The 140,620-nt window shown below is 32.1% G+C and overlaps 17 protein-coding genes and 2 pseudogenes across 33 annotated transcripts; 10 read left to right on the plus strand and 9 right to left on the minus strand.

Moving 5' to 3' along the window:
- Positions 1-4,909: 4,909 nt before the first annotated feature.
- Positions 4,910-8,068, minus strand: LOC148205370 (putative wall-associated receptor kinase-like 16). The gene is made up of 3 exons (XM_088103098.1): positions 7,052-8,068; positions 6,418-6,591; positions 4,910-6,334 (listed from the first exon to the last, which is right to left on the minus strand). The coding sequence occupies exons 1-3, from the start codon at positions 7,956-7,958 to the stop codon at positions 5,133-5,135; spliced, it is 2,283 nt and encodes a 760-aa protein (XP_087959224.1). The 5' UTR covers positions 7,959-8,068; the 3' UTR covers positions 4,910-5,132.
- Positions 8,069-14,188: 6,120 nt separating this feature from the next.
- LOC124840296 (ABC transporter G family member 15-like) lies at positions 14,189-18,996 on the minus strand. The gene is made up of 9 exons (XM_088103099.1): positions 18,791-18,996; positions 17,778-17,854; positions 17,234-17,695; positions 17,027-17,149; positions 16,809-16,931; positions 16,005-16,289; positions 15,638-15,910; positions 15,429-15,536; positions 14,189-15,318 (listed from the first exon to the last, which is right to left on the minus strand). The coding sequence occupies exons 1-9, from the start codon at positions 18,963-18,965 to the stop codon at positions 14,962-14,964; spliced, it is 1,983 nt and encodes a 660-aa protein (XP_087959225.1). The 5' UTR covers positions 18,966-18,996; the 3' UTR covers positions 14,189-14,961.
- Positions 18,997-28,557: 9,561 nt separating this feature from the next.
- On the minus strand, positions 28,558-37,910 carry LOC124847591 (short integuments 2, mitochondrial-like). Of its 4 annotated transcripts, none has more exons than XM_088103101.1 (8): positions 37,651-37,910; positions 35,808-35,921; positions 34,250-34,519; positions 33,950-34,169; positions 33,787-33,857; positions 31,649-31,745; positions 29,678-29,895; positions 28,558-29,271 (listed from the first exon to the last, which is right to left on the minus strand). In XM_088103101.1, the coding sequence occupies exons 3-8, from the start codon at positions 34,475-34,477 to the stop codon at positions 29,020-29,022; spliced, it is 1,086 nt and encodes a 361-aa protein (XP_087959227.1). In that variant the 5' UTR covers positions 34,478-34,519; positions 35,808-35,921; positions 37,651-37,910; the 3' UTR covers positions 28,558-29,019. The 4 variants fall into 4 exon arrangements, with proteins under 4 accessions (XP_087959227.1, XP_087959226.1, XP_087959229.1 ...); XM_088103100.1 differs by having other exon boundaries at positions 34,250-34,524; XM_088103103.1 differs by lacking the exon at positions 37,651-37,910 and adding an exon at positions 36,176-36,315.
- A 1,163-nt stretch (positions 37,911-39,073) lies between these two features.
- On the plus strand, positions 39,074-41,565 carry LOC124843914 (aldehyde oxidase GLOX1-like). Its single transcript, XM_047320749.2, has 4 exons — positions 39,074-39,707; positions 39,874-40,040; positions 40,128-40,571; positions 40,692-41,565. The coding sequence occupies exons 1-4, from the start codon at positions 39,165-39,167 to the stop codon at positions 41,410-41,412; spliced, it is 1,875 nt and encodes a 624-aa protein (XP_047176705.1). The 5' UTR covers positions 39,074-39,164; the 3' UTR covers positions 41,413-41,565.
- A 4,255-nt stretch (positions 41,566-45,820) lies between these two features.
- On the plus strand, positions 45,821-47,575 carry LOC124843044 (putative xyloglucan endotransglucosylase/hydrolase protein 26). The gene is made up of 4 exons (XM_047319667.2): positions 45,821-46,052; positions 46,391-46,491; positions 46,610-46,803; positions 46,897-47,575. The coding sequence occupies exons 1-4, from the start codon at positions 45,905-45,907 to the stop codon at positions 47,303-47,305; spliced, it is 852 nt and encodes a 283-aa protein (XP_047175623.1). The 5' UTR covers positions 45,821-45,904; the 3' UTR covers positions 47,306-47,575.
- Positions 47,576-47,712: 137 nt separating this feature from the next.
- On the minus strand, positions 47,713-48,251 carry LOC124843043 (uncharacterized). Its single transcript, XM_047319664.2, has one exon. It carries the CDS (start codon positions 48,176-48,178, stop codon positions 47,780-47,782), a length of 399 nt encoding a protein of 132 aa, XP_047175620.2. The 5' UTR covers positions 48,179-48,251; the 3' UTR covers positions 47,713-47,779.
- A 1,255-nt stretch (positions 48,252-49,506) lies between these two features.
- LOC124843042 (casein kinase 1-like protein 3) lies at positions 49,507-56,114 on the plus strand. 10 transcript variants are annotated; one of them, XR_015783251.1, is made up of 21 exons: positions 49,507-49,774; positions 49,883-49,923; positions 50,162-50,231; positions 50,340-50,488; positions 50,814-50,909; positions 51,025-51,095; positions 51,340-51,401; positions 51,490-51,553; positions 51,668-51,752; positions 51,842-51,968; positions 52,341-52,423; positions 52,545-52,602; positions 52,739-52,851; positions 52,973-53,164; positions 53,252-53,401; positions 53,937-54,025; positions 54,575-54,678; positions 54,784-54,849; positions 54,971-55,071; positions 55,749-55,790; positions 55,873-56,114. XR_015783251.1 is itself a non-coding variant. In XM_047319662.2 (15 exons), the coding sequence occupies exons 1-14, from the start codon at positions 49,699-49,701 to the stop codon at positions 53,150-53,152; spliced, it is 1,275 nt and encodes a 424-aa protein (XP_047175618.1). In that variant the 5' UTR covers positions 49,507-49,698; the 3' UTR covers positions 53,153-53,164; positions 53,252-53,646. The 10 variants fall into 10 exon arrangements, 1 of the variants encoding a protein (XP_047175618.1); XR_015783250.1 differs by having other exon boundaries at positions 54,974-55,071; XR_015783248.1 differs by having other exon boundaries at positions 54,784-55,159.
- Positions 56,115-60,328: 4,214 nt separating this feature from the next.
- On the minus strand, positions 60,329-61,581 carry LOC124843037 (F-box/LRR-repeat protein At3g26922-like). The gene is made up of 2 exons (XM_047319657.1): positions 60,640-61,581; positions 60,329-60,541 (listed from the first exon to the last, which is right to left on the minus strand). The coding sequence occupies exons 1-2, from the start codon at positions 61,579-61,581 to the stop codon at positions 60,329-60,331; spliced, it is 1,155 nt and encodes a 384-aa protein (XP_047175613.1).
- A 2,032-nt stretch (positions 61,582-63,613) lies between these two features.
- On the minus strand, positions 63,614-65,608 carry LOC124843036 (sucrose-phosphatase 1-like; annotated as a pseudogene).
- Positions 65,609-66,331: 723 nt separating this feature from the next.
- Positions 66,332-71,346, plus strand: LOC124843051 (S-adenosyl-L-methionine-dependent methyltransferases superfamily protein). 3 transcript variants are annotated; one of them, XM_088103104.1, is made up of 9 exons: positions 66,332-66,518; positions 66,606-66,720; positions 66,866-66,913; positions 67,517-67,790; positions 69,819-69,906; positions 70,281-70,346; positions 70,724-70,792; positions 70,911-71,010; positions 71,127-71,346. In XM_088103104.1, exons 1-8 carry the CDS (start codon positions 66,438-66,440, stop codon positions 70,998-71,000), a joined length of 831 nt encoding a protein of 276 aa, XP_087959230.1. In that variant the 5' UTR covers positions 66,332-66,437; the 3' UTR covers positions 71,001-71,010; positions 71,127-71,346. The 3 variants fall into 3 exon arrangements, with proteins under 3 accessions (XP_087959230.1, XP_047175638.1, XP_047175637.1); XM_047319682.2 differs by having other exon boundaries at positions 66,333-66,518; positions 70,911-71,015; XM_047319681.2 differs by having other exon boundaries at positions 66,333-66,518; positions 70,911-71,346.
- Positions 71,347-76,764: 5,418 nt separating this feature from the next.
- Positions 76,765-81,815, minus strand: LOC124843046 (putative lactoylglutathione lyase, chloroplastic). Of its 2 annotated transcripts, none has more exons than XM_088103105.1 (9): positions 81,563-81,815; positions 81,220-81,421; positions 80,845-80,969; positions 80,616-80,680; positions 80,242-80,460; positions 80,105-80,152; positions 79,491-79,598; positions 78,003-78,143; positions 76,765-77,139 (listed from the first exon to the last, which is right to left on the minus strand). In XM_088103105.1, exons 1-9 carry the CDS (start codon positions 81,675-81,677, stop codon positions 77,098-77,100), a joined length of 1,065 nt encoding a protein of 354 aa, XP_087959231.1. In that variant the 5' UTR covers positions 81,678-81,815; the 3' UTR covers positions 76,765-77,097. The 2 variants fall into 2 exon arrangements, with proteins under 2 accessions (XP_087959231.1, XP_047175625.1); XM_047319669.2 differs by having other exon boundaries at positions 80,248-80,460; positions 81,563-81,814.
- Positions 81,816-89,070: 7,255 nt separating this feature from the next.
- Positions 89,071-92,745, plus strand: LOC124843056 (sugar transport protein 14-like). Its single transcript, XM_047319685.2, has 4 exons — positions 89,071-89,627; positions 90,918-91,240; positions 91,438-92,067; positions 92,166-92,745. The coding sequence occupies exons 1-4, from the start codon at positions 89,486-89,488 to the stop codon at positions 92,616-92,618; spliced, it is 1,548 nt and encodes a 515-aa protein (XP_047175641.1). The 5' UTR covers positions 89,071-89,485; the 3' UTR covers positions 92,619-92,745.
- A 3,108-nt stretch (positions 92,746-95,853) lies between these two features.
- Positions 95,854-99,216, plus strand: LOC124843049 (sugar transport protein 14-like). Its single transcript, XM_047319679.2, has 4 exons — positions 95,854-96,108; positions 96,920-97,242; positions 97,396-98,025; positions 98,128-99,216. Exons 1-4 carry the CDS (start codon positions 95,967-95,969, stop codon positions 98,575-98,577), a joined length of 1,545 nt encoding a protein of 514 aa, XP_047175635.1. The 5' UTR covers positions 95,854-95,966; the 3' UTR covers positions 98,578-99,216.
- Positions 99,217-99,445: 229 nt separating this feature from the next.
- On the minus strand, positions 99,446-102,546 carry LOC124843045 (CRS2-associated factor 1, chloroplastic). Its single transcript, XM_047319668.2, has 5 exons — positions 101,813-102,546; positions 101,594-101,721; positions 100,934-101,159; positions 100,673-100,800; positions 99,446-100,535 (listed from the first exon to the last, which is right to left on the minus strand). The coding sequence occupies exons 1-5, from the start codon at positions 102,489-102,491 to the stop codon at positions 99,525-99,527; spliced, it is 2,172 nt and encodes a 723-aa protein (XP_047175624.1). The 5' UTR covers positions 102,492-102,546; the 3' UTR covers positions 99,446-99,524.
- A 1,305-nt stretch (positions 102,547-103,851) lies between these two features.
- LOC124843047 (putative glycosyltransferase At3g07620) lies at positions 103,852-107,403 on the plus strand. The gene is made up of 5 exons (XM_047319671.2): positions 103,852-104,007; positions 104,240-105,203; positions 105,299-105,429; positions 105,740-106,088; positions 106,325-107,403. Exons 2-5 carry the CDS (start codon positions 104,409-104,411, stop codon positions 106,991-106,993), a joined length of 1,944 nt encoding a protein of 647 aa, XP_047175627.1. The 5' UTR covers positions 103,852-104,007; positions 104,240-104,408; the 3' UTR covers positions 106,994-107,403.
- Positions 107,404-114,637: 7,234 nt separating this feature from the next.
- On the plus strand, positions 114,638-116,105 carry LOC124843053 (ethylene-responsive transcription factor ERF039 pseudogene; annotated as a pseudogene).
- Positions 116,106-129,923: 13,818 nt separating this feature from the next.
- LOC124843052 (protein unc-13 homolog) lies at positions 129,924-133,477 on the plus strand. Its single transcript, XM_088110561.1, has 5 exons — positions 129,924-130,346; positions 130,444-131,310; positions 131,512-131,964; positions 132,053-132,245; positions 132,344-133,477. Exons 1-5 carry the CDS (start codon positions 129,957-129,959, stop codon positions 133,276-133,278), a joined length of 2,838 nt encoding a protein of 945 aa, XP_087966687.1. The 5' UTR covers positions 129,924-129,956; the 3' UTR covers positions 133,279-133,477.
- An 836-nt stretch (positions 133,478-134,313) lies between these two features.
- Positions 134,314-137,069, minus strand: LOC124843050 (Leucine-rich repeat (LRR) family protein). Its single transcript, XM_047319680.2, has 7 exons — positions 136,706-137,069; positions 136,388-136,618; positions 136,153-136,299; positions 135,477-135,619; positions 135,262-135,376; positions 134,653-134,798; positions 134,314-134,569 (listed from the first exon to the last, which is right to left on the minus strand). The coding sequence occupies exons 1-6, from the start codon at positions 136,982-136,984 to the stop codon at positions 134,718-134,720; spliced, it is 996 nt and encodes a 331-aa protein (XP_047175636.1). The 5' UTR covers positions 136,985-137,069; the 3' UTR covers positions 134,314-134,569; positions 134,653-134,717.
- A 146-nt stretch (positions 137,070-137,215) lies between these two features.
- On the plus strand, positions 137,216-139,250 carry LOC124843040 (Tetratricopeptide repeat (TPR)-like superfamily protein). Of its 2 annotated transcripts, XM_088103106.1 has the most exons (2): positions 137,216-138,641; positions 139,014-139,250. In XM_088103106.1, the coding sequence occupies exons 1-2, from the start codon at positions 137,301-137,303 to the stop codon at positions 139,017-139,019; spliced, it is 1,347 nt and encodes a 448-aa protein (XP_087959232.1). In that variant the 5' UTR covers positions 137,216-137,300; the 3' UTR covers positions 139,020-139,250. The 2 variants fall into 2 exon arrangements, with proteins under 2 accessions (XP_087959232.1, XP_047175617.1); XM_047319661.2 differs by lacking the exon at positions 139,014-139,250 and having other exon boundaries at positions 137,217-138,946.
- Positions 139,251-140,620: the final 1,370 nt, after the last annotated feature.

Here is a 140,620-nt window from a genome sequence, read left to right on the forward strand (position 1 = left end):
GTGGACTCCACTACGCACGTTATTTTCTGAGGCCTGACAGTAATCAAAATGGGAAATAAAGTAAGGTTACATAGAATATTTTATTAAGATAAGAATGCAAAATATATATATATATATATATATATATATATATATATATATTTATAATTTAATTTGGTCATTTTATTTTTAAGTTGACGTTAATGTTGTGTTTGTACATATCAAGTATCAATTGTAATATTCCATTTAATACTAACTAAAGCATTATAAATTTTAATAATACATAAACATACAAAATATAGATATAATCATTTAGAATAATAGCCATACTAATATTTTATATACACAAGATCACATAAATTAAACAAGTCATACTAAATAATAGATAAAGAAAAACATAATGATTACTCACCAGCATCCCCAACCTTCACTAAAAACACATAATTTATTCTCTGTTCACACTAATTAGTGATTATTGCAAAAGATAAACAACATAAAATTCCTTTACCTAAATATTCAAATCATTTTTATTTTTTACAAATGTAAAAAATTCCTAAGTATAAAAAGTTTACAAGTGTAAAAATGTAAAAAATAAAATAAGTTGTAATTTTGGGTAAAGTGATTTAACATGTATATATAAGTTGTAATTAAACTTAATGTAGTGTAATGAATTAATTTTCTCTACCATCCAATTTGTTTGAAAAAGGAGAGGATGTACACTATTCATAGTCTTTATTTCTCTAAATAAGTTTACGCTAGACATCATTATTATTGCATAAAAATTTTGTTAAAAAAGAGAACATAAAACATGGGATCATACCAAATCCAATGATAAAATTATATTGCACACATAAGCAAACAATACCCATTATAAAAAAAAACAAACTAAGAAAATATCTAGTAAATCAATGCAATACCAAAAAACTCCACAATCAAATTCATCAGCATATCATGGTATTTATCATTAGCTAACTCTTTCACATTCAAAAAAAATCTTTTAGATCACATATATTATTTAAATGTATTAGGGTTATTATCTGGTTAGTCAAGAATATAAAATGGTCTATTAATATTATGTTTATGATTAAAGATATATTTGTTATTTGTTATCTAAATACCTTAAAGTAATATTCTAATTTCATGAGAGATTGAATTCGAATTATTAAGATTTAGAATACCACGAAAATCGTTATGAAGTTATGATCTCCATTTGTATATAGGAGGTAACATCAAGTATTGTGTTAGAGTTTTGTTTTCTCTTCATCAAAATAAATAACCAAAATGATATCTAAGACCCTCTATGTAACATCCCATAATCTCACACTTGATAATTTAAAATTTATATATTGTAACATTACAATTACGGTAGCATCTAGTAATCTCACACTTGAAATTTAATACATATCTATACATATGTTTTAAACTCAGATTTCAACTACAACTCAAATTCTTCTAATTTATTCTTCTAGTTCTTTCTTCATCGGCACTGGATCAAACAACATTCCTTCATCTGCTCCCGTATAACGAATTATACGATCATCGCACATACACAAACACAAACAAGTAGGGTGAGCTAGATATACAAAAATCATGTTATCACAATTACCCACAACATGCAAGTACATGCAGATGAATTAAACTATACGCATTACTTGTTACCCCTTTCACTTGACTTAATACACTTGATACTTGACTCGTCCGGACTGGAATGATTGTCGAGCTATGGCGGGTCATGCACTCGTGGTGGCTTATGAAACTTGGGTTCCCCCACCCTACCACACTCACGAGGTTAATCCGTTATCACTCACCTTGGAGCATACTGGAAGCCTCCAAGACTAGGACCTCCTGCTACTCCTCACCACATGGTTCAATCCTCTCTACTTGAGAATGACAGACCATTGGAGTTTCAGGATAACCCCCAAGACTGAGCTCCCATGCAAATCATTCCCCACACAATAAGGGCACCACCATGTATCTTCTCCTTGAAGACCATGGAATTACGTCCAATAACATACACCACCATGACCTCACTTGAGATTCATGGAATTACGTCTAATAACATTCACCACCATGACCTCACTTGAGATTCATGGAATTACGTCTATTAACCATACTTGTAAAACCACACACTTTCCATTACTTTGAATCACATACCCTTTTACTTTAATGCCAACATGATAATGCATACATATATCCTTAAAACAACATAGAATAATTCATTTAAAATATCATACTTATATCATGTTCAGATGCATAAATGCAATTGCAATATAATAAAATACAATTATCACAATTATAATTCATAATTCCATATCTACCACAATAATATGAATTCATCAAACATTTTCATTCCAACAAGATATATTGCACAATAATTTAACAGTACAAAATCTGTTCAATAGGATTTAAGTTAAAAACTTGTCGAGTAGACTTCCAGGAAAGAGAGGTGCGTCACAATGGACAACTTAAGTACCAAGTCTTTCCTTAGCCAAAGTGTTCCTCAATTAGTTGTTAACAAATTTCTTATTTACAGATTCAAAACAACAGCATATAATATTAACACCGAATTTCAGTATAGATAAACATACAGTAAGCATTAATAGTATTCGCACAGAATTTCAAGATATGAATAGTAATAAAACAATACTAAATCATAATATAAAAGCATAGAAATACTAAATCATAATATAAAAGCATAGAAAAGTTAGCTTCCCTACCTCTATTCCAGACTTAATCTCTTGCTCCGGATTTGTTTCCCCGAAAACTCTTCAGAACCTCTACTCTTCTTGCAACTAAAGATTTCTCCCTAACTCTTTCTTCTCTATTTCTCAAGCTCTCACTTGATTCCTCTTTTCTTAGTGTAGAATACCATTCCTTCCCATGGCTATTTATAGGTAAAAAAATTTTACTATTCATTAATATTTTAATATTATTTATTATTTTAATATTATTTAAAAAAATAATATTTTAATCATCCACTTGATTAAATCTGATCCTAATTTCTTCCATGCTAAGGAATTATTATTCAAATTCCTTCCATGCTAAGAAATTCATTTTTCACTTTTTACTATTCACTATTCACTTTTTACTATTCACTTTTCACTTTTCTAAAAATAAATCCTAAATAAATTATCAAAAATTTGAACATCTCCTTCTAGAATTACTATAATTTTATATCCAAAATTTACATTTTTCTATCCATTAAAATTATTATTACTAATAAAATGCTAAAATTTACTATTATAAATATTTTTCATGAGTCTTACAAATTAAGCTACCAAAATTTCTTATTAATCTTTCCACATTTTATAAACTTATTATATTTTCCATTCATAAAGAAATTTTATTACTATTAGTAATAAAATTATTACTATTAAGGTAAATATTTTTCATGGGTCTTACACTCTATATTTGGAAGATCACATGCAGTTAATCATATTATTCTCATCTTTCTAATAGCAAATTCATGTATCATTATTTTGTGTCATAGATTAAATTTTGAGTTTATTAAAGATTAATATATAATTCTGTTATACATTTTAAATCAACATTATTAGCACAATTATTATTTCTTATAAATTTATTTCATTATTACATTTCCTTTTCATTTAAACTAATTCAACTTATCAAATAAATTTTGTTTATTAGAAGATTTTTTTTTCTTATTTGTAAACCAGCAGCCACATAATCCTCTGAACTACAAGTTAACACGACCTCCATCTCAAAATGACCCACTTTCAATCATTATTCATTAGACATTCTGATGTTACTTGTATCCATCCTTAATTGTGTTCATAAATTATTCAATTTTTTCTAAAAAGTACGTAGCATATTTTTTCAACCTTAACATGCTACTCCAATTAAGCACGACTTCTCTTGTGTAAAAAGAAATCCTAAATTTTGTGACTTTTCATATCAATCTTTTGGTAAAGTAACACATTTGATTTCATTTGAATAAAAATTTTAAAAAATATGGCTAATGATTCTGATTTATTTTTCCTCATTCATAAATCAAATAATACAATACTAAACTTATATACTTTAATCTGACCTTTTAATTTCAAATCTCACTAACATAAAATATGATTATTATGTCACTCCATTTATATTTTACCTGTAAAAATTAGTTGGGAAAAATGCATAATGACACTTATAATTAAATTGTTAAAATTTAAGTTTGACTAATATGGGTTATATGTAAATTTGTTTTAAAAAAACCCTAACACTCCTTTTCCTTCACCTTTTTTACTACACGATGAAAACTCTTAATTGTGCAAATAGAACCCTTGACATCGACAACATTGTTTACGTTACGGAGATTGTTGTGTGCCTAAAGGTTGTTTTTTTGTCATTGTTGTGTGTGAGGAATAAGATTGATTTTTCTCCTTTTCTCTTTTAACTAATGGACCTATGTGTGATTGTTTTTGCTTAGCCATATATAGTGATTGTTTAATCTATATAATCTTGATTTTGTAAAATTTATTAAAAATAGATAGAAAATTATTTTTTACTCAAATGTTTTTGTAGTTTTAATTGTATTTAAATGCGAAGCGTAAACATCTGACATAAAATTACAAATTTAGACTTGTCACGAATTAGTGATAAAAAATATTAAATGATGATAATTTTTGTTATGGATTTGGGATAAAAACTTCCAATAAAAGTTGTTGGAGATGAGATTCTACAATTTTAAATTGGAGATAAAATTTGGCTTAATTTTTTTTTAAAAAGACCAAATTTATGTTTGTTTGCCTCTACAATAGACCTATGTCTGTTATATATATGCACCATATGAAAATTTACGTTTTCTACCCACAATTACGTGATCTAGGTCAGGCTTAAAAAGCCTATAATATATGAAAGTACAAAGTTTTTTTGTGTTAGTGCATTAATTAAAGTCAACTAATTATTACAAATCAAGGGACAATAATAACAACTAACTCCTGAGCTTTTCATTCTAAAACTGCTAGTACATATAAACTCTTAATTAACATTATTCAAAATATTAACTTTCATTTAATCAATAAAACTTTCACATGAATAAAGTATAAACTAGAATAAAATTATAATACAATAAGAATAACTGAAGAAAAAATAAAGAAAACAAAAATACTGAGGTGGGACTGCATATATTTTTTGTGCCGTGTGGTTGATCATCTTCCATCACCAAAGTCAATTAATTGAAGTTCCTTCAGGCTATCATATCCAGCATTCTGTTGGCCACTACTGTCACCAGGTTCACGAATGCTTGGTGCCTCAGAAAGCAAGTATTGTCTCTCCTCAAAATTTTGGCTTGTATTGGTCCAAGGATATTTGTCCATAAGCCTTATTCCCTCCAATTCCATTGCCACTTCCTTCATGCTAGGCCTTTCCTCCCCTCTAAGTTTCAAGCACCTGGCAGCAAGAATAGCAACCTGCATGATCTCGTGTTTATTTTCTTCATCCTCAACACCAATCTGAAGAACATCAAATAGATGATCCTCTTCCAAGCTACATACAAAGTGAAATGTGAGACTTCGTTTATCTTCTGCCCTTTGAAAAGAGAAAGGCTCCTCCCCAGTTAGCAGTTCTACAAGCACTACTCCAAAGCTATAAACATCACTCTTTTCAGTCAATTGGCCTGATTGCATGTACTCTGGGTCTAAATACCCAAAGGTTCCTTGCACAATTGTGGCTATTTCAGTTTGGTCTTGCGGAACCAATCGCGAAGCTCCAAAGTCAGAAACTTTGGCAGTGTTATTGTCATCCAAGAGTATGTTGGCAGTTTTCACATCCCTATGGATGATGGGTATGCTAGCTGCTGAGTGTAGATATGACAAAGCTCCAGCTGCTTCAGCGCCAATCCTTAGACGCGTTTTCCAAGATACATTACCCACTTGGCTTTGTTTATGCAAATAATCAAAAAGGGTGCCATTTTTAACAAATTCATACACCAATAAAGGAACTTCTGTCTCTAGACAACAACCTAGGAGTTTGACCACGTTCCTGTGATTAATCTGTGACAGTATAATGACCTCGTTGATGAATTGCTCCACCTGGCTCACGTCCACTATTTTGGACTTCTTGATAGCGACAACTTGATTATTTGAGAGAACTCCTTTGAAAACTGTTCCATAACCTCCTTTGCCGATGATCAAATTCTCATCAAAATTGTTGGTGGCTTTATTGAGTTGCTCGGCACTGAAAATTGTGGTGGATTGAGACGAGTCTCTTCTAGTAGAGAGTTTCTGTGTTAGAATTATGCCCCCATTTTGCTGAAAGAACTTTTCTTTTAGTTTGAGGACTCTCCTTTTCTGGAGCATCAAGTACAGCCAAGAAACTCCCACAAAGAGAGCAATTAATCCTACACCTGCTCCTGTTATCAAAATAAACTCAAATTTAGTGTCTTGCCAAAAGGGAAGAAAAACAAAACTCTAATGGTCGTAATGATATGCTCACCAATGACGATCTTTGTAAATGCATCAGCCCGCTGCTTTGGCTGGCATCCTCCACCTTCGTTTGTTGCATTTCCGATCATTCCATCAGGACATAAACATTCAAAAGAGCCAGGAGTTTCATGACAATATTCTGCTCTTGCGCAGTTGTGTTTGCCCCTTTTACAATCTGGAAAGTCTACACAAAGGCCAAACAGAAATAATCATTTCGTAAAATGAGAAAACTGAAATATAATATATTAACACATAGTTTTACTTCTATCTACCAGTTTTCTGTTCTTATAAATGTAATGAGACGATATTTTAACTAACTTTTTTTAATAATTTTTTGATAAGAAATGATACTTAATTGTTTTATTGATTTATATATTTGAAACGGACTAATGTATTATCAGATAAGTTGTTGTTAAAAAAATATTAAAAAAGTTAAAAAAATATCAAAAAAATAAAAAAAATTGTTAAAAAGATATTTTTCTAAAAGAGAACTACAGCAAGAAAATATATATATATATATATATATATATATATATATATATATATATATATATATATATATATATATATATATATATATTAGTAAATTTTGAGAAGTGGAAAAAAGAATGTTAATGTTTTGGCAGCATAATTAAATAATTTACCTGTGCAACCTTGGGGAAAGTAAGGATTGCCCTCAAAACCTGGTTTACATTTGCATAGGTAGCCATTTCCACCGGCAGAGGGTGGGTCCTCGCAAACGCTATAATCACTTTTGCACGCATAGTTGGCTTTATCCTTGGAAACGTTACAGGGAGCATCTCCAACACTCCAATCAACAATCATGGGAGTCATATCGAATGGGACGCGGTTCAAATGATCCATGGAGAAGTTGTAGCCGCCCTTTTTCACCACAAACGAAACGCTGCAGCTGTTGGAATCGGAAGAGTTACTGAAATTATTAAATGTATTTGTTTGTATAGCGATGTTCTTCATTGCAGGCGGTATATCCACCTGGCAGCAGCCTCTGCCTGCACATTTCCCATCATTCGTCTGCATGTTTTCCAAATTTTCTAGATTGTCGCCACATAATGTCAAGCACCCTGTTGTCGAGTATGTAGATTGGTTGACGTAACTGTTTAGAAGCCCGTACGTGTCGCAGCCTATACTCATGAACTTGTTTTCCGTGCTGGAAATGGTGAAGGATGGACTATTGAGTATGACTATGTCGGCTTCTGTTACTCCGTTAGAAATGTTGACTTTGCAGATAGAGGAGACCAAGAAACTCATCTCCAATTGACCTAGGAGGGTTATGTTCAGAACTGGGATGTTATATACGTATAGAGTGGAGTCTGTGCAGTTGAGTTTCAAGTCTGTCTGAAAGGAACAGTTTTTTCCGGTGATATTTGACACACCTACGCCAAAGGGGTATGGAATTGAAACATCTCCGCACTTGTTGGGGCAGCCGGGCAGGGCTTGGTCATCTGCTGCAGTAGCTGTTCTTGCTAACGCAATCATCATCAGCAGCAGCAGGAGGCTCACTTGCATCTCTGTCACCACCTTCAATTCCATTGTATAGTAAGCTATAAGCTAAAGTCTTTGCTCCTTCTTCTTCTTCTTCTTCCTCTTCCTCTTTATAGTAACTAAAATGCCGCTGTTTTCAACAACGGTTCAGTTTGGAATCAGAATGTTTTGTTTGGTTGTACAAAGTTTATGTGACTCAGTCAGACAACTCTTCATATGTTGTTATTATCTCATCACTCGTACTTTTCATGCTCATATTAGAATTAGGAACTTCAAAAACAACAAAACAGTCAAATTAGTAACTTTGAAAAACATGTCACACGTAATTTTACTCGTTAGCTTGACCAAGACTTACAACCTTTTAACTAATATTATTTTTTTTAATGAAATTTTGGAAGGCAATATTTACAGACACGTCTGTAGAAAATAAATACGAGGAATTAAGTTATTTTAAGAAATTTTGAATACCTTTTAATAAATATGACTGGTAATAATTAGAACAAAATATATGAATATATTATTTTTTTCAAAGACTTAAATCAAAATTTTATCATTTATTATGTATACTTTATTTAAAAAAAATTATTGAATACCTAGAAAAACATATCGACTATGTATTAGAAAATAAAAAATTATTTTAGTGTTTTAAGGTCTAACTTTTAGTTTACGTATTAACTTGGAAATTGATTCTTTTTTCATATTTTTCTCACTCCTTTAAATATGTTTATGAAATTTCTTGAATAATTTCAAACTGGTTGACCTCGTGGTTTTAAAATTTAAAAAATTTTGGCAAGGTCACAGCTGATTTGGCAAATAAATTTAAGGGGAATAAAATATTTTAATCAGCTCAACACTTATGTTTTACTTAAATGTTCATCAGTTTTCTTTAAATTTCAACCTATCACTTATGCTTTTACTCAAATGTCATCATTTTCCTTTAAATTCCAATTTAGCTCGTGGATAATTAATAATAATAATATTAGTGATGTTAATTATATTAGTAATAACATTATTGATAATAATAGTTATTATAATAATAATATTAATAATACTAAAACTAATAATAATTACATTTTATTTATATAATTTTAATCATAGAGGTAAAACTATAATCTAACAAGTTTATATATTAAAACAATTTTTTATTTATTACATCTATCAAATTATTCTAAAACTTTATTTTCAAATTTTTTTCACTTTCATCTCTTCATTCCTTAAAACAATACAATTTTTTTTTCAATTTCATTTACTTACTCTCTCTCTCTTAAATTTATCATTTGAAAGAAGAAGGTTTCTACTGCCATATTCTTATCCTAAGATTTCTTTATGCTTTTCTAATCTTTTATTCATATTATTTTTAAATGTCTAATTTTTTTAATTTATTATTTTTAAAATTGAAATTAATATTAATTGTAGGTTAAATTTAATTAATATCAAAATAAAAAGTTAATTATGATAATAAAGGGGAAAAATATGAAAATACATAAATAAATATTAAAGTTAGAAAATTTAAAGTATAGCTTTTAAAAAATAAAATTTAAAGTAGCTTTGAAATAATAGATTAATTTAGACTAACTTAAAAAAAAATTAATGATCGATGTTACACTTCGTTTTATTCACACCGGGATAGTCGTACATCAGCTACATGTTATAGCTTGACCAAGACTTAAAACCATTTAATTAATATTTAAAATTATTCATTTGTCTTTATATGTATTTTAATGAAATTTTGACAGTAAATAATTACCGTAAAAATAAATAAGAGCAATTAAGTTACTTTTAAGAAATTATGAATACTTTTAAAATATTTATTTTTTATGATTATGATAATTAATTAATCGGTGACTATTATATTTCAAAAACACAAAAAATGAATATAAGAAATAACTTTTCCAAAGTTATTTTGAATATAAACTGATTATTCGTAGTGTGAGAGATAGAGGGAAGCAATCAAAATGAGTAACAATAATAAGAACAAAATATAAATATATTATTTTTTCAAAGAATTAAAGTCAAAATTTTATTATTTATTGTATACTTAATTCAAAGAATAAATTTACTGATGAGAAAGAACATGTCGACTATATATTAGAACATTTAAATTTATTTAAGTGTTTTAGAATTTTTTTCAATATTTTTCTCACTCTTAACATATTTACGAAATTTCTAGAATGATTACAAACTTGATGACCAAGACCTAGAGAAGAAGCTTACGCTGTCATGTTCTTGACCTCGTAGTTTTTTGTTTTTATTTCTTTTTAATCTTTTATTTACTATCTACCATCAGTTTTAAACGTCTGTTCTTTGTAAAAATAATTAATTTATTATTTTCAAAGTTGAAAATAATATTATTTTTAATTGTACGCTTAATTTAATTAATATCAAAAGAAAAAAGTTAATTATGATAATAAAGGGGAAAATGTAAAAATACATAAATACACAATAAAATTAGAAAATTTAAATGGCCTTAAAAGAATAAAATTTAAAGTAGCTTTGAAATAATGGATTAATTTAAAATTTAAAAAACAATTTAATGATGTTACACTTCAATGTAATTGTAGCATTAGCCTTCAATGCTAGCTTTATTCGCTTTTTATTACGTAGACGTTAAAGTAAGTCTAAATATTTTATGAAAGATATCTAAGATCTAATTATGGATATTTTTGAAATGCCTTTTTTTCTGCACAATTAAATCAAATTTTTTATCAATTAAAATGAAATTTTATTAAACTAATTTGTAGAAATATTTTGTATTATTTTATTTTGGTGTTTCAAGAATTCTCTTAAACAAAGTATTAATAAATTAAAAAAAATATGGTGCATATTTTATTTTTATTAAGTTGAAACAAGTATCACCCAATATAAATACAATATAAAAGTTGATGAATAATGATGGGCCTAAAATCTCTTCTGTATTGTATATATATTTTTTATATGATGAAAAACATGTTGATTATTTTCTAATGATAAAAGGATAAACTAAAAAGAAATTTTAAAATTTCAAGATCATCGATAAATTTTTATAATGATTCTTTTAAGTGATTTATTTTAACTAAATAATATATTTTATCAATGAATTTTAAAATTTTATCATTAATAAATATCTTTTCAGTAACAAATTCGTTAATAATTTTAGATTTTTATTATTAATTTAGTAAATTGTCAATAAAATGAATGTGAAAGTTTTTATTTTGATCATTTTATGATAAAATTTATTAATAAATCATAGTAATTGATTTTTTTTAATCTATCAATGAATCTTTTTGAAAATTCTTCATGAAGTATTTTATTTTATAATTTATTGGTAAATTTGTTGATAGTTATTTTTTTAAAATTATTTTGATAATTGTATTTTTTAAAATTTGGTCAATAAAAGAGGTGCTAAATTTTCCACCAAATTCAAAAATACATTTCTTATAAAGTAGTATGGGTGAGAAAAATAAGAGAATTAAGAAGAACCAAAAACAATATGATGTCAAAAAAAGAAATAAATTTGAATAAGAAGGCGTAAGAGAAGGAATCGATAATGGTAATGGCGGTAAGAATCTAGAAAAATAGAATATTAGAGTTGATAAGTGTTTTAAAATAAAGAGATAGAATATTTTAATGTTAAAATAATTCAATAATATAAATAGAACTTTTTAATTTCGTCTTATTATCTAAAACACTCGTCATCTTTCTAGAACCCTTTCTTCGAGTTTCCTTTTCCTTTCAAAACAAATTTTATTACGAAGCGTCTGAGAGATCACAACAGCGTAATTTCTATTATCATACGATCATATTTCTTTCTTGAGCAAGTAAATTTTGACTCTCTTTTTCTTTTCGCTCTTAGTCTAAGGCCATGCTTAAAAACCTTATACCATGTTTCTCGCAAAACTTCATAAAGTTTTCTGATGTGAACTCCCCTCCTAGGTCAGATCAAACAACTTTTATGGACTTTTCGATTTTCTTCTCTACCATCATCCTGAACTTTTTAAACACCTCAAACACTTTGAATTTCTCTTCTAAAAAATACACCCATGTCTTCCGAGAAAAATTGTCTATGAATGGGATAAAGTATTTCTTACCATTGAAGGGCTTAGGGGTGAATGTCCACACAAGTCGATATGTATTAATCCAAGTTGTTCCTTTGCTTGGTACTCAGCTTCATTTGAAAAACTTGTCCTCAGATATTTTCCGAGTATACATTCCCCATAAAACTTCTTGTCAAACTCCATACTCGACAATCCATGCACCAGCACTTTCTTTGTTAGTTAGGCCAATCCTCCAAAATTCAATTGGCCAAAATGGAAATGTCACACCATGGCTTCATCTTTTACATCAATCTTCAAACACTTCTTATGTTGTATGTTCAACTTCAATTTATACATTATGTTCTTTTTCATCTCTACTTCAAAAATCAAGCGACTGAGTTTATCCTTCAAGTACATAATTGTGTCCTTTATCAGAACCGAGTTACCCTTCTCCATCATTTGGCTCATGCTCAATATATTACTTTTGAGATTGAGTACATAGTACATGTTTCTTATTTCTCCAACACGGACATCTTTCTGTATGTACCAGATTATTCCTCACCTTTTCACTGCTACCTTGGAATCATCTCCAAATGAAACATACTTGACATCCACTTTAAACTGAGCTCTCTGAATATATCTTCATCACCACACATATGGTTACTCACCCCTGTATCCAAATACCAAACTAAGTTGTTTGAACAACTCGATCTAAGCTCATCTTCCAAGCTCTAGCTCAATAGCTTGGTGTCCGAGCTCCTTAACGTCATCAAGATCCCTATTTTTTCATCGGTATCCTCAGTTAGCAAATTTGCCTCCTTTTTCTTTTTAGTCCACCAATACTCTGTTATGTGACAGACCTTACCATAATTATAACACTCTGCAAATCTATAATTATTTGCACAATGGTCATGCTTGTCACACTTAAAACATTCAACCACTACAAAAAAAATTGTTATTTAGTGGAGGTATTTTTTTTTCAATCTGCGAAGATTTTTACCCTCTGCAAAATGAATTATGACGGTTTTTCAAACCCTCACAGTTAAAGTCACCAATATCGATTTGCAGAGGTTTTTCACGACTTCTGGTATTGGATGTATATTGTAGAGGTTTTTGTGTGGAGGGTGTTAACCTCTTCTATTAATGACTATTAATTTGTGGAGGTTTGAAACCTCCTTTATTTATAATTATTCACCTACTTTCATAATTTCTTAATTTAATGAAATTTGTTTTTTATAATAAGCAATAAATAAAATATACAAAATTATAAACTACCCAAAAATTAATCAAAATTAATTTTACAATTACAATGTAAATAATAAAAAAAAGATATATAACGTTTAAAGAACATAATTGACTAAAATCTAATGATAGAAAACAACTAGACCAAGTGAAAATTATACCAAATAAAAACACAAACTAATATTGATGACCTCAACAAAGCTACTAGAAAATATATTCTTGTTTCAGTATCAACTTATTCGCTACTCGTCTTCCGATAAGCAATTCCAACAACACCACTCTAGCTATACACATTACTCTTGGTTGTAAGGTGACATGTGACAAGGCAATTATTCATCAGTTAGCTTTATCAAATATAAGTTTCTGTGACAAGGCAATGACATGTGATAACATAAAGGGAGTTTTAAGTTACAGTAATATGTTAGAGTGATGAAATTTTTATTGTGCCCTGCTTATTCAAGCATAGTGTGCCCTGCTCATTAAAGCACTAAAAAATCAGCCAACCAAAAAACTGAACAAGAAATAGAGTGATGAAATTCTTATTGTGCCCGACTTATTCTTACCGTTAATTCTTTTAATTACTTTTTTTTTTTTGTAGTATTTAGGCATCCTAAACATGCAATTGTCATCCAAACACTTAGGCAAAACAAACCAGAAACATATAGGACCAGTTTACATTCATTAACAACAATATGGAATTCTAAAACAACCCTTTTAATCTACCTAATATGCATTGCAACCCTTCAATTACCACAACAGACAACTCTCCAAACAATTACAAGTTCATAAATTCATCACACCAGATTGCATTGCAACAAAATAGTACATTGGCTAGGTATTGACAGATTAAACATCGTTCAAACACAACTAGGAGAATCTTATTCCCTGAGAAAGAAACAGAAGACACATTTTAATACGGATTAAATAGGTTTCTTCTTTACAATAAGCATAAGAGAGGCAGGATCGACAGTCCAGTCTTGTTGTAATATATCTAAATTATACAACCAAACATGTCAATAATAAGAAAGGGAGACTGCAGACAGACCAAGTACAAAGTATAATCAATATCAAATTTCAAAAGCTTCTAGGATAATGAAAATTACTTACAATGTGTAGCATCATCGTCGTCCATTCCCATAAGTAAAGTAGTGTCTTTAATGTTTATTCAACAATAAACATTAATTTTCTCTTTATTTCAATGTGCACTCACTCTCTTCTCGGTACTCCTTGGTACTACAACACATCCTTGCTTTCTTTATATTCTCGATTGTTTGTTTTTCTTTCATTCATATAGCTTCTCAATTTATAACATTGGTGGGCACAAGGGTACACGGGTAGTGGAAAGAATGAGGGTTATTGGAGAAACCATTTATTGAATGGAAGACCCATTATGGTTCATGGAGCTGACTGTCCATTAAATTTATTTTACAACTTACACCTGAGTACGAGTCTGCCAATGTCGTTGATCAATGGTCATAGCTTCATGTTGCCACAGGAGAGTAAGTCAACTTTAATTTATTTGGTATTCTTAAATATGTGATTATTTTGACAATATATTTGTACACAGTTTTATACCAGCAAGAGGTCCTTCTACCATAATCTCACACATCATCAAGCAACAATTCGATAAATGGAGTCCCAGTTGGAAGAAAGTTTGTATTGAAGTTCGAGATAAATGGTTTGGAAAATTTAAGGTAATTTTAATGGTTTTTGACCGATTTTACTTATTTAGTGACCAATTTCGTCTGTGGCTAAAATGCTTTTTCTAGTAGTGATTTGCAATAAATATTAAAGTGTTACATTGCAAGGTTTGGGGACATAAGACCCTCTTGAGACGATAATGGATGCTGAGCTAGTTTCCTGGAAGAGATAGATGGCTTGTCATTGAGCAAACATCTCTTTCCAAACTGTAGACTTTTCTTTGCATAGAACCACAGCTTAGGTGATTTTGCTCTTTTGACAAACCGAAGCACCAAGAAAAGAACCACTCTGTGAACTAATAATAAGGTAGCCAATGCTGTTAAGTCCCACCATTTGTTATGATCCAATGGAACCCCAAGTATCGATGATAGAACTTTTTCTCCACTAACCTTTGCATCACCTGGTAGCAAAGGATCGAACTCTACCCCCAACATGTCATTCTTGTATTCTCCCTGTAGTACAAAACATCACAAGCTATTACAAAAAGCATAATATGTTATATGTGTCCTAGTATAGTCTTTGTTTTTATCTTGTTTTTTATCCAAAACACTTTACATTGTACCTGCACTGCCCAGGAAGCAAAACTAAGGTAGGACATAGGATAGCGCCAAAAGAACTTTGGAAGCTCAGGTAATGATCTGAATATTTGGGAGGGCATCATCATGAAGATCTGCAACCACCATGAAACAACTCCATCATCAAGTTTAACCTAAATGCTATTAACTCACCTAAATGCTATTGACTCAGAAACTGAGAAAATGGTATGCTTACAATTACACCAGTTCCTATTCCTATGCCCATCAGCACATTGGGGACCAGTGAGGCTACAGCCATGATGCAACACTCAACAACAGATAGGCAGCAGAATAAGTTGATACAGAAAAATGCATAATTAGTTAAACCCGGATGAAATTGCACCATGAAGTAAATGATTGTTCCGGAGGAAAAAGATGTTAGAACAAGGAAAGGGAATGATGATATGATGTTTGATACTACAAACACAGCCTCTCCATAATGCCCTTTGGACCTTTCACCATAGAACACCTGCTTTTTATTGTGATTAGATACAAAGCAGAATGTTAAGTATAAATCTTGTATCTTTGGGAAAATAAGAAAGAATCATATTTATAAATTTTACCTTCAATTCTTCAATGAAAAATGGTAATCCTCCGCATGACAAACAAATCATGAATCCATAGATGAATGATACACACTTTGCTCTAGCCAAGATTGAGCTGTTTCCTGTGCCAATGTGAAAAAAGAGGGTTCCAATACTGATTCCTACCATTATGTAGAATATTATCCTCAGCCAGTAGTAACCAATGTCCCTAGTCATGTTTAAGAAAGATCGCTTGGTCAATGTACACAATTGTTTCCTCCACGTGGTAGTGCTACCTGTGTAGTGCTTAATTCCTTGTTCTTCCTACAGTGTTGAAAACAATAGAGATAAGTCTAAGTTAAATACTATATAAGAAAAAAAAGTCTCATAAATCTAATGTCTTTCAATGTTTTGAGATTTTGAGTTAAAAGTAGTGTCAATGGATTAGAATGAAATCATATATATAATCTCTTCCTTAATGAACCCTTATATGAAATAGACCCATCAATTTTTGCATCTCTCACTAAGGAATAGAACAATTTGTTTAATAGAAGCAAGAAAAGAAAATGGGAAATTCAGTGCTTTCTTTTAAAATGAACCGTTGATCAAAATAGATTGATGAATTTTTTGATTGGATTCATTCTTTAAATCTTCTCCAAAAGGGTGTCTAACTCAGGATTCAGAAAGAAAAATAATTTATCTGTGATTAATCTTAAGTGTGAGTAATCGGCAAACACTAAACTGGTTTTCAGATGCAGGTAAATACTAGATAACAGAGATAGGATCTGTACTAATAGAGAAACTAAGGGTATCAGTGATGAACACTGACTAACAGATAATTACATTGTGTTTCAGTTGTTGAACTTTACTTCTTGCATTGAGCATTAGCTTTGAACTTTTGTAAGTCTCAATCAGTGTCCTTCTGATATCTGATTTTCTCATTTCCATTGTTGACTTCGATGATGCCTGTTAATGAAGGAATTAAAATTCACATTAAAAAGCATTGTTAATTGATTAAAGAGAAAAACTGAAAAACCAAGACTCCAAAAACTAATGCATACCAAACATAATTGAGTCCTCTCTAGTACTTCAGTAATCAAATCAAAGTCCAAATTAGTACACATCAGGAAATGATCTGAAGGATTTCTTCTAGTAGGACAGGGAAACCCTGCATCGGCAAAAAACTATTCCCAAATTCTAATTAGAGACACAAAATGTTCAATTACTCGTATTAGACTCCAACTTTCCTGTGCAATAAAAATGTTTACCTTTAGAGCATTCTTTGCTTGTCCAAAATAAACATTTTCCCCACTTGAAAGCAAAAGCAAGTCATCAAATAGATAAAAAATCTCACTACTGGGTTGGTGAATGGAGCAGATAACTATCTTTCCTTTGTGAGCAATGTGGCATAGTGCTTGAATGACATAGAAAGCTGAGGCACTATCAAGGCCAGTTGTAGGTTCATCAAGAAGTAAGACATGGGGTTGTGTTAAAATTTCAAGGCCAATGCTAAGTCTCTTCTTTTCACCATTACTAATACCCCTACAATGCCAATTCCCAATCCTTGTATCTGCACAATCTTCCAGACCCATTTCCATTATGGTTTCTTCCACCACTTTATTTATCTCTTCTTTGGTCATTTTGGAAGGAAGTCTCATGTTTGCAGAGAATGTAAGAGTCTCTTTTACAGTCAAAGTTCCCAAGAAAAGTTCCTCCTGAGCTACGTAGGACTGAAAATTGAAGAAATATAGATGCATATTTTAGAGCAGCCCAAGTGAAAAGATAAAGCTATGCATGATCTGATTATCTTACCACATCTCTGGAATTCAAGTTTTTCTTCCCATTGATTAGAATGTTCCCGGTCATTACAACATTTGGAGCAAGTTTTCCTGTACAAAAATGTCAACACTTGTTGTCTCTCACCAATAACACTAGTAAAAGACACCACACAATGTCATAGTTGATAACATTTGTTTCTACACAGACCATTATTAACAGTCCTCAAATTGAAACTTATCTAAAGGAAAAGGGATTACATGATTAGCTTCAGTATCTCTATTTAATGCACTATTTCACAATATATTTCTACTTTTACACATGATAGGAAGAAGAAAGAAAGTGGTCATTCTATTATTCAGAAGTGGTTTCTTAAAAAGACGTGAACAGCAAACTAATGTAAATGGAAACTACATAATATAACTAATTAAATATGGATTGTAAACTCCATGTTTTTTGGTCAAAATAAAAGTGTTAGGAAAAATATGTTTCTCTGCAATGTTCATGTAATTAAATATTGTTTTTGCTTATTAAAATATAGTTGTTGTTTTTTTCTAAATAACTTTTTTTTATCCTGTAAAATTTCTTTTTCTTATTTTGGTTTTTGTTATTTTGTTTTCATTCATTGATTTTTTTTTTTATATCTGTGAAAAAAATGTTGTCTTTTAATTTTATCAAATATATTTTGAATAAACTAATCTCAAAATGAACAAAATTTTATAGGGATTAATATATATATATATATATATATATATATATATATATATATATATATATATATCATATTTATTCTGTCGTTCATTATAATATGATATATATCTATATATATATATATTATCTCTGACAAAAAATATAAGAACAGTCACTAAATATATCTCAACTTACACATATTTAGTATAAAGAATGCAAATATCCTTGGTGCAACAGGCATCATAGGTATAAATATAAGACAACAGATAAAAAGGTGTGGAGTTTGAGAATGGAGATGTTATGTAAGTAACTTGTAATAGCATATATAGAGAAAGAGAGAAAAAGAGAAAGAGAGAGACCAGTCAAAGAGTCAAGAAAGGTGGTTTTTCCGCAGCCAGAAGGACCCATGACAGCCATAACCCTAGCTGGTTCGGCAAAGCCAGTTATTCCACTAAGCAACAACTTCTTTCTCTGTGCTCCAAAACTTGAAGGTAGTTCAACTCTTACATCTTCCCACATCATCATCATCACCATATTTTTATCTTTTCTTATCTCTCTCCCTCTTCTCTTATCTCACTTCTCTCCTACCACTGTCTTTAGTCTGCAGTCTATCTGATATTCTATAATAATTAGCCTTTTACTTTTACAATAAAATTAAACCGGTATCTAGTTTAGAATATCTATTATAATATTATAATATATGATTAATAAATGTGGTTCAGAACGTACATGTCCAATGTCAGTTGCCAAAATGGTTCGTCTTTATTGATTGTCAGGTTATTTAAAATCGTCTCTCTACCATGCAGGGTGCAATTATCAATTACAAAGTACGTAGTAGTTACGATATAGATGTCGATTAATAGATATAGATACCACCAAAAATCATTAATTTGGACTGTTATGAAAAGTTTAAAAAGGTCACCTAACAGATTGAACAAAGGTCATTTAACAATAACCACTGTTTTCGTACAAAACTATCTAATTTTATTTTCAAATTATGTAAATAAATAAGTCATGGAATGAAGAAGTTATGTCAATTTCACTTTAACAGAGTGATTATAGGTGGAGGTGTGAATTCTAAAAAGGATTTTAGAACATAATAATCAATTACATTGATAATCGATTACCACGTTCCAAATTGTAAGAATTCACAACTTCTTCTATTCAAGTCGTACACTCCTACACAGTTTTTTATTTCTGTTTTTTATTTTTTTTATTAATTAAAATCATTTAAAATTTGACAATAATATTTTTAAATATATTTAAAATAATTAAAATTATATCTGATTTATAACTAAAGTTTTTTAATATTATTAAATAAATAAATTTTATAATTTTAATTATTTTTATAAGTAAATTAAATTTTTTATAAATATAATTTCAATTAAATAATTTATAACCATTGTAATTATGTAATTAAAAATTCAAAAAAAAAAATTATATTTCATTATAATTTATTTTTTTGAATTTTTATTCTTATAGTATATTGTTTTTACAAATTATAATTAATTAATAACAAATTTTTCATTGCAAACTATTTAAATTAAATAAAATATTATATATAAACTATTTAAGTTAATAAAAATATAAAATAATTAAAATTATAAGGGTTGACTACTTTTTGTGTTAAAGTCGTGCATCCACATATTTTCATTTTTTTAATTTTTTTATTATTTAAAATAATTTATAATTTTTAAATCATATATTTAAATGTATATAACATAATTTAAATTATATATAATTAATAGATAAAGTTTTTTAATATTATTAAATAAATAAAATTCCTGGTTTTAATTATTTTTCTAATTAAATTAAATTTTTAATAAAATCATTTCAATTAAATAATATATAATTATAATTATTGTAATTATGTAATTAAAAATTAAAAAAATTATATTTCACTATAAATTTATTTTTATTTAATATAATAAATTTACTTAGACAAATACTTATTATAAAAAAATTTATTATAATTAATTTATTATAATAAAATAAAATAAATTTATGCATTTTTACTTATGTAATTAAATAATTTTGATTAGAAATTATTTAATTAAAATAATTTTATAAAAATATTAATTTAATTACAAAAATAATTAAAAATATGAAGTTTATTTATTTAATAATATTAAAAAAATTAATTATTAATTGAATATAATTTTAATTATTTTAAATACATTTAAATATATTATTTAAGAATTATAAATCATTTTAAATAATAAAAAATAAAAATTGAAAATTTGTGGGGTGCACAACTTAGAAGTCGTGAATCCTACAATTTTAATTATTTTATATTTTACTAATTTAAATAGTTCATATTTAATAATTTAATTAAATTAAGTAGTTTATAATACAAAAATTATTATCAATTAATTATAATTTGTAAAAAATACACTATAATAATAAAAATTCAAAAAAATAAATTATAATGAAATATAATTTTTTTTAATTTTTAATTACAAAATTAAAATAGTTATAGATAAACTATTGAATTGAGATTATTTTATAAAAAATTTAATTTAATAATAAAAATAATTAAAATCATAAAAAAAATTTATTCAACAATATTAAAAAACTTTAGTTATTAATTAAATATAATTTTAATTATTTTAAATATATTTAAAAATATTATTTATAAATTATAAATGATTTTAATTAATAAAAAAATTAAAAAAAATAAAAATATGTGAGTGCACAACTTCAATAAGAAAAGTCCTCAACTCTATGCAACTTCAGAAAAGTTATAGATTTATATCTTATTTATAGATATTTAATTTTCTTACTTTTACTTAATATAAAGTTATTATTCTAGATGGGATTTAAACATTATTTAAATTTCTAGTATTAAGATAAAATTTACATTCATTTATATATTATAATTTAATTATCTCCACGTCCAACTAATATCGACAAAAATATATTAAAGAAGTAAAATTTAATACATTGAAATATGTATATCTAAAATATTTGTAATTTAATCTTATAAAATTAACTCATATAAAATAATAATTATATTCATAACTACTCGTCTAATCAATATCAAATCTCTCACTATTAAATTATAAATTATAGCCGTAATCTTTTATATTGACCAGTGCTAAATTATAAAGGGTGTTGCTCCCTCCACCACCTCAAGTGCTCCCTGCACCTCTCCACTATTTTCTTTTATTCCAAAAATATTCTACACTTCCCCACTATTTTCTTTTATTCCAAAAATACCCTACACCTCCCCACTATCTTTAACAATCTTTCTCTCTCTACATTAATGGAGCATTCATATGGCTTAAATTTAAACTTATGATATATTACAAAATATAAATTTCAGAGGAAACTTCAATATTAGTGCTTCTACCACTTCCATTTATAAACTTAAAAGTTAGATACAAATACAAAATAATAAACATAATAATATTAATAGTAAATAATATATTATTATTATTATATACTAACTTTATAATGACGAAAGAACTAAATAAATTTCAAATCTTTAACAAATAATTTTTTTTTATATATTTTAAGTATTTAATAATATTTTTATATTATTTATCTAATGAATTAAATACTTTATTCAAATTATTTGAGTCAAACATGTCGGTAAGTTAAAACATAATATAATAAAAAATTATAGATATTAAATGTAAAAAAAACACACATATATATATAAATATTTTTCTAGAAATTTAGAACAAAATTTTACCATTTATTAAGTAATTTGAAAAAAAAATATTGAACAGTGAAAATAAGATTGAATCAAAATTATTTAAGGAAAAGTGTAAATAAAATTTTGCAATATGTTACACGTTTAAATCTGAGCCATGTGAATGCTCCATTAATGTGGAGAGAGAAAGAGAAAGATTGTTGAATATAATTGGGAGGTGTGGGGTATTTTTGGAATAAAATAAAATATTGGGGAGGTGTAGAATATTTTTGAAATAAAAGAAAATAGTGGAAAGGTGCAGGGAGCACTTGGGGTGGTGGAAGGAGCAACACCCAATTATAAATTATAGCACATAATAGACCAGTGAAACCCTAGAAGGGAATAGAAGCAATTCAGAGCAATCATTTTTCTGTTTTTTCTTTTCTTTTTCCATCCATTTTTACACTATTAAAATCATTCAAATATAACAAGCTCAATTATTAGAATCATACAATGAGTTTTTACTTTAATCCATAATTACTAAGATAAATTACTAACACTTATTAGGGCTCTTGTTGATTGATAAGTATGAAAAATACATATTTTTAAACTTATTAATTAGCTCAAAATTTGTATTTATTCATGAAATAATGTGTTTCCTAATAGAAAAAAGTTGTAATAGGAAGTTAGAAAGTGTGTAGTAAATTGTACAGGAATTTATACATCAAAGGTGGAGTGTTGTCAGATGTTTCTTGCTAAGCCAACATTAAATCGCTCAGCTAAAAAGATAATTATTCGCTCAGCACACTAAAATAATTCGCTGAGGGAAGTATGGACAGTTAAAGAATATGCAGTTGATTATTCGTTCAGCGCATGATAGTTGTGCGCTGAGCAAATTAATTAAATCAGAATTAGCTTTTAAGTTCGAGACAGACAAAAAAAAAGGGAACAGAGGAAAGAAACGAAAACATGTCAGGAACTTCAAGAAACTACTTCAAAGCATCAAGACACCATTGTTGTAAGGAATTGTTTCAAATGTGTACTTTCTAGATGATTGTACAAAAGAAAATTAATATATTTTTTATACTTTTTTTCTCACATATATCTTCAATAGTAAAACACAAAATCATTTTTATTCTCATTTTTCTCCTATTTTATTTCATCATTGAATAAAAAGAATAAGTAAAATACAAACGTATTATCTATTCTATTTCATTTTTAAAATTTGACCAACTAGTGAAATATTGTATTAATTTGATAATATAATATTTCTTATACGTGATTTTTTTTTCTTTTGCAAAAGTATTTTTGTATGATAACTTTTGTAATATAAATTTTTGAATAGTTATATTTTGTCTTCTTTGTAATTCTTACATTCTAACTAATTTATTTTTATTTTTATTTAATTTTTTGTATGAAAATTCTTTTTAGGAATATAAAACTAAATCTTAACTATTACATCTTGTATAACTAATTTTTAAGTTACATTCGTTATATATTTCTTTTATAATAATCCCATCTCTTAAAATTTTGCTTTTGATTCAATTTTGATGATTTAATAATTTGGAAGAAAAAACCAAGAATAATCTTTTAAACATGTATGATTTTTTTTAGAGTTTTAATTATATTAAATTGTATACTCACTTTTTTTTTATCATTCACAACGATTATATATATATATATATATATATATATATATATATATATGAATTATTTTATAACTTTTTTCATTAAATGAGGGCAATTTTAGAAGGTATTATACTTATCAAGGATTACATGATTTATCTTAATCTCATATACAACGCATTTTTTTTAAATCTCTTTAATGCACTTTTAATTTTAAATGTTAATTTAATTCATGATAATTAAAACAATCTTGTATTAAGCTATATATTATTTATTTTGAATATAAAATATATCATTTATCCATTCAAAATATATTTTTTAATACAAAATTTATTATATATTATTTATACATTTGAATTTATTTCTGATAATAAATTAAATGTATTTTCTATTGAGAAAATATACATTTTACCTTTTGGTCTGTAGAAAAGTTTCTCGATTTTTAGTTTTCGTAAAAACAACACTGTCCTTTTTTATATTAGTCATTCTATTATATCTATTTTTCATTTTCATATTATAATATTTTATTTATTTTTCATTAATCTTTAAAAAAAATACTTAATATATGTTATTGTCTGTTTCATATTAAGTTTCATTTTTCAAAACCTGGGTATAGGCGTCTCATGGAGACCAACTGCCCGTTGGTTGAAGAAAAAGTAGGTATAAGATTTATGAGAATGTACTTCATGAACCAACTAATACATATACAAATTCTTTTATATTCACATACTTGTAATTAAGATCTAGCCTACCAATGCTATAATAAACTAAAATGATTATCTTCGTTTTTAAAATGATAAGTAGGTTAACAATTTTATCATTGATTATCTTTCCAATATAAAGTACGTTGATAGTTTAAGTGCATTTAATAATCTTATATAGTTATATATACTTTATGAGTTAAGGGCAAAATAAGTTTACATACATATTTATTAAGTTTCACGATTTAAAGTAATAATATTTTAGACCAAGTAATTAACCATAAAAATGTTATTTCAACGAATTTGAGATTATAAAAATTGATATTGTTTACAGGGACAAAAAAACTCTCTATTTACTTCTAAAAATTAGTGTATGATTTGATTGATATGACAGATTAAAAAAATTTACTTCTAAATTCACTCTTATTTATCTCCAAATCCACTCAAATAAACAACAAAAATATTTACCTTCAAATCCTCTCAAATCCCCTCAATTACTTCCCCAAATCCATTCAAGTGAACAAAGTCTTAATTTTTAACTCCCAAAATCAATTATTAGATTTGGAGTATTGATGGTTTTGAAGATTAAAGCTCTATTATAATTTTATTCTTAAAAACCATCTCGGAGAACTAGGAAAGAAATCTGTATTTAAATTGGTTCATTTGAGCGTTTATCACTAGGCCGAAAGATATAGTTGACGATCAGGACACAATTTTTTTTCACTTAAAAGCTAGCAATCTAACCGTTTTTGTTAAGACAAAAACTCTCTTAACCCTCAACTCCTATTGCATCTGAAGTATTGTTTGCTTTGAAGTTTAAGTTCCCTTATAGGATTAAAGAATGAATATGTATTTAAATTGATTAAATCGAAAACTTACCACTAGATCAAAAATTGGTTGTATTTAAACAACCTAGTTGTCACGATTCAATTGTGACTTTCAAAAGCATTATATTACACCCCAATTATGATTACCTTACTAATTAAAGCATTACATATTTGATTATACTAGTGCAGAATTGGGCTTTAACGTACGTCACCTCGTAGACGTCGAACCACAAAATAACCAACGTAAATTATTGAACGATGGCATTTTTGTAAATAAATGGGCATATAAACGTCTCTTAGGAGGGAATAGACGTCGGGGCCCCTCCTAACAGACCTCTTAATGCTTGACAAGTAGGTGAAAATTCATTTTTTTCCGTCTTAGAGACGTCCGATCTCGTCACCTCGACGTCTATATTCGATTATATATAGACATCGGTGTCCCTCCTAACGAATATGTATATGTTTGACAGGTAGATGAAAAGTTATTTTTTTCCACCATACAGATGTCGGATCATGCCATCCGACGTCTAAATGGCCTGATGAAAAGTTGTTTTGGACGTCATATTAGTGAGGGTCCCGATGTCTAGTCCATAATAGACGTCGGTTCACCTGGGGAGCCGACGTCTAGTTTGCTGTTAAATGAGACATCAAATCCGCTGTTACGAGCACTTGATCGTCTTCCTTCTCGTCTTTTCTCTCTGCGGCATTGCTTTTCCAGGTGCGTTTTTGTCTCTTTTGAACTGTTTAAACGTACTTGTATTCCGATTATATTAGTCTTTGGTTGATTATCTTTCATTTGAACCGATTAAAGTGAGTTTTTGTTGTGTTTTGGTGCAGTTTTTCTAGTGTCTTTGGGTAGCGTTGTACTGCATTCTCCCTTTACTAGTTTCCTCGTAAGAAAAACTTGCGTCTTTTGGATGTCTTATAGCGTTTCAACCAAAAACCGAACTTCGTTCCTTGCCTAGTTCTATTGTCATCGTTCGTTTTCATTAGCGGTTTTAATGGAACTAGACAAGGACCCAGATTCGATTTTCGGTTGAAATGCCATAAAAGATCTAAAAGACGCAACCTTTTCTATGACGAAACTAGCAAAGGGAAGAAGGTGCTACTATGCTACTCAAAGACACGAGTTGCAGTAGACGTCGGTTAATGCAATGTGTCCGGCATCCATGGAGCCCTTTAGACGTCGGGGTCATGTAGTAACTGACATCTATGGAGCCCTTTAGATGTCGGGTCATGCAGTAACCGACGTCTATAAAGACGTCGGACCTGTTTGAGTTCGACGTTTGATTAACGTCACCCACAAAGACATCGGTTCTAGAGCTGACGTCAAAAGGACAAAATAACAGACGTTAAATGTCCTTTCTACACTAGTGTAAAAATCATAAACAAACATGAGTGTATAATATGTATTTATAGTCCTCCATGATTTAAGCTTTCAAATATAATTAATCCTTTATCAAATAGGAGATCTATACACTACAACATAAACAATAACAACTATACTCTTTTATAAGAACACCATGAGTAGTCTTATTAATTCACAATTTTTCTACTTACACTATCCTCATATTTAACATAGAATCATAGAATGTGGAAAATCCACAACACAACCAACAATAAGATAAGTTATTGTATTATAACAAATTATATAATTTATAATATATCATATTATGATATATATATATATATATATATATATATATATATATATATATTATTTCTAACCTCTATAAGCATTTTGCTAAGAAGATCGTGAACTTCAGACCGTTTTTTCAAATTTTCTACTTCTCTTTTCAAAAGTTTGTCCTCTTTCTGTAATTTCAAGATCTGTTCTTGCAATTCATTATTATCTCGTTGCAATTTACTATTATGGTCTCACTGTGCATGTCTTTGGTCAAGGGACCGATTTCCTCAAGTAATTTTTTAAAAGTCTGAAAAAAAAAATTAACAACTTCTTTAACAAAGAACAAATGACACTGAGGAATGTAGTCGATTTCCTTCTATCGACCTGAATCAATTTGAATTTTCTTCTAAATGAAATCCTTAAACAATTTAAGAGAATTTTTCATGATTCCAAATTCCCTTGAGCGCATGCTCAAAGATCGAAAAGATAATAGAATTTAATTACAATATTTATAGTATATTTAATTTTAAATTTATTTTTATAACACAAAAATAGTAGGAAGAGGACGAAGTGGAGTACGAGGTCAAGGAAGATGCCACTGACGGTTTTTACTTGTAGCTTGAAATCATATGTTGCATAGGAACATGATGTCCAATAATAATATGTTATACTAATACTAGTATACCTAGAAGTTAGTATTATAGAAAATTAAATCATACCCATAGTTATTTTTTCTACACCTGGACATTTTGTTGTTTTTGGGTCATTAGCTGAGCTGATATAACATAATGATTTTGTCGCCCTTACTTTTCAGTCTAGTTATACCAGACTGACTACCTATATTAGTCTAGCTATACCAGATTTCTCATTAACATTATTTTAAATTTTGTACGATTTTAAAAACTATCAAACTAAATGATCTGGTCCAATTTCCAAAACAAATTAATAATATATAATAATATAATATATTAAAAAATCATTTTTAATAAAAATATCACCATAACATTTATACAAATAATAAATTTTATCTTAATTTAAAGAGGAACACTAATATAATATTTTATAAAATCATTTTTAATAAAAATATTTATACAATATTTATATAAATAATAAATTTTGTTTTAATTTTGAAAAAACAACATTATTTCATTTCAAAAAAATTATAATTAAACTAATTTATATATATATATTAAAATCAAAATAAAAACAATAATTCTGACACGTGATCATGACAATATCAAGTGACATTACTCTGATCATGACAATATCAAGTGCCACATTAGAAACATGACGTGTAATGATACAATTTTTACAAAAAAGATTTAAAAAGTTTTCAAATAATTTTAAAAAATTACAAAAACCACGTATTAACAAATGACATACCTTAATAGCATTAGTATATTTTCAAAAAAATAACCTAATTGAAACCTTTTTAAAAACGAAAACTAAAAACAGGCCCATTTACCATGTGACTAATTAAGTCTTTATAGTTATATATAAATAATATACTGAACTACATTGTTCTAAAATATGTATTTGGAAAGATTATTTCCACAAAAAATAAGCTCAATAACATTATTTATTTCTATGCAATAATTAATACTGATTTTGTAAGCTCAAAAACTCTAGGTTGAACTTAATCCTTTATTTTTCTAAACTATAATTTCACAAAAAGGGCAAGCATCCAAAATAAAAGTATTATTCCACATAAATAAAAGTTAGCTAATTTATTACTTCTTTAACCAAATAATCAAATTTACTAATATCTTCTTCTCTTTTGAGAAGATGGCCCAACAATTACAGTTATCCATCAATGACAATTAATCCACCCACCGAAAATTTTTGAGTAATTAAGAAATTCAACGTAGGTATCCTTCAAATTGTACATGCTTTGAACTCCATGGTCATGGGGTAGATGTCTTAGGAGCCAAACATGCCACTAGTGAAACCTTTTTGGGGGAACGAAAATATTAAGAACTGAAATGCTGGCAAATTACCCGCATTTACTGAAAATAATCTCAATATCTTCCTAAATTAAATTAATCCTTACTTACAAGTTACAGCAAAACTTAGAATGAAAGATAATACATATAGCAGAAATGGGGAAGGAGTAAAGGTAGGAGATCTAATACACAGAAAAAGAGAGGTGGGTAGAAAGATTCAATTGACATTATGTTGCAGGCTTGACCTTTGGGACATCATCAAGAATGAAAGGACCAAGCTTACCTGTCCTGAATAGAGCAAGTAACTTCTTGGATACCATTAACCGTGCTTCTGAAGCCTTGTGAGGTATCTTCATTGCCTTTTGGAGTGCACTAAATTGCAGGTCAATAAGGCACTCCAGGTCATTCTCGTCTTCCACATTCCCATTGAATTCTGTTAGAGTTGAATAGAGCGCATGCTGAACTCCCATTACAAGATCCTATTGTAGAATGAGAATAAATTAATTTCAAGAAACAAAAAAAAATATGGGAAACGTGGGTAATTTCCATCATCACAGATTGCAACATCAAATGCAAGAAACGTAGTTCAGAAACACCTTGGTAACTTCAGATGCAAGACAAAGTAGAACTAAATATAGGAGACAGTAAGTCCTTCCCAAAAAAAGTGTGCTTGCAGACAAATTCATGTATCGTCTAGGTTTTAACAAAACATCGTCAAAAAATCCAAGGCAAAAAGATTTGTAATATAATGGGATTAAAACAACTGGGAAGTGTAATATAATTGGGACTTCGTCAGCCAAGGTGTGAAAATTTCCAGCATTGGTAGTTAAAAGCGTGATATTCCATTACACAGAAGAAAATCTACAGAAAACTGCTGCTTGTTACCTCAACATACACCAAATCAGATCTATTTGGCGGATTTCTTCTCTTTGGCTTAAGATTTTTCAGACTATATTCATGATTCACCTCCGCTTCGTATTCAATCCCATCCAGTCTCCTATTATTTAGGTGCTTCCAGTGAAATGGAGTCCCCCGAGTATCCAAAACTGCCAATAAGTACTGCGCAATACGCTCCTCACCCACTATTGAATCTTTGACTGACCCTGTCAATTCATCAACCATGTTTGCATGACATAATATATCAGGACACGTGCTACAAAGGATACATATTCAGAAACCCAACCGCTGTAGATGCACTACCTAGTCCCATTTTTTCCCATACTAAGTGGAACTCGTAAGAAAATGAGATATTCAATTGTCAAAACTGGTCTGGGAAAATAACTAAAGAATGTGTAAGATGTAGGGCAAAAAATAAGAACTTCTATCTACAATGACGGCTTGAAAACAAAGATAGTTAGCTTAAAAATGACAAAAATATGCCACATTGAAAAGATACTTAATTCAGTTACCCATGAACATTAGTACGGAAAAGGAAACAATCACGAAAGTCTTTAAATTACTCGTAGCGATTTCAAACTACATAATTTTGTTTTTTCTAACAAAGTTTTCCACCCACTGAAAAATGCCACCTCCACATTTTCATTGCCCTTGGGTGCCCCATAATGCCTATTCACAGACTAAAACCAGCCCTTTTGCTTATGCTATCACGATAAAATTGATTAGATCCTCAAAAGTTATTAGAGTATAAAATAAATGTTCATTATTCCATATTTAGAGTATATAAACCACCAGCTGTGAAATAAGACAAAAATCACCTTCTATTACTTTGTCCACTAAAGAAAACAGAAAATACATAACAAGGAAATTGATTGTTTGATGCAAAGGTAGTTTAAACACAATCAATAAAAAAAATGGGACTACAACAAAAGTTGAGCAATCAACTGACTTTTATATCCCGCCTAAAGTATCTACTTGAAAACATCAACCACAACTTCAAAATCAATTCCACATAAATGGGAATAGATCATCACTGTAAAAAGTAATGGAATCAAATTAATCAAATTTAACGCCAAATTCAAATTAAAACCTAGCAAGGTTATCTTACGTTCATTAATGTGAGACCTAATCACAAGAATAGTAAGAATCCTCCTTGTAACCCATAGTGAATCAGGAGAAGCATACCAATCCTTCACAGAGCACGTTCTCAAACTAACGCAAATGATTGGCCTAATGGAACACTGACAGCTTTCCAATTTCAAGAATTGCTAATAACTAAGGAATGAGATAATAAGAGATAGGATTCTCGACCATTGAAGGGACAAGAAGATTCAAAATTACAGGCCCGTAATAAAGTTAAAGGATTCTACTGAAAATTAAATTCAACCTAGTAAATAGACAAAACAATTCACTAATTTGTCCTCTCCTACTGTCCCACCAAGGCATCCACTTCAATTGATTAAATGAAATAAAATAATAAACAAGCAATGTGGTTTGCAAGTAAAACATAAGAATATAAGAGACAACGCAGACACTGAATCATATCATATAAAAGAAGACTGTTGTTTATAAATTTAAACACTCTCCTTATTTTACTTTAAAACAATTGGCTAGCCAAGACATCAGTAAGAAGTCTTGTTTGTATTCTATGTATAGAAATAACAGCAGCAATTATAGGTTTGCAATCTAGCTTGTAGACACAATGAAAACTGGCAGGAAGAAAAAAATCAAATTAAATCTTTTATTCATATTCCAGTAAACAAACATAGCTCCCAGAAAAGGCTTTGAATAAATACACAGGAATCAAACATGTTGGGGATAAATAAATGTAATTTCAGAACATAGTTTTAGTCAACATAGTCATGCTCCGATAATAATATGTCAAATATTACCACGATAACAATGTCAAATTTTACGAATGACAGAAATATTTACGATAAATTTTAAAAGACGTAGTACCTGCCAGAGCCAGCTTTAACCCTGTCTCTATGTCCGAGATACTCGGAACCAATACCCCAGGGGAATCCAGGACATATATACTTGGTTTATGTGCTATCTGAAACATCAGGTCAAAGTCATTGTTTAATTATGGAACCACCAACTAAAAATAGAATCAATTGACAGACGGATTATAAAACAAAATGCAGGAAAAAAATAGAATATGCATTGATTTCCTTCTACCTTTTCGTTTGCAAATACTTTCTTCGTTTATATGCCAAATCATAAATAATCAAGCCAACATTAAAAACTTTCAGGAATTAGGAATGGAAGAGAATAATAATCTCTCAAAAATATCTTGACAAAACAAAAAATAAAACCTATTTCTGAAACAGTTAGCAGGTTTCCAATATTTTCAAGGAAGGGTAACTAACCAGTATGTAGTACAATACACAACTATATATGCAGTACATAAGGGTATACTTTGTAGGTACGATATTTTGATCGTATGGCTCACTAATATAAATTTCTTTTCCTCAAACAAAAAGGTCTAAATCATATATACTCATGAAATTCTTACATTTATTTACACTTGTATTTTTTAAAGAATTTCCTACTAAAATGGCAAGCTTCGTTAAGCTTTCATGTTTTGTGTGTGAGAGAGAAAATAATTAATTGTGTTTTAAAACTGATTCAAATCATTAGTGCATTTAATCTTGGGACTCTTACTACTTCCATCACGAAAAACATGGAAAATGTCACATTTTCTTTCATTTTATCAACCAAAGGTTAAAACAATATTTCATAAAGTTGTTTATCATCCATCCCCTTTTCTCCCCAGCACGTTTTTGTTGACTATTCCAAAAGCTTCAGCTAAGGCAATAACGTATTGCTTGCCTTTCATGCTATTTTCTTCCATGATCCCTGTTCACTTATCTAACAGGGAGCATGTTGCCCCTTGCAACAATTAGGAATGTTTACCCTATTGATCTAGATTGCAAAAGTACACAATTAGATAATAGTTGGAACATCAGACGCTATAGGTGAGAACAAAACCAGTACTTCACTCCAAAATATGAATGTGTACTAAAATACCAACCAGTACAACAAGAACCCATGATTCAAATGACTTAAGATTAAAAACAGAGAAATATATTTTGGAGGGCTTGAGAGATCCCTCTCCTAATCTTCTATTTATAATGAAAAACTGATACACGAGTACATGAAAAATTAAGAGACTATACTAGACACTACAGTGCAAAACTAGGTACTGACTATAGGTACAACTAATAAATTATCTACCACACTACATCATACTTAGGCTTAATGATGATACATAGATGTAATAATTCTAACAAAATGAATGAAAACATTTTTATTAGACACATGAATCTAAATTTGATTCATGTAACTCAATGATGCTGTTTCAATTTATTTTGAAGATAATCAGCTGCTTTTCCCAAGGAGCTTCCAAAAAACACAAAAAGTAAAACCCCTAAAATATGCTATTCAAAAACACACACTCAAGGAAGAGCATCGATACATTAAACAGAACAAAGGAAGCCTTGTCTCTAGCATAAACTTATGCCCTAATTCCAATGAATCACAATGGAATAAACAAGAATTGTAGTTCTGCAGCACATAAAATAATGTGTTTGCACGTGGAGGCAACAGAACTAGAAACTAGAGACAAGAAAAACAGTAATCATTTATATCATTTGCAGAAATTAACTTTTAAACCTAAACCACCAACTAGAGAAATACAGAGTACGCATAATATTAATACTTAGTCACTTGAGAAATATAGATCAGCTATCTTTAATTTCATTTAAAGTGGCTGAACCTAGGCAGCCTATATCAAAACAACAACCTTAAGGTCCTCATTACATAAAATTCTCCCTAAGTATTAATATGTAAGGAATAAGAAAAGAAAAAACCAAGGCACAATCTACTTATTTGTCTCAGTTTTTGAGAAAGTTTAATGAGAAAGGCAATATAAAAGTTAATTACATATGTTCATTTTAGCTTACACGAGAAGTTTGTTGTATCTTATTTTCTTATTGAATAAATTTATCTAAACAGGACATAATTAGTATATTTTTTCACCATTATAACTTGAACATCTGGTTTAATTTTATGTTCATGTTTGTCAACCAGACCTTAAATCCTGCTATGTCTTGAGTAACACCAGGTAACGGACCCACAGCAGCACGCTTCATCTTCTCTTGCGCTATCAAAGAACACCACTTCAATTCCAAAACAAAATAAAATAAAAAAAAAATCATTCAAGTCAATGGTTTCGCGAATTCGCGAAACTATTACCTGTAAAGCGAGACTTTGCAATCTGATGAATGGAGTTAATCAAAGCAGACTTGCCAACATTGGGAACACCGACCACCATCACAAGTAGTGTCGGTTCCCGGCAAATGACTTCTTTCAGCTTGAACTCCACCAGCTCTAGAAGCTTCCTCACAGAACTCTGACTGTGAGCGTTTATTGCAATGCAATCCTGCTTGCACGTTTCGAAATAATGCGTCCATTTCTGTAGCAACAACACGCCGCGTGAATAACTTAACAGGTAAACAACAATGACAAGGATACTGATGATGGTGATGATTTTACATGCATGATGTTAGGGTTGGCAAGGTCTTTTTTATTGAGTGCCACGACGCGTCGTTTAGTGGAGAGGTGGGGCTGGAGATCGACGTTGGCAGAGGAGAGAGGAAGTCGAGCATCTCGGACTTCGATGACTAGGTCGGAGAGTTTGAGACGTTGACGGATGGCGCGTCTGGCGGCGGCCATGTGGCCAGGGAACCAGTTGATAGCTCCTCCGCCGACGTTGAACGCCATGTCTCCTAAACTTAAAGGGGTGGGCAAACTGCACTATCTGCACTGTACTATAAACCAAATAGAGTTAACTATAAAATAGTTCAAATAAACTGAACTATATTTTAGTTCAGTTACACTGCAATACAGTTCAGTAAACTATTTATTGTGCAGTTCAAAGTTCAGTAAATATACATGCTTCTGCATTGTGAAAACAGATCAGAATTAAAGCTAAAGCCTAGAGCCTAAAGGATATATAGCAAGATGAAAACAGTTCTCAATTACAGGCAATTACATCATGTAACATGTATCAAGCTATGATATCTTCCCCTGGGAACTTCAAGGCCTCGGCCATACGAAGGCAAGGGTTCAACAACATCCCGATGAGATGGATTCTAAACAAGTAATAACAGCATGTAAAAACCGAAACCCAGATAAAAACACACCCCGTATCAGAACATGAACCATCACTACACGCAAAGGATCAGCAGAAAAAGGCAGGACCAATCAAAAGTCTTCAAAAACTCTTATAAATAGAAAAATGAATTAATCACGTAAAATTTTCTTTTCTTGTATTCTTATGATTATAGAGATTTTACTTTGACAATAATCTTTTCGAATGACATATCAATGACAGAAGAGAAGCAGTAAGAGAGAAAGTAACCTTTTTTAAGATTTCTAATAAAGTAACCTTTTTTAAGATTTCTAATAATCTCAGAGATAGCTGCAACCTCAATTTTGTTGATCAAACTATGACCACTGTTAGACTGTTCTTTACCCTTAGAAATGTTTATAAAAGAATATGAAGCATACATTTTCCCATCAAGATAACTTTTATCATAGCTTACTCCTCTGACAATAATGGATGTGAACCACACAATGAAAAAATAATTAAAACTACGCAGGAGAATCAAGGACAAGATATTAATTAGAGAACTTACATCAGTGCTTCTTTCTTGATCTTCAATCATCCAAATTAATAGGAGACCGGTTAACAACATTGGTTAACAATTACATGTGTTAATTAAAACAAACATATAAATAAACCAGTGAAGAAAAACAAGTATATAACACCTCCATGTTTATAGGAGTTTCTGTTGCATGCACACGACAACTTTCACAAAAGTATTGTCACTGTCATTACAATGGTCTCACAACCCAAGCAATATTAGCATACACTTATAATGTTTAAAGGCAGTCCATTATAAATTATCAAGTAGATCACTGGAAATTAAGCTACATAAAAAGGTTGAATGCAAAGGGAAGACCACCTTTTCAGCATCTAATTGATCAAACAAACAAATAAGAATATCAAATAGAAAGTGATAATTTCTTATTCAGGACCCAGAATTACCGTGGCTCTTCAATAACAGTGGAGGATTTTCTTCTTCAATAACTTGGAAATCAGGATTAGATGGTGGATAATATTGAAATCCACTGTTTTTGATTTATCATCATCAAAAGTCACCTGGAAATTAAGAGAGTTGTTAGATATAATTAAAATTTCCCATATTGATCTTGAGACTTCTTTTTTCTATAAAATATTTCTATAAAGCTTTTCAGTGCTAGGAAGGAAGAATAAATAAGTTAATTGGAAGTATCTAAGGACTATTAAGAACTGTGTGAAGAAGAATACTTTCCAATTTTGGTCAAAAGTGTTGCAGCAGGGAATTTTAAGTATAATTCAGTACAGTTAACTATAATTCAGTACAGTACAATTACTTTTGCCCAGCCCTAGTTGAAATGTTGCACAGTTTGTAATTTATGTTGCAGTCTCCCATATTTGCATGTTGACTAAGGAGGTTTCATAAATTTAGGCCCTGTTCTCGTCAATAATGGCTTCAGCTAATAATAAGAATAAATTGATGGAAGTATTTTTATATCACGTTCAAAGCAAAGAAGGAAAATTCAGGGGAACAAAAAGCTGTTTTAAATTATGTAGTAATTCTAATTATAATAATAATATAGTAAAAAGGAAAGAACCCCTCTTTCGTTCATTCCACTGATTGAACTGCAAACTGAAATTGGTTCGAAGAAAATATAAAAGAAGCATATTATAGATCATTGTTAAGACTAGTAAAACATATGAAAACGTGACAACCTCTCATCCTTTATTTTTTGGCTGAAGAAAGAACAAAGCCAGAACTTTTCATATTATCATTGTTTCATCTCATTACTCCCCTTTGACTTCATTTAATTCTGCAGAGAGCTGCACTAATTGTAATATGCTCTATTATATATGAAATAACTCTCAGCAAACAACCAAATGCACATTCAAATCTCTGTGCTTCTACTATTTTCAGTTAATTATAATACTTCTAAATATTACTTCATAAATGAAAATGTCTGCAAATATAAGAAAAACAGAGAGAAAAGCATTAATGTAACTTTATGGTTTTTAAACAAAGTCAATGCAACAGTTAAAGTTAAGAAACTTTTATCCTATAAGATTTATTTGAACTTGTTTTATACCAATTTAAAAGCTTGGCAATCACAATATAATCCCAGAATTTAAGCCCATTTTTTTCCTTCAAAGCCCAACTACTTAACCTAGCTCACTCCATTGCCTAAAAACCATCAAGTAACCCCATACAAATCAATGCCTAAAAACTGCTGAGTCATGACTGCCTCTCTTCTATAAATATAAAATGTTGTGTATACTGCTCTCCATTGGCCAAAATATGCTGCCAATGCTACTCTCCCTTTACCAAAAAACAAATAATTTTGCTCTCCTTTTGGCTATTTAATATCACTTCTACTCACTCCCATTCCATTCCATCTTTCTCCCTCTTTGTTTATTACCACTGAACTGTAGCATACCCCTCTGCTCTTCCTTTACAATGAACCAAATTGCATCTCGCAGCAAATTATTATTCACACCAAAGTGCATCGCTTTCCAAAGTGTTTCACTTTACCAGTTGATGAAGCAGTTATTAATCACACACAAAATATCTCCAAAGTTTAGATAAAACGTGGAATACTACTATGTCTGAAACCCAACTCATCATTCACAAATCCAGATTCGCGAAATATATGAGGAACTACATTTTAGTAATATTCTCTAGTTAATTGTACAAAGGTATGTCATGCATCTCAACCAAATACTGTTACCACCACTGGGCCCAGATGAATACACTCAAGTGCATCGGTTTTTACTTTTATTTATCCTTTCGAAAGAGAGAGGAAAACATTCGTACCTTTGGAGAATGATTTGCCTTTGCTTCTCTGTCCAGGAGAAGTGTTCTCACAACTTCCGATGGTGGTAACAGTTCAGCGACGGCAGAGTGCGGCAAAGCCTTTCGTAGTTTGACGACGAGTGCGGCAAAGCCTCCGACAGCAGCGAGCCTTCTACCGCGGTGAGTCTTCGACGACGAGAGCCTTGTACGGCAACAAGACTTCAAGGGCGGCGAGTCTTCAAAAGTAACGAGCCTTTGACACTATGAGCAAGGAATGTAACGGGAATAAGAAACCTAAACCTAAACCACACTTAACTACTTAAATTCTAGTTGCTAGTTTGTTTTTTTTTCACTCATGTGGCAACATTTTAAAATTTGGTTTAGCCATTTCTATTGTATAGTTAAGCCATAACTTAATAGGTGAAATTTAATTAGAAGTTTGACATAAAGTTACTGAACTTGGCAAGATGTTTTCAAATTATAAAATTTAGGATGAAAGGGAAATGAAATTCATAAAGAATAACTAGTTAGAGTCGCGAAACAGTGTAAGGCACCTATTCATGGTTCGTTTATTGTGCTAGAAATGATGCAGAGACTACTTTTCACATTAGACCTATAGAATAGGCCTATAGATACTTCATTCAATCCATATATGATACAAGCAATAATATTCAGAAGACAGAGTATATCAATCCATCTTCACAAAGAAGAAGTCAAAAGAAAGGTTGTTAACAAGTCCATTAGTTAACAATAGACAAGACAAATATAAATGTTCAATGTTAGAGATATTACAAAATCAAATATCATAAATGTTATGCACCAAATCTGAAGTTAAAAGGAAAATCAAAGTCATATAGACCCCACGATGAAGTTGGTCCAGGTTTAACACACACAAATTAACAAAAACTAATAAAACTTCAGTTATCTGAAGCATTAGTTTATACAATTTCAGGATTCCTGCATCACTTTTTTTGTTTTCTGTTTGCTACAACTAGACCTATTGTATTGCCTACTTTGTGACTGTAATATGAACAATGGATAATTATGTCTCATTATATAAGTAGAATAATTGGAACAATATCACTGATGATACTAAAAAATTCTAGTTTTAAATATTATCTTGTGTAAAAAACTGTTGTAAAATCTTACTATACTAGCAGTGGAAATAACTATCATCTTATTTTAAACCTTTAAACAATAGAACAGAGATGAAATTTCAACATATATCATCGTCTATCAAGACACAAAAGATGTCTAAAGAAGTTTATGGTTATAAATTTAGTACTGTTACAGTAAACTAAAAAAAAAAGAAAGGACAACTATATTTAAGGTGACTCCTTTAAATCATTTTCTATTTTTGAAAAATGGCTTTTTGACGTAACCATATAAAAACAAAAGCATGCAAACGGAGAATTAGGAAGAATTTAACAAAGGAATCGTGAGAAACCAGAAACCCACACGCACAGGCTTTAACACGCCGTGTGTGGAGGTGTTTCTGGTGATTCCTTTGTTATACTTCCTCACGTTTACCAATCATGATAAACCATCTCAAGGTTCTTTTTATTTTCTCTATCTTGTTCCTTGTTGTGGCCGAAGCCAGAATCAAAAGACAGCACAAACACAATATCCATGTTCATCATCTTCGCCATGCACCGCTCCTTCGCGACTACCAAGACCAAAAATCATTATTTGCTGAAGATCCCTTCTATTCTGAATCACCACCACCTCCTCCAGAGTTACCATCTTTTTCTGAGCCCCCACCTATTCCCTTCTTCCCACCCTTTCCTTTCCCTCAACCTGCTCAAGAAACTAATAAGGCTCCTTTTCTAGTAAATTCCATTGGAAATTGGGAGTTGATTTCGGAAAATGCAGGTGTTTCGGCCATGCACATCAACTTGTTACCCACAAACAAGATCATCGTCTTTGATGCCAAAATTTTTCGCACCTCTAGGATTAGATTGCCTCAAGGCGAGCCATGCGTTCCGTACAGAGATGCGGGCTCTACAGAAGACAAATTCGATTGTTTTGCTCATGCAGTCGAATACGACATCGAGACAAACCAAGTTAGGGCAATACAGGTGTGTCATTCGTACTTTTCCTTAAGTTTTCTTCAGATAATGTTGTTGTTGTTCTGTTATCGTGATTAGAGTTGTCTTTCATAATTTATCATCAACGATATCACGTAAGTTTTTCCTTTTTTCAATGTCCTTTTTGTCTTTTTCACAATGGAGAACTTGGGTGCAGGTAACACAGGGAGATCCATGGTGCTCCAGTGGAGGGGTTCGATCTGATGGTACCTTCGTGAGTACTGGTGGTTTTGACACCGGAGGTAAAAGCATTAGATACATGGGTCCTAACTGTGATGGTTGTGAATGGAGGGAATATGACAACGTTCTAGCAACAGATAGATGGTACAAAACCTACCTAGTTCATATACAGCACCATTTTCACAAAAAAGAGAAATAATTTATTTAAAATTTATGTAAACTTGTGAATAGGTATTCAACTCAACAAATGCTTCCAAACGGAGACTTCATTTTGATAGGAGGGCGCAGATCATTTAGCTATGAGTTCGTTCCAGCAGAAGGCCAAAGGAGTGAGAAACCCTTTTATTTCCCCTTCTTAGCAGAAACCTCGGACATTGACGAAAACAATCTCTACCCTTTCGTCCATCTTTCCACCGACGGTAACCTCTTCATCTTCTCCAACAACCGCTCCGTTCTTCTCAACCCCATCTCCCACAAAATCGTTCGCACCTTCCCCGTCTTACTCGGTGGCAGCCGCAACTACCCCGCCTCTGGCATGTCCGCCCTCCTCCCAATTAACCTCGACGACCCAAACCCCAAGGCTGAGGTCATGGTTTGTGGCGGCAACGTTCCCGACGCCTTCCACCTTGTCGAGACAACCAAAGTCTTCCTTCCAGCTCTTCAAGACTGTAATAGGTATCACACATACATGTCTCTCTCTCAACAATTTTTCTCATGAATTTTTTCAAGAAAAAAGACAATATATGTAATAATGTTTGATTGAAAAGTGACATAAAAAGTTGTTGATTACTACAGGTTGGTGATTACGGAGGAATTTCCTGAGTGGGAGAGCGAGTTGATGCCTTCGGGGAGAACCATGGGAGACCTGTTGGTGCTCCCCAATGGGGAACTGCTGCTGATCAATGGTGCAACAAGAGGTACGTCTGCATGGTGGGATGCTGACATGCCTAACTACACACCCGTGTTGTATAAACCGGAGGAGCCTAAAGGGTTAAGGTTTACGGTGCTTAAGCCAAGCACCATTGCGAGAATGTACCATTCTACTTCCACGGTGCTTCCCAGTGGCAAGATTTGGGTTTCTGGAAGCAACACCCACAATACGTACAAGGATGTTGACATCTTCCCAACTGAGACTAGAGTCGAGGCTTTCTCTCCTCCTTACTTGGATCCCAATTTTGACATGTTTAGGCCACAGATTCTCGAGGATGCTTCTCAGGAAGAGCTGACATATGGTACTCTCTTTGAGGTTAGTTTCTCAATGGAAGATGGAGCTGGGTTGAGTCAGAACGATATTAAGGTGTCCATGTATTCCCCACCCTTCACCACTCATGGATTCTCTATGGGACAGAGGCTCTTGTTTCTTAAGATTTACGAGTTGATCACAGAAACCGAAGGGTCTTACAGGGTCAGAGTGGAGGCTCCTCCATCCAATGTTGTTGCTCCTCCTGGCTACTACTTGTTATTTGTTGTTCACCGTGGCTTGCCTGGCAAGGCAATCTGGGTCAACATACAATAGAACATAAACAATATCTTGTATGGAAAAGATACAGACCTGAATGTATCATAACCCAACTGTTAGGTGCTCTTTCTCTTGGTTTTGGCTGTAATCCTTTTCATGATCTTAATATTCAAATTCTTCATTGATTGGTATACTCAAGGAAAGTGCCAAGTGTCCTTATTCTATCTCAAGTTTCTAATTACTATACACTATTATTGCGCAGTCGTAGCATTGCTTACTAAGTGTATTTTTTATTTGAGTAGGTGTGACGTAATTTTATATTTATTTGAAATATAAACTTTTATATTTTTTCGAGAGTAAAAAGTGCGTAAAGATAATTAAAAAAAATATAATTTTTTTAAGTATTTTAAAGAATATTTTTTTTAATTTAGTTATTTATAGTGTATAAATATATTAGAAGTACACAGAAAATCACAACCACATTCATAAATAATTATATTTTTATTATAATTATATTATCTTTTTAATTTAAAATCATAATTATATTATTATATTATTAAAAATCATGTCAATGTTTTTTTTAACACGTGTCAAACTAACTTTTTTCATATATTAACACGTACATTAACCGGAGAAATCACGTTTCTATGCTAGTACAGACACAAGATTATTTAAATTTTAACCAAATAATATTTTATTTTCACACAGCAACAATTTTAAATTACACGTAAGTACATCTTTCGCGATATCAATTTCCAACTTGTATATATTTTTCTCTGTATAGTATAAAATATTAACCGAGTGGTTACAAATAACCAATCGGATATTCAGGTAATCTGTTTATATCTTATTCTGTTTATATTTTATTGGACTTATATCAGCTCAGTATCCATGAGATAAATTATAAATACAAAGCCAGGGCCAAAAGCCAGGTACGTTCCACTTACCCTACATGACTCTCAAATACTCAATAGTGATAATCATTCACTAAATATTCAACCAAGAGCCGAGGCTCTTCAAATCACACGCCTAACTTGGGCGTCGGAGTACCTTTTGCAGGTACATCCCCCTCGTCAAGAAGGAGACCGATCGGTTTGCGCCAACACCGATCGGCCAACAGGAGGAGTTTGGAAGCGAGCGAGCGGCCCAGACGTGTCAGCAGGTTAGTCTCTCGGTCCCTAAAAGTATCCACCGAAACATTTTGGCGCCCACCGTGGGGCCGAGCGTCAAACCCAATGACGACCACGAGGAGCATGGAGGAACAACAAAACACCAGAAAGATTGTTAGAAACCACAAGAAACCAAGACGAGCGTTCGGTCTCGACATCACTATTTCGGATCAATACGAGAAACTTTCGACAAAGTAAAAACTACACGTGAGACGTCGTCAACAAGATAAGTATTTTTTGAAATATTCATATTTCATAAAATATCTAATTGATAATAGATATTATAACAACTATTTTTATGTTAAATATATAGTATAATCCATAATATATTATATGATATATGATATATAATATAGTACATAACTATAAATATAGTTATCTAATTATTATAACCGAAACATTTTCTGGCATGATTCAAATAGTCAAATAAATTATTGTGTTAGAGATAACTATCAACAACAATATTATAAAATCTCGAAACGGTTTTGATACCTTGTTTATTATCTATGTTATTTATTCGGTGCAATTCATAATATTTGGTAACCGAATCATTTATTATACGGTTATATACCATAATATATATCATCATGAGAATTTCAGCAATGAACATCTTGAACAAATATATATCGAAATCCACGCCATCAACTATGCAAGTGCAGACTAAGATCTAGTCATAAACGGACTTCATGCTTAAAGTATCATGGAATTCAATTAACGAAGGGGAAGTCTCCTATTGCAAACACTGATTGCCAATTTCGTCAGCAAAGTTCATAATTAACGATCAAGTCCAAGACCGAGCGGTAAATCCCTCTCGGGAGAGAGGTAAAGCCCTCTCAAAGACGAACGGTAAATCCCGTTCACTAGGAAACAATCCTAGCTTAAAGCGGAGGTAAAACCCTCTCCAAGCCGAACGGTAAAGCCCGTTCCCTAGGAAGCACTCCTAGGTCGAAGACCGAGCAGTAAATCCCCCTCGGGAGAGAGGTAAAACCCTCTCAACGACGAACGGTAAATCCCGTTCACTAGGCAACACTCCTAGCTCAAAGCAGAGGTAAACCCCTCTCGGTTAAAGTCGAAGGTCGAGAGGTAAACACCTCTCGGTTAAAGTCGAAGGTCGAGAGGTAAACCCCTCTCGGTTAATGTCGAAGGTCGAGAGGCAAACCCCTCTCGGTTAAAGTCGAAGGTCGAGAGGTAAACCCCTCTCGGTTAAAGTCGAAGGTCGAGAGGTAAACCCCTCTCGGTTAATGTCGAAGGTCGAGAGGTAAACCCCTCTCGGTTAAAGTCGAAGGTCGAGAGGTAAATCCCTCTCGGTTAATGTCGAAGGTCGAGAGGTAAACCCCTCTCGGTTAAAGTCGAAGGTCGAGAGGTAAATCCCTCTCGGTTAAAGTAGAAGGTCGAGAGGTAAAGCCCTCTCGGTTAATGTCGAAGACCGAGAGGTAAACTCCTCTCGGTTCCTGTTGAAGGACGAGCTGTAAATCCAGCTCGGTTAGTGTCGATCGTCGATCGTCGAGCGTCGATCGTCGAGCGGTAAAACCCGCTCGGTTAATGTAGAAGACCGAGCGGTATATTCCTCTCGGTTCCTGTTGAAGGACGAGCGGTAAATCCCTCTCGGTTACTGTTGAAGGTCGAGCGGTAAAACGCTTTCAATTCCGCCAACGCAGCCTCCCTCAAACTCATCAGTCCTATAGTTAACCACGGCTAAATCCAACCGCTTAACTCGGACTTGGGGGGCATAATGTATAGTATAAAATATTAACCGAGTGGTTACAAATAACCAATCGGATATTCAGGTAATCTGTTTATATCTTATTCTGTTTATATTTTATTGGACTTATATCAGCTCAGTATCCATGAGGTAAATTATAAATACAAAGCCAGGGCCAAAAGCCAGGTACGTTCCACTTACCCTACATGACTCTCAAATACTCAATAGTGATAACCATTCACTAAATATTCAACCAAGAGCCGAGACTCTTCAAATCACACGCCTAACTTGGGCGTCGGAGTACCTTTTGCCGGTACATCCCCCTCGTCAAGAAGGAGACCGATCGGTTTGCGCCAACACCGATCGGCCAACAGGAGGAGTTTGGAAGCGAGCGAGCGACCCAGACGTGTCAGCAGGTTAGTCTCTCGGTCCCTAAAAGTATCCACCGACTTGTATATATTTTTCTCTATTTCAAATGTTGAAAGTAAATCAATGAACAATACTTTCTATATCTAAATATAAGTAAAAATAATAATGTTTATTCTCCCTAGATTCATATATATGAATTTAGAAAAAATATTTATTCGTTGAATAGAAACAAAAATTATTATTAAATTGGTTTATAGTATACTTAATTACGTGAAAAATAATTAATTTTGTTTATAATTGTATTAAATTCTTGGAGTGGACATGAACAACATGATTTTGTAGAATTTTGTTTGTATATATTTATTCATCTTATTTATTTTCATACAATTTAAATTTCTTACCTTCTAAGTTTAAAAGTGGTATTCACAGCTAACAATCCGAACATATATATCTATCTCGCTTTAATGTCTTAAGCAAACTAAACCATTGTGCTACCCTTTCGTCTGGTGAAACAACAGACTCTATGCATGAAATCATAAACCATTGTTAGTTTCTTTCTCTTTCCAAGCAATTTACCTTATTTGTTAGCTTTTGTATACTTTCGTTTCCACAGTGCACATTTGAAAGCTGATAAGATTTTTATAAATAAACTTATTTTAAGCAGTTAATAAAGGTTTGGCGGAAGTATGTAAAAGTATGGTGAGATTTATATATAAACTTATTTTAAGCAATTAATAATCCTGCTACTCCCATTCTACGTTTATACTCGTGATATTACATTCAGTTCCGATCCCCGAGTTTCACCTTGCTCAGGCATACAGTCTTAGTTGGCAGCAACACCTCACCAACTTCCTATAAATCGTACCTTGTGAACCTCAAAATACCATTAGTACATCTAGTTATTTTGATTCTTGATTTATGGCATCATATTAGTGTAACTTTTTTCTGAGAAATAAAATCTTAGACATGCCTGTAGTGGCTGGAAAATATTTAAAATATAAAAGCAATAATGCAGCAGGTTTTGAAGTTCAAACACTTCTACGCCATCGGGAGCCATCTTATTTATGAATCCTGACATAAATTCAGTAGGCTCCCAGTTCGAAAAGTAATAATATCAAGATGACAAATCCTATGAACGGGTGTACATATACGCTCAGAGAATTTAAATGAACAGAGTTCATCTTTAGAACGTCATATTGCTTTGGAACTTATATAATGACCACACCAACCAATCATCAGTTTTCAGTTTCATAGAAAGGCAAACACAGAAAAGGTTGTTGTAGGGGTTAGTGTGTCCAAATTTGAAAAAATGCTAGTAGCTTTGTTAACCTTAGCATTCCTTCCCAACATTATCCAAGTGGATGCCAACTTTTCCAAGAGCATGCACCTCACTTGGGGAGTCCAACATGCATCAATTCTGGGTGAAGACCTTCATCTTGTGTTGGATAAAACCTCAGGTGAAACATTTATGCTTACCATGCACCAATTTAGATTTCAATTGACTGGTATCACATGGTGAGAAAACTTTGCATCAACGAGAAAAGAACAAAAGTTAATTGCATTGCAATTGAATACTGGTGGAAAAGAATGATAAGATGAATCCGATAACATTTAAGTCTGAAGATAAGAGCATAACAAAGATATGTTCGTATAGAACTTTACCCAAGACTTCTGATCAAACTAAACATTGCCGAATACTATGCAAACTAAAGTAAAATAAATAATAAAAATGCACTATCTACTTACTTCTAGCTGAATGGTACAATGTGTTATTGTTGTTGCCTTCGGATTTCAGGGTCAGCTGCTCAATCGAAGAGATCATTCTTATTTGGAAGCATTGAAATGCAAATCAAGCTTGTACCTGGTAATTCTGCCGGAACAGTCACAGCATACTATGTAAGTTCACTGGATCCAAGAGATCTCGATAACACCAAAATATGCACTTTTGAAAAAACAAATCCATCAAGCTTCCATTACTAAAAGAAATGCTAATTAATGTCTCTTGCCCAAACAGTTATCTTCTGCAGGAAGCCAGCATGATGAGATCGACTTTGAGTTCTTGGGCAACAGTACAGGACAACCATACACTGTCCATACTAACTTGTACACACAAGGAAAAGGAAGCAGAGAGCAACAGTTTTACCTCTGGTTTGACCCAACTGCTAATTTTCACAATTACACCATTCACTGGAATCCCACAGAAATTGTGTAAGTTGATAAATTTTACCAGAGCACAAACTTATTCGACTTTCTAAAATTGTTTATAACCCATTAACTAGAATCCTGTGACTGGTACCTCAGCTGGTATGTTGATGATGTGCCAATTCGTGTTTTCCGCAACCATGAACAAGAGGGTATCACTTACCCAAACAAACAAGGAATGAGGGTTTACACCAGCCTATGGAATGCAGACAACTGGGCAACCAGAGGCGGCCTAGTAAAGACGGACTGGAATCACGCACCATTCACAGCCAGATTCCACCATTTCAGAGCAAGGGCTTGCAAGTGGGGTGGAGCAAAGAGCATCCATCAATGTGCCTATAATACCCCTGCAAATTGGTGGACTTCCGCTAGATACAAGAAGCTGACCCACACCCAGTTGGAACAGCTGAATTGGATCAGAAACAATTACATGATCTATGACTACTGCACAGACACCAAAAGATTCAACGGACAGATGCCTCCAGAATGCTTTAAACCACAATTCTAAACATCTGATTCGTATTCCCTGCAGTCACTTTCCACCATTCACACAGTCAGCGATTCAAAACTATTACACAAAGATCGGAACATTTTTTTTTCTTTGAAAATCAAACTTAAAACATGTACTTGAAGCTGATCGTCCCATCTTCATCGAATAGTCACAAAAAAAGTTGACAGTGTGAAGGTGTGGAAATGTAGCTGCAACAAAAGTCACGCATCTCGGCAGCTGAATTGTTTTCATCTCCTTTCTTCTTTCGTGTAACATTTGTTTCTTATTTGTCCCGATCTTGGTGATACCATTCTTGTTCACCATGTACTAAATAATCTTTTATCCATGAATAAACAAATTATGTGATATGGGAATTTGCAAAGTGAACCCTAGGCGATGTAATGAAATTGGAGGCTCTTAAGTCGTAACAAAAAACATAACAGATTAAAAAGTTTAAAAAATGATTTTACAAAGATGGTGGAAAAGCCACTACTAAGAGTTGATGCAGAAGCAGAGACCGAGGACAATAAGAGCGGTACCGAAGAAAGCGCGGAGGAGGTGCGTGCGTTCCCCGAGAAATATGCCGAAGATGGCGGTGGCGGCGAAGGTGGTGGCGTTGGTGACAGGGACGGCGAGGGAGAGCGGGGCGTCGGAGAGGATGGCGAAGAAAGTGGCGGAGGCTGAGAGGTTGACGAGGAAGGGAATTGAGTATTGCCAGATGGAGAGAAGCTTGAACCAGTTCCCGAGGGAGATGCGCATTTTCTGGCCCATGGATGACTGCGGATGTGGCTTTGCAGAGGATTTCAGAGCCTCGTCCCAGAGAAGCGCACCGTGGCGCATGATAGCGTTGGTGGCGCCCCACACCATACCCACTGCGATCATCTTCTCCATCTTCGCTCCCTCACACTCACACTCGTACTCTCTCTCCCTCTCTCTGAAAGCCTCCGTGTTTTTTTACATGCGTTCCTCATGGGCTAGGCTAACCCGAATTAAGCTGGGCCTTTAACCCGATTTTTTTATTATTTTTTTTGCAAAACCTTCAAGATTTTAACTTCATTCTGGAATGAATTCTAGGGAATTTTAACTGTATAAGTTTGCTTTGAAAAATATATTCATTACAACATGTATGATTTTTTGAAAAAATAATAATTTATTTATACACACAAAAATTGATTACATATTATTAAAAAGGATCGTATACATCTATTAAACTCTAGGAAATTTGGTTTAATTAGATAAAAAAGATAGATTTAGTAACATATTTATGATAAGAAGTTGTAAGATAGTTTACTTTCATAAATAAAACCATACCTCTAGGTATTTGTCTCAGTGTTAGGTTAACCTCACTCAAATAATAATGTGTAGTGGAACTTTTTTAGAATTTGATTGGATGAATTTTCTTATAAATAAGTGAATGGGTGTTACATTAGAGGCATGTTACATGTTGTACCAAAGGCTAAAAGCAAGATTACCAAAGGCTAAAACATGTTTTTTTTTTAAAAAAAAAAATAGAGACATGTTACATGAGCACGTTTTCCTTTCTTACGACAGCTTCATAAGAGATGTAGAAACACGAACTTTATTTTAGATTACTACATCATAACACGTATTCTCTAATTCAAGAGACGGTGTTTACATATCATTGACATTATTGTACGTACGAAGAAAATCAAATTCTTAAGTATCTCACGAATGTTATGGGAGTTTCTTGTCTACATGAATATATAAATTCTTAACACATGTTATTAAGTCAAGATCTTATGATAATGAATGACCTTTTTCATACTTAGATATGGCGAAAACGAGTCTTAAAGTTGTAGTTGATTCTCACATAATTGGAACTAAAAATTACAATATGCAAATTTATAGCCATTTTAGATGATTTAGTATTGAATAAAAAAAATTGTAAGTTTTATTAATTGATTTTTATAATAAAGTCTGCACATAAATTACACCACAATAAAATTAATCTAAGCAAAAAAAATTTCAAATGACCCAAAAACCGTTAAAACATTAACTATTTGTTTAAATATATTATATATATGAGTATAGATTATCCAAATTACAATAAAACAAATTGAGGGGGTAGGGTAGAAGTTAGTGTGACCCCACCACGGAAAGGTGGTATTCGCGCAGCAGCAGCACGTCCACGTATGATACAGTACTCAGCAGTCAAAAGGAGATAAAAGAAAGCCACCACAACACCTAGGCAATCCTCGCGAACATGCTAATAACTCAATCAAAGGACACAAATACCCTTGCTTCCTCTGTTCTTTATTCTGTCTACAAATACCCTTCCGCCCTCTTGCTTTCTATCGGCTGTGTGGCTTCGGTTTCTCTTCCGAAGGGACAAGCAGCAACCACTCCGATTCCCAAATCATACTCTGAATCGCTTCTTGAACCTTCTCAACATGGAACGCATCGTTGGCCGCAAGTACAAGCTCGGCCGCAAGATCGGAAGTGGATCCTTCGGCGAAATCTACCTCGGTTAGTCCTATCTCTTTCTCTCTTGTCCTATTGATTTCATAATTACCGTTGAATAGAAGTTTCTCTGTTCTCATCTCTCGCTTTCGGTTTCGCTTTTTTTTGTTGCAGCGACGCATATTGACACCTTCGAGATCGTCGCCGTCAAGATCGTAAGACTCTGCGTATTGTTATTTGTTTGGGCATTTTCTGTTTGTTTCCGGCTCTATTCTATTTCGCAAGCGCTATTGTCTGATTGAAGTTGCATGTGCGAATTTATGTGTCTGATTACCATGCATGAATTGACATGTGTTGTTTTGATTGACGGCGGCTACCGGTTAGGTTTTCAATCCGCTGAAATTGAATTTTACTGTGTGTTGGGATACACAATTGTTCTCTCGTGTGTTGCAGGAGAATAGAAAAACGAAGCATCCGCAACTTCTTTACGAGGCAAAGCTCTACAATATTCTTCAAGGAGGAAGTATGCATTTTTCAATTTTAAACCTTTTCTTATCGGTGTTATTTAGAGATGGAGTGTATCAGGAGGTTGGTGAATTCAATTTGGATGTTGCCACGCTTTTGCATGCAGGTGGAATTCCGAACATAAAATGGTCTGGCATAGACGGGGAGGAAAATGTGCTTGTTCTTGACTTGCTTGGGCCGAGTCTTGAAGATCTTTTTGTGTATTGTGGAAGGAAGTTTTCATTGAAGACAGTGTTAATGTTGGCTGATCAAATGGTAAGTTAGTCTGTAATCTTTTGACGGTAAGATTTGTTCCTACACATATTCACCAAAGTGGATCTTTAAATCGAAAGTATCTGAACATTATTCTGCCTCAATTGGACTCGATAAATTTCCTGTCTGTGTTAGCTGAATTGAACTCCCGCCCTCCTTTCCTGACCCTTCAGTCATGCTTTCTTCATTTTCCTGTTAGTATTGCAGTTTACTTTGGTGTAGATTAGAAAATTTGCCACGAAGTTACTTTCTTGCATCTTCTTATATGATTGACTCTAATTACATTTGATATTAAGTATTGACTTCTTTGTTTTCTTCTTTTGGACAGATCACTAGGATAGAATATGTGCATTCTAAAGGATTTCTGCATAGGGATATTAAACCCGATAACTTTCTCATGGGACTTGGTCGGAAGGCCAACCAGGTAACTACTCATATTATTGCTCTTTTCTTGTGTAGCACGTCGAACTTGCCCTTAAATTATTTGTTGGTATTTATTTAGGTTTTATATATGTGTGTAACTGTACTGTCTTTTTCAGGTTTACATAATTGATTTTGGGCTTGCAAAACGATACCGGGAATCGGGTACCAATCGCCACATCCCTTACAGGTGCTTTTATAGGATTCTCTGTTACTTAGCTCATTTTTTTTTATCTATTTTTGATTCAACATTTATATCATGTAATTTTCCTTTGTGTGGTTTTAAATTATTTTGATATTCCAACCTATCTATTAGTTGGTTTACATTAATATTATATTTTTCGTTTGGAAATTTCTGTTATTTTTCTCTGTATCTTATTTCTTCTGATCCACGGGAAATACTCTGGAGTTATACTAACAATACAAACATGCAGGGAGAACAAAAACTTAACCGGCACAGCCCGATATGCAAGTTGTAATACTCATCTTGGGATTGGTAAGTTTGAAGTTAGAATAATTTATCAAACTTTTCAGCCTAAATAAATTTCTTTTGTTTTTCATTTGTTATATTTTTTATTTTGCAGAGCAAAGTCGACGGGATGATTTGGAATCTCTAGGATATGTACTTTTGTATTACCTCAGAGGAAGGTACAGTATTCTTCTCTCCTTTTCTTCTAAAAGTGTTTTTTGTGTGTGTAATCTTTAATTGTTGGAATGATATGATGAAAATCCTGACTATTAAATGACTATATTTCTGTCTAGCCTTCCTTGGCAAGGTCTAAAGGCTGCTACGAAGAAACAAAAGTATGATAAAATATGTCAGAAGAAAGTTTCAACTCCTATTGAGGTAAGTTTGGACTATCAGTCTTGTGAAGAACAACCCGCCTCCCCTCCCCAAAGATAATGGTATGCTTATTTGTTTGTTATTTTCCTAAGGTACTTTGCAAAACTCATCCCGTAGAGTTTGCTTCGTACTTCCATTACTGCCACTCTTTGACATTTGATCAGCGACCTGATTATGGATTCTTAAAGCGCCTATTTCGGGACCTATTTACTCGAGAAGGTGAGCATTATTTTAATATTTTGTGTAATATAAAATTGAATAAATTGCACAATTGTGTTGATATGCTTTTGAAAAAATATTCTTGGTCCTGGACATATTGTTGCATTTTAGTTGGGATTCAACAAGATGTCTTACTAGGAGACCAAGGGGAAAGGGTATAATTTTTTGCTAAATTAAAATACGGGAAATTGTTGAAATTATAAGGTTTTAGATGTAGAGAGAGGGATAGGAAATAAGAAAACTAAAATGGCTGACATTGATATTGATTTTTTATGTATTACTTTGTGATACAAAACGTAAGCGTCAATACTTATTTATAAAATACTAAGTAAATATGGCTACGTTATGATTATACTTTTCTTTGTTTGTCAGGCTATGAATTTGATTACGTTTTTGATTGGACCATTTTAAAGTATCAGCAATCTCAAAAGAGTGCAGTGCTCCCTCCACTATCTGTAAGCATTTGAATTTTGGGACATGTTCTTCCTGTATTTGAGGCAGAGGAAGAGGGTCAATGATGGTTTTGCAACTACAGTCTTCCTGTGCTCCTAACTAATTTATATTATGTCATCACAGCCAGTTCCAGGAGCAAGTAACAGTCGAGCAATTCCAATGAATATTGACCATCATCAAGGTTGGTTGAATCCTTTTATGTATGTCAATGAGAACTGTACTTTATTAAGTCTAGGATTATGGACAAATTAGCATTTAGATTTCTGCTTTTTGTTTTTTTATTATTACCTGATTGGCATGTCTTAATATATATTCAGGGCATGTTATGGAGCGGAACAGAGCAGGCGATGCTGCCGGTTCTGGTGTTAAAATCCAGTTTAAATCACCAGGGGGTAAAAATGTGAGCTATGAGAATCCACTTGACAAAAATGTAAGCCATCTTATAGATTTTCAATTTTTTGGCTTTGTTCACAATTCTGTGATTGCATACTCTTATATCTAATATTGAACCAATCACTGTTTAGCAATTATTATTCAATTATTTTTTGTAGATTTATGGAGAAGCAGATATACCCGCTGCTTCATACTCTCCTGCTAGTACTTCTATAAGGAACTCCTTGAAGCTATCTTTTTCTGCTGAAGCTTCCAACCCTGGACACGGGCAAGGCAGTAAAATTGGCCCTTCAAGTAGCTGGATGTCATCTCTGCAGCACACGTCTTCTGCTAAATGAATGCCAAATATGGTGATTATCTATCTTTTTTCTTTCTATGCCGTGAGATTTATTGTGTAATACTTATCCTTGACCATTTGTATTTTGTTGTATTTCCAGTATGAAGCTTTAAAGAAGATTCTATACATCTTTTCTCAAGTGTTTGGTCAACAATATTGAAGTGCATTCGTGGAGACTGCAGATGTGCTAGAAAATCGACAGATTGCGTAGCTCCTATTTTGAGGCCATTTATTTTGCTTCTTTCCTGAGGTGACTACAAATGATTGTGCGGTATTAAACAGACTTCCCAGGCTTGGCCCCTGTGCTGTACATAGATGTCAAATTTGGCACACAGCAATATTATGTATTAATGTTTTCATGTAAAATTAATGTGTGAAGTAGCCGAGTTACTCCAACATGTTACTTGATGATATATGTGGCAACAGAGTTTGTTTTAAAACTTGAAAATTGTTTGTCAATATTATAAATTGCAAATGTATTTTCTGTTTCTTTTATTTGGATATCTTTGATAACAGTATTTTAGTCTTTGCTTCTCATTTATTTTTTTCCTGGTTATTTTTGTTGTATATAATCAAAATGGTACATTGCAATTTTAAATGCCCACACATAATGTTAGGAATCATCCATACGTAAAATTTCTTAGCATGAGAAAGATTTATATGATCTGAAAGAGTTTCATCTTTATCAATCGTTTTCATGTCAAGTATTTCATTCAACTTCCTTCCTCGTGATCACATGATTTGCCTTTCATGATTGTTAGTTGCACTTTCTTGTTATTCACCAGGTTATCGAAAGTGTAAGTTATTCTGATACTGAAGCAAACATTATGGCTGAAGGATCACTGAAATAATGATCTCTTTTGGGTTAGCAAAGGTAGTTATTGGTGCTTTGGCATCTATTTATAACTTTTATGAATAAGAGGATGTTGTAACTAAATATCAATCAAGATTTGTGCTTCATCATCATTTGGAACTTCTCATTTTCTCTTGAACTCTTAAAGTTATTGAAAAAACAAAGGAGAAACACTACAATATCCTGCCACTGTAAAAAATTGTAGTTTTATAGAATTGGCAGTAGTTGAAAGACTGGAATGGCATTGTTGGAATAATTGGACATAGTTAACAGTAGTTGGAATAAAGATATTTCCTGCTTCAGATTATCTTTTATTTTTGTCGACATTTACAAATTATATGGCGTCAATTCATTTTTATAATAAATCTATGATGCTCATGAAACACTGCTATGCTTGTAGGTAGCACAAATTTGTCACTTTCCTAGGTTAATTTATACTGTCATTCCTGGGATGAAGTGAACAATAGTCTTATTTAAACTGATGTATATTTCATGTTGCTGTGGTAGCTGTTAAGTTTAACTGTGCAATTGGATTGCTCAATTATCTGTTCGTGATTTTTATTTTTGCAGGTCTTCTTTTTCCAATCAATATTGTCTGAAGGATGAAATTTGGCAGACTCCATGATGCTGCTACTTCTGATAAATAATTCAGCATAACCACACGCAGAAACTAGGTGAGAGATCATGTAAATATTGCCACTGCCATACATACCAGTATCACTGAGCTGATGTGTCAATGTGATTCATATGTTAATGGAAGTAGTCACTGACTTCAACAGGAGACAAGACTACCTAGTACTGGTGCTTCAATTTAAGACTCTTGAATCGTCTTGCTGGCCCAAATGGTAATCAAATTTTTGCATTCTACAACTGTATTTGTTCTATTTATTGTTGAACTCGTGAAAAATGTCATCTACCAGTAAAGTTTGCATAGCTTGTGGTGCTGATATGGGTTTTTTTGTCTAGCAGTTTGCTAACTTCAATTCAAAGCTCCCAAGACACCATATTCTTGTATATATGATACAAGTTATTATATGATCCTCTTGTGTTCTGAAACTTGTGGAAAGGTTTGTTTGGTGGGCTTTGATTGTGATCAAGTTTAAAAGAGGGAAGATTTGCATTGAATTTCCATTGCTTTAGGACTAGGAGAGCTTGGTAACTTGCTTGAAACTAGAGTTGCTTGTAATTTGAATGTTAGTTGGTGAAGGTCTATTGAGGAACATATATATCTTTTTTCTTTGATCCTATCCATCATTTCTGCAAGGTGCCAAATTAATTTTTTTAATCAATGGACATAACCTATTTCCATTATTTTTGGTACTTGTGCGTACGAGTCTCCCAACAAAAATCTCTGCAAAGGGGCCATGTATCTGAAGGAACAGCTAATTTTCATAGCCTAAACAAGATTTGGTTTCAATTGAACTGAATTCCATTCTTAACTAGATGACATTTGGGGTTTCCATTGATAAGTAAAGACTACTTGGAACTTCTATGACCCCTCTCCCCCTTTGTTCTAGTTCAGTCTAAATGCTTCTTTCTGTTCCTGAATAATTTGTGTTCCTTGATTTAGCCATAGACCAACTGTGTCAGATAAAGTGCATTCATGTGGTGAATGGAAACTATGAACTTGCAGATTTCATATGCAAGCTTATTCTCTATACTAAATCTTCGTAATTCAAGATCTCCATCTTGTGGTACAAGCAACGAACAAAATTATGTTGAAATATAAAATAATATTTTGCAGGGATTGTGAAGATTATTCCCAGGCACCATCCATTTCCGTGAGGTTGGTGTTTCAGACGTACGTAGCCAAGCTTATATTGTTTGATATGTTCTTGTAAAATTCTGATGTATCAAGTACTTCCCAGGTTGAGTAAATGGAAATTGTGAACACAGGGAAGCAGCACCCTGACGTGCACTCAGAATTTGATGAGTCGATTGCATTGCTGGAATGCTATCAAAGTACCAGTAGCATTTACCTTGAGTAAAGTTACCTATGTATGCGACTGTAGGCAAATGTATTCAAATGATTATAATGTAGTTTATAATCCGAAATGTATGCTTAAAGATTTGTGCTGTGTATGATAAAGCATTTTTCGGCCCCTCTTAATATTTCATTCGTACCAATGAATATGATCTTAAAAGTCCGAAATTACGGAGTTGAGATGTGGTACGATTATATAGGGGCTTTTGGTTTGAATATTTTATGGCAAAAATATCCCCTGCGCCATTACGCATAGTATGAGAAATAATCGTAATTTCTTTATGCTTAGTAGCTTGATAAACCTTTTTTGGCATATATATATATGAAGAGTTGCATTTGTAGTAACTCATTATTTAAACTAGGTAAAGAAATTACTGGGTTTGACTCTACAAATCTTTTAGCATTTTAATTTAATTAATCTGAAATGAGTTAAAGAAATTACTAGGCGGTTTAGAGAGCAGTTAAAGTGAAAAGTGGTCGGACAACTGTAGAATTTTAGAAAGAATCTTCTCCACAAGGATAGGGGTGGCAAACCGGTTCGTTCACTCCGGATTAAACTACAAATGTGCTACAATTGTGTTAACTTAATTTGACATTTTTTTTTGGGAGTTAAAAGTAGTTCTGGGTTTGACTCATTTCGGGTAGAATTAAAGTGTACAATAAAATTCTTCATATATTTATTAAAAAATATTATAAAAAAATAAATTAAAATGTTAACCTGGCAATAAATAAATTAATCATCTAAACTATTTAGATATTATTGAATAATATTTAGTATTTAAAAAATCAAGTTGTCAACCTATATAATTAGTAATTTATAATTAAGTACAAGATTTATGAAAAAATGATAAGAAATTTAACAAAGGATTCTTGGTGAGTTACTTGATTTGAATTTGCAATAAATCGAATTGGTTTATGAGTTGTAATCCATTTTAATGTGTTTAATTTAAGTGTTATATCTAGTTAATGTTTGAAAAAATGGTTTTAGTAGGATAGTCCTTCCATGCTAAAAATATTTAAAACAATTTCTTTTTGGTTGAATTTTTTTTTTAACAAAATTGAATCGAGTCAAATTGAAATTCATTTTTATAGTGTCTAATTTAAGTGTTATATCTAATTAATGCTTGAAAAAATCGTTTTAGTAGGATAGTCCTCCCATGTTAAACACATTTAAAACAATTTTATTTTTTGTTGAATGTTTTTTTTGTTTGGACAAAATTACATTAAATTGTGAAAGTGATTGACTTTTTAAGATTGATCCATTCACCAAAACAGTAAAGCTTTCAGTCCATAGACGGGTATGAAACAAGTCCATTGTAGACGAGGAGTTTATGCACTTTTGCATGAAATTTTAAGTTTCATTTAATTGTCTTTTTTTGTTAATTTTTTTATTGTTGTCTCTATTAATGTCCACTCGCAATAATTTTATTAAAATTTATTTTTAAACATAATTATACAATTAATTTAATAAATATATATATCGGTACTAAATAATATTTTTTTAGAAATTAGCTTAGTTGGGAGTAGGTTATCACCTAATTTAAAAGGAAAATGATACTTGAACAACTATTTTTGACAACATTTAGACACGCGCACACGTGTCAAAATCTGAGTGGTCCATTTTCATTTAATTTTTCCAACTGGACCACTCAGATTTTGACACGTGTGCGCGTGTCTAAATGTTGTCAAAAATGGTTGTTCAAGTGTCATTTTCCAATTTAAAAATCGACTTACCAGCTCAATTGAAAACATGTTATAGATTGACATAAAAATAGTCATATCAGCTTGGGTGAGAATAAGTTATAATTTGACTTAAAAATCAACATATTAACTCAGCTAGGAGCATACCATAGCCTATTCTAAAAAAAAATTGACATACTAACTCGATTGAGAACAAGTCATTGCTTGAGTTAAAAATATATCACTTGACTTAACATTCGTCATGGTAGTTCAAACCTAACTTTAAAGTAACTAATTGAGTTTTATTAGAAGTTCACCTTAAAAGTTAGTTTAAGTAAAGCTCAACATGTTTGGAGATTGTTTATTGGTTAGCTAAAACAAAACCAAATTGTTTATTTTGTAAGTAAAATAAATGAGGTCGTAAATTATGATGTTGGTCTTAAGGATGATATGAAAGAAAGTGGAGCAATAGAGTGAAAGCTAAAACAATTACGTGCAAAAAGACGAATACCAAATTTAAAACTGATAAAAGAAAAGAACTAGTTTATAGACATTTTAGGCCTTTATACCTCAAACACTTCGGCTTGAGGTTGGGGTCTATGTATTCGGAGTTTAACTCGATAATAGATTTGATGTTCAAAAACTAATCTAAAGTTTATAGACTCATGAATTAAACTTAAGTTTGTTTTGTAAGCAATTTTATTAAGAGATATTATAATATTGAATAGGTTTCAGAAAAAAAATGAAACAACTTATATTTGTTTATATTTTGATATTAGTTTTGTGTTTTTATAATCTAGATATTATTTTTTTATTAAAAAAAAGAACGGTTTTTTATCACTTTATTAATAAATAAAAAAAACACCATGAAATAAAACTTTTTTTACTTATGTAAGCTATTAAATTTGAGTCAGAAATTTGATTGCATTCTTCCCATAGACAATTTTTAATTTTGAATACAAATCGAAGTTAACTGCCCGTGTCATGTTTTATTTAATATTCTTTCTTTTTCTCTTTTATTTTATTTTATAAATAAAAATAATTATTAATATTGATCATTGAATTACAATTGCAACATGTGACTAAATTATCATTGTAGTTAGTAGGGTCGTTGTTGTTACCGTAATTATTAATTGTTATAACTTATTATTGCTATCATCAATGTTATTAGTATGCGGTTTCAAGGTTCAATTAGATTGAGCCAATTTTTAAAAAGTACAATATAATATTTAATATAATAATGCAATACACGAATCAACAGCAATAAATGACAAAATAATACACATAAATTTATAAAATTAAAATTAAAATTTCTCCAGTAAGATATATATAAATACACACAGATTAAATATATCATATTTAAGTTTAATAAAAGATAATAACTCCGTTAATAAAAACAAGTTTTCTAGTCAACCTTTTTAACACATTTGTTTTGCCAATTCATGATTAGTTTCATCCGATTAGAATAAAATCTGGTTCTTAGAAAATTTTGGACTGAAGTTGAATCTAATATTTCCGTTGGAACAACTATGGCTGCTATAATATTTATTAGGAATGGCAATAGTTACGAAAATAATAGAGATAATAATGATAAGAATTACGGTAAGGGCAATAATAATAACAATAATTAGTATATTATTAGTTCGTATCTTAATAATTAATTCTGCAATCTGAACGAAATTTTGGATACGATCTTAAATTTTGGGATACCATCGTATATATTTCACCCGAAAATCAATTTCAATTATTCATTTGAAGGATAGAGCAAGAAAGAATTTTTTCTTTTACAATTAAAAGAGAAAAAAAAATTACACAACGGGATGATACAGGTAACTCGGGATTTACAAATTTACCTTAGAAAACTAGTTATTGCATTCTCCAAAATCAATTTAAATATCAGATATAGTCTGTTATTCATAATCATAACAAATAACAAATATTAGTAATAATAATAACAACAAAAATTTTATTCATAATTTAAGATAATATTAAATATAAGAAATATCTCAATTCGAGTTAATTCAACGATAATACGAACATGTACATAATCTATAAATATAAATTAATAAATAATATATATTTATATAGTTAAGACGATAATATATTTATATATATATTCTATTTGTAATATAATTATTATTTATTCATATTAGCATTATAAAAGATTTGTTTTATCATCATAATTTCTATTATAATGACGTGTTTCTAATTTTGAATAAAAAATATTGTTTAATCAAATAATAAATATAATGATAAATAAAACAAAAAATGATGTGTCTAGAGTTCTACAAATATTTTTAATCAGTAGTCAAATGATAAGAAATTAGATAAAATACTATGAGTTATTCTTTAAATATTGTCGTTATCAACAATGATGTTCTTGTAATGCCCCTATTGCAGATTTTGTTTCTGCATCACTCAAGAACACATAGTTTTTAAAATTTCACATGCTAAAAGCGAAACATAAATATATTTTCATAAATATAAAAAACCCCACCTACGGTTAAAAGAACAAAAACACTGTATGATTTAAATGCATTAATCCCACACGGTTTCTTAAACTTTTCATGTACTGAAGTCAAATAAGAAAACAGTTCCAGAAAACGATAGAAATGAGACAATAACAATAGAATAACCCTAAAAACAAGGAAGTAAAAATTTCAGCAGTGCAGTTCCAACTTTCTGGAATTCATGACAGACAGAAACTGTGGTGCTTGTCGAGTCTGAAGCAAGTGTCGTACCATTATGTTCACTTCTTCGTCCACTTCTTCCTCCAATACTCTACGCGGAGGAGTCACTATTACTGTCTTCAACGACTCCAATCGATCAAAGCATGGAGATTGAATTTCCATCGTATCAAGATTTTGTAGTTCCTACACAATCAAACTGAATAGTTAGACCCATTACAGAATAATTTGTAATCCAAGTACTGGCAGAATAAAAAGATAATAAACGCATGAAAGCAAATTACATGAAGGCTCCGAAAGGAGAGTGTCAATCTTTTTACATGGGAGAGCACTTGCAACCACCCTGCTACAACTGAATAATTCATGGGAAGAGAAAGAATCTTAACGTTAACTTCTTCAAGAAAAGGAAGATCACACGTAGAGGTGAGTTGGTCATCACTGAAGATGATGTTATCCCCGATTGTGATCGAAGCAAGATTTGAAGTAGAAAGTATAATTTTGTGTTTATAGTTGCGCGGGTAGATGTTGTACACAAACGAATTACTGATCTTCAAAATGGAAAGGCTAGAATTAGTTATGCAGAAGGTGTCTGCATCATTGCAAAAGGAGTAGCCTTCCATGGTCAAAGTATTCAACACGCTACAGGCTGAAAAAGGTTCAACGCAGTGACGATCAATGGCGTCAAATCTAACATTAGAGAGATGTAAGGTTTTTAGGGTTGGTAAAAGCAGGGATTTTGGAAGTTCCGTGGGAGGATCACCGACACAGGTGCCAAGAACAAGAGATGTCAAAGAGTGACAGGAAAACATCAAAGGAAGAAAAGAAGTGGGCTTGTCTCTGAAATTGTACTGTGTGGTGATGTTCAAGTGCTGGGCATTGTGCTGTGCAGCATATCTTGCTATCCCCGTGAGGAGTTTTGGCGCATTGAAACCGTAAACCTCAATGTTGAGATCGATCAGGGAGGTAGAAGCATCTCGATTTGCCAGAAATTGAGGTACAAACTTGTTGTAAAAGCGAACCTTTCCCAAGGAAGAGAAAGATAGAGTGGTGACATGTTTCCAGAGGTTCTTCCATCGTTTAGACAAGACACAGGTTCGAACGACGTCTCTTGTGTTCATGAAATTCATGATGTGTTGCAGAACAGCATCAGGCAAGTCACTCAGTCTGTCTTTCTCCTCTTCTCTTCCTCTTTTTCTGCTGATCTTCTGTATCTTCTCCCTCGCCATCGATTCAGACTGTTTGGTTTCTCTTCCTCTTTTTCTGCTTATCTTCTGTGTATCCTTCACCATATTCAAACTGTTTGGTTCCGCTTTCCAAACAATGGAAGCAAATCCCTCTCAATGAATTATTTACAGGAGATTATTTTGAGAAGTGAATATATAGTTTTAGGTAGACATGCGAAAATGGATAATTCAATTCGATCCGACCTAGTTCGGTCAGGTCCACCACAGGTTAGTCACTTAATAAGTTAATCCAACCCACTAACTTATTAGCAAAAATGTTTTGAAAAAATGATGATGGAGATGATGGCTTTGATATTTCAATTTATTTTTTACAATATTTCTATGAACAATACTTCTGTGAAAAACATTTCTATAAATTTATATTTTCTTTTCATGTAAAATATACTCTTATGAGTTTACAAATATGAATCGAGTTTACGTTAATTTTCAAGTTTGATAACCTTGGTAGAATGGCTTTGCAATTTGTCATTTCAAGTCCACAGGCTCAATGAAGAGCATTCTGCAAGTCATTTTGAGAAGCACCAGGACGAGCCACACACCAAGTTGTGCCATCAAGGAATGTAGTGTTTCCTTCAGGTGGTGACATCGTTGTCACTGGGATACCAGCCTCTAATTTCTGTTGCACCACGATTTTCCTTGCCATGGCTAAATATTTTTTCCAAAGTCATGGAATCAAGAAAGACATAATAGTATTAGTTATTAAATAAATAAATCAACAATGACCAAATATTGTGAAAATCATGTGGTAGCATCAACCTCTGGTCCATAATAACAACACAAGAAAAAGGAGTACTGAATAAGAGAAAAAAGTGTCACCGTAATCTAGGTCAAAAATATAAGTATAACTCTAAGCCACCACTTGAGATTGAAACTATAAAATAATTCTAGAGGACTTGATTGTTCCTCTCATAATCTTTTATTTATAAAAATAAATTGACACAATATAATCATGATAAATAGGGTAACTCTAAACACAATATAATCAGATAAATAGGATAATCCTAAACACAATATAATCATGATAAATAGGATAAATATTCTAACACCACCAAATGACATTTGTAACAATCAAATGTACCATCAAGTGTGATCTTCAATGTATAAACAAAACGACTCCTAATGATGATTTTGCTAGCATCCAAAGTAGCCATCTTTGCAAGCATCGCTTTTTAATAATTGTGATTAGTCATTGCTTCACTTGTAGAATTAAGAATGGACACAAAGTTCAAAGAAGAAATCAACTAAAAAATAGGAAGGGGATAAACCGGCACAATTTAGAGCAAAGGCACAAAGGTTAGAATAAAGAGTGGACAAAATACCTTTGCAAATTCCAATGGGAGGTTCAACTATAAGCAACATTGGTGGAAGAGTGGTTTGAGCAAGAGAAATAAAGATGCCAATTGAAGAATAGAGCTTAAGAGTAATGAATTAAAGTTAAGAAAAATCTCACCAGATATCTCCCACTTGTCGAATTTGACCAGCCACGAACCCAAACTAACCTCTGTAAAAGATACACCGTCAACCCACACTCGATAGTATTGATCCTTCTTTTCACCAAAAGCCTTTTTCTAAGGTACCTATAACTTGGTGCATAGGTGGTCAACTGCTGAAGGATGGACACAATTTCATGTAGAATGCTAAAAATAAACAAAAAAGAAAATTGAGAAAAGAATAGCATCAGATCCTCTTCAGATTAACAAAATCTACATAAAAAGCCCTTGAGGTTTCATATAAAGGGATTGAAAATAAATGGGGTTATGAAAGTCTAAACTTCATAGATACCATATCAACAGAAACCTCATGTGTTGTGATTCTCCTTTCACTATTTATGATAAAACAACGTCTTTTCAAATCCACCATGTCTTTTCTCATGCAATTTAAACTTCTGTCTGGTTTCTTTTAATACTCTTTAACAGTTCTAGGTATTCCAATTCCAAATATCATTCATTGTCCATGTACTCAAAAGATTCAGCTCTGATTAAGCTTAGATATGGATTTGCAGCTGAGTAAAATCTTACAATTGGATCAAACTTACAAAGACTGCTTTCAAATTGTGCATATACTGCTTAGGATTCTCAACTTCACCACACCTCCATCTCTCACAAAATATGTAGAACATCACTACTTCATGGCTAAGACCAAGAACTTTCCCGCTGGACATGCAATCTCCAATATCTCTTGGAGACACATTCTTTCAGTTGGATTGAGAGAAGTCACCGATGGCTTTCAGAATGCCAGCTGCACATCTTTCAGTTGAATTATTTGGGGATTGCCCCTTGCATTTTCTGTATACCAATGAAGCAATTCTTCCTGTGCATTGCTGACCTTCAAATTCAGGAAATGAAAGATCATTTTTCACAGTACAATCACATTTGCAGATAATACAAACAGTAGAATCACCACAAACAAGAGTGTTGCGTGGTCCAAGTCCATCAACATTTAGTTTTTCAAGTAGAAAAGCAAGTGCCCTTCCTTTTCCAGCAGCTTGGGGTAATACATCCAAAGCAATACCATTGCTATAAATCATTTTCACATCTAACTGGAAAAGAGAAAAAAATTAATATAAATATACAATGAAATTGTAACATGTCAATAAAATATCAGATCAAGACAAATCCAATCAACTAGGTATATCTATGTATACTTATCAGTTGTTTGTTTTTACAGATGAGAAAGGATGGCAGCGGATCTTACCCTCCTATAAAAAAAAAAGTTGCAGGCAAAGCTTTCAAATGAAGTAGAGAAATTTCTGCCATTAAGTTTATTATGAACTATTATCTCATCCCTCAGACGTTTTGAGAGAGCTTTGACGACATTTGGGGCTTCCCTTTTTTCCAAATAAAAGCTGATCTTGTTTCTGACTGCAGTTACTTCAGAAATTTCAAAGAAAAGAAGTTGATAAAAGAATGCCAATGCTTCTATATAATAGCTAATACCAAAATTCATTTAAGGCCATTCTCCTGAGCATGATTCAACATATAAAATTTCTGATAAGTATCTTATTTTTTATAATTAAAAGATTACAAGGGTAGTTACATACTTGCATAGTTCAGGAAACTTGGTTGTTTCCTCAAAAACCACGTTTCTGTCCCACTTATGATCCAGATACTGTTTCCAACCATCATAGGGTACCATGGATTCACCATATGTAATCTCAGTACCGACAGACATTATAGTGATATCAGAGTCAACAAAAGTTTCTGTTTTCTTAAATCTCCATAAACACTAGGCGATCTCTTAGTGGAGAAAACTAGCAGAGAATCATGACTATAATAAGCTTCCCACAACGCATTGAACCTGAGAAGAGCAAGATTTTCTGGATCATCATGGTCTACCTGCAGTGAGATAAACAATCTTCACCAGATTTCACCCAGGCATCAGATCAATGATAAGTACGAAAAATACATGTTTTCATACTTATTAATTAACTCAAAATTTATATTTATTTATAAAATAATGTGTATCCCGTAGAAAAAGTTGTAATAGGAAGTAAAAAAGTGTGTAGTAAATTGTAGAATAATTTATACATTAAAATGGAGTGTTATCAGATGTTTTTCGCTAAGCCAGCATTATAAATCGCTCAACTAAAAAGATGATTATTCGCTTAGCACACCAAAACAATTCACTAAGCGAATTATGGACAGTTAAAGAATACGCAGTTGATTATTTGTTTAACACATGATAGCTGTGTACTGAACAAATTAATTAAATTAGAAATGGTTTTTAGGTTTGAGACAGAAAAAAAAAAGATAAATTCCTTATATCAATCAATACTAGAAAAGAAATAAATGATTACCAACCCATTTTACTAAGGCATTACGATGATATTGTTTTAGTTAAGACATGATTGATAAAAAAACATTTATAACTAGGGAAAGATGGATCAACTTTTGTTAATCAAACTTCAATTTGACATTACATACTTACTGTTTTTTTACTGGGTATATTGTATTATATCTACATATAACATTTTTTTCACATAAATTTAAGTTACCATATTAATTATCATTTAAGATTAATTTTTAACTCAATATTTTTATTCAATAAATACTATTTTAAAAACCTTCATAATTTGTTTATAATTTTAAGAAAAGTATTTACATAAATAGAATATAATTTAGTTAAACTTATAGTTTGTTTTGTAGTTTTGATGGTTTGTAAAATAATTACATTAAAAGGGAATAATTCTGTCAAAGAATTTGATTATGAAAAGATAAATTATGCTTTTTGACAAAAAGATAAGGTTTTCTTTTTAAGGGATGTTGGTAGAAGATTTTTTACTTAAATAAAAAATCAGTATTAATATTAATAAAATACCATATATATTTACTTTAATAAATCGTTTTATAGGATTAAAATGTTTTTAAATAGCCCAACAACCTCAATTTTTCCACATCTTATGTAAAGCACTCACACACTTAGTGGACAAAGTGCAGTATACTACACTGTATTATAAAAATTTATAGTTTACTATAAAAATAATTTAAGAAAACTGTAAATAGTTCAAAGTAAGAAAAGAAAAAAATCTCCTAACCTACAGTAACAATAAAATAAGGTGGTAATGTTAGTTACTTTTTTTCTTTTAATTTTCGTACATCATAAAAAATAAATGAATTTTATTTATATTTTTTATTTAAATGTTAATTTTTATTATACTTTTTACTTTAATTTTTTCACTCTCTGGCATGATTCTATGAAAGTAAATTAGGCAGAAGGAAATATCAATTTTGAATGTTCATTATAGAATGCCAACCGTCTAAACCCCAAATCATAGAGGAGGGTTTTATTGCAGGTGAGGGAAAAGCATAGAGAAGAGAAGAAGAGAAGGAGGCGATTCAATGGAAACCCAAAAGCAGAACAGTAAAAAGCGGAAACAAGTTTTCCCATTCGGAAACTACAGGAGTTACTATGGATATCGAGTATTCTTCTTCACGTTCATTTGTTAGCGTTTTATTGAGTTTAAGGTTGTCCATGTTCGATGTTTTGTTAATTTGATGTTGTTTCAGATTGATCAAGGCACGGATGAAGATCCTCGATTGAAAGTGTTAAGAAAGGAATGGTTTGAAGGGAAGGAGTGTCTTGATATTGGCTGCAACAACGGGATAATCACTATACAGATTGGTAATTTTCTCCTTATTTCCTTCATTTTTTTTGTTTCAATGATTTATGCCTTCAAGTAAGCTATCATTAGAATAGCTATTAGTCTGAATATTGCTGTAAAGTAAATAACTATTTGCATTTCATGCTCATTGCTTTTCCCCCACAGCACAGAAGTTTTGCTGCCGGAGCATTCTTGGAATTGACATTGATTCTGGTAAGATGCTTATCTATTTTAATTTCTATTGCCTAAAGGTATTTTTTGTAACTTAAAATTCAGCTTTGTTCTGTATATGTTTCTTTCTTACTCCGTATGCCAAGCATAACATAATTCTAATTTGTAATTCTTGAAATTCTAATTGATGTTGTTCTGTCATGAACAGTAAAAATAATATTTCTTTTTCTATAGTTATAGTGAAAACAGTCTATGGAAACATAAAATATTTCCTTACGGCCTCAATTTATGAATTGAATAGGGTTTAACAATTATGTTACTTAAACCAACTCAAGCTATATTCTCCTTGTAGTATTGTATATGCATCTTGACAAGTGGCTAATAGGCAGTATACTTCTCTAGTAAGTAACTTTTATGATTTAAAATCAGCATAGAATGAAAAAAGAGTGTAAAGATGCTCTGAATTTTGTTTCTGGTGTCAGTATTGCATACTTATCGATAAGTTGTTTTCAATCATGTCAATATCTTATTCATAATTTGGCAAAAGGTAGTATTAAGTTTAAACTCCTTATTTTACTTTTGAACTTGCCAATTGGGTAGTACCAATAATTTTCTTAATTGATTTTTTTATGCTCAATGCGCTAGATCGAGTTCAGGATGCATATTGGAATCTCAGAAAATCTGCTAGATTGAGCTCTTCTGGGAATAAACCTGTGAAAGCCTCCAAACTTCAGGACAAGGATCATGCTGATGATTCAGGCAACAGAGTTACTGCATTGTCTAGTGTTGATACGAAGGAGATTTCAGAGAAACATTCTTCTCCAGAGCAAATTGATCTGTTTACTATAGTTTCATTTAAACGAGAAAATTTTGTTCAGAGTCGACATCCACCAGGAAAGAACTATGATACAATCCTTTGGTAAGTTGCTGAGTTGGTTGTTTTTTCCCCTTGTTTCACTTCTAGAAACATATATTTTGGGCCAAAACTTTTAAGGTGAGGGACTGAGGGAGGTAGAAATTTGCCATGTCTTATGCCCTATTGGAAAAGTCCTGTTCAAATTTGTTTGAATTTGAAATTCTGTACTTTCTAGTCCTTTTTTTGGATTGACTTCCACAGGATAGTTGCTATTTATTGGAAATAGTTTGGGCATATCCTAAACCCAAAAGTTATCTCAAGAGCTAGGAGTGCTTTGGCTATATTCCTAGTTAATGTGAGACATCCTAACACCCTCCACTCACATCCACCAATGGATAACTAAAGGGTAATTTTGCATGATTGGACATGTGTGGATTGCCCAATATCAAGACTAGATACGTGGTCCATTGTTACCAGTATCTTTTGATTCTTGATGCAATATGTTTTGACTCAAGTAGCTAGCAATATGAATCATTGAAAAAAATCACTGTGGTGTGGTTCTTGAATCCAACCATGAATCAGAGGTCCAAGTATCACTAAATTACCATTAGATGAATTATGTGACTCTAGGCTGTGATTTGCACACCAGACTGGATCAGGTTATGCACGACTGACTGGCTCTGAAAAGACCAAAAGAATAAAATTTTATGTTCTCAACTTGTTCTTTTTTACTTCTTTCCACTCTTCTTTGACCTTCCTCTTCTCAACTCTGATACCTTTCTTTGATACGTTTCTTTTGGTATAGTAGCAACTACTTAAAGATGGTGATTTTTTTTTCGCTTGTGTGACCTGGAAATTGTAAATTTCATAATTTGCTCGTTTTTTCTTTTTAAACATGAATTTCATTAGCAACCATGTCATTAAATTTTATTTTTTATAGGTTAAACTCTTTAAATTATTCCTCCCTCGTAAATGTCAACTATACTAAAGGACCCTGCTGTGAGAAAGCTTCTTACTGTGGAAGCTATGAGCAGCGGTCATTGTACTCAGTCTTACCCTTTCTTATGAAAAGAGTCTGAAGGACCCTGCTGTGAGAAAGCTTCTTACTGTGGAAGCTATGAGCAACGGTCATTGTACTCAGTCTTACCCTTTCTTATGAAAGGAGTCTGAAGGACCCTGTTGTGAGAAAGCTTCTTACTGTCGAAGCTATGAGCAACGGTCATTGTACTCAGTCTTACCCTTTCTTATGAAAAGAGTCTGTTTCTGAATTTGAACTCATGCCAACCCCAGACCTTGGTGCAAGTTTACTGCGATTCCAGGTTTTGCCTCCTTCCTCCTAAATGTAGGCACCATATTCAAAATAATTTCTGACAATTCGGGTCCATCAAATGTGCTACCACAGTTTTGGTTCTTTTTGTAGATGCTGGTATCCATCGAGTTTGTCATGCCAATATCATGCATATTTTATCAAACAATATATTGATTTGTATATTGTGTGTGGTCCATAATTTTAATTTGGGGTCAATATGTTTTATTTTTTTAGTTATTGATTATGAATTTGTACTTCTATCATATGTCTTTGTTAGTTTATCGACTACCACATTTTATTATTAATCCTGAATCTTGCCATTCATGATACGGTTAAAATCACAATTCAGAGAATTGACATTCCGGTTCACCATTTGAATCTTGATTCAACTTCCATGTCTGGCACTATACTGATAATAATATAATTCAGCCTCCAGCTAACTTGAAGGGAAAGATTGCCCAAGTCTTGTAATAAACACTTTGTGGCCATATTCCTATTCTATGTGTGACATCTTTACACTATCCTAATGGATATGTCCATATTGTACTTTTTTATTCTTAATGATTGGATATTTCTGATATTGCATTTTTAATCATGATTACACATTACTTTTATCGACCAAGGACTTGCATTTTGAATTATTAAGCTGCGTGAAGAAAGACATTCTGAAGTTGGTTTTGACTTAACCCTTGTTCTATAACATCGTTATCTCAATACGCTTGTTATGAATTGTCTTCAATGTGCTGCTTATGTTATTATACAAGTTCTCTTTTCCTTTGTAGTTTGAGTGTAACAAAGTGGATACATCTAAATTGGGGAGATGACGGCTTAATTACTTTATTTTCAGAGATTTGGAAACTGCTCCGACCTGTAAGTATTATCTCCTTTCATCATCCTATGGTTTTTCTTTCTACTAGATGTGTTGACCACTGAATATATAAGTGCTCCAAAAGGAACTGAAAAAACGCATGATATATTCGGACCTATTTGGTCAGATAAGTTGTTCATGGTGAGATGATCTCTTCTGCAAATCTATTCCCACCCCTTCCTTTCTCTTTATCCTTGTAGCCATGGATGTTTTCTTCTACTCCCTTTCTCAAGTTCCATCACCTCCCTCTACCCATAGACTTTTTACTTTTCTTTTTCTTCCAGATTGGTTTAATCTTTACTTTTTGATTTAATAATGCACATGATGTTATTATATTTTGTTGTATATGTAAAAACATATTCTTTCTTTTGTGCAGGGTGGCATTTTTGTGGTGGAACCTCAACCATGGAAGTCATACGAAAGCAATCGTAGTGTCTCAGAGGTGATAATTTGCTAGCCTTCATTTCTGTGATTATCATCTTAATATTATTGAAGGGGTGCTGGGAAGTATAAACTATAAACCTTTGAATGCATACTTTGGCAAGGTTACAAAGTTTACGTAGTTATCTTTGATCTATTCATCTTGTAAAATCTCTGCATGATCTGGAATCATTTTTAAAAGTGGAAAATGTTTTCTTGAAATAAACAAATCCTTAGCTTCAATGAATGTATATAATTGTATTTTCTTCTGTAATAGAACAACTAATGCGTTATGAATCTCCTGATATTTTACTACTGTTTTTAAATTTCTTTAGTCCTAGCTGGATAATGCTAAAAATAAGAAGGGCTATTGAATTATTATTTTTTCCCATTATGCAGACCACTGCTGCCAACTACCGTAATATTACAATTCGTCCAGAACAATTTCAGGAAATATTACTAGATAAGGTTTGCGTTCAACATTTCTTGGAATACTATCTTCCTCTTTTGGTAACCAGCATTTTTTCATTGCCAATTTATCATGATTTTTTTCAGATTCTAATGGCTGGTGTTTAAATTTACCCAGATTGGATTTCGAACAGTAGAAGACATCACTTCCGGTTTGACACTTAGCAAGACTGGTTTCAATAGACCAATTTTGGTTTTCCGCAAATGATCTCTGCAGGGTCAGGTGCAGAGTCAATGTCATTTAACATGGAGTAGTTTTACTTTTGCTCCACATAGATGTGGCTGTTATATGTTGCCATCAATGCTGGCTCACAAATCGCAATCTTGCTTGCAGTGCACCTACTGTTCACGACGAAAACTTGATATGCATGGAGCATCCTTTGTGAGAATACCAGTATTAAAACAAATTGAGTCGAAGGGACTTGGAATGTAGAGGAAAATGCACGCTAAAATATTTATATCTTTTGTGTAAATGCGAATGGCTTAAAAAATTTACTCCACTTAATTTAAGTTTTAAGCTAAGAAATGGGAAGTAATTTCTCTTTTATTTTATAGATAGAATGGTTGGTTTCTATTATTTTTCAATGTCCTCTTGGAGTATTTATTCTAAATATGCATAAGGTCTATTTCAGCACTATTTCTATTTTTTAATTTAAATATTTTGTATCTATTTAATTGTAATGTGTTAAGTTCAAGGGAATATCAGTAATTCCTTTTTGAATTATACTTTTACTTTTTCATTAAAAATTAAATTATTATTATTATTATTATTATTATATATATATATATATATATATATATATATATATATATATATATATATATGTGTGTGTGTGTGTGTGTATATATATACACACACTATGATGTAGAAGTAAAAAAAGGATAAAATAGAAAATATTTAACTATTTTGTCAACACGTTTTCCAAAAGTATTTGATAACTATTTTTAATGACTAAAATATTTTTAAAAAGAAGTTGGCGAAAAAAACATTTTCCCTTGGCATACACCTGAATCGTTGCAAGTACTCATTGGGTCTCTGCGGGTGTAGGCGCATTTGCATGCTCATAAGAACTCACGTGAACATGCACGTGCACAGGTCAGGAAGAGAACGACCCATGCTGCCTATTTGGATTTTCAATTTAACCCTCAAATTTGAAAAAAAAATTGAAAAAATTTAAATAACAGACTTAATTGCACTTTAATTCTTTTTTTCAAATTTGAAAAAATTGGTAAAATGAAAAAAGAAGGATAAATTTCACAAAATGCAATTAAAGGTGATAAGAAAGAAGTGTATATTTGTTAAACGAGGAGAAAAGTCAAAATGCAAGAAAGAAATGGAAGAAAAAGAGGCTTTACTCAAATTTCTAAGAGCAGGGTCCAACTGAATTATGGTCATAATTGCCTCATTACTTTTACTTTCAACGTTTTCTTCATTTGACCTGACTTGATAACGTTCGTCATTATGGCACTTCATGAGGACTGCACTAATTCCTCTTATATCAACACACCTTTCTCTCTTCTCCTCCTCACTCTTCTCTTCCACCATGGAAACCACACAAAACTTCGACTGCACTGTCCTCAACAACAACAACAACAATAAATCTTTTTCCTTTTTACCAAGTCAGCCACCATTTCATGTCCCTTCTGCTCCTAAGGAACAACATTCTTCTCAGATGTCCGACTCCGACTCTTGCAGTGAGGACGCTGGTGATGCACCTCATGAGGAAGAAGAACTGAGTTTGGATGAGTTTCTCAATGATGGAAATGCAAAGAAGAAAATTGAGCTCTTGGCTGCAATGGTTGGAGTTAACACTACGGAGCCAGCGATTGTGCTGACTGAAGTAGTCAGAGCTCTCAAACTCTTCAACCATTACTATAAACAATTTTAGTTATTTTCCATCAAGGGCTAATTGATGCGGTTTTCGTTTCTTTTGTTTATATGATAAGATATGCGACTTGTGTATTTTCTGTTATCCTTCTTCCAAATAATAGTTTCAGAATCTTTCTTTGGATCGTTTTTTCTTTTCTTTAACTCTTTTCTTCCCACTTAGAATCCTTCATCCTTGAAGTGGCTTTTAATTTTTTTTATCTATTGGAAGGTTCATATTGATTATGTCAAGATTCTTATCGACAGAAAAGAGAAAAATGAAACTAGAAAAAAACGAAAGGAATTCAGGGACAGAATGTCATGTAACAAAAACGAGAAAACAAGAATAATTGTCTATCACTGACTAAAGATTATACTGATTCAGTGAAACAGATAAAGAAAAGGCTGGTCGACGGAATATTGTGCTAAAGAAAGTTTGCTTGTTCAAAAACGTTTTCAAAATGCAAAGCTAAAAATTGGTTAAAAGGTGGCTTCCCGGCGTTTTCTTTTCTGCATTTTTATCTATGTTTCTATGGTGGCGTGTTCTGGTAATTGGGTTTTGTTGACGGTGGCTGCGGTAGTTTTTGATGGAAAGTTGTCTATAGTTAGCATGAAGGCTAGTTCCTGCGATGAAGCTCTAATGTCATATTTCCAACTCCAGAAAACAAAATAAAGTTATATATATATATATATATATATATATATATATATATATATATATATATATATATATATATATATATAATAATAATAATAGAGTAACACTTAGATTTATTTGACGAAAACTATATTGATAAAATGGTAAACTTTTATATTTTCATAATCTTTCTTCCTTCTATCTATATTATTTGTTACACATTTATATTTATTTTTAAATAAAAGTAGGAATCTATTATTATTATTTTTTTCTATTAGTGTAGAAATGTTATTAGACAATGTTGTTGTAAATGTTACAATATTATTGTGTCCGTTAAATAAGTAAAAAATTAAAGTAGTTCTGTAAGTATTAAACATCATGCTAAGTAAACTTTTAAAACTAAGAAACATTAAATATTATGAATATTTTAAGCTTAGGTATTAAACTCTTGCTTTTGAAGTTAGACAAGAAAATTCTTTTGGACTAAAATATAAACAATATTAACTCATAATTTACTAAATACGAAATTAGTTAAAATAATTTCATTCTTTTAATTTTATTTTAAAATGATTTTATTCTTTTAATTTCATTTTTTTTATGAATTATTGTTTACTAAAATATGAACTAATTTTAGTTATGTAAAAATAAATATTATCAATTGTATTCTTTTCTCTTTTATTGGGATTGGATGATTGAAAAAAAATTATTTTTTAAAATTAAAAATTCAGTATGGTGTTTATGCATATTATTAATTAATATTATTTTAGTAAATATTTGTGAGAATTTAGAAAATTATATTTTAGAATGATAATGTTTTAAAATAATGAGACTTTATTATTTTAATAACAAAACATTTAATTATAAATAAAAATTTCATAAAAAAAGTCTTATTATTCAAAAGTTTTTTTTTCTTTTAAGTTTTCTCATGCTCGTCTTTGAAAATCTGTTTGAAAATCTGTTTGAAGATTTGTTTGGAATAAATTAGTTTTCAGCTCTTGCTTGAATGTATTCTTGTAACGCTTGAACAATATCTTTGTTGGCATGGTCGGATCGTCTTAATGTTGTTTTTAGGCTTTTGTACATGTAAATTAGGAGGAGTTTTTGTGATCTTATAAGCTAGTTGGTTAAGTATGGGAAACTAGTGTTGATTTGTGTTATGTGTTTGAGTGAATTGTGATTGTTTGAAGTTGCTTTGGTGTGTGTATGATGCAAGTTGATATCTCAGCAATTAAACAATTAGTATAAGTTTTATTGTTTGTACTTTGAACCAAGGTACTAAAAGAGGAGTACCAAAGTTATCAATTAAACAGGTCCAATTTCCCTCAATCACAACACAAAATTTCTAGTTTTTTGATACACCACTGAGTGATAACAGACTGACGCTGAGTGTCATTCTCATTGTGGAGGTCTCATAATATTTTAGCTCTAAAATACTGAGCACTAGAAAGTATAGTTGAGTGTCACTTTTTTGGAAAAGATTGACGCTGAGCACCTGGAACTGAGCGCCACTTTTATTTTTCTCTTTATTTGTTTTTGGAGGTTTTGTGGTGGATATTAATTATGCTTATGATGATGATGCATAAGGAATTTCAAGAAGAAATTCTTTTTGTTGTAACTTTAAACGTATGCATTGATGTATGAATTTAGTAAGAAGAAATCCTTATAGAATATGATGGGTTATGTAGTGAGATTTCTATGAGGTCTTAGTCTATAAGCTTGTTTGGCCTAAGACACGAAGGAGATTAACCTTGTGTATGGTTGGGTGATAACCCCTTGGTTATGGTTCTGTAAAACAATAGAGACCACCACAAGTGCATCCTTTTTAGTTCTGATATAAAAAACGTATATTCAAATAATTGAATTTAGTATTATTAGTAATTTTATTTTATTAAATGAGATGTTACAATATTAACATCGTAAATAAATTTAGTTATTAAAAAATTAATTAACTTTTTTATAAAGTTAATGTTATTTTTTTACATATTCAATGTCTTATATTTAGGGAGGGAAAGAATATTACTTTAGAGAAAGAGGGTGATACTTTGGGATCATAATGATTTTGGCTGAATAATAATTTCTCGTTCCTTTTTAGGAAAAATTATTAGGCAATTTTAAGGTACAAGATGACTCAAGTAATTTTTAATATGAAGACTAAGAACTGTCATTTTCATTATCATTCGTAATTTCATTTTTTTCAGGTATGTAAGGAATTAAAAAATTATGATCACACTTAAAACTTTAAAATGTATTTTGGTGTCGATCTTGGCTTGAAAGTCCATCTATTTACCATACGAATACTTTTAACATTTAATATTTTGGGACTAATTATGTTTCCACTTAAACAATCTATGAACACGTTGAGTGGACTATTATTTGATCTTAACAACAAACTTAAGTAAATTGCTATTTTTATTATGTTATTTAAAGATAAATTTTATGATTTTTTGCTATGATTATTATTTTTTTTAAAACTGTTTTCTTTTGTTGCGTTATACAGTTAAACTTGTTTTAATGACATGCATATTATTAATTTATTAAACCATTCTTTCATTAATTGTTCATGATAAAAAAAATGTGAAAATGAGAGTAATTTTATTATGAATTTTTTTACAATAAATAAAAATTATTATTATTTTAGATTTAAAATAATTGAATTTCATGTAATTTTATATGTATTGATGTAAATTTAAAATTTTTATTTTTAATTATGTATATTAGTATAAATGTATTAAAATCATTATTTATTTTTGTTATTTTCTCACAATTATAGTTATTTTATCCCTTTTACTTTATTTATGTAAATTACTGAGTACGATGTTTTGATTCTAGAAAATAAACTAGTAAACAATCTCTACATGGTTACACAAAAATTTAGCAACAATTTTTTTTCTTTTCAAATTTATATAATCATTTTGTTAATAACACACACATATATGTTAACTATTTTATAGTTAAACGAAATAAATAAATAATAAAACAATAAAAATACCACTTTCAAAAGAAGTGGAAAAGTATTCAAAAATTAAATAATATCTAAATACATTTTTAATGTTTATATTGGTATTAAATCATAGAAGTTACTCGCTAAAGATGTATAGTGCAGTTTACTTTGGATACATTATATATACAAGTTGGTTTAAGAACCATAACTGTTAAGGCCCAAAGGAAACATTATATATACTAAAAGTTTTGAATTACATATAAAATGTTTACTCAAATGTAATATTAACTGTTCTACTGTATACTGTGCGAAAGGGTTTTGATGTTTTATTACACTATGTGCATGGATTAAACTATGAATACGATTTTAACAGTACATTTTACACTATCAACAGTTTTCTAATATCACTAGAATAAAGATTACTCTAAAGATTAATGTCACTCTGTCGTGGATTTATCTAACCACGAGACTAATTCTTTTCAGAGAACTTCAACAGCATCGACAATGGTAAAATAAATAACAAGAGATTAAATCGAATAATTTTATAAAATTATCTAATTCAATTGGCAAACACCCGTGTCCAAAATTTATAGAAGAGTGATGATCCATGATACGCCCCTTCTGAAATATCCTGAGTGAACAACGGCAAAGTTTGTCCAACTGCCAAAATCACGAAGGCCAAAGGGCAAAAGAAAATGGAGATAAAAAGACGTGTTTCTAAAGCTTGCTTCATTGTATTTAGAGAAAGACATCTGCCACAGCTTACAGGGGTCGGTGCTATCGTGTCATTGTTACATTATCTACAAAATCTGATTTGAATATGATACATCTGATGCAAACATTTTCCTTCAAAGAATACTCTATTCCAACTCCTTTAGAAAATCAACATTATCTACAAAAACCTGCACATTTAGAAGTCGGAAAACTAGTTAGTCAAAAATGCTGATTAATACGAATGAATAAACAGGAAGAGACTAGATCTCCGAACATAGTGTTGTGTCATGATCAATAGTGCCACATTTTCTATCATTTCTCAGTATTACTACTTTGATACTGTGAATACCATGTTGTATCGTGATGAGATTTCCATTTTAAAGCAAGAAAAGAAGTTTTGGGTATCATATATAAAATCATTAATGAGCGTTTGAGATAATTGCTCATTTTACATGGTACTCGACATGAACCAAATTAGAGTTTTGGATGAAGGTCATGAATGATTTTATATCTAACCCACCTCCTCACACGAGTGCTTTCGGACATCAAAAATGAACTGTGAACCTGCCCACCCTAACTTCAATTGAAATATAGCTTTTATAAAGTACTGGGTAACAAGGATTGAATTTCAAACCACATGGTCATAAAAACTATGATATCGTGTCATGAATTAACTATCCCATCATCAGTTGAGATTGCTGGTAAGGACATGAATATTTTAAATTTAACAGTGTCGAACATTCAAATCTTTTATGATCAAGTAGTTCAAACTTTCATCTCTATTGCCTTTCTTCTAAATGAAGATAAATTTCAACGAACTGTAAAAATGGGCCTATTGTGTGAAGGGTGAGAGTGCATGCTAGTGATATAACTTAATCCTTTTAAGAGAGTTTGCCTTTGATAAGATACAATACTTGTCTTTCATACATAAGCTTATTTATCCAAGCTGTTGCGTGCGAGGACATATTAGACATAAAACCATTCATGAGTTTTCATTTTCTAGCTTAAGTCTTGGGGAGACATTAAATAACAAAAGATCAATTACACGTACCGACTTCCAACCATCAGGATCCAAGCATGCAGTAATTTTGGTGTTGATACCAGGTAATGGTCCAGGTTCACGAGTAACCTTCCCTCCAGCTAGTTTAATTGCTTCTGCAGTTTTGTACACATCATCGGTGCCTACTGCAATCTGCAAAATGGGTATAAAAAGTTACGGATTTGATAGAATGTGAGAAAAAGTTTATAGAGAAAACAAAGTAGTATGTCACTTTTAGATAGTAACATGTTATCATTTCTCAAAAGTTGAATACAACAGATGGAGCTTATCTATCGAATCTGAATACTACACAAGTTGTTGTTCAACTGATTCTTGAATCCTGACTACCTTACACATTATAACAGAATCAGATTAGTGTGCAGCTACGCTGACTAACTAGAATATTCCAGAATCTAGAGACTCGAGAGTATTCAAAATGAACTTGAACCTAGAGGTATACATTGACAGGGGAGAGAAGGAAAGTAAGAAAATTAACAAAAGAACTGTCTTTAGGTAGATATGGAATAAGCCACTAAGAATCTACAATTGGTCAAGTACAGAGAGCTTGCGTAGTTTGTATGAGGTCATACGTATTGTGTTGAAAAACTAAAGGTATGAAGTTAACTATGGAGACGAAAACACAAGGTAACAATCATTTCAATTTGGAAAAAAAAAACGGCCATTTCTGTTACACTCTGTTTGCTTAAACTTATTTACTGTTAACGAGGATAGAGAAGAGATGATATGCGGTTATGTTGCACTTTTAGAACAGCGATTGTGCAGTGGTTGCGCTGATACTCATGCGTGCCCCACAGGTTTCAATTTCTACTTTATAATGGTGAGAGATGAGAATAAAGTTACATTGACTTGTGGCTTGTAAGCTTCATATGGCATAATCAGTTAGGTTGCACCCATAATCAATTGATTTTTATTTTTCTAAAAAATAATACTAAAAGTAATAAATAATGATATAATGAACTTGAGGGGTTAATACGATTGAGTTTTCTTTGTAAAAAGCTGAATCATTCATGTTTTCATTGTGGTAAATAGTGTGAATTAAATGTAGCACTAGTGGAAATTAATTACTAGTGGACATTAAAAGTTAAGGAATGGGAGATAGGGTCCGTTTGAAAGAACTTTATGGAGTTTTTGGTTAGAAGAACCAAAACTTGACGTTTTCTTATCAATCCTATGACTTATGACTCCCCTTCTCATCATTCTTAAATGTGACATCAATATCCTTCTTCAAATTTGAATATCATAACGGTCCACTTGTTTTTTCGTCAACTTTTCACCCATTTTCACTCTTAACTCATCCCCACAACCTCACTTTCCACTCTAATTCTCTTCCCGTCTTTCAGTTTTATTTTCTCCCTTACTTTCATACTATCCAAACAAAGCGTTAATAAAGAGACTAAAAGCTGATATATTCATTGTAGCAATGAAACCCCTCCACAGATTCCATAAAAAGAATTTGGCGAGGGAGAAAATTCTGCTTACCTGAGCATAAGCATTTCCTTTATCGTATTCAGTGACCCCATAATTGTAAGTCAACTCCAGAACAGTGCTTTTATCTTCTGGACCATAACCCAGCATTGCTATGGTATACTGCCAAAAGAAGGCCATCAAATAAACACAAGGTGAAATGAAGGGCATGCCCGAAGTATCAAATAAGGTGTCGTGAAAAAAATTTGAGGCCGATAAATCAAGCAAGATGAAAACCTAAAAGTTATAAAGGTAACCATCATAAAAGTATTTCCAAAACAAGCATAAAAATCTTAAAAAAATTATGAGAAAGTTGCATTTGCAGAAGATATCCACAGAATTATCCGTGGGTAAGCAAATTAAAAGGACTTTGACAGGGATACATTTTCATAATTATATAGCACAGCACAAAATTCTCTTTGTAAAACGCTTATTCTATTAGTTACTTGGTAAACTTATGCCTGGATTTGTAGACAATCCTGAACTGAAAGAAAATTTTGCAGATCAAGTATACTTACAAAAAATTCACACACTCGTAAACCTGAATTTAAACCATCTTAACCTTAAATAAAAGCTATATAATTTTCATATATTTCACAGAAGAAAACATAAAGGGGAAGTCATCATACCTTGTATTCTGGATTGTCTCGAGTACGAAGCAACTCCATACCAAATGCCTAAATGTTAAAAATCACATAAATGTCTTAATGTTATGAAAAGGAAATAAGAAAACTTTAAAGTCTGATCCAGGATAAATAGAACTGACCCTGACCTTCTCATAAAATTCTATGGAACGATTAAGATCACCCACTCGGAGCATTACTTGGCACAAGGGTTCAGGAGTTGGACCTCTTTCTATAAGTTCAAATTTATAACCATCAGGGTCTTCAACAAATGCAATTACTGAACGGCCTCCCTTTACAGGCCCAGGCTCTCTTGTTATTTTACCACCCTTAGCTCTTATTAGCTCCACTGCTTTTACAACCTAATAAACAATCATACAAAGAAATTCTAGCATATATGTTAGTCAAAAGGCCAATAGAGATAAAATCCTACGAACTCAACAGGAAAGAGCACCGTATGAGCACTACAAAGGTGTTAAAAAGGACAGCAGAGGATGCTAAAGCTTGGAAAACTTACATCATCAACGGCAATACCAAAATGGCCAAATCCAGTTCCAATATCATACTTGTCAACTCCATAATCTGAAATGTTAAAACCAAAATTAATCGAAAGCTCTCTTTGCATAAGCAGACATAGCTGACTCCTTCAAAGAGCCAGTGTCCTATAATTATTACTAAAAGTCATTGAGTAGACTAAATTTTGCACATTTCAAGAGGAATGCCATTATAAACAGTCAGACACTTACTATATGTCAGTTCAATAACAAAGTGTGAGTCTTCAGGCCCATATCCAAGAAAGGCATTAGTATATCTCTCCTCCGGTATGTCCCTCTTTCTGAGGAGCTTCATTCCCAGACACTCCGTATAAAACCTAAAACCACCAAGAGTAAACGCTCATCCATAAAGTTTAATACATCAAAGATAAGCAGCTTTCATTTAATTAAGCAGAAGTTGTCTCATTTAGCTTCTCCTAAACTTACCTGAACTCATGTCTATGCTAATTTTAACTTAAGAAAGAGACTTGATTCATTTTTATCTTTCTTTTCTCCCATAATTGTATAAGCGCTTATTGAAAAGTTTTATCCAAACAAGACCAAATTGAGATATAAGACAGTGCATACTTTATAGTCCTGTCCAAGTCCCCAACTCGATACACAACGTGAAGCATTCTTCTCTTGTCCTGCTTGACCCACTCAAGCACATTTTCTGGTGAAGCAGCCGCTACAGATTGTGACACGTCCCCTGATGCCATGACTCTCACGGGATAACCATCTTGTCTGAACAATCTGGAAGCTTTCAGACCAAAATTATGGTACCGAGACACTGCACCCAAATCCAAAATTCAATTTCAAATTTTTCATCAGCCCAACTGCCAATTTTGCAGCACCAATATATATTGGTAATTGGGATAAAAAAAACAGAAATAGTGATAAATTGAAGAAAAAAAGAAGAATATGAACTTACGAGAGAAGGAGAGACGGGGAGAAGGATTGAAGAGAGGAAGTGAGGAAGGTGGAGAGAAGGTAAGGGAGAAGAGAGTGGGTCGAACCGAAGAAGCCATGGGAACCACTCTCACCATTGGGGTGAGGAAATTGGTGTTTGTTCTGCTTGTGTTGTGTGTGGTGTGGATGGATGAGGCAGAAGAGAAGAGAAGTGAAGCGGAGAATAATAGGTAATAGGTATTGTATTGTTTGGGTAACTTAGCTTCTCAAATTTTGCATCCTTTCCTCCATTTACTTTACTTTATATTATTCTGTTTCTCTGGAATTATTGATACTTGATTCCACATTTACGGTTCTTCTTCAATTCCTTTTCCCTATCATTTGGGAGTTCGATGGAACGTTTCAAACAGAAAATAACTAGTCTTTTGCACTTAGCATGCCAAATTTTTAGTTTTAATTCGCTCAATAATGAATTCTGTTGTAGGAATTAAAATTTTTCCATTATGTTTTTTAATTGATTACGTTGTCATTCTCATTTATATTATATATTCATTAAATTTAAAAAACATTACACCGAAAGATCATGCTTAAAAATTATAAATATGATATATAAATTTTACAGTATAAAATTCATAATAATTAAACATTTTAAATATAAAATATCATAATAAATCAACATTTAAATTATGTTTGACTAAAAAAATTTGCCCAAAATTATAGTAGCCTGTTTTCTAGAATTATGACAGATTAAAATTTACAAAATATCACTTCTAGCCTTTAATTTATAAACTTAAATTAAGTTTAACCTTTTTTAATATCTTTTTTCCAAAATTAAAGGTTTAAGTTAGATTTGATAAACTAGAAGAAATTATCTTTATAATTTGGATAATGATTATTGATAACATTTTTTCAAAATATTTTAACATCATTATATATCACTCTATAATTAATCCAAAATTACTCCAACAATTAATAATAATAATTATAAATATAAATATAGACCAATATTAAAATATTGTCAAAAAATTATTTTCTTACTTATCATTATTCTTATAATTTTTTACCCACAGCTTTAATCATCGTCCATATGTACATGAGCTCAATACGAATACCCAATAAGCTGACAGAGATCTCTCATCCTATCTGCACCGTACAAAACAAATTCATTTATACTTTTCAAAACTAACCCAAATTGCCAATAAGGAAAATGAAAAAAAAAAAGTGAGAAAACAAAAAAGAAATTAAAGGAAATAAATATATTTATTAAGTTGAATATTTGTTTCTATGGATTAAAATGACTGTTATTTTTCATTTTAGTTATTATTTTATACATGATGAGATGATATTACGTTTATTTGACTTTATTTTATTCTAATTCTATATATAAATATCTTTGAATATATATCAGTCTTTTAAATTCCTTATATCTACAAGTATTTTTATTTAAAAATTGTAATCTCAGTTTCATGTTGTTCTAAATTTATTATATTCAGTTTCAGTGTGATTTAAGTGTTCTAAAGAGAGTTGAATTATAAATATTTATAAATAATCAATTTTGTTATATTTTTTGAAATAAACAAAAAGATATAGTGATATTGTTTTCTATTTTATCTTACCAATTATTACAAAAATATATAATTTTTTCAGTTAGTTATTTTTAGAATTATTCCTGAAAAATATGTTATCTGCGATAGTAAAAATGATTGAGAAAAACAACGTGTTAAGTATTATCGATGATTTTTTTTTGGCTAAAATCGTCACAATTTCTCGAGTTATGCTAAAATCGCCCCAATTTCCCAAAATTCCTCTAATACAAAATTCATTTTATATATTAATCCATCCATTTTTTTATATATTTTCTAACAATGATCTATATAATTGAGAAAACATAACATTTACATTTCAATAGTATATAATTTCTATTCACAACAAATATTCCTTTTTCTAAACATTACCTGAAACAATTCTTTAAACCCATAATCATGTACCAATTTAATTGTTACTATTATTATACATTTTAATATTAAAAAATTTACATAAAAATATATTTAAATATATATTATCATATAATAGTATAATTACTTAATTATTTCTTAAATTATTAAACTTCTTAAAATCACATCTATTTATTATATATAATTATAAAAAAATTTATATATAATTAAAACTTATTTATTTAAATATATAATAATTATATTATTCAGTTAAAAAAACAAAAAAAGACAATTAATTTACTATATATAATCTAAAAAATGTAAAAAGAATCACGATCTAACATAAGATATGACTGTTCACTAATTATATAAACAGCATTATAAAAGATACGAATAAAATTGACGAAAATTAAAATATTATTAAAAAAATATTATAATTAAATTGATAAATTGAATAAAAATATAAACTAAACTAGTGTTTTAGTTTTTATAAATTAAGAATATGAATGATATTCAATTTTTTAAACTTGACCTAAAGACTAAAAATAAATACATACATGTTTTTCTCATCTTTATATTAGTTTTTCAACTAGTAAAAGACCATTAATTTATTATAAATCATGTAAAAAGTGTAAGGACCATTAAATTCAGCAGTGAGTGGAAGCCCGGTGTAGATGTAGGTGTAAGGATTCAGAAATTTAGAAAGTGGAAGCCAGGTGTGTCTAGCTGAGTGGCTGATCGGTTTTGACGGAAGTATACAAGGAAACTTTTCAAAATTTCGTGTCACTCTACTCTGCAGAGTTCATATTTTCGTGTTACTCTTTCTACAATTTTCTTCCTTCTTTCTACAAATTCTCACTTTCTTCTTATTTCGATCATCAATCAGGCTACGCCTGAGTCTTCCTGGTGTCAAGGGCTTCACTTTGCACCCATCAAGTTGTTGTTTTGAGCTGGTAAGTTCATCCTCTTCTTAAAATGTTTGTTTTCCGGCACATGCAAACCAAGTTTCTGGTTGCATGAGTTTATTACCTCTCTCTATTAAATTCTGATCACATTTCTCGTCTTGTGGTTGGTCTATTTTCACAAATCAGTGAACTTTAAGGTTTTAAGACTTTTGTTGGTGAGCAAGTTTCTGTACTAAAAGTTCTTTGTCCAGTTAAGAGATAAGGGAAGCTAGTAATTTAATTATGTTTTATGTGGTTGTGTTTGGAATCTCTATTTGAACGTTTGCATGTATGAACAATTGTATGTTTGATTGAATTGTATGCAATATTCTGTATTTGGACGAAATCTATGAAGTAGTTGAGAAGTGCTGCAAGTTTTGTAAAAAAATCGAATGATCGGTATAGAACGCTCGGTCTGGTCATGTAATTGGGCTTAGCGGTATTAGGTTCCGTAGTGATAATCTGGTTAAGTGTTGTTCGGTTTAATATATTGACGCTCAGTTTTAAAAGTATTCATTTTTTATCTCGACAGTCTTAGGATGGGTATTATCGTTTGTTATTAGTCATAATAGGTTTAACGTTCGTTATTAAAAGTACTCGGTTTGTATTGGTGCTCGGTCTTAACTGAGTTCTACTTTTGTGGATCCTTAGTTAATGATCGATCGATCTTGTATTGATATTCAGGTGAATATAGCAGTCGGTCTAGACATAACATTTGAGTGTAAACAGCGTTCGGTCTATCATAGATTTTAATTGTTATTGACCGCTCAGTCATGTACTGTTTTGGTAGTGCTCGGTTCGTTACTAGCACTCGGTCTCATAAGTAATACTCATTCTTGTTCTTGTATCTTATTTCAATAGTGTTGGGTTTGAGCCAATAGTGTTCGGCCTAAGTCAATGGTGTTCGGTCTAAGATAATAGTGTTCGTTCTAAATATCAAGTGTTCGGTTTTAGCTTTAGAATTCGGTTGTTCTGACATTCAACTTCAAAGACGTTCGGCTCATGCTTGAGTTTTACTCTTTACACGACCGTTCGGTCATGCTCACATATGAGGAGTGTTCTCCCGTTCGGTCTTGTTCATAGGTTATGTTTATCTTTTTCGTCCAGTCTTGTTCATAAGTTATGCTATTATCGTTGTTTGACTTTGATGGGTTGAGATAGTTGTATTGATTTACTGAGTATGGGAAATTGTATTGATATTTCAACAAGACATATGTTTCAAGTAATGTGGAAGAGAATTCCAAGGAGTAATGTCTCAGTGAAAAGTGTATTGAAGTGGTAAATGTCTCAGTGAAAAGTGTATCAAAGTGGTTTTATAGTATGAATATGGATAGTGAAATTCACGGAGTTCAGCCTGATATTCTGATGATTATCAATTCTTAAGTAGAGATGTGTTAGGCATTGTGTGAGAATGGCAGGAGATCTTAGCCCATAGGTTCTTGGGTGAGTTATAACGGACTAACCTCGAGTGGTAGCTGATGGTTTACCAGTTACTACACCACCCGAGTGCATGAACGACCTCAAGCTACATATTTATACAATCCGGATGGTCAAGTCAGGTGTTTGGTTGCATAAAGTATGATTTTCAGTTGTATATGTTTATCGGTGATTGTTGTTGTATGTTGTAGTGTTTTGTTCTGCATTAGTTATAATTGTACGAAATGTATGTATGTTTGCACAATTAAATTAAATTAGCTTACCCTTATTTTCTATTTTGTCCATATTCCTGTTCTGTTTTTCTCTTGCAATGATCACCTTTTTGGGTGTGAGCAGATGATGTGGAGTGTTCCCTGGAGCAGGAGTTGGAAGGCGAGAATCCTGCAATTTAAAATATGATCGTTCGGTCATATTACTGTTTTTAGTTTTTTGGTTGAACCGTTCGGTTAAATTTGTAATGTTGAATTACCAATCGGTAAAGCTTTAAATTTTATAGTTATTTTAGGATAACTGTAATGCTATTATAACATCTTTAATTGTCTTACAATATTATTATATGATAACTCCTTTATATAGTTTATGCTATATATTTTTTGGGACGTTGGATCTAAAAAGTGTATATAGAAATCTTTTTGTCCTTAACTTCTTAACTTACTTTTCTAATACACATATTTTGATTATTTTTATTTTTTCTATTATTATTTAATATTTATTTGATATTTTTATTTCATATTTATAATAATTATACCTTTTTTATATTTGAAATAATGTTATGTTTTCTCTTTCTGTATTTCTTTATTAAAAAATTATTTAATTAATATTTAAAATAATAATAAAAAGGACACAAAAACATTTAAGCAAATATAAAATTTCCAATGAAGATAAGATGCAATCAACTATGGAAATAGGATAAAGATGAATTTGTACTTAGAAAATGGAGATGAAATACTTTAACTTGCTCCTTTTCTACTTCTATCCTTCAGTGATGATAATTTTAGAAAATAATAATTTTCTTGAGACATTACATTTTTTTTTCTTATATATGTGTACGCAAAAGAGAGGATTAAATAGAAAGTTATATTTTTTTCTCACTTTCTTTATTATCTAATAAGATGTTCTTTTATGGGCCTTTGCACCTATTACTTTTCCTTCTAAAATTCTCCGAAGTAATTAATTCTAAAGAATAAACCATTAGTTTCAGGAAAACATGATGTTGTCAATTAACCTTTGGAAGACGAAAAGTAGAACTTCAATTGTATTTTACTTTCTAAGCGAGTTTTAAACTACTTTAATTTTTCTTTTCTATAAAAAGTTGTTTTATTTTTAGTATTACGTGTTACTCTTTCATTATTTATTGGTTGAATAACTAGTAAAATAAATTAAGTATCTTAAGATGAATACCAAAAGAATAGTGAATTTTAAATTTGAAAGGATAAAGATAAAAAAAATAAAAAGGTATTGTATATAAATTGAAATAATGTAACACACCACGTACTATTAACTAATACAATACAAATAATGTATTAAATTACAAACAAATAACATAACAATTTGCACGGTTAATGTAAAGTATGATAAATTATTTTTATTTTGTATAAATTTTAAAATATTTGGTCATATGATCTATTTAATTGTGGAGATAAAATAGTTGATGCAAAATTATAATATTATCGTTCTAAAGTAATTAATGCATAAATAAGACTAAATGTTATTTTGCTCAAGTGACATAGTTTGTAATAGAGTATGTGGATTAGTTTTTATGGTACAGTCTCTTATGATACATCTTATTGTTTAGTGACACTTGAGTCGGTGATGATTAATCATGATAATAATTATATTGTGAATGAATAAAAATCTTGATGGTGGTATGTTAGTGAAATTTGATTTTTGGATTGATATGTTTTCTTTGGAAGATATCACTTTCTTATCAATAATTTATAGAGTACACAACAATTATATTTAACTCATAATAGTTTTGTGGTAATTTCTAATCCTTTTATGTCTAAGGAGACTTGTTTTGCAAAGAAATTGGAAATAATTTCTGAATGAACGAAGATGTTTGATGAGAAGAAAGATTCTAATATTCAGATGGCAATAAACTTGTTCAAATTACAAATAATTTTGATAGGTTAAAAAGTTAATACTAAATCTTTTAAAACAAAAACTATTAAAAATTTAATTTTTTTGAAATATGAGATAATTGACCTATGACAAAATTTTTTGAAATATGAAATTTAAAATATAAATGATTTTCATGAAAAGATAATGGATTTTCTTTTTATAATAGGTTACTTTTTCATCTATAGCTATAATTTTATTACGAGTTTGACACAATCTCTCCATATTTTTCTTTTTATTTTTTAATAAAATTTTCATGTAACGATAATTATGTTTAGCATAAACTTATTTGTAAATAAATTGCTAAGTTCGTCTTAAACTATCCTAATTTTCATACACACTTGATTTTTTTTTTTCCCAATTTACAACAATTTACTTGTATATCTAACTCAAATTTAATAAACTATTAAAAATATAAATGATTTAACATATATTTATGACGTGATTTACTTAATTGTTATAAATCCAAAATGTTATATATTTGAAGATATTTATTATAATTTAAATTATATATAACATACATTAATACATTTATTTATTATGAAATTTATAATGTAGAAAGAAATTAAATATATCAATTGATTTAAATCATTTTATGTATCATTATTTAAAATGCATATACAAAAGCAGAGATAAAAGGTATCTAATTATTAGATAACAGTTGACTATTTTAACATAAAATAAAATAAAAATGCATTGACAGAGCAGCCACCATATTAGACAAACGATGATGCATTTTTGATTGGTAAGTTGGAAAAAATTAAATATTCACATATTTAATACGACTGGGATAAGATAAGATTGACTATTATGTTTGATAATTCCACACTCGACTCTGACTCTAATAATCTCTGTCTTAATCTATATTTCCGCTGTATATATTTTAACGTTAATAATTTAAACTTAATTAATTCCTTAATATATTTGATCGTGAAAGGGAAAAAATAGGTATTCTATTCTGGCTCCATTAAATTAAGGTGGTGTTTCCTTTACGCAGTTGCGCGTTAATGGTGATTACGAAATTTGAGGATCCGATGGGATGTGGTTAAGTTGATACAGTCGCTCCGTTTCCATCGCATGCATGCTGTCATTTGAGGTTATCCGCTGGAGATAGACAATGTTGAAAAAAAAAATGCTTTTTGCATATGAAATTTTAATTACTTTTTCCAAAAATACATTTTATTGTTTATTACATATATTTTTTATTACTTTAGAAATAAAAACATTAATCATTTTATTAATTTGCTTAAAGTAAAAGAGACAAAGAAATATTGTAAAAGCACTGGGGTAGTGAGAAAAGAAGGAATATTAATTTAGTAGATGTTGTGTATTTTAATTTTAAGAAATAAAAGAAAAAAGAGGTACCTTTCATGAGTTGGGTTGGGGCGTTGACTCGGACACGAACACCCTTATAAGAAGCCTAAGAAGCGGAAATGTGTGTGGGTGTGTGTTTGTTGTATAGGGTGGACCTCTGTTCTCAAACACTGACACAAAAATTCAAAAGATAGAGTAATGGCAGGTGGAGGAGTAGAAAGTGGAGCACCAGGGAAAAGGGCTCACCTTTACGAGCACAGATTCACTCACTATTTCGCCTTTACATGTATCGTTGGGGCCCTTGGCGGTTCTCTCTTTGGCTATGATCTTGGTGTTTCTGGTTTGTCTTTCTCGGTCTCAGTTCATGTTTCTGTCATTACTTTCACATGCTCTGTTCTGCCAAATTATGTTATTTTTTCCTTTTATTTCTTTCATCGTTTTACACGCCTCTTCATTGCACTGAAAAAAATTTACAACAAAAATCTAATTACTTGACGACGATGATGCATTGGTACTCCAAATATACAATCGTGCAGAACTTCATGTAACGATCGGGAAAAAAAGGGGGGTTTTGATTTGATTTTGGTTTATCGCTGAAACATACCCGTAGTGTGTCTTGATTCTGACTCCAGAATTTTGCCGGGATAGCGGCTGGAATTTCGTATTTTAGTGAATTAATGACACCCTGCAATTATTCAGGGTATGGAACAAACACTGTTTTTGCATTGGTTCTTTTGCTTTATTATTCTTGGATTTCAAGCAGTATGATTTGTTATATCGTTGGCTGTTAATTATTAATTAATTTTTCTGTATGTTAATTCAGATTTTGACATTTTACTTTTTAGAATTAACTTTTGATGCCTTCAATGAACTAGGGGCGTTTCAGAAAATTAAACTGAAAAGACTGGTGTAAAAATGGTTTGGTGCAATGTTATAAAACTGAATCATCAATTGCCATCTTTACAATGTTTGATTAAACAAATTATCTACTTCTGTTGCGTACTAGTAAGGGATTAAAAGTTTGGGGGGAAGTTGCATAAGTTGATTCTGCGGTTAATTTTAAAAAAAATTAAATGTATTTTAATTGCCGCAAGCACGGAAGTTGCACATGTCTGAAAGCTTACGTTGAACTATGATTCGTCCGCTTATAAAATTGGTGCAGCTGTTCAGATCTATATGTCTTATTCAATGAAGATAAGTTTTTGAGAAGAGTGTTTAAAACATCAGAACTAAAGAACCAAGTCGTATAATTTTGAAAACAAATTCGAAATTCATTGAAACTCGAGTCAACACAACAATACAAATAAAAAATCACATTACAGAAAAAAAGATTAACAGCAACGAACAAGACGACAACATCTGCCGAACTTTTATGAAATTAATTTTGATACTAAACTCAAGGACCCATAATCAAATTTGATTTCTAATTTTATTGCAGAAAATAAAATTTTATACCAGCTCTGTGTGCATAAAAAGTTGTGAATTTTTAATTCAATTTTCGGTTGAAGTGGTTTTACCATTGAAGTTTCGTATTAAAAGAAATCAGTGATTGATTTCCCCTCTCTGGTTTCTTTTATTACCTCAAAGAAAGTTCAGAATGAGAAATTTACTTGTGATGGTGTGGTGTCAGGTGGGGTGACTTCAATGGATGATTTCCTGAAGGAGTTCTTCCCAAAAGTGTACAGAAGGAAGAACTCGCATCTGAATGAGACCGACTACTGCAAATATGACGACCAAGTCCTAACACTGTTCACATCGTCCCTTTATATCTCAGCACTGGTCATGACATTCTTTGCCTCCTACTTGACTAGAATCAAGGGAAGAAAAGCCAGCATCATAGTGGGAGCCCTTAGCTTTCTGGTCGGCGCAATCCTCAATGCAGCAGCTAAGAACATTGCAATGCTGATCATTGGCAGGGTCTTTCTCGGTGGAGGCATTGGCTTTGGTAACCAAGTAAGTCAAATACTCCAAAACTAATCCTCACCGTATCAAAATCATTTTAATCATGGAACTTCCTTCACACGTAGCATGTTTAATCAGATGTTTGTGATTGTAGTTTCAACGTTGCTTCTTGTTTCTGACTGGATTTCTAACATGCATACGTTACTTATAAAGAAATATTATTCTCAATGGTGCATTCAATTGTGTAGGCTGTTCCATTGTATCTTTCGGAAATGGCTCCGGCAAAGAACCGAGGAGCGGTGAACCAACTGTTTCAGTTCACAACTTGTGCTGGAATCTTAGTTGCAAACCTAGTGAATTACTTCACGAACAAAATCCATCCCCACGGATGGAGGATATCACTGGGTTTGGCAGGTGTTCCGGCAGTTCTTATGCTTATTGGAGGTCTTCTGTGTGCTGAGACACCTAACAGCCTTGTGGAGCAAGGAAGGTTGGACGAAGCAAGAAAAGTATTGGAGAAAGTTAGAGGTACAAAGAATGTTGATGCTGAATTTGAAGATCTTAAGGAAGCAAGTGAAGAAGCAAGAGCTGTGACGAGCCCATTTAGGACACTCCTGAAGAGGAAGTACAGGCCGCAACTGATCATAGGTGCCTTGGGGATTCCAGCATTCCAGCAGCTAACTGGCAATAACTCCATCCTCTTCTATGCCCCTGTCATTTTCCAGAGTTTGGGGTTCGGTGCTAATGCTGCTCTCTTTTCATCCTTTATCACCAATGGCGCTCTTCTAGTTGCCACCGTCATCTCAATGTTTTTGGTTGACAAGTTTGGTAGAAGAAAATTCTTTCTGGAAGCTGGATTTGAAATGATAATCTGCATGGTAACTACTTGTTCTAGCTCTTATTGTCCTTTAGTTTTATCAAACTAATGCAACGCTTTTAATGGAATTGCTAATTGGACCTTTTGATTGCTTTGCAGATTATTACGGCTGTGGTTTTGGCTGTGGAGTTTGGACATGGCAAAGAACTCGGGAAAGGAATCAGTGCCTTTCTGGTTATTGTGATATTCTTGTTCGTATTGGCATATGGGAGATCTTGGGGTCCCCTTGGGTGGTTGGTTCCGAGTGAGCTATTCCCATTAGAGATAAGGTCAGCTGCACAGAGTATGGTGGTGTGTGTCAACATGATCTTCACTGCACTTGTTGCTCAGTTGTTCCTCATGTCACTTTGCCACCTCAAATACGGAATCTTCTTGCTCTTCGGTGGCTTAATTGTCATCATGAGTTGCTTCGTTTACTTCCTTTTGCCGGAAACAAAGAAAGTCCCAATTGAGGAAATTTATCTTCTTTTCGAAAACCATTGGTTCTGGAAGAACATCGTATCAGACCAAGACCGAAGGACATCAAACGGGAAACCAGTAGCTATAGTGTAAAATTGTCAACAAAATAGATTGAACAAGTATACATTTATTTTCCTTTAGCTATTTGTTTCTTACTTTCGATGTCATAAAGTTAAGCGTATTATGATATTTCTTTTAAATATAATTTGTTGCTTTAATATTTGTTGGATCTCTTTTCCTCCATGATGTCTGACAGTATACTACAAAGACCATTAGGATATAATACATAGAGCAATGAAAATATATAAAATGAAATAAAAAAAGATCCAGTGGTCATTGTAGGAAATAATCCCACAAAATCAGTAGCAGCACAAGCACCTCAGGAAGATAAAAACTGCACAAAATCAGCAGCACAGAAAGTGTGTTTGAAGGACCGCATGAAATGACTGTGTTCAGCAGCACAACTTTTTGCGTACTTTCTGATATAGAAAACCTTATACCATGCACATTCATAGCATCTACATGGATATTTACAAAAAAGTGTTATTATAACTAAAAGTATTATTTTAATATAAGTGTTATCTATATATTAATTAATTATTTAAATTCGAAAGATATTCATAAATTGAAAAAACTATTTATATAACCGACATTTTATAATTATAAAACTCTTACCAATTTTAAACCATTCATATATGGAATTTTATTAAATAATATTTTTTATTTTTAAACTATTTTTGAAAACAACTATTCAAACTCAATGACAAAGACAGAATACCAAAGTAACGAAGGATGTCTATTTCTAGATTTTGAGGAAGGTTTCGTGTAGATGCTAAAAAGATCCTAATAAGCTGTTGTAACCCATATATAGTTTGTCACATGATTATACGTTAATTAACAATGTTCAGCACCACCTAAATTAGGATTAAAAAATAGATTAATTGAAATGTTTAAAATTGAATATGAACTATAATTTCAAACTTTTTTATATTATTATTTTAAGAGTTAAATATATTTTCAGTTTCTAATATAAAATTAAAATTTATTTTTGTTTAAAATTTTAATAAATTTTGATTCTCAACCAACTTTAACGTGTGACTATTCAGTATATTTATATTTTTAGGTGGTAATATCTCTTTGTCTTAAAAGGCTCGTAATTTGTTGTATGTATTTCTCACAATCTTTCCGTCGAAACAATTGCATTTTAATTCAAATAATAAATTAAATTACAATAGAAAGAGTATATTTAATAGGACCTATGAGCCTATGATTCGGTTTGATATTAGATGTAGTTCTATTCTTCATTTTGCAAGACTGGGTATATATCACTGAGGTCATTGGATGCTTTAAAAATCAACCCTTTAATGACACGTCAACATCATTGGAGATGAAAAACTAAATATATGATTATATTTTAAATTATTAGGTTTGTAAACACATTATAGCCATTTATTTACACTTATGTAAACCCAGAAACGTTTGTTTGAAACACGAGTATAATGAAAGTTGTGGGATTTGATAAATTCATACACATATTCTTATAAAATCAATAATAATTTATGTCTAATATTATAACCCAGTGATATGAACAAAATCAACTTAAGTTAATTAGATTAATGAAATAATGTTTTATTAGGTTGTGGGTTCCTTATTTTAACTGTTTTAAGATAATATAAATCATTATTAAATATTGTAATTAAAAAGTATAAAAAATTTAAAATATAATTGAAGTTATCTTTTATATTAATTCTATACAATATTGAAAAATAAAAGTCGATTAGAGTTGGTAAAAAAATGTCACTGATTATGATATATGAGATATTGAAAAATAAGAGTAGAATGAAGTGGTTACATAAAAGTTAAGAATTATATGAATACTAAGTAAAAGAAATAATTATATTTAAGAGTAATCTTAGAAAAAATATTGTGTATGCTAAATAGGGGAATCCCTAATATTGTATATATTGGTATACATATATTAATTTAATTTTAATTAACTATCAAAATCTCTAAAACTAAGCTAAGTCAGATCAATTAAATATTATTAATTCAAAATTTTGATTTGATCCTAAGTTCCAACAATCCAATGATTTCATTCTACTATTGTTTTTAATATAAAATATATGTTGTTTATAAAAATCAGTTCAAGATAATAAATGATTTAGATGACTATCTAAACTAATATAGAAAAAATGTAACATTTTAGATTTGTAAAGTCCTTGAAAGTTAAAACAATAAATTACCAATAGTTCAGATTAATATACCATATATATATATATATATATATATATATATATATATATATATATATATATATATATATATCTCGCATAAAAAATATTTAAGATGTGTCTATTATCACATTAATTATATTTTTTTCACAAATATCATACAATGTTTCATACTGTTATTTAGTTTCTAACTGTATTTAACTAATTATTTAAAGCTTAACAATACGTTATTTTAAAGTATAGAATAATAACGAATAAAAGTTTATGCGATCGATTCTAAGTTTATGATATATGATGTATTTAATTTATTCGAAAAATTTGTATTTTTTAAAGTCGTTAAGAAATTATTTTATAGATAAAATTGTTATTGAAACTGTCCCAACTACAATTCAAGTGTCGTAAAATCCAAATGTGACCAAGCTAAGTGCATTGGAATTTAGATACATTAAATTGTATTTTTTTAGGTTAAGGTTCAATATTAACTTTTCTGTTTTTATTCTTCACATCTCAGTTTAAATCGAATTTGATTTCAAGTAAACGAAAACATATAATATATAATATGATATATTTTCAGAAAGAGTTTATCTGTTAAATTTAAGATTTACATACTAAATAAAAATATACTTCACTATTAATTAACAATTAATTTCAATTATAAGAATTCGGCCACCTTTTCCACGTATGATCGACAAACAAACCAATTCGAAAAAGATACACGAAGAAAACTTTTTATCATTAATTATTTTTTCTTTATCTTCTCATCAACCATATTATTTTTTACCTGTCTCAAAAAAAATAAAAAATGAAGCAGGTTTATTTATAGCTTAAACTGGTGAATAAATTTTCTGTTGTTTATCATTCTTCTCAACATCTTTACCTTATTAAGGTTTCACTCGTATAAAAATAAAAAACAAATAGCTTATTTTATAACGGAAATAGTTACTGTTTGGTTGTTGTTCGATTAAAAGATAAAAAACAAATTGTTCCTTATTAAGAAAAGATAGGTTATTTTATAAAAATGATATTAATATTAACAACGGAATTACATACAAGTAGTTAATATATTCGTATCTGTTTGTAAAGCATGTGAACTGTCACTGACTCCGGAGGTCTTATACATAGCAGCGTGAAAGTTGATGATTGAAAGAGCAGAGACGGTGAAAGATTTTCTTTGAAAAAACAGAGAGCGAGAGTTGTGACAGAGAGAGCAATGGCAGGGGGAATAGTTGGAGGTGGAGAGCGTGGAAAAAGGGCTCATCTTTATGAGCACAAATTCACTTACTATTTTGCCTTTACATGCATTGTTGGGGCTCTTGGTGGCTCGCTTTTTGGCTATGACCTTGGTGTTTCAGGTCATTCTTCTCTCATCCTTTTCTTTTTCATTAATTTGTTCTCGATTCTATTCATTAAACATCTAATTCTTGCATTAACTTTATTACTTTTTATTACTCTTCGTCATCAGGTATTTATTTTTTATATGCAACAATTGCAAAGTGGTATCATGATTCTGGATGAATATCATTGAAAGAACCTGTTCAGTGAATTTTTTATATGGATAAAATGTTTACGATAATTTTTTCTATCATATTTATTTTATAATTCGAATTATTCTCATTTATCATTTTTTATCATCCATAATCAGTATCATGTGTATTTAACGTTTTGATTTCTGAGTCGAAAACTGGGCCGGGAATTTCGACTTCAATTTCGTATTTCTTTCAGTTGAGTTCGCTGTTCACAATAAACTCCAGTTATTCAGGGAATGGAACAGACGTGGTTGCTTTAAAGAAAAGAAATATACACTACTTCTTCTATTATTATTATTATTATTATTATTATTATTATTGTTATTGAGTTCGATTTAATAATTTTTAACTGGAAATATTTAGATCATTCTAATAATTAGAAATTCTCTTAATTATTATTTTTGGAACTATTTAATTATATATACTAAAATTACATGATCATGTAACTGTCTTTTGGTCTAAAGGAATTCATGCTTAGAAAGCAGAAAATTCAGAAAAAGTCTGTGCAGCAGGATAATTAGCGATTTCCCCATTCCATAGGAAGAACTGTCTGTGATGTTATAGCTATGTTCTTCTTTTCATGTTGTCTCAAAGAAAGTTCAAAATGAGAAATTTGCTTGTGATGCTGTGGTGTCAGGTGGGGTGACTTCAATGGATGATTTTCTGAAAGAGTTCTTCCCAAAAGTGTACAGCAGGAAGAACTCGCATCTGAATGAGACAGACTACTGCAAATATGACGACCAAGTCCTAACACTGTTCACATCGTCCCTTTATATCTCAGCACTGGTCATGACATTCTTTGCCTCCTACTTAACAAGAAGCAAGGGAAGGAAGGCCAGCATCATAGTGGGAGCCCTTAGCTTTCTGGCAGGCGCAATCCTCAATGCAGCAGCTAAGAACATTGCAATGCTGATCATTGGCAGGGTCCTTCTCGGTGGAGGCATTGGCTTTGGTAACCAAGTGAGTCAAATAAATACTCCAAAACTAATCCTTCACACGTAGCATGTTTGTGATTGTAGTTTCAACGTTGCTTCTTGTTTCTGACTGGATTTCTAACATGCATACGTTACTTACAAAGAAATATTATTCTTAACGGTGCATTCAATTGTGTAGGCTGTTCCATTGTACCTTTCGGAAATGGCTCCGGCAAAGAACCGAGGAGCGGTGAACCAACTGTTTCAGTTCACAACTTGTGCTGGAATCTTAGTTGCAAACCTAGTGAATTACTTCACGAACAAAATCCATCCCCACGGATGGAGGATATCACTGGGTTTGGCAGGTGTTCCGGCAGTTTTTATGCTTATTGGAGGTATTCTGTGTGCTGAGACACCTAACAGCCTTGTGGAGCAAGGAAGGTTGGACGAAGCAAGAAAAGTATTGGAGAAAGTTAGAGGTACAAAGAATGTTGATGCCGAATTTGAAGATCTTAAGGAAGCAAGTGAAGAAGCCAGAGCTGTGAAGAGCCCATTTAGGACACTCCTCAAGAGGAAGTATAGGCCACAACTGATCATAGGTGCCTTGGGGATTCCAGCATTCCAGCAGCTAACTGGCAATAACTCCATCCTCTTCTATGCCCCTGTCATTTTCCAGAGTTTGGGGTTCGGTGCTAATGCTGCTCTCTTTTCATCCTTTATCACCAATGGCGCTCTTCTAGTTGCCACCGTCATCTCAATGTTTTTGGTTGACAAGTTTGGTAGAAGAAAATTCTTTCTGGAAGCTGGATTTGAAATGATATGCTGCATGGTAACTACTTGTTCTAGCTCTTATTGTCCTTTAGTTTTATCAAACTAATGCAACGCTTTTAATGGAATTGCTAATTGCACTTTTTTTTTTATTGATTTGCAGATTATTACGGCTGCGGTTTTGGCTGTGGACTTTGGACACGGGAAAGAACTTGGAAAAGGACCCAGTGCTGTTCTGGTTGTTGTGATATTCTTGTTCGTGTTGGCATATGGGAGATCTTGGGGTCCCCTTGGGTGGTTGGTTCCGAGTGAGCTATTCCCATTAGAGATAAGGTCAGCTGCACAGAGTATGGTGGTGTGTGTCAACATGATCTTCACCGCACTTGTTGCTCAGTTGTTCCTCATGTCACTTTGCCACCTCAAATACGGAATCTTCTTGCTCTTCGGTGGCTTAATTGTCGTCATGAGTTGCTTCGTCTTCTTCCTTTTGCCCGAAACCAAGAAAGTCCCAATAGAGGAGATTTATCTTCTTTTCGAAAAGCATTGGTTCTGGAAGAATGTTGTCACTAACGACCAAAATGGATCAGAAGGGACGCCAGTGGCAAATGTTTAAAATCTCAGCATACTAATATATGGAACAACTCTAGGTTTCTTTATATATTTTTTTTCCTTTTTTTAGAATACTGTTTGTTACTTTCATTCTCTAAAAGATAAATCTCCGCATAGTAGTGGATGGAAACAACTCTAGGTTTCTTTATATGTTTTTTTTTTTCCTTTTTTTAGAATAGGGTGGCATTATATTGACACCATTGTCAAAAAATACATATCCACATAGTACTATATATATATTTTTTTCTTTTAGAATATTGTTTGTTGCTTTCGTTGTCAAAAATCAATCTATTTAGACATTTTCTTTTAAATATGATTTATCGCTTATATATTTATTTAATCTCCTTTTCTCAGCGATGATCACTTCCTCTTTTAAATATAAGTAAACAAAAGATATAAAATGAAACAATAAGACTTTTATTATCATTTTTTGAATTGAATAAAAAGTGTGTAGAATGAGATGAATAAAAGGTGACTCAATGTGCCAAAAAGAAGGCAACTTAACGATAAATGCAATTAATCTCTACGTACCTAAAAGCTTTATTTGTTTCCTATCAAATTCGGAAGATTGTGGATTCACAATCTTATTTTTCCACCATTTCTTCATCATTCTACCTGAAGTCCATACAATGAAATCAGCACTCCACCCCATTTCATCATGAAATATAAAACAATGATATGATACTTCCCGTCTTTCCATACCACTACGTACATTACATTTTATTTAACACGGCATTCGACGTCTAGCCACAGCCTAAGTCATGAGGAGGCTGATAACAAAACCATGACAGTGAGTAAACCATACCGATATAATATTGGGATCATACCACGGAAAGTAACAAAAGCAAAGGCCGAAGGAAATAAGAAAATACTTTGTCAACAAATGCACTACGTATGATTCAATGAACTCTACTGCAATGGCATCAGAACTTTAGATAAAACCATCCAGCATCATAATAAAAGTTTAGCAAGTTCATCAACTCCTAATGTTCCTTGTGGTACATCATTCAGTAATTGGCCATCAAAATTAGCTTTTCTAGAAATTTTAGTACTCCTCGCCTTTTCCCGTTTCGTGGAAACAGTGGTAGTTTCTTTAGTCTCTAAAGTTGAACCTTCATTCTTGTGACTCTTTTCAACCACAGCCACAGCCTTTCTTTGTTTCCCAAAAACTGGTCCAGGTGGAGCTGATTTGGCAAAGGCAACTGCTTTTTGGTAAATATTGTCCGCATCCAAAGAATCGTTATCTAGAACAAGCGCACTACCTTGCTCAACAGCTTGTTCGAAGAGTAACAAAATTTCTTTCATATAAGGAGCAGCTGACCTTGGTAACTGACTGACATCTACTTCTCCTAAAGTATCTAGCAGCTTATCACAATGAGGATCTACCATTCCATTGGTATAATTGTCACCACCTCCAACTGAAATTGAAGCAGAAAGACCAACACAGATGGTTTGGCTATCCATTATATTCTCAGCTCCATGGTTATCACTCATAGCTCTCGTCGAGCCTTCAGAACTGTTATTATAGTGTGATAAGGTCACACTTGGACAGGGACTCGTGCAAGGGTCAGGCTCAGCATAGGAATCTGTAGCAACATTTGCGGTTTCAACTTCATAAACTTTTGTAAGTGAAGCAAGCTCAGTAACCTCAGAAATAGATTGCCTGCTATTTTCAATGGGATATGGCACCTCAACCTTACCCAAAGTAACATCACTTGAACTGGAGGAAATGGTAGCGTCATGTGATAAATTGCTTTCATGCTCTACTGTGTTCTTCTGTAGACCTTGCGCTGAGATTTCTAGGGCCTCTGATGGCCGTGGTTCAAAATTTTTATTGTCAACAATTTTATTGGCTTCCTTGAGGTCATCTCCAAGATCTGGTATAGAGGACTTCCAATTAGGTCCTCTCCAAATAAGTATGTGCTCATATTGAAAGGAAAGCAATGTGCACGGTACAAGATCCTACAGTCAAAAGAATAGTTGTGAAAGAAAGATTTTAATATAGTATATCCTCATTAATTAATGTAAAAAATCCAAAATAACAGGGAAAAAATCTGAGTCCATATTATCTTCGACAGTGGAGCCAAAATTTGTTATACCCTTAGTTTTGCTCCAATTTTTCGATAGTCACTTTTATTTAGTCCTTGACAGTTTATACGCACTAGGTCACACTCTTCAAATGCCTCCCTGACAGTGTTAACTAGGTTATAGTAAACACCATTTTTTCCTGTAGCATGATAAAAGTAGCCAATGCATTAGAAAAGTGTGTATCAGGGAAAAAAAACAGCTAGATCCAGTTTGCCAAGAGAAATTAACTTTTCTTAATTGCTAAACTACACGTTTCTTCCTTAAAAAGGTACCTAGCCGGCATATTGGAATCAATTTGCGTCCCTTTTCACGCATTTCAGTTGCTTCTTCCAGAGTTAGACCTTCAGGAACTCGCGGAATCAACCTAGGATATACTGGACTCACAGGTTTCCACAACATCAGTGGAAAACGTGGGCGTGTTTTATGATTGTAGTTTCTTCCTCGAAACAGGTAGACCTTACCGCCCCGTCTGAAAATGACTTTACCCCCTGTCTTTTCCTGAAAAACCAGATAACATGAGGCAAGAGAAAACTCAAATGATACAGCACAATGTTATTTTGCACATTTCCATTTCCTGACAAATCTGGCACTTCTCCAATCATTATTTATCTTCCGCCTCCTCAATATTTGACTGAGAAGAAAAATATGCTAATACGAATGTATACATGTTTAATTTGCAGAGCTCATTTGAGAGCAAATTAACAACTTGGAAACATTCCTAACAATCTAACTACCCAATTTTACAAAACTAGTACAAGTAACATAACTTATTGACTGCTACATTATAGATGAATAACTATTTCGGTAATTATTATAAAATTTCAGGGATGCAAATTATCATAAATGTCAGTATGTGATTAGATGTGAGAATTTAAAAAATTTTAAGCATTTAAATTAACATATTGTTATGATAAAATAGAGAAGAATCCAACCTCTAGCTGCTGGCAAACATTATCCATATCGACAGTACACACTCCCAAACACCTGATCTTGCACACCCTCCGCCGCTTCCAATGAGCATGTATATTATCCAACATGTTATGCGTAAAACCATCTCTACCTAAAATAAAACACAAACAAAGACAATGAATTTTCCACCACAAGCACAACAAAAGAGAGCAGAAAACAGTAGCAAGTAGCAACAAACGAACCCATATTGAGTTGGCGTGGGGTTTTCATGCAGGATTTAACTAATTCACGAATCTCCTCCTTCGTCAATGGTTCCCCCAAAATCTCCTCCCTCGACTTCACGTACCTAGGTCCTGTCCCAGGCAAATACGGCCCCGGCGACTGCACCGGCTTAACCCCCTTCTTGTGCGGCGGTGGAAGCTCGAATGAATCGAACTCCTTCAGCTTCTTCTTGCTCGGCGGTAGCGGCGCGCGACCCGTCCACGGACGCGGCATGGTGGCCGGACCGAACGGGAGGAATGGCGGTTCTCGTATTTTGGTTGGCTTCGCTTTGGGGGTTTCCGTGTAGCTGTACTTGAACTCGAATGGGGCACCATCGATGACGTAGGATAGTCCGTCGTCGCTGATTTTCACGTTATCCGGGGCGGAGGTTATCCGTCGCGGTTTCAATTTGGGGATGTTGGAGAACCTTAACGCCGGGTGGGACTCCGGGTCCACGTTGGGCCTTGGTGGGCTTTTGGACCTGTTGGCCGGGCCGGAGGGTCGACTCGTTCGGCGTGCATTGGGGGATCTGTCGGAGCGGGTTTGCGGGTTGCTCCAGCGAGATAGTCGGGTCTCCGAGGATGGACGCGGGTTGGGATTGGGGTCGAGGGTTGGGGCGAAGATGGGAAAATTGTGAGTGTGTGCGAGCTTCAGAGCCATGAAGAAGATGATAAAGTGTTCTGCATTCTTCAACTTAGTTTGGGTTCATGAGTGTGTTTGTGTGTGTGACATGGCATAACGTATTAAAACGACGCCGTTTTGCATGTTTGCTACCTCTATTCTTATGTCAATTACCGCTTTCGTCCCAAAAATATTTTGTAAATTGCTCTCCGCATTAATTTCGCAAGTTAATTCTTCTTAACTCTTTGTACAAGTGTTTTACCGCCACATTTTCTTTCATTTTTTTCTAACAAAATACATATATTGACAATATGAGACATCTGAATATCAATTTTTATGACAAACAATGTGATAATTCATAATATTTTTATAATATTCTAATTTAATAAATTTACACTATTAACTCAAGTATTAGAAGTTGGATATTAAGTAATAAACAAATACACTTTAACATAATATGAAGTTATAATCTTTTACGAGTCTCAAATAAATATTTATTAAAATATATAAAGTTTTTTTTTCAATAAAGGAGGATTTATGAAATATAAAATTATATATATATATATATATATATATATATATATATATATATATTTAAAAATTTGTAACTTTCATATAAACTTTAATTGATCATTTTGATTCTTCTAAAGTTATTTTCTACTAAATAAATTTATAATATTACAATTTAAATTTTTCCCGGCTCAAGAAATTTCAATTTAATAATCAAAATTCTTAGATAAATTCTCATATCATCATCAATCAAGGTTACCAAATTTCTATAACTAATCCATATTCCACATCACCAATTCACACAACACTAATTTCCCCAGATCATCAATTAAATTCAGCAAAACATGTTATCAAAGGCCATGTCAGCTTGTTAGTATTTAAAAAGTATTAATAATTTTTTTTAAATATAATAAAAAATATTTAAAATGTTATATGTTTGTATTTTTATTTTTAATTCTTGATTTTTCTTAAGATACAGACAAACATTTTCCTAATTGAAAAAGAAAACGAAAAATAACTTTATTTAATTTTGAGAAGTTTGTATTTTTAAATGGACAACAATAATTTATAATAAATAAAATTTAGAAGACGAAGTAAATGAAGCGATGCAAATAAATTAAAAAAGAGGTATTTTAAAGGTATAGTGTTTTATAAAGAATAATCACAAAAAAAAAAAGTTTCGTAATTTTTTATTTTATTTTTTCCTTTTTTGTTACAATTTCCTTCGTCCAAAAATACATAACACATAAAAGTTAATTGAAAAATAAATTTAGAAAATACAAAATATGAAGATATTTACAGGAATAAATATCTTCAAATAAATTAGTTTGCCTGTGTGGCTGTTACAAATTATTAGTATATGTGCGTTTGATGAACACATTTCCATTATTAGATACTTTAAAAGATTTTACTTAGATCTCGTCTGGTTCTGGTCCCGAACTGTTTCTTTGTTTGGTCACAATAAAGTCAAAAAAATAGCGAAAAGGAGAGAGAAAGAGAGCTTGAAGTTTGTCTCTTCGGTTTCGGTCTTCACTGTACTACTAAGGTTAGTCCTGCACTTCCCCTTGTTGTCTCGTTCCTCTTTGCGAAAATACGAAACAAATGTCCATTTTGAACTCTTTGCTTTTTTTCGCTTTCTTCAAGTTCCTCAAGTCACATGCACCTAACCTTAAGAAACAGTGAAAATTAAGACTCAGTGTTTATTTACTTGATCCGACTCAACATTTTGCTGGATTGTCTGTAGTCTCTCTAACTATAAAATATTCCAATTTTCTTAGTAGGATCCTTTGATTTTTTTTCTCTTCAAGTCTTCTTCAATGATTTGTGAAGTCATAGTAGCAGAATGTTTGGGAGATTGAAGCTAATTTGTCAAAGAACGAAGTGATCTGGTGTCATCTCAGTTCTTAACTGGTTTACCTGTTTCCATATTTTTATGAGTTATGTCAAATGGGGAACCGGAGATTGCTTTTTCTGTTGGGGGTGCTTGCTGTTAATTATTTACTGTTTCAGTCAATATTGGTTCCATATGGAAGTGGAAATGCCCCATGGTCTTCTGTGCCTCAGAAGTTCGATAAAGTTAGATTTCCATCATTGCATTCGACACCAAAGTACTTCACTAATTGGAGCCCCCCAATGGGCTCTGTTTCAGGGTTTTCTAATTCTTCTGCTTTCATTGCCACGGTGGAAAAAATGCCCAATCCTATTCTTCAATTTGAAGTTGGGGACGGTAACAAAATGGGAAAGCACAATGATGAAAACGGTGACTTAGTCTCTGAAAGAAACATATCTAATGATGATGTTTTTGAACATGGGACAGATAGAAATGATGCTCGCAGTTTATCTGAGAAGAAAGATGTTGGAAGAAAAGGTGACAGATTGGATTTGGAGAGTGTTGGATCCCAAAACTTCAATGCAATTTTGGCCAAGGGAAGTAATGTTAACTTTTCAGGGAAGCAATTTTCGAAAACCGGAGGGGGAGCCTGGTTGGTAAATGATAATAATATGGATTCAAGGGAATATGATGGTGTTCGTGTTCATACCTCGCACAGCTCAACTTCCTCTACTAATGTGACTAGTCTTGAAAATTTTGCCCAGAAAGTTGTCTTTTCTGCCTCAAACAACAGTACTGCAATGATAACTCCTAGGAGAAAGATGAGGTGTATGATGCCACCTAAAACAAGAACATTGATTCAGGAGATGAACCACATTCTAGTACGTCGCCGTGCTTCCGCTCGTGCAATGGTATTTATGCTAATATCTCTGTCAATTATGAGTTAGCTACCTGGACAAGACATTGCTATGGTTATTTCAATCTGAAGATCTACTTTTTGTTGCAGAGACCCAGGTGGTCATCCAAACGTGACCTGGAAATTCTTGCTGCCAGGTTAGAGATTGAGCATGCTCCCATAGTAACACAAGACAAAGAACTTTATGCTCCTCTCTTTCGCAATCTTTCTATGTTCAAAAGGTACGCTTGATGGACTTGTTAAAGGAAATATGAACTCAACTAAAGATAGTCCTTGGATTACAAAAAAAAACTAAAGTCCTTCCTTGACATGCTTATGTTTTGAGTCAAGCTTGTTCATACACATGATTCTTGTAATTGATCATTTAAATGTAATGTACCTTAATGACAAGGCCATTTTAGTTTTCTCCCCTAAATATGATATTTGTCTTCATTTGTTTGGTCCTACATTCCTTTTTATTGTCTGACTTGGGTCTGAGCTACTATGACCAAAGTTCAAGATCATCTAACTTTTTTCTTGTTGGATTTGCAGGAGTTATGAACTTATGGAACGCACTCTCAAGGTTTATATATACAAGGATGGAGATAAACCCATCTTTCATCAACCTATACTTAAGGGACTATATGCCTCAGAGGGTTGGTTTATGAAATTGATGGAGGAAAATAAATATTTTGCTGTGAAGGATCCTTCAAAGGCACACCTGTTTTATTTGCCATTCAGTGCGCGTATGTTAGAGCACTCCCTTTATGTACGTAACTCTCATAATCGAACAAATCTCCGTCAGTTTCTCAAGGACTATACAGACAAAATATCCGCAAAATATCGTCACTTCAACAGAACTGGTGGTGCTGACCATTTTCTTGTTGCCTGCCATGATTGGGTATGCTGTGTGTTCTTTATTTTTTCCTCCTTAATTCTACTTGCACACGAACCATGGTCATCATGTTCTAAAATTATCACTCATATATTAAGTTTTCTACTGAGTTACATCATCTTTAGTTTTCTTTTGTACTTTGCGTGTATATAAACATATCAGCCTATCAGAAATGTGCATTTGTAGCATAACACTATGCATGAGTGCGTATTGGTACAAAATTTACGAGTGGATTGTTGCAGGCTCCATACGAAACAAGACACCATATGGAATACTGCATAAAAGCTCTCTGCAATGCCGATGTGACTCAAGGCTTTAAAATAGGAAGGGATGTTTCTCTTCCAGAAGCTTATATCCGATCGGTTAGAGATCCTCAGAGAGATCTGGGAGGAAAGCCTCCTCACCAAAGAGCCATTCTTGCCTTCTATGCTGGAAATATGCATGGTTATTTGCGTCCAATATTGCTAAAGCACTGGAAGGACAAAGACCCTGATATGAAGATATATGGTCCAATGCCTCATGGTATTGCAAACAAAATGAATTACATCCATCACATGAAGAACAGCAAGTATTGCATATGCCCTAAAGGATATGAGGTGAACAGTCCAAGGGTCGTTGAAGCCATATTTTATGAGTGTGTACCTGTGATTATATCTGACAATTTTGTTCCACCTTTTTTTGAGGTTTTAAATTGGGATGCATTCTCGATAATCCTTGCTGAGAAAGATATTCCCAACTTAAAACAGATACTTCTCTCGGTATCACAAGAGAAGTATCTCAAGTTGCAACTTGGGGTCAGAAAGGCTCAGAAACATTTCTTTTGGCATGTAAAGCCCTTGAAGTATGACCTCTTCCACATGACCCTTCATTCAATTTGGTATAATAGAGTGTTTCAAATAAAATTGAGATGATGATACATACAAGTCCTCTGAACTACAAAGCAGATGCACACCTGACACGAGGGTTCTGAAAAAGAAGAGCAAGTTTCTGAGTAGTGTGAGTAACTCATGATTATGAGAGAATATAATAGGAACTTGAATTTGTATTCAGTGTTCTAGACTGTCCTATGTGTATAAAGTCTGTACCATATTTCTCTTGAATGCATAAAAAGGAAAGCTGGAATTATTACATTTCAGAAAAAGCAGCCAGAAGAAGTAAAAAATAAATAAATAAAAACTCTCATTGATCTTCATTTGGGAAAAAAAAAACAGTGTCTGTATTTGTAGCTTGCAACGTGCTGCACCTTCTGCAGGCTTCATGTTTCAACTGTATGTTGTAAAACACTATCAGTACTAGTCCATTATTTTGATCTTCTTTAAGATATTGCTATGCAGACTTTGGATACTCTTAGCTTATGAACTACTATTGTTAAAACGGCAGCGTAGTCAGAGTTCTTGACTTTGTAATTCCTTGTTGAATTCTGTCACACCTCATCACAATAATGAATTGTTTTTGGCTTTAGCTCACTTGCACGTGCACTTGACAGAGCACGTGTGTAGGGGTATTAAGTAGCTATATAACCTAGAGATGTCAATTTGACCACTGGTCCATGGGCTAATTCCAGCCCATTCTTCAATAACCTCCTTTCAGGGTGTTCAAACGAAGGGACCAAAAAAAACTTCAATTCCTAAAACCTTTTTTCAAGTAGAAATGACGAATTCCATATTTAAATGAATTGGACTCTATTGTAGTACAAGAACAACAACATAAAACCAACAAAATAAATGACGAATTCCATATTTCATAAAATATCAAGCCCTATTAATGAATGGTTAAAAATCAGTGAATATATATATATATATATATAATCATCTATCCAAATAAACTGTGAAAATAGTATTAATGATTAAAATAAACAGTATAAGTTAAAATATAAAACAAATTATTATTATATATCATTATCAACTTCTTAATTAATGAGAAGGTTTTCAAAATCTTTATTTCATATAAAAAATTCTACCTTGTGAGTGAAAACAGAAAAAAAATGTAATAAAATATTATTACATCAAATACTTCCATTACTAATTAAAAATATAAAAAAGTCAAACATTCTTTAATTTATATTATCTAATACTTCTACTGTATTAATCTAACAAGATATCCAATTCTCTCTTTTTTCCAACATCGTCTTCGTCTACGCTGATGACGTCCATTGATCTAAATAAATAGGAAAAAAAGGAATTGAATCTCTCAATATGCAAGAATATAAAAAAATAAAGAGTGTGTAAGTGATATAATTTTTATATATATATAAATATGATATTCTAAAAGTAGTATATTTATTATTTGGAATCTTCTGTACTAGGTTTTATTAATAGCGTGACACTTTATAATTCACTATTGATCTATTATACAATATGTTGACATTCCATTTTATTTGAAATCTTCTTGAAAAGGAATAAATATCGCAGTTACATGTCCTTGTTATTTTGTGGAAGTCTATGTTTTCTTATACAAAATCAAATAAATATGTATTCCCATAATTGCATATCTGGTTAAAGGAAAATTTTAAATTCTTAACGATCTGAACTAATATTCAAATTTATTTATGCAATGCCATGCTTATAAATTATGGTGAAAACAACATTTTATTAATCAAGTTTTTTTTAAAAAAACAACTTAGATTTTCATGTTTTTGTTATGAAACATGCATCTCAAATTCTAATGAAACTTAATATTTAATGTGAGGATTAGTATGTTAGTGGGTTGGAGAAATCAAAAGGAAATTGAAAGTAATTAAGACTTTCAATTATTTAGTATGACAAGAAAGTTGGATAAAAGAAATGGAATTTGCAGTTATTTAGTATGGCAGCAGCAGCAGTACATGAGAGGAGCAATAAATGACATTGTCAAATAACAGATAACAGCATTAAAGTGTTCATCTTTTAACTACTGAAATGTTCCAAATTTATGGCAGAAATTGCAGAAAGGATTCTAGTTCTATTTGAACCAGACTAACTATATCATAACTTGGACTCTTTTCTGCAGCATTTCTTTCTAGTTAGTTATGGTGTGCTGTAATATCTATAACTAGCTAGACTCAATAAAAATTATTTAATTCTGTGATCTTGTATCCTTAAATAGAGAATTGAGTGAAAACCGATTCATTATTAGAAAATAATGTGTTGCTAATAGGTTGTAAAATTAAAAGATTAATTATGATTCTGATACTAAATCTAGAAATAATTTTATTCTATCCGTAAAAGATAATTTTTTTTCCTGATGCGATTTTGTTAAAGATAATTTCATCTCTTTTTTTTCTAGCTAGGACAAAAGAAAATCATATAATGCATCTAATTACTATAGATTTTGACGTGTTTTTGTATGTTATTATGCAATATTTTATTGTATTATATAGATATATGTACTACCCTTCTTTTGATAATGTGACTTGTTATGTTTTAGCATTCACATATCCAACAATTTGATAATGTATTAACATGTGTAATATAATAAAATATACTCCTAGTACGTCGAAATAAAACTAGGTTTGGTACTATATTTGTGTTTCTTAAAGAAAACACGTCGTCACCTAATATATATTTAAAAGAATTTTACATAATGAATATACTTTTTTGGAAAATATTTAAAAGTAATTTTAATGTCTTTTTGATAAATTAAGAGTATTTTCTTCTAAGAAAGAATTTTAAGTTTATGATTCATTCTTATATACTTTCCATCAAATTTGAGTTTATAATTATGGATCCTGATTTTTAAATAATCTAAAAATATCTAAGTTTATCGAGTTATATAATATATTTTGCGGTCAATTGTTAATTGGATGATATTTTTGAAAAGTAAAATTCCTTCCAATCAAATCAGATAAACAAAATTTCATAACGATCCAACATTGAAGGTAAAACAAATTAACTCAAATACCATTTTGGTTAATGATTTAATTCTGATTAGTTATGTTTGAATTATAATTATATCGACATTAATTAAAATTACATTATGAAAACTACAAATAAAAAAATCGAAATAAAACATAAATTGCATATTAATTATATATTAATTATTTTTATTTTCAAAACCGAACTAATTTGAGAAATACTCAGTGTATATGGATGAACAGGATAAAAAATAAAAAATCAAGAAGACTGAAATCTCAAATATTCAAAGAAATAAGGGATAAAACTTTCAAACTCAAGTAATTATATTTAAAGTTTGTGACGAAAATTGAAAATAAAAATGAGAGAAGAAGTTGAGAATCCCAATATGTGAAGTATGGGTGACAGCTGAATAGCATGTGAAAAAGATGAGATAGTGAGCGAGTGTTATTATTTGATCAAAAACAAATTACAAGATAAAAGAATAACATGTGGTGGCTCCATTCATTTAATACCATTTGTTTTCAGCTCTGCTCTCTGTAACTACCACCCATTATTCAATGCTTTTTCTCATGTTAAATTTTCTCAATTCAACCACATTTTGCAATAAAGACCCACAAAACAAAAATCCGTATACTCTCAAATCATACACAGAACAAGAAGATTCTATTTAATCACACTCAAATCAATGAATTTCTTTTCTTTCTGGTTAACATTTTCACCATTTAATCATTGAAATTGGGTAGCATGTGAATAGGATGTGGTACTAAGATTTTAAGCTATTATTTTAGGAAAAAAATGGATGGCTCCACCCATTCAATAGATAAATGTCTGGGCCCTCCTATTTAGGAGTAACTGACAGCACCACTTTCCAACTTCTTTAACTCTCTCCGATTTAACAATTCTTCTTTAAATAATCTCTCACAGCTAACCTATTTTCGGATATGCCAATTTTCAATATACACTTTGTCAAATCCCTTATTCAAAGCCTCGTGAACCTCTCTTTTATGTTCTTACTTACACCATTTTAGTTACACTTCCTTTAATTGTCGTTGAAAATCAATGGCGGTTGAAAATTTTTGAGACATGCATGTCGTTGCCAAGAGTGCGCCAAAAGGTAACGTTGGTTTCAGAAATTAAAACGATTGGTGAGCCACTGTAGCTGTTTCGTAACATTTTTTTTAACAACGATACTTTGACAACATTTTAACATTATCTACGTGTCATTCTGTGATTGGTTCAAAATTATTCTACAATCAATAATAATAATCATAAACATTAACATGGACCAATAAGAGAATGACATATAAATGATGTTAAAATATTGTTAAAAAAGTGTTGTTAAAGTATCATTATCCTTTTTTTAATAATAATTGTTTGGCATACCTGAATTTTCTCCATTTATTTGACACTGTTCTTAGTATAATTTTTTTTTATTTTTAAACAATACAAAAGTTTATATTTTTATGATGAATATAAAATGAATGTAAAAATGTGTAAGGCTGTTAGTATTTTTTTTAACCGTTTCCTATATGATAACATAGCTTAACATGGAAATGTTAATTTATTTTGAAACAGGGTATGTGTCATTCTCGATTCTGAGAGAGGTAGTGACTACTGGTGTGAGTTCGGAAGTACATACATTAATAGCTTCCCGACATAAAAGTAGTTTAATAGCCATTTCAATATTTAAAGTCCAACCTTTTCATGCTGGATCCACTGCTCCTTCAACCTTTTTCTTAACTTCTTCACTCTTTTAGGAAACAAACAACTTTATCCTTACAATTACTTATCAAATTATTTCTCTTCTTCCTTTCTCTCAATTTTTACTAACAATAACTCTACACTTTTTAGCTTTTCTTATTATTTATTATAGGAAATCCAAATTTCATTTATGTCTACAGCTTCGGAACCAAAAATAGACCCCATGTATTTCTTACAACAAATTTAGTGTAATATTAACTCTTAGTTGTATAAAACTTATATATATATATGATATAACTATAAAGTATTATGTATACATTTATTTGAGTTTTTTATTTTTTTATATTGAATGTGTGATGCTTTTTGTGATAGTTGTATACTATCAAAATAGATAGGATGTTACACAATTTTCATATAAATATTTTAAATTTTAAAAGAATTTTTTTAAAATTCTTCAGATGATTTTTTAATTTCTAAAGAAAAAAAATATTCTTCGTAATCTTTTTGTGTAAAGTCGTCGTAATTTATAAGAACTGTTTTTGGACGCTAGTTTATGATCATTTTAATTTTAATACATCATATGTTACTGGCTAAACGTTAGCAGTGTTAAATTAAAATATAAAAAATACTTTTAATCTTAATAGATGAAAAATAGAGTTAACTCCAACTTTACAAATAAAAATAGTTAATTATAAGTTAAGTTTATTTGCTAGCTTAGTTTTTGTTTTTTTTTTAAATATTTGTGCATGTGATTTGAAATCTATTTTAATTAAATAATCGAACTCAACTATTTAGTAAAGATCAATTACTTCGTCCAAGTATTGTTTCCTTTAAATTTGAATTTGTCATAGTTTTATTTTTAAAAGGTGTATAGAATTAAAAAAGGGATATATGTATAAACTATGATTAATTCTTTAATAATACGAGAGTAATCTGGAATAATATCATTTATAAGATTATAAATTAAATTAGTTGGTTTATAACTTTTTGTAACTTATTTATTACATATCATTCTTTATTATCCTAAATTTTGTTTACCTATCTTTACCTGGTTCAATAATATAAAATTCATTAATTATTACACTAATTTTAATAATTATAATACGCGGTTTAAATTAAAAAAAAAAAACAACCTTACACTATGTAATTGTGTCAACATTACACACAATACCACTTGTAAAAATAACATAAAAAAATAATTTAAATTGATCAACTCATTTAAATAAAATAAATTCTCCAAATAAAAAATATATCTATTTTTCTAAAACAAATATAAATACTAAAAAAATAATTATTTTAAACGAAATCTAAAATTTTAATTGAATAATAATACTTTTTATTTAAAAAATATAAATTTTATTCATACAGTAAAACTTATATAAGTATATCTTCTTAAGTTATTTTATATTTATCAACCAAGTTTTCTAATATGAACGAAAATGATATGTTATGAGTTTATAAAGTAAGAAATAATTCAGTCCCTGTTTTTCTCACACTTATCATCATTAGTTTGTAAATTAAGTACATTTAAACAAATATTATATATATAGTATGCGTTGTTATTATTTTAAAATGAATAGGTTTTTATTGTTCAGAAAACATGATCTAATTAAGTTTGGCGAGGTAAAGAGATTGTTAGGTGTTAAAATAATAGAAAAGAAGTTTATGAATAAGGTAATGAATTTAGAATGGAAAAGTGATGATGAATGTGGTGAGTGTAGATGTTTGTGCTTAGCACAAAAAAATAACATAAGCAGCTTCTCCATTACTATCTCGGCCAAACCCATGAAATTACTTGATAGATATCGTATTTATGAACGCTACGGTTTTAGAATTTATATACAGGAAAAGTAATCAGGAGAAAGAAGATGTGATGAACACATATATTTGCTCACATGTATTCAATCATCATCTATACCGAATTTAACATGTTTGAAAAAAAAAATCTTAGTTACGGTCATTAATGATATCAGCTCAGCGATACCTGAAGGAGAAAGTTTCTCTCCACTGTTTCTTAATGCAATGCTAGAAAAACCTGTTTAACCGAACTCGTGTCCATTCCTAATAGGTTAGGGAAACACTTTTTCGTTATTTATTGAAAAAAGTAGAATCACCACCGTATATAATCACAAAATGGATGCCAAATATCCAAAAATGTATTTTATGTCCACGAAAGATGTAGTTGAGCTACGTTGGATTTTGCAATGCCGGGACCAAATATACTTTAATGTCGTAGTGAGAAATTAGTAAAACGATGAAAACAAACTGTAGATTTTGTTCTGTTTTGTCATCCCCGAGAAAATATAATAAATAAAGCATAGGGTAAGCTGAGTAGTAGACGCACGAACGGATGAAAACGCCAACGTTTTGTTCTGAGCTCTTCTCTCAAAAGTTAAAAGCAGTCCCTTTTCTCATTTCTTCCGGGTGACAATGTGAATACAGTGGCAGTGCTTCTGCTATCTTTCATTCGCTAAAAGACAACGCACTGTGCTATTTTATTTTATCTGGTAAATCCTAATAATAAAATGTAGCAGTGTAATCAGATCGATGAGTAAAAGGGGAAAGATTAACTAACAGGCTTGGAGTCTGAGTCAAGTGTCACGGCCAAACAGGGAATCCAGTAATCACTCCTCCGTTCTGTACTTTCTATCGAATACGTCTATTTTAACATTTTAATTGCATTTATAACACCCGTCTTAATCGTATTTAATAATTTAAATTAATGTGATTAAAGGCTAAACGAAGGAGAGCGGGAGAATCAAAGTGGAAAGAGACATTACCATAAAGTCTGCCACGTCGGCAGGAAGAAAATTCCCATTCAGTCCAAGAAGCCCTCCATTCCTGTGCCAGGCTGTGTTTGTTAGGGCAATGGTCAAGCTATTAAGGGCGACTGGCCCCTTGTTACCTTCCTTCACTCACTTCACTCGCTCATCACTTTCACTACAAATAATTAAATAAATAAATAAATAAATTTTAGATCTTTGTAGATGTGCATGCACCATAACGTGTGACACATATATAGATATATATATTATGTATGCATGTTGATTATGGGATGATGGGTGTTTTGAAAGCAGAGCCATTCGTGTGGGGGTCACTTACAAATATGACCCACGTTTCTCTTTCATATCTTTAGTCCTCTTTTTCTCTTCTCTCCCCTCTCCTTACTAAAACCCAGCCCAACCCTTCACTCCTCTCATTTTCACTCGGCTCCTACTATATATGTACACACACTCCCCTCCCTCCGAGTTATTTCTCATTACATTACATCACTCACCACTCAACACCCAATCAAACCTTCAACACACATAACACGCATACTCACTCACACAACCACTGTCCTTTCAAAATACTCAACCACGTAAGCAAGCAAACGCAATGACTGAGCAACCTGGCTCAGAATCATCCTCCTCTGCTTCCACTCGCAAGCACTCGTCTCCCGAGGCCCATTTGGCAGGTCCGGATCACAAAAAGCCCAAGCAGGCCCGAGATAGCAGCAGCAAGCACCCCGTTTACAGAGGAGTCCGAATGCGGGCCTGGGGAAAGTGGGTATCCGAAATCCGCGAGCCGAGGAAGAAGAACCGGATCTGGCTCGGCACCTTCGCCACCGCTGAGATGGCAGCGCGTGCTCACGACGTTGCGGCGCTCGCCATCAAAGGCAACTCCGCCATTCTCAACTTCCCCGAGCTCGCCGGCTCCCTGCCGCGGCCCGACTCCAACTCGCCGCGGGATGTTCAGGTGGCGGCGGCAAAGGCCGCCGCCATGGAGGTGATGGATCCCCCGACGACTCCATCGTGGACGCTGTCGCAGTCGTCTTCGTCGTCCTCGGGCGAGACGTCGACGGCGGATGAGCTGGGAGAGATAGTGGAGCTGCCGAGTCTGGGGACGAGTTTGGAAATACCGGAACGGAGTGAGGAGGTGGTGTTCGTGGAGCCGGTGGGCGGGTGGCTGTATTCTGAGGCGTGGTGTGACGGCATTTATGGTGAGAGGGAGTGTGGGGGTTATTTTATTGGAGATGAGATTTCAATGCAGGAGTCAGAGAGCATGATTCTTTGTGGCTTTGAGGGTTCCTTGTGGCAGCATTAATGTGTGGGAACTGCTTTCCTTTTTTTGTCCCATTCATTTCATTTGACTTGGAATGTGTGAGCCCTTTCCCAATTTTTCACTTTAAGGGCTACACACATTTCTTGTCCCTCGACAAGGACGATGGATGGACCTACTATTTCTACTGCCACCACCCCTTCACTCCCTTCCACACCACCCACCTACCTCTACGATTTCTATACCTCCTCAACTTCTTCTCTCCATCATGTAATACTGCTACTACTCATAATAATAATGTTATTATTAATAATGCAAATGAAATCCGATATACCTGTAGAAAATAATGCCAGATCTTGTATCATATAATTATTGTTGTATTTTTGCTATACTTTTCATTGACAGGACCAATAAAAGTAAAAGCAGATTCTCTGTTTGCAGTTTGCAATTTTTTTCCGGCTATCTTCTCCTTCTCCTTTTCTCCTAATCAATCCTTTCGTATCTTCAGTTCGGCAGTGAAAATGGGACTTCAGTTTTACCGAGAATTGACCAAATAATAAAATAGAATAAAATTTAACAAGTTACTATTACATGTGCGTTATTTGAACTGAAAAGACAAACAGATTTATCTAGGAGAGAATATACAGTTTTTTATGGTTTATGAAAATAGAATTGGTGACAGTAAGTACAGGTAGAAATGGCTTGTTGCAACTCGTGCGGATGTTCTTATAGTTTCTCACCTCTTTGTGTAGCGATACTGCATTTTGGGAAACTGGAAAGGAGTACCAGCTCCGCCAGTTTTGCAAAATGCGGCAAAGTCCAAAATAATAATGGCGTTTTTACTGACCACACCCACGAGGAATTAAGAATTTTCAAATATTACTGTCGTAGAAAAGCAATAAGACGGACACACGTTGAAGAGTTCGAGCAAGCAATACTAGGTTCTGCGTTTTTAAGTAATTTTCCAAAACTTGACGTGAACAGTAGAGATCCAAGTTCAACTACGTTGACGCGTTTGTTTCTTTTACCACTAATGTCAATGCATAATAAAATTCAATTTTAACTTTCACTTGTCGTAAATTCTGAATCTCTCTCCAACTTCAAAACAAAACTTTTATGGGAAGAATCAAACTTAACAGTACAGTTTGATTTTTTAGGAAAATGTTATTTGGACAACAAAAGTTTGACACATTTTTGACAACGGCGACGTGGCAGCTGTGCATTGGCTCAGTGAATTGAAAACAAACCAGAAAAAACCCAAAATACCCCTCACCCCGGTTCACTGAGCCAATGCACAGCTGCCACGTCGCCGTTGTCAAAATTGTGTCAAACTTTTGTTGTCCAAATAACATTTTCCGATTTTTTATATGGTTCGATCATGGTTACGTCTCTGTTTCGTGGGGTTCAGATGGCTCTCGCTGGTGGTGACAGGTTGCGTTCAGCAATTGGTGCGCTGTTACGACGTGTTATGTACGTGTGTGTGGTGTGGACAAAGACCCAAAATCTTAAACCTTCATAATAATAAAATAAAATAGTCAGAAAGTGTTTGATAATTGAATCCACTTTTAAATTTTGAGTGGGTTATCACTCGGGTCTCATATAAGTCTCTTTCGGTCGTTTAAATTTCCATGGTCCTGTTAAGTGTCCTGCTGTCCCATTATTTTAAATGATAGTACAAAATTAATTAAAATCGTGTCTGAGTAACTTTAATTTCAAGTTATGTGAATATAGAACAGTGGTATATAAAACTGATTATGAAATACTACAGCTAATTAAAAGATCCTTAATATTTGCAATGAATAATGGCACAGAAATTGGGGATCCCGAAATAAAATGAATGATGCAGCCTACACTGGTTACCACCCAAGAAGTGCATTTGATGAAATGAGGCGAAACAAGGACTGTGGATAATAAATTTACCATGCATGATCAAAAAGAGAAACTATAATCATTCCAGAGCTTCAAACATCTTATTTATAAGCCATAAATCTCCTCTTTGCTTTCTATAAGCTGGATCTTACCACTGTTCAACCCCCTGATTTGGAGGGAAGGCTACAGTATGCCTTATGTCTAAGTTTTTTTTTTCTTTACAAAATGAATCATTAAGTTTAGATATTTTAGAATTTTCTTTTTCTCATTTAAAGGGTTGAAATTTGACATCAGGCATAAAATATTATTAAAATTATTTTTCAGAATTTAATCGAAACGTAACGGAAAAAAATAGCCGCAAAAAGAAAAAGGCAAAGCCAAAAAATTCCCACGTTCACACTTGCCAAAATTTATATTTAATGACGGTCCCACCTCACAGTACTGTTGGATTCATTTTCATCTACCATTCATCACATTAATAGTTTTGTGGTCCATTTGGTTCGCAATTTTGTGACAAAACAAGAAGATTTCGATTCTCAGTCGTGCGATTCATCATGCATCTAACTAAATCACACTCACAAATCCACCATTTCTCTTCTTAAATAAATAATGAAAACGAACCGAATTTGTGTTATTAATTTTCAAGACTACAATTTCCTAGTATTCCTAAAATTACTTTTTTTTTCTGTCAGCTTTTAAAATTAATTGAATAAAAGTACTTTTAACTATCTTTTGCTTTTATAATATACCGGTATGTTTAATAGTGACATATTAGTTAGGATTTGGGAATGAAGGCCAAATACAATTTAAATACGTTTTTTTTTTTTTAACTCTTTGAAGAGCTCTTAAAACAAAGTGACGGAGATACCTAACTGGGCATGTGCATTTTGGTGTGTATTTTTCTTATTTATTTTGGTGTGTAATTAAAATTTATTCTCTACATTTAATTATTTGCCATGCGTCTTACATGCAAAACTATACATTTTTTTAATTAAAACTATTAACGAATTACTGCGGTTTCAACCGCTTATTGAAGTTGTGGTCGCATCATATCATGCAGGACAAAATGACAGTTAATTTAGAAAAAATGAAGTCCGGTCGTCAGTTATAAAGCCGATGAATCATAAAATATGTTTGGTAAACATTTTTTAATGCAAGTAAGGATTAAAATAAAGAAATAATATTAAATAGCAAAAATAAACGTTAACTCAACATTATTGAAAAGAATGGGAAACCCAATGGTAGGTCGACAGCTGTCACACCATTACAAAGAGTGACTTTTGTTCCAATAATTGAACAAAAGCTTCTACATGTTTCTTAGCCTTTCAAATTCACAATTGCTTTTCATGTTATTTCAAAGGAAAATGTTATTTGGACAACAAAAGTTTGACACAATTTTGACAACGACGACGTGGCAGCTGTGCATTGGCTCAGTGAACCGGGGTGAGGGGTATTTTGGGTTTTTTCTGGTTTGTTTTCAATTCACTGAGCCAATGCACAGCTGCCACGTCGCCGTTGTCAAAATTGTGTCAAATTTTTGTTGTCCAAATAACATTTTCCTATTTCAAAAACTTTTCAATACAGGTTACACGTGTTATAGGACATTTAAAATTGACAATGAAAAAATAATTGTTTTAAGAAGAAGAAGAATATACGTACCTAAAACTTCATGGTATTGATGCAATATTTACAGCATGGTGAATTCACAGTTTCAGTGTGTATAGGTTACAATGGAAGTGAAAACTCGGTGACCCCATTACATAGCTGTAAGATGAGAGGCAAAGGACCCATATTGCTTTGCTTACCTTTTTTTTTGTATTTTAGTAAAGATTTGGTTGTATTATTGTTGTGAGGTTGGAATTGGCAGGATCTTAGAAACTGCAAACCAGAAACCAGATTCATGTGTATATATGTGTATGTATTACATAAATAGTTTCGCTCCTGTGAAATCTTGTGGTGGCCTTTTCGTTTAATGTTCTTTGTTGTTTTATGCGTGTTTGTGTCTAAAATCACATTTATATTTATTTATTTTGAAGAAAAAAAGCTGGATCCTTTGATAACAGAGAAATTATTTAATGCTATGCTGGTATAGATCAAACAATAACTGCATTGTTAATGTAATTTGACCCAGGGAGAGTTATATAAATGTTTATTATCATGTTATCGAGTTTTGTGTAATTCCTTGTGGAGTTACACGTGCTCCTTCATTACAAAGTTGACTTCTGATCAATACAGGAAACATTTGGGAACTACAAGATACACTCATGGCTGCCTAAATGCTAGTAAAATATACAGACTGCATAAGCATTTATCTCACTCGATCTTCACTCTTCAGTGTATACATGTAAAAGGGTCTTAATCATTATTCACAGTGTGTAGCAAGTGATGTTAAATCATGTGAGGGTTAAGACCGATGTTTTCTTTTTCTTCCGAAGAAGAGACCAATTAATTAATGTGATTACTGTGGAGGATTATTAGGATTCCATGATGCTCACATGCTTCTGCATGCCGTTGCAGGCGCTTCAAAATACAAAGTGTCTATGTCAGTGATTTGCTTAACTTAGCAACAAAATAACTATAAATCATTAATAGATGCAGATGCAACAGAGAACAGACTGGCTCAAGATACTGATCACTAAGATCTTAGATGGCCCTGATTACGAATTGTAAACTAATTAAAAAGTTGGCCGATACATAAATCTTAAGTGTCCCAAAACAGAACATAAAACAAGTGCCAAAAAAAGTACTCCTTCAGATTACCATTTTCTTCTGGGATTTGATTCTATTACCAATTGTATTAGTTGGTGGAATTTTGTGAGAAATAATGTCACTAGCTAGCAGCATGAAAGAAGCTTCTGAATACACTAATAGGACACGGAAAAAGATATTTTTACAATGAATGCAATGAAGCATGTGGAAATGGTGTGTAGTTGCAGTGCAGCCTCCGGGGGTAGTTGAGGTGAGAGATGGCAGTGAGAGGGCCTGAGCACCATGTCTCAAAAAGTTTTTGTCTGTTAAGGAGGTCTATGCAGTCTCTTTCCATAAGGACGATGTTGTACTGTAATGGATGAATCCAGATTTGGGCCCTGTTGTGGGGGATAACATAAGACAAAAGTGCTACAGTGATCAATCTCGGTCATAATGCCAACCCTTTTTCATTTTTCTTCCGTTGTGTGTGTGTGTTTGAAGCAGTGATGCCAGAAATGAGTGATCATAAATAATTGTCTGAATCTCAAGATTCTCTGCTCCTGCTTTATGCTCGAGTTGAACTGTGACTGAAATATAAACAAACTAGTTGTTGTCCTCTTTTTCATGTGTAAGATGTTCAAATTTGATTATTTGTCTAAATCAATGAAACATATTGCATTAGACTTTAGGCCAATGGACATTCCTGATATGAAATTAATAGAATGAAACACGATGGTTAGGTTCACGTTCCTCCGCACCCTCCTTTCTTTTTCAGCAGAGATATTTTTGGTTACAGATATTGAAAGAAGCTTCTGTGTGTTTGTTTTGTTCTGGTCTATAATTGAGATGGTTGGATGGAAGACTTTGGAAGAAAGCATACTTTTGAAATTTTTAAATGTGAAAAGAAAAATAAAATGAAATAAAGAAATCTGTCGCAATATTTATTTATATTTATCTCTTTTCCTTACTTAACAATATATTTTCTTTTCTTTTCCATAATTAAGAAATCAGATACTACAAATTAAGCAATTAGTCAAAGGTTTAGCAAGTTAAAAAAGTATTTAATTGATGATGATGCACGTAGTTTACAGATGTATGTTCGAGCTATTCCTAAGCTGAAGTATCAGTTTTTATATTATTAATTAAGACATGATTTTTAATTAAAATTTTCAATACGATTAATTTATGAATTTTTCCACTTATATATTAGTTATCTTACTAATTTTTATTTAATATAAAACTTTTAACTCACCTTAAATTTTTAATTTAAATAAGTACAGATTAGTGAAAAATGCACAACATCTATGTAGTGAAAAGGAGCTTCAAAACATTATACGGGTCACGTTTTTCTCAAAGCAGTACAACAATAACTTTGGTTTAATCAGAAACAGTAACCTTTGAGGAACAGAAAGCTTTAAACAGAAAACCATGATAAAACTGTGATCGTTAAATCTGTGTAACACGTTTCAGAAGTTGAACTCGTACTGGTTCAGATGGCCAATTCGATGAATCACAATAATGTGTTTTGTTCGTATGTATAAGCAGTGGCATGTCACATCACGGAGAGACTTATTTATCTTCTTTGAGAAATAAATCATTGGAACTTGGAGTTTGGTGGACTAGGACAGTGAAACAACAACTACCATTTGTCAAATTAATCACACATCGTGATAAACCTTTTATTACTTATCTTAATAGGAAATTTTGTAATTTATAAGATATTGAAATATATTAAATTTAAATTGATTGTTTTAAATTATTTTGATTTTTAAATATATGATTTTGTTTTTTCATCTCCATTCTTAATTGATCATTCTTAAGTGTTATAATTATGTCTAGTTAAAAATATAATATTTAAATAAAGAGTTTGATGTATGAAAAAAATTAAATAACTAATTATGAATATTTTCTATAAATAGTCTTATTTTAATATTGTTTTTTAGGGTAAAGTATGGGATTATAGAAAATAAAACTAATAATACTAATACTAATAATAGTAATAGATTATACTACTACTGCTGCTACTACTGCTAATAATAATAATAATAATAATAATAATAATAATAAATAATAGTAATAATAATAATAATAAATAAAAACATTGCAATTAAAATATTATTCCCGTACTAAATAAAAGTAAAATGCATTTAAAATATGTTTATGTATAAAATAAAGACAACATGAAGTTAATGTTAAAATTTGTAATTATAAACAAATATAAACAATTTAAAAATTAAGTTATAATAAAAAATATTGACATATGAAATTAAAGAAAAATAAAGTTAAAATTAAAATATTATAAAAAAATATAACATGTACAAATAAATAGTCAACTTAATGTAAGATGTAAATATATTGTGAAATCTAATTTCTAATAAAAATGTTAGAGTAACATTCGATCAAAGGTCAAAATTTTTAAACAAAAATAAGTAAACTATTATTATCAATGTAGACATTAAGTATATGTATACGCGTAGGTTTATTCTTTTGTTGGTAAATATTAAAATTAAAAAATAATATATATATATATATATATATATATATATATATATATATATATATATATATATATATATATATATATATATATATATATATATATACACACGAATTTGTTTGTATTAAATTATAAAATTGACATAAAAATTTATCATGCATAATAAAATAATACGATTATATGTTAAAAGTTATAATTAAAATTGAGTTATATATTATATTAAAATGAGATATGCATGTGAGTCATTTTTAAATGAAAATGTAGACATAAGAGAAATATGCTCGTACAAAATAAAAATAACACAAAATTAAAAGTTTTGGTGGGTCAAATTCAATTTTGATACTTATTGAAATTTATAATTTTATAAAAACTCAATCTGAATGGAACCTGTAGACAAGATTGACTGTGGGTTTTAACATAGCACTATAAATATTAATCTTATACTATTACTAATAATACAAATAATAATACTAATAACAATACACAATAATACCAATAACATTAATAATAAGAATAGTACTACTAATAATATTATTAATAATAATAACAATAATGTTAATAATATTAATAAAGAAAAAATTGATCCAGACATACTTGTAAAAAAATTACTTCTTTTACAAAATAAAAATATTATCTTTGAAATTAGTATCATATAAAAAACAATCATCAAAGAAAAATACTCGACTTACATAATTACATATGTTTTAATCAGGAATCAATTATTTTCAATTAACTTAATGATTGTTTTTATTATGCATTAATCTTTTTAGTAAACATGCCAATAAATTGTTTTTTTAGTAAACATGTTTTGATATTAATGCTTTTTAAATGAAAATATTGAGTTGACATTTCAATAATTTATATTTTCAATGCATATATTGTTTATTAAATATCCTCGATCCTTTTGTACCTGTAACAAAATCATCAATTTTTCATAAAAACTAAATCTACACAAATATTGTTTTAGATCTATAATATTGTTACAATGTCTATAAAGTGAATTAACTATACAGTTTAATGCGATTGAAATGATAGAATTGGTTGTTTATAAAAACTTATAATTTACAATATATTGTAGATAGCAGATTAATAATAATAATAATTTCTAAAATTTACTTTTTTTTTAATGGAATGATTTGTTTCGGATCAGGAATAGAAACAAACTAAATTATTTATTACATTTAAAATTAATATTATATATTTTTTATTTAATTAGAAACTAAAAAGTTGTACAAATATATATTTTTAAATTGTTTGGAAATTTAAATGTATTTTATTGATAATATATTTACATTTATAAAAATATATAATAAATTTGCATTTAATTTTTTACCTTTTCATAAATATAAGATGAATTAAAAGTATGGATATAACAATAATTACATAAGAAGTATCATAATATTCTATTTTGTAGTAACACATTATGCACAACGAGTTTTGTTTTTATCTTCTTTTGTAAAGGATGGACTCCTTTAACCATGGTGGAGAATGAAAGTAAAACAAGTACGTTCGAGTCAAATCATCAACAAAACACGTGTCAAACTTCTACGAGGATAACGTCACTATCCATAACATAATAATTTATCTAGCAGTGCAACTTTATGAAAGTAAAACAATCAGAAAAAGACAACCATTTTCAATTCCTGAATAATCACTGTCAATTGATTTATAACACTTGGATAAAACGTTACCTAATACTTTTTTTCTTCATATTATTTATTATTAAATAATTAATTAATATTTGTTACATTTTATATTTAATACATAAAATATTTACATTTTTATAATAATTTTAATTTTATTTAAGTTCTATTAATAATTTTTAATTATTATGTCAAACTAAAAAATCAATATTAATATCAATTAAACTTTAAAAATTATTAACAAAATTAAATTTATAAAGTAAAAAAATAAAAGATGAAAAATTATCTTAAAAAGTAATGATATATTAATGTTAATTTATTTTTTGAAACATATACTTTTTCCTTTAATAAATATGGGACAAATTAATTATCTAAATTCATATTGAAATTCAAATAAAATGAAACAAATTAAAATGGTATATATATTTTTATTTTATTGAAAGCAAAGTGTATCATTGAGAGAATGAGAATTAAAAAGTAATTATGTATTTGATAACACTAAAAAGAATGTGAAAATGTTTACTTAATCTGATAACAATAAAAACAATGTGAGAATGTTTACTTTTTAATAAGGACAGAAATTGGATAAAAACATGTTTAATGAAAAAACAAAAATTAGTACATCAAATGAAAGTAGAAACCTATGATCTATTTAACGAGTATTACACGACGACTAAACTCATCATCCATAGTTTTCAGTAAGCAACTAAGTGTTATGATTGAATAATGAAACAAAATTATTATTTTTTCTTTATTAATTATTTATATAGAACTGTGCTATTTTACATTAACTCGTTAGGTCATCCAAAACAAAACTTTCCAGTAACTGTCTAACTTTGTTATTTTATGTTTGTTGCTGTCATAAATTTCCAAACAAGTTTTTACATAAAGCAAAGAGTATGTAATGTAGACAGTGATATAGTATAAAAGGTTTTATAATTTTATTAACATACGTGTCTTAAAGAAATATCTATTATGAGTTGTGATTAGCTTATAATGGAAGGAAATAATATACATAAAATTAGTAATATTGAAAGATGAATATAATGTTATATTAAAAGTATGTCTATGTTTTTTTAACAATAAATAAGATATATATAAGGGGAAATATTTGGAGTGTTTACGCCTATATTAAAAAACAGATGACTGAAATACGCCTATGTTATTTGAATAAATTAATGAAAAAGAATGTTAAAAGATATGTTGTACATTAATAATTATATACAATAACCTTGTTTTTTTCCGCTATTAAAGTGATCGTGGAGTAAAGCATATTATTCCTTATTAATGGGACTAAAGTGAAGAAAAAGTTGTGAAAAATGTGGTTCTAAGTGGTTGGTTATCTTATATTTACTTTTTGTTTTCCCTTTTGCATCTCTTGTACAATGTTTTTGACGTTGTTTTCTAAACTGCGGAATGCAATGCAACCACTGAATGTGCTTTACACCTTCGGCTTTTGAATCGCACTCCTTTTCCTTACGTTTCCTTTTGAATTGTACTGAATGCAACCACGGAATGCACTTATTTTTCTCTTAAATTCAAGTAACATAATGTTAGTATATACAAAATTAAATTTTTTAAGCAATACTTTAAAACATTCTAAATAAAGCGATTTTCAAATATATATTTTCTTTTTTCCTCTAAGTCAAGAGGATCAAGATAAATATAACACTCTAGTTATGTTTGCTTTCGCATACGAAAGAACGAGTATATACAGAAAACAGAGATAACCAAATAATAAATACACAAATTAAAAAAGAAATTAAGTATCACCTTTCTCTTCAAATTCCGGAGAAATACGAAAAAAAGTAGAGATTATACGGAATGCAGTATAGTTATTGAAAGTTGCTATAAAATAACATTAAAATAAAAAAAGACAACATTAATATCAACTAAAAATAAAATGAAAATAATCAACACAGCACAACACGTTTTCAATAAGCACGACACAAATAATTTTAGTCTTTATATTAACTATAACATCACTTCTATATTAAACATAAAAACTTTATATATAAGAGAATAAATAAAACAACCTAGCCAAATAACAATTACGTCAATTCAAAGAATTAAATTACATAACTCGATTAAAAATGATAAATAATTAAATTTTTTATTTATTAAGATATGATTAAACCTAAAAAGTTTCAATTTGAGTTGTTGACTTGTTTATGACAATTTCAAGCCATTGAGGCGTGATTCTAAGAATTTTTGTGTTTGAGAAAAAAGAGGTGACGGTGAAGAAAGGAGGGAAGGGTGGTGGGACTGGATTTGGCGGTGGTCGGTCAAAACCGCCGGTCACAGTCTGGCTGTCACTTGTCAATAGTGGCTGTCGGCACTGTTTCGGTCACAGCACGTGTTCCTCTCCTCGTCTCAAAAACATGGCTTCACTCATTCAACTCAACCCTTCTTCTTCATCATCCTCCTCAGCTCTCTGTACCTGTCTGCTACTATACACACCTGTGGGCCCACTTTTTTTTTTTATATTTATTTGGGTTTTTATTTCTCGGCCACCTTTCGATGTAGCACGCTCCTACCAAAAACAAAGGCCACTTTTAGAAGGCCCAAAGAAATATCGCTCTCAATTTTATACATGGTCCCCTCATCAGTTGTTCAATTTGTGCGGCTGTGATGCAGAACATGCAAGTCGACGAGAAAGAAAGTGGACCTAATGGGCCCCCTCAAATACCACAGCACCTTGTTCTGGACTTCTTCCTCTTCTTGGGCCTAATCTCATTCTTAAAAATTCAAACTTTATTATTATTTTTTCTTCAAATGGTAAGGGAGGGTGTTGACGGTGGAACCAAACATTGCATAATTGTGAAAAGTCAGTTTTATGAAAAATAACAATAATTGCATAATAATAAGAATAATCTGTATATATCATAAGTTTATGGCTAAAGATAATTGCATGATAAGAAAATATGAGAATGTCAACTTCGACACAATCTATCCTCTCAAGATATCAAATACCCTACACTGCCGACGAACAAAACAAAAAAGAGGTGTGCATGCCAGCCAACTCAAATTTTGACTTCTCAACAATGTACTGGCAAATTTCATCACCGATATTATAGGATTAAGAGTGTACACATTTTGTATAATATGTGTAATGTTCCACAGTGGGAAACAATAGATAAATTAAATATTGCGAATGAGTTTTCATCAAATTCGTTTTCCAACAAAAATGCATGGAATAGTTGTTATTAATTTACTTATATTTATGTCAGTTTATATATTGTAAATTGATTTATTTTTAGTTGGTACATATCTTTCAGAGACAATGAGAGCGTGAGAATCGAGGAAACTTATAATTGGTGACACGATTCAAATATTGACTATGATATATTCTTAACGATTTTATTCTATAATAATTTAGTGAAAATGATGTTGATTTTTTATATTTAAAATAAAGAACATATGTAATGATGATCTTTTTGTTAAAAAGGTTTCGTGGACATCTCTTTAACTTATTATAGCTTTCCTGAACTGGCTAATATAAACATTCAATCATTTTCATTACATTTTTTCCTAATTTAAATCAAGCAAGTTGCAAATAATGCAACTTTACATCACAATCACTATCACTAAAATACTTTTTGATATTTGTTATTTTTAATTTTTTAAACTAGCCAAAACTCCGGCATTGTATCTGATAACAATGAATTAATGTTAGAGATAGAAAGCTTACGTTGAAGAACATCAGTCACATTAAAATCCAATATTCGCTAATGATGGATGACACAAGACATCGACATTTAAATAGGATCATTTCAAATTAAAATTAATATTTAGTCAATATCCACTTTTATTCATAACTTACTACCTTTTTTTGCAAGAAATAAAATAAAAATTTCCAGCAATTTTTGTGGGGATAGAGTGTGTATAGTGGAATGAACAAACAAACAGAACATTATTTTTTGAATAAGTACAGATAAAATAATAACTTTAAATATATCATTTAAGTATTTAGGTTTCCTTAAAAACGGTTCATTAAACGACGAATCCTTTTCCATGTTGTCTAGTTAAAATCTGGAGTGACAGGGGCGTGTTTTGCATCCACAATTGCTTGCATCTTTATCTTCTTTTTAGAAGTTATGCTTTCGGTATCTTATACGCTTTTTCCGTATACGCAATTTTATATGACGACAAAAGCTTTTTCCAATATACACACTCCATGCCAATTTACATCAATCTAAACCATCTCTCCTGAGGTAGCAAAATATTATGAACAAGGACCACGTCAAAGGTTTTAAATATGCATGTGATCATTTTTCCCCTTTTGAGAAATCGTGTCATTCCATAAAAAGAAGGGTAATAATGTTTATACTCGTAATCAGATGCACCATCAAATGCACAAGCTTAATTATATGATCCGAAAAAGATTGTATTTTTAACAACATATATAGCTTGGAACTACTGAAATGTTACAAGAAAGAGACAAAAAAGGTGGGGATTTTGGAGCACCAATTGAAATGTGCCGACTGATAGTAGGACACGCTGTCTGTGAAGTTGAGTGTTGACGTTGGGAAAGACAAGGACCACGTAAATATTTCATGCACGTGTATGATTTTTCTTCCCTTTTTCTCTTCTCATCTTATTCACATTCAAATCATGTTTGTTTTTCATCTATGAATCAATAATCAATTAAACTACCTTTGTGACTGCATCTTTCATACGGTGTTGGTAGTAACTTACTACTATATACACACATCACCTGAACATTTTTGTTAAGTAATTAAAAAACTTATTAAGTTACCGATCAAAAACTAATTTTGAATTTATTTTAAGTTAAATGACTATCCATTTAAGTATTTTGGTGGAACAGTTTTTATTTTATTAGCCTGCATAAAGAGAAATATTAATTATGATAAGAAACAAGGCAAGTAGTGTAGAGGGAGATAGAGAGGTGGGCTCATGTATGTTTTTGGACTCATTGCTATGCACAAAAAGGAAACAAATAAAAACAAATACACTGGGGAAATTGCTTCCTGCACCCTATCAATACTTAAATACCCTTCACCATTGTATAAAATGATATTTTTAAAAATTGATGGGGTGCAAGAAGCAGTTGCCAACTAGACCATTGAGTTTCGTAACGTGTTCTAACCATTAATAAACTATTACCTTGTTGAAGTTCCAAAATGTCTTTTTATAACTATATATTAACTATGTGACTGTTTTATTAATTTATATATTTGAAACGAAGGGATTGTAAAAAGGTTAGAGTTGTTAAAAATAACTTTTTCCAAGCAATCACTAACTTCCTTTCGGATGTAACAAAATTGTTTTAAGTATTTGGGAGATATGCACAGAAGAGTTAACTTTGAAGCAGTGTTTCTTCCTTTGTTTATGTTTTAAACGAGTGATTCTTCCCTTTAAATTCTAAATAAGAATAGCTGAAGGAAGCATATTATATGTCTTTTAAGTTTTATCTACAGAGGAAGATGCCTTGTAAGTCAAGCAACACTAACAAACCCAATCTTCACACAAACTCACTCTTACACACACTCAACGACCGCAATTTTCCATTCATTATCTGCGCTAACTAAACAAACCAGAGCAATGCTAATCGGCAAGAGTTGTTGTGTTGTCAAACACCATGCACGACCACGTTGTTGTCGAGTTCGACGACCTTCCTCCTTCCGCTTTCTCCGACGCAGCTCCCCACTTATCAGAACCGGAGCTCCGGGAAACGGCATACGAGATCCTCGTCGGAGCCTGCCGGAGTTCGGGGCCGAAGCCGTTAACGTTCGTCTCGCACTCTGACTCTAACAGAGGAGATAAACGGAATCCTTCGCCGTCCTTGTACAGGTCGCTGACTGTGAAGGCGTCGAGCGAGGTGAAGAAGAAGCTGGGACTGAAAACGACGACGTCGTGGAGGAATAGAAGGGCGGCGACGACGGGGGAGTTGATGAGAGTGCAAATGAGAGTGACGGAAGTCACTGACACTCGGGTCAGACGTGCCCTTCTCAGAGTAGCTGCTGGCCAGGTCTCTTTCTGCTCCAAACTTTTATTTTTCTATCAAATAAACCCTTGAGAATTTATTTAATGGTAGCAAGCTTACTTGGTGTTTGTTCTTGAAATAGCTCGGAAGACGAATAGAATCGATGGTTCTGCCCCTTGAGCTAATGCAACAGCTCAAGTGTCAAGATTTTGCTAGTGAACAAGAGTACGAGACTTGGCTAAGGAGGAATTTGAAGGTTCTTGAAGCAGGACTTCTCTTGCATCCTCGCTTGCCGTTAGATAAGCCAGATATTAGCGCACTGAGCCTGCAGCAAATAATCCATGGGGGCCTTGAGAAGCCCATGGATATTGGAAAAGACAATGAATCAATGCACGCACTTCGCAAAGTTGTTATGTCTCTTGCTTGTAGATCATCTGATGGGTCTGTTACCGATACATGCCATTGGGTTGATGGGTTTCCGCTAAACTTTAGGATCTACCAAACTCTGTTAGAAGCATGTTTTGATAATCATGAAGAAACCAGTGTGATAGAAGAGGTTGACGAGGTCTTGGAGCTCATCAAGACAACCCGGGTTATTCTTGGAATGAATGAGATGCTGCATAATGTCTGTTTTTCTTGGACCTTGTTTCAACGTTATGTTGCCACTGGTCAAGTGGAAAATGATCTGCTTTTAGCATCGAGTAATCTGCTGGCAGAAGCTGAGAAAGATGCCAAGGCGATGATGGATCCATTTTACTCAAAATCCCTGAGCTACGCATTGAATTTGATGTTAAGTTGGGCAGAAGAAAGGCTCCTTGCTTACCATGATACTTTCCATGATGGTAATATTGAGTCAATGCAAAGTGTTGTTTCTCTTGCTGTATCGTCAGCAAAGATATTGGCAGGAGATATCTCTCTTGAGTGTAGCAGGATGAAGAAAGAGGATGATATATCCTGCACCAGAGTTGAAAATTACATCACATCGTCATTGCATGCTGTTTTTATTAAGGCAGGTTCAACCCTTCAAACTTCCCTCCCTAAGCACAAACACTCGTTATGTTAAGTTTAACTCTAAAGTAATTATTATAAAATTCAATAAATTTAATATATATGACTGATTAAACCTGGGAAGTCATATACTCTGTTGATTTATTAATGATTTAATGTTGAATGCTTATGCAATTTTTAAACCTAGTTTTGTTTGAAGCAGAAACTGGATCCACGGAACAGCAAGAATGCAGCTAGAGAAGAGGATAAAGTGTTTACACGTCTCTCAGTTCTTGCACGAGAAGTCAGCGAAGTGGCTTTTGGCGAGAAAGCAATGTTTAGTCCAATACTGAAGAGATGGCATCCAGTTGCTGCCGGTGTTGCTGTTGCTACCCTTCATGTATGTTATGGTCATGAGTTGAAGCAATATGTGAAGAGTGTTACGGAGTTGACTCCTGATACTGTACAAACGCTGATGGCTGCTGATAAATTGGAGAAAGATCTGGTACATATAGCAGTGGAAGATTCAGTTGACAGTGACGATGGTGGGAAATCCGTTATAAGGGAGATGTGTCCTTTTGAGGCTGAAGCTGTAATTATCAACCTGGTCAAGTCATGGATCAAGAACAGAGTGGTTACACTGGAAGAATGTCTTGACAGAAATCTACAAGAAGAGGTTTGTTGCTCGCAATCTAATCAATCAATCTACAAGAAGAGAATTTTTTTTCAAAATCGCCTTCCTCAATTTATTCTTTTTGCTGTAGGTGTGGATTCCTGGTGCAAATAAAGAATGCTTTGCTCCTTCCGCTCTTGAAATTCTAGGAATCATAGATGACTCCCTGGAAGCGTTCTTTGTGTTGCCAATAATACCCATGTATGCAGTTTTGCTTCCTGAATTCATGTTTGCTCTTGACAAATCTCTCCAACAATACATTTTGAAGGCGAAAGCTGGCTGTGGTATATATTTACTGCATACCATTTAATAATCGTATACCAAACAGTTTCTCACCAATCCTCTTCATGACCAGCCTTTCATTTCATATCATCATCTGCAGGAAACCGTAATACCTTCATCCCAATCATGCCAGCTTTGACTCGGTGTTCGCCAGGATCAAAATTTCACGGTGTATTCAGAAAAAAAGAAAAGTCACAAGTAACTCAGAGAAGGATATTCCATGTTGGAACAACAAACATGGAAAACTCGTTCGGATTACCCCAGTTTTGTGTTCGCATAAATACCATGCAGCGCATTGGCATGGGACTAAAGGCTTTAGAAAGGAGTACCGTTGCCCGTCTTGGGAATTCTAAATCCACAAGAGAGGATGGTATGGAGAAGAGGTTGAAGTTCAAGCTTTCTAAAGCTGCTTCTGTGGAAGGTATCCGTCAACTCTCCGAGGCCATGGCGTACAAAGTGATTTTCCAGGATCTCCGCCATGTTCTTTGGGATGGCCTATATGTTGGTGAAGTTTCATCCACTAGAATTGAGCCTTTTCTTGAGGAGCTTAACCAATGCCTGAAGATAATATTATCCACTGTGCATGAGAGAGTAATAACGCATATAATAACTGATGTAATGAAGGCTTCTTTTGATGGGTTCTTGTTGGTTTTGTTAGCTGGGGGTCCAGCACGAGCTTTCTCTCTTGAAGACCATGTTATAATTGATGAGGACTTTAAGCTTCTCAATGATTTATTCTGGTCCAATGGAAAGGGTTTACCAGCTGATTTGATAGAAAAGCATTCTACAAATGTTAAAGAAGTGCTTCCCCTCTTTCGCAAGGATACTGAGGACTTGACTAAGATATTCAGTCAGCTTATTAAGGAAATGTATAATTCTTCAACGAAATTTCACTTGCCATTGCCCACGACATCTGGTCAATGGAGTCCAAGGGAACCAAACACTCTTCTGCGAGTTTTGTGTCATAGAAAGGATGAAACTGCTGCCAAGTTCCTTAAAAAGAACTACAACTTGCCTAAGAAGTCTAAGCGTTAATTATACAACAAGGTACAACGTATAGTATTCTAAATCAACGAATAACCTCGTGGAAAAACTAATTTGTTCAGATGCTGCTGCTGCTATTGTGCCAGGATGCTTTTTTAGTGACAACCTAGATGATCCAAAATTAGTAATTGTAAATTGTAATTAGTAATTGTTTGCTTTGGTATTTTTCTCTGCTAAAAAACCATTTGAAATTTTCTTTCCAATCCAGATGACTTGAGGTTCATCACCTAGATGAAATTTCTTCATTCAAAAATTAACATCACGGCAATTATAGAGAACAGAGGGGAAGGAGATAAGTAGTATAATGAGGGATAAAAGATAAAAAATAATAATACTAGTATAATGTAATAAAAAATAAAAGATAACTGATAAAACTGAATCTATGCTACGGAAAGAATAAATTTTCTTATAAAGCATATAAAAACTCCTAAATCAACACTTAATTCAAAAGTAATACAGTTACACATTTGTTTGTTCACGCTGTATAACATTTGTAAGTGCTTCCTAAAGAAAATACAAAACTTTTTTCATAGGTTGTACAGCCTATAGATGATCACTCTGAAGTGGGAATTACCACGATGCTCACATCTTCGTTATTTATGGGGCTTCCTTTTTGCAAGGTAAACATCATCCTAAAATTATTTAATAGCGTTGTTCGCAGACAACTCAATACAGTTTAAAAATGATAGCATGGAATGTTTGTAAGACAACGTGGTAAAACTATAACCAATGAAACAGCAAGTACATGATTTATTCATTTCTTTGTTATGGATAAGGACTTGGTTCTGCCTGCATTGGGTTAACCCATCAATATTGTTGTCCTGCATTAAGGTTAGACCGTCCATTCTGGATGGGCAGAACTTTTGACAGTCATTTATAATATCCATTACTTGGAAAAAAAATAATCCAGCTGAAGAACAACATCGGAGAGGAAAAGAGTTTTGAAGAATGACCATTAATATTAACTTGTTATGGAGAAGAAATCAGTAAAACAAATTTCAATGAATCTCTGGACGATCATTAATCTACACCTCTGCATACCACAAGCTGTGGCAGGAAATATAATAAACAACACCAATAATGCGTTACAATGCTTCTCAAAAATTGGTCGTAAAATAAATATAAATAAAAAAAAATGTGGTCTGCAAAACAAGTAACTTATAACAAGCATATTCATCCGACAGGTAACAAATGTTCAGGCCACAATATTGTCCAATGGTTGGTAAGCATGTTCTCTTCATTAGGTGGATGGAGCTAAATCATCAATCTTTCAAAGCGGAACCTGCATACATTACAGAAATGATCAAAGTGCAACCTATAACGCAACTATTAAGAATGACAGCATACAAACTATACAGAACTTACAAATGGATCTGCAAGGACAAAGCTTCAAAGCTACTGATTTCAAAGAGGCTGAAGCCAAGAAACTTCTAAGAAAATACATATGAATCAATTTGTTCGATGTTGGGGAATGTTTCCCTGAGGAATGCAGTATAGTTGGGTGATTTAGCCTGAAAGAAACAAGCAGGATTAGTTCCTAAATAAGTAAATCATATACCGAGAAGTCCTAAAGAAGAAAGATCAGACAAGGAATAACATGGAATCTGTCACTGAAGGATAAATATAAATGTCAAATTAAGCTTCCTCCCAGAAACCCAGTGCTTGGAAAATAACAAACAAACAGGGTCGAAAGGCTCAATGGTGAAAATATATAGCAGTACAACTTATAAATTATGCTTTTTACAGAGACTTCATTTATATCCAGTCAAAGCCACAAATAGAATAGTGGCAATGGGAGCTTCTAAATGAAACTCAGTAAGATTATTCCCATTTTATAGTCCACAACACAATTCCCTAACAAGATTAATTAAAAAGTAAAACTCATAGTATAATGCATAAAACAACAACATGGGTTATGCTCCAGGTTTCAAGAAGAAAATGAATCAAACACGTTACACTAAAAAGGAACCGTACACATGGGTTATGCTCCAGGTAGATGGTTGTAAGCTTCTCTCTACAACCAACAACAGCCTCAGCAATTCCTTCAAGTGATGCTATTTGGTTGTCGTTAAGCCACAGATCTTCCAATCTGCAATAAATTAAACAAGGCAAGGAAATTACCGACGTAAGTCTTTAAAAAGTTATTTGTGCGGAGGGAAAAAGATGGACCAACGGAGAACCAGACATACTGCGTCAGGTTCGTAATGTCATCCACTGATGTTAACTTATTTGACGATACATCTAAAACCCGGAGATTGACTAATGTCGACAACCCTTCCATTTTTGAAATACCATTATGGCTCAAGTATAGTTCTTCTAGAGCTATGCAGCCCTGCATCCCAGAATGAAGGTTAGCAACTATAAAGTTCTAAATTAATAATAAAGAGTTTAGTGGTTATTCACAGATGTAAAACAGTTTTACACTTAGATCAAAATCACAAATTACCAATTGAATGACATTTAAGATTATTATAAAAATCAACAAACTTACCAACATGGTGGTTTTGTGATTGTTTGAAAGTGCAAAACCATTTTAAATAATCAATGCATAGTTTTTTTACCCTAAAAAAGGGGTGCGTTTGTGGTGGGGGCGTTAACCTACTATTCACATAGTCCTTCTATTTATCTTCATCTTATGTTTTAATTCCTACACGAGAAAAAGGTTTAGTTCCTACAAATGCACAAAGTTAATTCTGCTGGTGTTATATAGTCACAAAAAAACATATAAGAACTAAAACTTAATAATTTTTTTGTATGGAGACTAAAACTTAAAATCAGAACTACAGAGAACAAATGAATAGTTTACCCTGAAAGAATAAATTTGTGGAATCAAATTGAGGGCAACCCCATCGGTAGAGAGCATACCTCAAAACCCGTCATTGAAGTGAGACGATTGCTTTGCAAACTAATTTTCTTAATACAATTGAGACCACACAGATTTACAACTTTAATTCGATTCCGACCGAGCCACAGCTGCTGCAAATTCGTAAGGCTCTGCAAATTCTCCATTACCTGAATCACAAACAAAAAAAAATCAAAAACCCCATTGGAACAAACAAAGCACAGACCCGGTAACTTAACACCGTTAACCTCAACACACCCGCAATTTATTGGAGCCGAGTTCAAGAATCTGCAGCTGATGGAAGTGGTCGATCTCCTCGATCTTCAAAACTTGATTCATGGACACGTAGAGTTCCTTGAGCGTATCGGAGACCTTGGCACAGCCGTGTAGCGAACTAATCTCGTTGAACGAAACATCGAATACCAGAAGCTTCTGGAATATGCTGACGTCAGGAATGTTCCTCAATTGATTATCCCGCAGCACAAGCTCCTGCATGTAGAAAAAAAGAGATTAAAACAAACGCGTATGAGAAAATGTTATTCATCCATCCAAACAGAGGCTTAAGCGACAACATACCTCGAGCGACGCGAGGGCGCTCCAGGAAGAGAGAGGGAGAACGGCGTTGTCGGTGACGAGGTTCTGGCGCAGTGAGAGCTTCTTAAGATGGGAGAGGTTGGCTATGCGCGGGTCCAGCGTGGACAAGCGATTCGCGGTGAGGTCCAACTCGGTGAGAGTGGGAGGCAACTCGACCGAGTCAAGGTCGTGGAGCTGGTAACTGCTGAGATCCAAAATCGTTGATGAAGGATCGTCTTCGTCGTGATCCGGAACCGCTATTGATTCTACCGACTCCTCCATCTTCCAATTAAAGAAGATTCCAATTTCACTTTCTGCTTCAACCGAAAGAACACATTGCCTTGCCCTGCCCTGCAAAATGCAACTCAAACTGTTTAATATTTTTTTATACCTGTCGGGCCATCTGGGCTGGGCCTGGAATGAGGCCTGCTATTTTTTTAGGGCCTTGCCCTACATTCTTTATAATTGCATACTACCTAAAATGCCCTTAGCCTTGGTTTTTGAAAACCTCGCTCAATGTAAACGAAAGAAAAGGCTTGTTTTTTCGGCGCACATGCCTTGCCATGCATATAGCATGTAGCAGCGCAAGGACACTATTATGTCTATGCGCAAGTTCTTCCAACTCGCGTTCCCCCTTCGTCGTCGTCGTTGTTTCTCTACCCAAAACTCTGCGTTTCGATCTCTTCTGGATTATTCAGGAAGCGACCTTGTAGCGTTGGTAGCTACTTATTCGTGTAATTGTTCTACTGTACAGGAACTGAATCGATTGTATGCCCACGTTCTAAGGACGCAGTTTTTTAACTCCAATCCGGCGCCATTTAATTGGAACAATATTATAAGATCATACACCAGGCTAGAGGCTCCACGTAATGCACTTCGCATCTATGTTTTAATGTTGGGGAATGGGGTTTTGCCCGATTGTTATACCCTTCCCATTGTTCTGAAGGCAGTCTCCCAAACTTTTGATGTTAAGCTCGGGAAACAGGTTCACTCAGTTGGTATCAAGATTGGACTGCAATGTAACGAGTTCTGTGAAACTGGATTTTTAAGTTTGTATTTTAAAGCTGGCGAGTTTGGAAGTGCCCGAATGGTATTTGATGAAAATCCTGACCCGAAGCTTGGTTCTTGGAATGCTGTAATAGGTGGGCTTTCCCAAGCTGGTCTTGTCCGGGATGCGATCGGCGTATTCCTTGATATGAAGAGGCGGGGATTTGCGCCGGATGGGTTGACCATGATTAGTGTGACTTCCGCTTGTGGGAAGATTGGAGACCTCAACCTGGCCCTCCAGGTGCATAAATGTGTTTTCCAGGCTGAAGCTGGTGAGAGGACTGATGTTTTGATGTTGAATTCGCTGATTGATATGTATGGGAAGTGTGGGCGGCTGGACCTGGCTTACAAGGTTTTTGCAACTATGGAGGAACGAAATGTGTCGTCGTGGACGTCCATGATCGTGGTGTATGGGATGCATGGATATGTGAGGGAAGCACTGGAATGCTTCTGTCATATGAGGGAGGCTGGGGTTAGGCCAAATTATGTGACTTTTATTGGAGTTCTTAGTGCCTGTGTGCATGGTGGGGCAGTTCGAGAAGGGAGATTTTATTTTGATATGATGAAGAATGTTTATGGCATGGCACCCCAATTACAGCATTATGGATGCATGGTGGACCTTCTGGGTCGAGCTGGATTGCTTGAGGATGCCAGAAGAATGGTGGAGCAGATGCCTATGAAGCCAAACTCGGTAGTGTGGGGGTGTTTGATGGGTGCGTGTGAAAAATATGGGAATGTGGACATGGCGGAGTGGGTAGCTAAGCATTTGCAAGAACTGGAACCTTGGAGTGATGGGGTTTACGTGGTGTTGTCTAATATCTATGCTAATAGAGGCTTGTGGAAGGAGGTGGAGAGAATAAGATCGGTAATGGAAGAAGGAAAACTTGCTAAGGTTCCTGCTTATAGCCTGACAACTAATTCAAATTGAAGATACTCTTTTTAAACATCAGTAATTTACACTAAATGTTTTGCCTGTATTGACCATGACTTGCAATTTGATGTTTTCATTTTTCAATAATGTATACTCCATAAACAGAAGATGTTTCCATAACCATTATTTTTGTGTTAATGGGGCAAGTTAGATAGGGGAAGACCCAGTTAAAGGTATGGATAGCTCACCAGAGAGTAGAGAAATTTTGATCTGTAAATTCTCTGTTGTTAATTACAGAATAAGTTGATTTTTAGTTTAAGCTTTCATATTGCAAGGTTATAATCTAGTCTTTGTAACTGAGGATTGAGAATCTTATTCTTGCGTGATCTGCAGATATGACTGTTAAACTTATACCGAATTCAGCCTTATGATGCATGGAGTGAATGTTTTTGCTTGACAGAGAAGAGAAACGGCCCTCTTTGTTTTCGGAAAAGTGAAAGCTAAATTCACTCACGAAGAGGAAGAAAAGGAAGTTGGCAGAGAAAAAAATTGACACTCCATGATTCATTCACTCAATATGATTCTGATATATACTGCCTCATGCCTTTTATAGGCTTTCAAAAACAATAAAATAATAAAATCAAGATAAACAAAAACTTAGTTCCTAAGAAATAATGGCGGTGCAGTAAAATAAGGAAGTTAAATTGCGTGGCTCTGCCACACGTTCTTTCAAATCAATAGTTTGTTTTTTAAGAAAATACCAATTACTTGGTGATAAAGTGATTTGCGGCCCAATAAAGAAACAATAACTTGATCTAATTTTTCCTCAAAAAGTCAAGGGGGTTTCTTCTTGCACCAAGTTGTTTTCTTCCTGCACTCCCAAAATTTTCATAATGACCTAAAGAACTTGTCACTTTGACCAAGTTTAGGTTATTGTGGAGGAGTAATGGGCCCAAATTGTGGAGGAGGGTGTAGGTTTTGTTCCTGTGTAACGAGGGCATAGTGAAGTGTGAAATCTAGTTAAAGATACTGTTTATAGTGAAAGACAATTGGATTTCGTGTTTTAGTTAACATAGAGAAAAACAGAATTATAGGATACGTTCAGGTAATGGAATTTTGAAATTCAATATACACAAATAACGAACTTCAAAATCCGATAAATATACATAACTTTATATTATTAGATTTCAAAATCCAACACAAATAAGTTGGATTTTAAAATTCTATAAACATACATAACTTCATATAATTGAATTTTATAATCTGACACAAATACAATCGGGCTTTAAAATAGTAAGCAAGAATTACGTCGAATAAACTTGTAGAGTTTTTGTGTCTCAGCGTACAGGTTTGTGATTCTAGTCGTGGTTGTGCTTTTAAGTTAAGTGTTACGGGTGGAGATTTTTTTTGAATGATCATGGTGTTATTGATGGAATCTAGGGAGTCTAAGTCCCACATTAGATAGAAATAAGAGAATAGAGTAGTATATAAACGAGAAAGACCATTAACTCATTATCTTAAGGTTTTTGACAGAGAAAATAATGTTAATTCCTTGTATAATTGGACTTAGATCTTATTAGTGTTTGTGTTTTCCTGTAGTAGTTTATTTTGTTACATATGAATATATGAATATGAGTGTTGTACCGAATTTATTTCATTTTTTTAAAATGTTATTTGTTTCTGAGTGATGATTATAGCTTATACTTCATACAAAATTCAACAAGTTGAGAGGCATTTTTCATATATGGTAGTATCTAAGGCGCTGGTGGCAAAGATTGATAGGCCAATGGGAAGTCAGTTTTCAAACCGCAAAAGATAGCAATGATATTCTTAACTCATGGGCAACAAGCTTGGATAAATTTCTTGATCTTGTGGAGAAGAGTTGTCATCAAATACACAAGGAAACCATGGTCCATAAAGTCAACATCAATCGTGGTGTGAAGATAATACCAAAAATTATATTCAGTGAGAAGAAGAAGGATGAAAGAGATGGAATAGAA

The sequence above is a fragment of the Vigna umbellata genome, chromosome 1 (genome assembly GCF_029865625.1).
Source record: "Vigna umbellata cultivar VRB3 chromosome 1, Vumbellata_1.0, whole genome shotgun sequence".
Taxonomy (NCBI): Eukaryota; Viridiplantae; Streptophyta; class Magnoliopsida; order Fabales; family Fabaceae; genus Vigna; species Vigna umbellata.

What these genes read in the sequence shown, in the direction of transcription:
- LOC124843046 (XM_088103105.1), bottom strand. Translation starts at nt 81,677, where the DNA reads ATGGTGAGAGTGGTTCCCATGGCTTCTTCGGTTCGACCCACTCTCTTC. An exon ending in TTGGTATTGCCGTTGATGAT is followed by an intron (nt 80,461 to 80,615) that starts GTAAGTTTTCCA and finishes ATTGTTTATTAG; the next exon opens with GTTGTAAAAGCAGTGGAGCT. An exon ending in AAGGAAATGCTTATGCTCAG is followed by an intron (nt 78,144 to 79,490) that starts GTAAGCAGAATT and finishes CCCATTTTGCAG; the next exon opens with ATTGCAGTAGGCACCGATGA.
- LOC124843056 (XM_047319685.2), top strand. Translation starts at nt 89,486, where the DNA reads ATGGCAGGTGGAGGAGTAGAAAGTGGAGCACCAGGGAAAAGGGCTCAC. An exon ending in CTATGATCTTGGTGTTTCTG is followed by an intron (nt 89,628 to 90,917) that starts GTTTGTCTTTCT and finishes GTGTGGTGTCAG; the next exon opens with GTGGGGTGACTTCAATGGAT. An exon ending in TTGAAATGATAATCTGCATG is followed by an intron (nt 92,068 to 92,165) that starts GTAACTACTTGT and finishes ATTGCTTTGCAG; the next exon opens with ATTATTACGGCTGTGGTTTT.
- LOC124843037 (XM_047319657.1), bottom strand. Translation starts at nt 61,581, where the DNA reads ATGGCGAGGGAGAAGATACAGAAGATCAGCAGAAAAAGAGGAAGAGAA. An exon ending in TCTCCTTTCGGAGCCTTCAT is followed by an intron (nt 60,542 to 60,639) that starts GTAATTTGCTTT and finishes TTGATTGTGTAG; the next exon opens with GAACTACAAAATCTTGATAC.
- LOC124843047 (XM_047319671.2), top strand. Translation starts at nt 104,409, where the DNA reads ATGGGGAACCGGAGATTGCTTTTTCTGTTGGGGGTGCTTGCTGTTAAT. An exon ending in GTGCTTCCGCTCGTGCAATG is followed by an intron (nt 105,204 to 105,298) that starts GTATTTATGCTA and finishes TTTTTGTTGCAG; the next exon opens with AGACCCAGGTGGTCATCCAA. An exon ending in TTGTTGCCTGCCATGATTGG is followed by an intron (nt 106,089 to 106,324) that starts GTATGCTGTGTG and finishes GGATTGTTGCAG; the next exon opens with GCTCCATACGAAACAAGACA.
- LOC124843914 (XM_047320749.2), top strand. Translation starts at nt 39,165, where the DNA reads ATGATAAACCATCTCAAGGTTCTTTTTATTTTCTCTATCTTGTTCCTT. An exon ending in GTTCTAGCAACAGATAGATG is followed by an intron (nt 40,041 to 40,127) that starts GTACAAAACCTA and finishes ACTTGTGAATAG; the next exon opens with GTATTCAACTCAACAAATGC. An exon ending in GCTCTTCAAGACTGTAATAG is followed by an intron (nt 40,572 to 40,691) that starts GTATCACACATA and finishes TGATTACTACAG; the next exon opens with GTTGGTGATTACGGAGGAAT.
- LOC124840296 (XM_088103099.1), bottom strand. Translation starts at nt 18,965, where the DNA reads ATGGTGATGATGATGATGTGGGAAGATGTAAGAGTTGAACTACCTTCA. An exon ending in CTTTCTTGACTCTTTGACTG is followed by an intron (nt 17,855 to 18,790) that starts GTCTCTCTCTTT and finishes ATTTTTGTACAG; the next exon opens with GAAAACTTGCTCCAAATGTT. An exon ending in TTTTCATTGAAGAATTGAAG is followed by an intron (nt 15,911 to 16,004) that starts GTAAAATTTATA and finishes AATAAAAAGCAG; the next exon opens with GTGTTCTATGGTGAAAGGTC.
- LOC124843045 (XM_047319668.2), bottom strand. Translation starts at nt 102,491, where the DNA reads ATGGCTCTGAAGCTCGCACACACTCACAATTTTCCCATCTTCGCCCCA. An exon ending in CCCACGCCAACTCAATATGG is followed by an intron (nt 101,722 to 101,812) that starts GTTCGTTTGTTG and finishes GTTTTATTTTAG; the next exon opens with GTAGAGATGGTTTTACGCAT. An exon ending in ATGTTTGCCAGCAGCTAGAG is followed by an intron (nt 101,160 to 101,593) that starts GTTGGATTCTTC and finishes CTGGTTTTTCAG; the next exon opens with GAAAAGACAGGGGGTAAAGT.
- LOC124843052 (XM_088110561.1), top strand. Translation starts at nt 129,957, where the DNA reads ATGCACGACCACGTTGTTGTCGAGTTCGACGACCTTCCTCCTTCCGCT. An exon ending in ACAGAAATCTACAAGAAGAG is followed by an intron (nt 131,965 to 132,052) that starts GTTTGTTGCTCG and finishes TTTTTGCTGTAG; the next exon opens with GTGTGGATTCCTGGTGCAAA. An exon ending in GAAGGCGAAAGCTGGCTGTG is followed by an intron (nt 132,246 to 132,343) that starts GTATATATTTAC and finishes CATCATCTGCAG; the next exon opens with GAAACCGTAATACCTTCATC.
- LOC124843043 (XM_047319664.2), bottom strand. Translation starts at nt 48,178, where the DNA reads ATGGAGAAGATGATCGCAGTGGGTATGGTGTGGGGCGCCACCAACGCT.
- LOC124843042 (XM_047319662.2), top strand. Translation starts at nt 49,699, where the DNA reads ATGGAACGCATCGTTGGCCGCAAGTACAAGCTCGGCCGCAAGATCGGA. An exon ending in TAATGTTGGCTGATCAAATG is followed by an intron (nt 50,489 to 50,813) that starts GTAAGTTAGTCT and finishes TCTTTTGGACAG; the next exon opens with ATCACTAGGATAGAATATGT. An exon ending in GAATATTGACCATCATCAAG is followed by an intron (nt 52,603 to 52,738) that starts GTTGGTTGAATC and finishes ATATATATTCAG; the next exon opens with GGCATGTTATGGAGCGGAAC.
- LOC148205370 (XM_088103098.1), bottom strand. Translation starts at nt 7,958, where the DNA reads ATGGAATTGAAGGTGGTGACAGAGATGCAAGTGAGCCTCCTGCTGCTG. An exon ending in CTTTCCCCAAGGTTGCACAG is followed by an intron (nt 6,592 to 7,051) that starts GTAAATTATTTA and finishes GCCTTTGTGTAG; the next exon opens with ACTTTCCAGATTGTAAAAGG. An exon ending in ATTTACAAAGATCGTCATTG is followed by an intron (nt 6,335 to 6,417) that starts GTGAGCATATCA and finishes TTTTGATAACAG; the next exon opens with GAGCAGGTGTAGGATTAATT.
- LOC124843044 (XM_047319667.2), top strand. Translation starts at nt 45,905, where the DNA reads ATGCTAGTAGCTTTGTTAACCTTAGCATTCCTTCCCAACATTATCCAA. An exon ending in GAACAGTCACAGCATACTAT is followed by an intron (nt 46,492 to 46,609) that starts GTAAGTTCACTG and finishes TTGCCCAAACAG; the next exon opens with TTATCTTCTGCAGGAAGCCA. An exon ending in TGGAATCCCACAGAAATTGT is followed by an intron (nt 46,804 to 46,896) that starts GTAAGTTGATAA and finishes CTGGTACCTCAG; the next exon opens with CTGGTATGTTGATGATGTGC.
- LOC124843049 (XM_047319679.2), top strand. Translation starts at nt 95,967, where the DNA reads ATGGCAGGGGGAATAGTTGGAGGTGGAGAGCGTGGAAAAAGGGCTCAT. An exon ending in CTATGACCTTGGTGTTTCAG is followed by an intron (nt 96,109 to 96,919) that starts GTCATTCTTCTC and finishes CTGTGGTGTCAG; the next exon opens with GTGGGGTGACTTCAATGGAT. An exon ending in GCATTGGCTTTGGTAACCAA is followed by an intron (nt 97,243 to 97,395) that starts GTGAGTCAAATA and finishes TCAATTGTGTAG; the next exon opens with GCTGTTCCATTGTACCTTTC.
- LOC124847591 (XM_088103101.1), bottom strand. Translation starts at nt 34,477, where the DNA reads ATGGCGTTCAACGTCGGCGGAGGAGCTATCAACTGGTTCCCTGGCCAC. An exon ending in CCAACCCTAACATCATGCAT is followed by an intron (nt 34,170 to 34,249) that starts GTAAAATCATCA and finishes TTGTTGCTACAG; the next exon opens with AAATGGACGCATTATTTCGA. An exon ending in TGCAAAGTCTCGCTTTACAG is followed by an intron (nt 33,858 to 33,949) that starts GTAATAGTTTCG and finishes GTTCTTTGATAG; the next exon opens with CGCAAGAGAAGATGAAGCGT.
- LOC124843051 (XM_088103104.1), top strand. Translation starts at nt 66,438, where the DNA reads ATGGAAACCCAAAAGCAGAACAGTAAAAAGCGGAAACAAGTTTTCCCA. An exon ending in TGGAATTGACATTGATTCTG is followed by an intron (nt 66,914 to 67,516) that starts GTAAGATGCTTA and finishes TCAATGCGCTAG; the next exon opens with ATCGAGTTCAGGATGCATAT. An exon ending in AACTATGATACAATCCTTTG is followed by an intron (nt 67,791 to 69,818) that starts GTAAGTTGCTGA and finishes TTTCCTTTGTAG; the next exon opens with TTTGAGTGTAACAAAGTGGA.
- LOC124843050 (XM_047319680.2), bottom strand. Translation starts at nt 136,984, where the DNA reads ATGGAGGAGTCGGTAGAATCAATAGCGGTTCCGGATCACGACGAAGAC. An exon ending in GACATTACGAACCTGACGCA is followed by an intron (nt 135,377 to 135,476) that starts GTATGTCTGGTT and finishes AATTTATTGCAG; the next exon opens with ATTGGAAGATCTGTGGCTTA. An exon ending in ACCTGGAGCATAACCCATGT is followed by an intron (nt 134,799 to 135,261) that starts GTACGGTTCCTT and finishes TGTTTCTTTCAG; the next exon opens with GCTAAATCACCCAACTATAC.
- LOC124843040 (XM_047319661.2), top strand. Translation starts at nt 137,301, where the DNA reads ATGTCTATGCGCAAGTTCTTCCAACTCGCGTTCCCCCTTCGTCGTCGT.